Here is a 120796-nt window from a genome sequence, read left to right as displayed (position 1 = left end):
AAATATCCGTCCCCAGACGCTTTGCTTTTCTCGGTAAGGGACATGCCTTTTTGACTATATGGTGTAGCAATTTTTTTTTGGATCTTGTTCTACTCTGAAATCTTATCTTCTGGAAAATGAAGAGAGGCAGGGCTTTTAAAGCGCATATGGGAACCAAATAATAGTTACAAACGACACCTTTTCTGTAAAGAGCTCTGACAATCCTTTTTCTTTGAAGAGTTTCTTCAAGTGTTTCTTTAAGGAATGAAGAGTTTAGGGACCTAGGCGCACTATTTTAACTTTACATCACCGAGGTACAGAATGCTATGGTGGTACAGTATGGACTAGAGAAGTGTATATGGGGCTGTCCAAAGGCACTTGCTAGCGTAGAAACCTCCACTTACCAAACCCTCTAGATTGACAGAATCTTAAACACACACACACACCACACACACACACACACACCCCTTTTACTAATATCGCAGAAGTACACGAGCTATGCGGCTTGTGTTTATATTTCTATAATCAGAGCTCCCCGCTCCTGCCGCATTGGCTGTCGTTTTTTGCTAGTGCAAGGTGGAATTTTCAACGCAAGGTTTACTGCATGGTGCTGAAATCATCGATATCCCAGTTCGGTTCACCTTGGTTGCAGGGGTGGGGGTGGGGGGGCGGCGAAGGCGACTCTCTCCCTTCTAAAGCAGAAAAAAAAAAGCTATAGTTCTGACCGTTTCTCTCTCTTTCCTTTCCCTCCGCCTTTCGAGTAGCTGTACTACGCCACGTGAGGCGTAGGGATATCTTAGGTGATTCACTGAGCCTTGATGTACTGGGCATAGGAAGCTAAAAAAGAGCATTTCAGCAAAGATGGAGAGCTGTAGAGGAGAGATACAGTATCACTACTGTTCAGTCATTTATCAGAGGGCTCGCTTTCATTCCAGGTGCGGAGGAAAGTTAATCCATTCTGGCAGCATCATTTTATGCAAGTAGCGATTATCTTTAAAACAGATGAGAGACAGAGGCTGTCAGCACAAATGGTTTGGCGGGAGCCTCTGGGCTTCCCAGAACCCTCCCCAGTACCTTGCACCCCAGCCCTTCCGCTGGATCCCCGTTCGACCTCTTGTGCAAACCCACCTACTTCATCTGAGAGCAGGCGCATCCCTGGCAGCAAAATTATTTGCATTTTTATTATTTCCAATAGCTGTCCTCAATCACGAGACTGTACTAAACTAAGTCAGACAATTCACTGCAACTTTTTTTCTTCTTTTGCCTTGAGCTGAAAACAACTATTTCTATGTCATGGAAGGAGATACAAAATGGGAAGGGGGGAGGCGCAGTTAGCATCCTAGGAAACACCTCTCCAAGGAAAGAATACTGCTGTTTTTGTTATGATGCATTAGTGCTGCTGATGCAAATAGGGGAACCTCTATTCCCTATCCACTCTCTGCAGCAAGGGAATATTAAGTTTCCGAAGCAGAGATTCCCCTAGCAAGCGCTTCGGGATCTGCAGGGTTATTCTCGCTCTCACACTCACACACACACATTTCCAGACCTGCTCTGGAACCAAGCTCGCCTCCTCCTCCCCGCCTGGTTGCCTCATGACGCGCCCTGCTTGACGTCCGGTCTATCCAATCAGCTCCCACCCCAGTGGGTGTTGCTGTTCGGCAATTGGTTGGCAGATGGAGGGCGCTGCGCAAAAACAGAGAAGCTGAGCGCTCAGAGCTCAGAAACTGCCAGCAGAGATCCCAGAAGCTGCATCTAAGACTGAAGAGGGAAAGCAGAGAAGAGAGAGATAGGTTAGAGAGAGAGAGAGAGAGAGAGAGAGAGAGAGAGAGAGAGAGAAAGAGAAAACAGCGAGAGAGAAAGAGGTTAGGAAGAAACGGCAGGCAAGAAATTGCTCACTATATTTTTAAAAAGCAAGGCTGAAGTCAGAGCAGAAGAAAACTGGAAATGCTCCTAAATGAAAAAACAACGGGAGAGAAATATCTAAGAAGAAAAATTCAACCAGAAAACCGAAGGGAATGAAAGTTTGACTGCAAAGCATTGGTGCTTTTTTCTACATAAGATCTCTCTGGTTGCAAACGTTTTTTTTTTTCTTGTGCTTTTTACCAGTGGTTTATTATTATTATTATTATTATTATTATTATTATTATTTTTTTAAATTAAGAGGCATGTTCAACGGCTCCAGCGGCATCTCTCCCTTCTGTTCCTTCTCTTTTTCTTCCTTGTTCTGCTTTTCCTTCTCCTCCTTCTCCTCCTCTTCTTCCTTCTCCTCCTCCTTCCGTAAGCAGGAAGACAAACCGAGGACAGTCTTGAAATATCAAAATTTCCTCCTTGGGATTTGCCTGCACTGCCTTGCGCCAAGACTATCAGAATAAATAAAAGAAGCTGAAATACTGTATTATCATTATCTTATTAATTGGCCAGTGGTAAGATTACAGATGAGGAGCGGGGACGTCTGCCTTCCTTCGTGTGCCAAGCGCGAAAAAGGAGAGGCTGTATGGTGGGGGTAGAACCCTAATATGAAGCAAAAGGAATACTAAATCTTTCCAAGACACCCCAGCTCCGGCAGTCCTGCCACGTAGTGCACTTTTATTCGTATTTTTTGGAGGATTTTGCTGGGGGGTGGGGTGTTTGGGGGGCTGTTGGCTGCACAGAAACCTTTCTTCCCCCCCCCCCCGTTGGAGATGATTGTGCTATTATTCTTTGCCTTGCTCTGGATGGTGGAGGGAGTCCTTGGCCAGCTGCACTACACCGTGCAGGAAGAGCAGGAGCATGGCACGTTCGTGGGCAATATCGCCGAAGATCTGGGCTTGGACATTACAAAACTTTCGGCTCGCCGTTTCCAGACGGTCCCCAATTCGAGGACCCCTTACTTGGACCTTAACCTGGAGACCGGGGTGCTGTACGTGAACGAGAAGATCGACCGCGAACAGATCTGTAAGCAGAGCCCTTCGTGCGTCCTGCACCTGGAGGTCTTCCTGGAGAACCCGCTGGAGCTATTCCGGGTGGAGATAGAAGTGTTGGACATAAATGACAACCCACCAGCCTTCCCAGAGCCTGACCTGACTGTGGAGATCTCAGAGAGCGCCACACCGGGCACCCGCTTCCCGCTGGAGAGCGCCTTCGACCCAGACGTGGGCACCAACTCCCTGCGCGACTACGAGATCACCCCCAACAGCTACTTTTCTCTTGATGTCCAGACCCAGGGCGATGGCAACCGCTTCGCGGAGCTAGTACTGGAGAAACCGCTGGACCGGGAGCAGCAGGCGGTGCACCGCTACGTGCTGACCGCTGTGGACGGGGGAGGTGGAGGAGAAGGAGGAGGGGCAGGAGGCACCGGAGGAGGGGGCTCACCCCCTCAGCAACAGCGCACGGGCACGGCCCTGCTCACTATCCGTGTGCTGGACTCCAACGACAACGTGCCCTCCTTCGACCAACCCGTTTACACTGTGTCCCTGCCCGAAAACTCGCCCCCAGGTACTCTGGTCATTCAGCTCAACGCCACGGACCCAGATGAGGGCCCGAACGGTGAGGTGGTGTACTCATTCAGCAGCCACATCTCACCGAGGGCGCGGGAACTCTTCGGTTTGTCTCCGCGTACAGGCCGCCTGGAGGTAAGCGGGGAGCTGGACTATGAGGAGAGTCCAGTCTATCAGGTGTATGTGCAAGCTAAGGACTTGGGGCCCAACGCCGTGCCGGCACACTGCAAGGTACTTGTTCGGGTGCTGGACGCCAATGACAACGCACCCGAGATCAGCTTCAGTACAGTCAAGGAAGCTGTGAGTGAGGGCGCGGCGCCCGGCACTGTGGTCGCCCTGTTCAGTGTGACTGACCGAGATTCTGAGGAGAACGGGCAGGTGCAGTGTGAGCTTCTGGGTGACGTGCCATTCCGTCTCAAGTCCTCCTTTAAGAACTACTACACTATCGTGACCGAGACCCCGCTGGACCGGGAGGCAGGAGACTCATACACTCTGACAGTGGTAGCCCGGGATCGCGGCGAGCCCGCACTGGCCACCAGCAAGTCCATACAGGTACAGGTGTCAGACGTGAACGATAATGCTCCGCGCTTCAGCCAGCCTGTCTACGACGTGTATGTGACCGAGAACAACGTGCCAGGCGCCTATATCTACGCGGTGAGCGCCACCGATCGAGATGAGGGGGCCAACGCCCAACTTGCCTATTCTATTCTGGACTGTCAGATCCAGGGCATGAGCGTCTTCACTTACGTGTCCATCAACGCGGAGAATGGTTACTTGTACGCGCTGCGCTCCTTCGATTACGAACAGCTCAAAGACTTCAGCTTCCAGGTGGAAGCCCGGGATGCAGGCAGCCCTCTGGCCCTGGCCGGCAACGCTACTGTCAACATCCTCATTGTAGACCAGAACGACAACGCTCCCGCCATCGTGGCGCCCCTGCCCGGGCGCAACGGGACTCCAGCGCGCGAGGTGCTGCCTCGCTCAGCAGAACCTGGCTACCTTCTCACGAGAGTGGCGGCAGTGGACGCAGACGACGGAGAGAATGCCCGCCTCACTTACAGCATCGTGCGGGGCAATGAGATGAGTCTATTCCGCATGGACTGGCGCACGGGGGAGCTCCGCACCGCGCGCAGGGTGCCGGCCAAGCGCGACCCCCAGCGGCCTTACGAGCTGGTGATAGAGGTGAGGGACCATGGGCAGCCTCCGTTGTCATCCACCGCCACGCTGCAGGTGCAACTGGTCGACGGGGCAGTGGAACCCTTGGGCGGTGGTGGTGGGGGCGGAGCAGGAGGAGGTTCTGGTGGAGAACACCAGCGCCCCAGCCGCTCAGGCGGCGGGGAGACCTCGCTGGACCTCACCCTCATTCTTATCATCGCCCTGGGCTCAGTGTCTTTTATCTTCCTACTGGCCATGATAGTGCTGGCAGTACGCTGCCAGAAGGAGAAAAAGCTTAACATATACACGTGCCTGGCCAGCGACTGCTGCCTTTGCTGCTGCTGCTGCTGTGGGGGCGCAAGCGGCGGAGGCTCCTCCTGCTGCAGCCGCCAAGCTCGGGCGCGCAAGAAGAAGCTCAGCAAATCGGACATTATGTTGGTTCAGAGCTCCAATGTACCCAGCAACCCCACACAGGTACCAGTGGAAGAGTCCGGAGGGTTCGGCTCCCATCACCACAACCAGAACTACTGCTACCAGGTCTGTCTGACTCCAGAGTCTGCCAAGACCGACCTGATGTTCCTCAAACCCTGCAGCCCTTCCCGGAGTACTGACACTGAGCACAACCCCTGCGGGGCCATCGTCACTGGCTACACTGACCAGCAGCCCGATATCATCTCCAACGGCAGCATACTGTCCAACGAGGTAAGGCTCAAGCGAAAGGACCACCATCTATCATCTCCTCCATCAGAAAGCCTCCTCTAGCCCGGCACATCCATCACTGGTTCACCGTACTCTCTCTCGCCTCGGCTGCCCTGTGTATTTATTTATTTATTTGTTTGTTTATTTTTAGGATCTTAGCTTCCTTGTAATGTTGGGGAAGGAGGCTGGCACTCTCCTTCCTCCTTGTATAACCAGATACTCCCAATCCTCTGTGCACTCTCCTCTCCACAATTATTTTGATTCCCCCTGTCCTGTACCTTTTTCTCCACTTCTACTTCCCCCACCTCCCTCCTCTTTCCCTTCTTTCCAACTCCCTTTCTGTCCATTAAGTTCCCAGAAAGCCAGTCAGGGGAGGAGGAAAAGGGAGGGATGGAGGGGGAGTGAGCTCCAACACACATTCAAACATCTTTCCTGCTCTCTGCGTCTGTCTGTCCCAGTGTTTAATAAAGTGGATTCTCATTTGCTTTGTTTATCAATGCTTTCAATCGCCTGTAAACAGAAGCTAAAGTGTGTTTTAACTCTACACAGTTGTCGAAACTCGAATGTACCTTTGATCGAATGAGTTATCAGCTCCCTTTCTTCTGAACTCCCATTGCAAAAAGAGCCAGCCAGCAGTTCTCTTCTCTGGACAGCAACACAGACACTGTTGCAGCCACATGCCCACATCGGGTGAATTTGAATGAAGCTGGCCTAGCACTTCCCGTTGCTAGATTAGACTAAAGGAATGGTTTCACAATCACCAGTCCAGCTATATTTCTCTTAGTTAATGACCACCCTCTTGCTTTTCTTGCCACTGTTCTTTGATCTTTCAACGCTGTTAGCGTTCTTCTTAAAAGCATTTGGCCAAGTAATTCAGATTCAATTTAAAACAAAAAAAAGATGGAGAAAGGGCAAAGAGCAAAAATGGGGGAGGGCTGGAGTGGGGCAGAGAGTGGCAAGTAAGTGGGTTTATGTACAAGGATGTGTGTGCCCCTGAAAGTGTGTATGCTGTGTGGGAAAAAGAGTGCAGTGGTTGATTGAAAAGCAAAAGGACCTCTGGGGTTTTATGAACTCTTCTCTTGGCAGGTGCTTTACTCACTTTGAGAATTAGGGCTTATTAATTGACTTTTCATGACTATTTGTATTGCTCATTTGTATGGAAGCACATTTTGAAAATAAAGTGACAAAAAATAATTTTCATGAAAATATTCAAACTTTTTTTCTTATTAAAAGTGTGCTGTTTATTTTTATTGCATTAACTAAGAATGCACTCCAACACATTTATTGGGCCAATGAGAGATTATACATTTTTTAAAAAGGTTAACATTAGCAGCTATGGGTAGGGTGGTATATGCTTCATTTAAATTAAAATAATCTTTTGAATTTGAGGTCATTTAAAAATACCCTTTTATTTCATTACAAAACCTAGCTTTACCTCCCCTCCTCATCTCCTAGCCTCCTCACTTTCAAGAGAAACCAAAAAAAAAAAGCAGTTTATAATGTCTGCATGTTTGCAAGTTTTCCACCTCACTTTCACTTTTCCCCCAGGCATTAGTTTGAGGTCTCAAGACAGCCTCTCTTAAGTGTTCAGATATGTAGCAATGGATACATGTATGTTTTTGAGGCTATTGTTTTTTTTTTCTTTCTTTCTTCTTTTTCTTTTTTTTTTTACATTTGGAGTTCAAATGCTTTTGATTTATTTTTTCTAGACTAAACATCAGCGAGCAGAGCTCAGTTATCTAGTTGACAGACCTCGTCGGGTAAACAGGTATGGAATCTTTGCTCCTAGAATGGTGTGTGGAGACTTTGTGATCTTCTTAGAAATAATACAAAGCAGTAAGGGCAAAAAAAGAGGAATTTTAAAAGCATAGAGTTAAGCCAAGACAGAATCACAAATACACTGATATTTAGAAATCAATATATTAACACAAATTGTATGTCTTTGCTTCAATTACACAGAGATGAATACATTGGTTAAGTTTTCTATAGATCCACACACCTTGGCACCTTCTAATGTTAAATACTAACTGATCTGGGTGTGATTTTATGTAAGGGATGAGAGCAAATAATTTTAAGATATAGATATTATAGATGGCAAAAATAATGGAAATGTGATTCAGTGAGATCAGCAAATGGACTATTAGTCATTATTATTAGTCATTATTATTATGCTGATTATTAGTGCTGATTGCTTTTCAACCTTAATTAAGAATAAGCATCCTGTAAAACTACATGCTACCAAAAGATATGTGTACATGCAGCACCATCTGTGGCCATGTGATGGCAGAAGAATATTTTCCGAGTTTCCTCTTTATGATGTTTATTCTAATACTAGCATTTTTGCACTTCTAGTTCTGCATTCCAGGAAGCTGACATAGTAAGCTCTAAGGACAGTGGACATGGAGATAGTGAGCAAGGAGACAGCGACCATGACGCCACCAACCGGGGTCAGTCTTCTGGTGAGTGTAATCTTAGGTGACTCAAAATGTTTATATTTTAGAAAAGACCCAGAGAGTATGATCTTTTAGGTAGTTTCATGAATGTTGTCTATATGTATGTATGCATCATGTAGAAAAGCATATGTCATGAGATAATATGATGCTCGTCTGACAATCTTCCCATAAGATTTATAGATCTTGACATAGTTTCTTTGTAAAGGCAGATATTCATTGCAACTTTTGTAGAAGCAGATTTGGTTTAAACATACTTTTTTGGGGGGAGGGTAATCTGGACTGGAATGGCTTATCTGGAAGCACACTGAAGCAGTCATCTTTTTTCCAAGACAAAAAGGCATTAATTTTTCATTTTATAGATCAAGCTACTAACGCTTAGAGATGTCCAGGCCAAGGGACTTATCCAAGGTCATGTGGTCTATAAATGGTGAACTAAAGGTAGAATCTACTCCTCTTTCTTTGTGAAGCAATGAAATTGCACTACATCAAGTGCAGGATAGGACACAAGAAAAAAAATAGCTAAGCACTGAGTGTATATTTGGAACATTTGTGGTTTTAATAGATTTTGGCAGTCAGTTTCGGGAGACGTGATGTGATAACGTGTTTATACTTATCTATTCCTCCACATGATGCATTGATGTTGTTTATCTCATAGGTTTCTAATCACGATTTCTCTAGAGGTACAGATAGAGTTATTTCTACTTTAACATGATAAGGCAGTCACTGAAAGGCCTATCTTTCTTTCCAACTCTATCATTATTTTAGATTTGGAGGGGGCGGGGTTTTGTATTTTGTAGAAAGAAAAAAAAAGAGAGACAATACCATTCTTGTAACTACTAATAATATATGTCACTTGGCCATTCAAGTTCAGCAAAGTTTGAGATGACTTCTTTGCCCTGTTTCATTTGGGCCCACAGAATTGTGGAACAGTCCTTGTTGCTGTATAAACTGTCATAGAGACCCCCCTATTCCCTGATACCAAGCCATGTTCAGAATCACAAAGCAGTGCCGGGGCAGTGGAGCAAAGGGTATTATACTCCCCCAGTTCTCTTGGCAATGGTGGTTGCCCCAGGCCTCTTACTTGGCTAATATGTAGTGTGTCTGCTGCTGCACTTTGCCTTGGGAAACCCAGGCTGGAGGAAGGGAAAAAAGAAAAAAAGGAGGGGCTGCTCAAGGGTCCTTTATGTTGCAGCGATTCATTAATATGCAGACCTAATGAGACTTGAGAAGTGCCAAGAGTCCCTGGAGGTCCCTGCCCCTTGCAAGCCTTCACGCTAAGTGAACAGAGCATCTATTTAGTGTCTGGGAACCTGACAACAAACCAGATCTTGCCAGAAGTTTATATCTGAGGACAAAGTCCCTTTCATTTTTGGCCTATATATGGGATATGATTTATTGTTTTCTTTTAAAAGGCTATGTATTTCAATTCTTTCCATTCCTTTAAAAGTCAGGGTTTTTGATACAGCAGTCAGCACTCTGGTTATTTGTTATTATTGTTTTTAATTAAAAGCAGTGTCATCTGTAAGTCTATTTAGATGCATTTCATTTTTTTTTTTGGTCACAATTTACCATACAACTCCTATGTCAATGAACATTTCTAACAGTTTAGTCCATCAGACAAAGTGAGCCATAGTAATTTAACGGGAAAGGAAGGAATAAACAGCTGCAAAAAGGGCAGAATTTGAAAGACGAATGGGAGTATAATCTTATTGTTGTGTCTTCCCAGCAGCTCTTTTATTTTAGAGGCACCAAGGATTGCCACTATGGCAATGTTTCTGACAAATTCTCCTTGAGGCCTCAAAGCACTTGAAAAAAAAAATTAAAATGCTCCAATATGAACTTCTGAGACACATGACAAACTGAAACTATTTATTTTCTCTTTTCTTTTTCTCTTTCTTTATCAAAATAAAAACTTTTCTATTTTAAAATAACTCAAGAGAAAATTACTATTCTAAAAGTATATTTTTTCATTTTGTGGGGATTCCATGGATATCCACAAAATCCCTGATGCAACATTAAATATTATTGGACTGAAGCAAAATACTTATATTATGCTATAAATATGTATTTTAATGAGATATAATCTATCCAATGATAGTGTTTACTTAAAAAAGCAAACAGCTTCTTGTATATATTGAGAGGCATTGAGACTAGTGGATAGAAAGCTAGGACCACCTGGGTTCAAGTCCTAATTCTGACACATAGTGGTGGTGTCACTCCTGGCAAGTCACTTAACTTCTCAGCACTCATGGAAATTTTCCAGGACCATTAGTATAAGAGAAGGTTCAGGCTGTTGCTTCATACACTGAAAAAGTTTTGTCACAAGGAATTTCCCTATGCTAGTGAAATCACAGATCCACTCTATCTCCCATATGGAATATTATAATTATTTTCTTCTAAAAGGTTATGATAAGCTGTAAGCATAGACTGTGTTGTAAAACACCATGGTTGCTAAACTGTCTCCCCCAAAATAGGACAAAAGTATCATATTGGTAATTTCATTAAAAAAGTCCTATTCTCTCCTTTTGATTTAAGGATAAATACTGAAGGTATTTCAGAAGTGTAACATTAGGACATACATGTTCTCTCAGGAATCTATATATTTTCCGAGTAAGAAAAGCAAACATTTAATGAAATTTAGACAGTTTCCTTAATCCACATTTGATGAAGTTAACAGCCATATTATCAGGTGAAGAAATATTGGATGGGTATATTTATACTTTAGTATTGGCATACATACTTTATTATATACCCACAAATACCTGACTTTTATGTAGTTTTCCTTCTTGACTTCTTTGCTTTTGAGTTTCCCTATTTCTATATCAATATTGATATAGCTATATATGAGGAAACTCAAAGCATTAACCTCTATTATCTCTCTCTCTCCCTCTTTATCTCTCTATGTTCTTTGTTGAGTGTTTCCTCCCTTTCCTTCTCTTCTCCTGAGGGAGGCCCCTCACAGCCACAGATTATCACCAATCTTTTGCACAGAGGAGCTTCACACATGCTGGCAGCTGCAGAGAGAATCACATGAGCTTTGTCAGTTTCCCTCTGCACCTGGCCCCATGTAGGAAAACTCTTCTGCTTGATCACTGCTCTGTGGCACTTTCTGTCTATAGCCTTGTCAAGGTGCTTCCCGAGGTTTTCAATGTGCTATTGATGTATTGCTTAGATATGGCAGGGAGCCAGGGAAATGTGGTAGGTTTATGCATAAGCAGCACTAGAGAAAATCCGAATTAACCCTCCTTAAAATCTCTAAGATATTCAATGTATTTAAAAAATACTCAGAAATGATTTACAATTTGAGAAAATGTGCCAAATGACTTGAAGAAAGAATCTTTTGTTGATTTACAAAGTCTAATAAAGCATCCTGGAGTGGTGAGGCCCCCAACCTTCCTAATATTGTTGATTTGTCTGAGATGTATCTAATATCATTCATGTATTATGCACTAACTGTGTATAGCAGTGGGCTAAATGTTGAATAACATCATATTTCTTAGTACCTTGTAGAAAAGGTTGAAATGGCAATTCCAGGTAAAGATGTATATTGGTGTAAGTAGTTTTCAATGTCAGCATGAAGGTAATGATGCATGAGCAACTGGGCTCAGATCAACTCATTTTATGTGGGATCCTAGCAAGTGATCAGTTACCAACAGGTTTTTGCCCTTTTGAGTTCTAACTTCAGTTCCATCATCTTGTTTCATTCAGTAACTTCAGAGCCTGCCTTTCAGGCAACTGGGAGAATATTGGTAGATATTCCTGGAATTATGTCTGTTTTGTGAAATAATGAGAGGATGCTGACTTTTGATATTACTATGATAGAAAACCAAACATGTTATTTGCATCAAAATCAGTCAATTTAAATGAAAATAGTTACTAAGAAAGTTCAGTTTTTTGTCTTGAGGTCTAATGTTGTTTCAAATAAAACATTTAATTTAAAAATCTCCTTCCCCTGAATTGCAAATGAAGCATGTTTTATTTTCATTTGAATATTGGTGATACAAGATTCAAAACAAAAAAATAAACAAGGATTCGGGTTAAGATCCAGAGACATCTTCCCTTTACCCACTCCCTTCAGAATTTGGATGTAAGCAAATCACCTTCCTTGTTATGGGAAAAGACGTGTTGCATCATGTCCACTGTATGAAAAGGCTACTTTCTGGTTTCTGGTGAAGTGCTGTGCTACAAATTGATATGAGGAAGAGCTTTCTAAATGAAAAAAAAAAAAAGATGTTTTGGGAGAGAAGTCAGGAAAAAAAATTCTTCTTCTAGATTGTATAATTTGTGATAAATCTAGAGACAGGACAAGTCATTTTCCTTAAAGACTTTTAGGTATTTTAATGTTGATGTCTATAAAAGTAGTGTGGGAAGAGATTTTTCATCTTCAGCTTGAATGTGTTTTATGTTTTTTAAATACATATTTGCATTCCAATTAATATCTGATTGCCTTAAAGACTTAAAATGCCTAAAAGTAGAACTGGAGATGGCCAAGAAAAGTGAAAGATATTGATGTTCTTGCTATTTATTTAAACAGTTCAAAGACTGTATGTTATACGTATGTGTGAAAGTTCTTTGCATGAAAAAAATGATATGCATAATTTTGTGAAATTAGATTCAATAGAAAATAGCATAAATTGCAGGGAAATTGTCACATTTTAGAAATTACAATTTGTTTTCAGTTGTGATTTTCTATTTTCCCTAACCGTAAGAGAAGAGTTACTCTCTAGCTGAAAAATAGGTACTTTAAATTTCGACTAAATATATCTTTGCGTAACAGGCAGTCTATCACATCAGCTGCCACGCATCTTGGTAGAAATTATTTTTGAATGGTGAAAAAATAAATATCTAGGGAAACAGATTTAAGGGAAGTGATATGTTCTGAAATCTTTTTCAAAATGACCAAAATTTTGAAAAATCAATATATTTCTGGTATGTCACTTCACCTGGTTTTGACATAGTGAAAATATGGATAAGAATTAAGTAGCAAGTATCAAATTAAGCTTTCTTTCCTCCTGGGTTTTTTATTTGGCTCAAATTTAAGAAAAATAGATTTTTAAGCATCAGTGTTTATTATCTGTCTGTAGAGCATTCTACACTAGCACCTAGTAAACCCGTGTGTAATTAATATGTATTCGGAATGCATAGGCAGAAAATAACATGATACTGTGTGTTAATTAAGGTAGTCAATGTCGGCATATCTGTAGATTGGTAATTTCTGATGGATTGTTTAGGTTTTTATACTTTGATTTTTTTAAAAAAATCTGAAATGTTTACAATGTGTCCAGATAGTTTTCTCTTAAAAATCAGGGCCTTGCTTACACAGCCATTCTAATTGTTTGCTTTTCCTTGCTATGCTCTAAAGACTGTTACTTCCCCAAAGAAAAATAAACAGAGGTTTTTTCTCTGCTTGTTGAAACATCCAGTCTTGTCTATTTATAGTCACTTGAACTAATTTTATAGCAGAATTTCAGAGTTTCCAAAAGAAAGGTTGTTTTAGAAGGTCAAAGGAAATTTCTATCTGTATACTAGAGTATTTCTATGAACATATTGAAGAATACTACAAAACTTAAAAAAGAAAGAAAGAAGGGCCAAAGAACTTTCTAGACATTGCTTTTTCTGACCAAATAATCTGTTTATTGTAGAAGCAAAGTATTTTGACCATATATGGTGGAATCATAGGTACATTCCGTGGTATCATGAATATTCACTTTTTGTAACAAATGCCACTTTTTTATATAGATTCAGTTTAAAATGTAGTTGGGAAATCCTTCCAGAAAACAATACCTGTTTTTAACAAGAAAAACAACAACAGTGGTGTTAGTTAATAAATAACACTCATATTATACTTTAAGGATTGCAGAATTCTTTGCATAATTTTTTCTCATTTGATCTTCACAATAACCTTTGAAGAAGAAGGTTCTTATATTATCATTTTACAGATAAAGAAACTGAGGTAGAGCTTAAGTTATTTTCCTAGGTTCACACGGCTGTTGTCTGAGATGGCATTCAAAACATTCCTGTCTCTAAGTCCACCTCTCTATTCACAAATAAACAAACCCATATATAACACATTTTCTATTCCTTTATATTTTTGAATGCACAGATAACATTTTCTTCCACTAATACTGACTGATAATTAAACATCTAGACCTACAGCTATTAGGAGATTTTGAGCTGCATATGAAGGGCAAAGGACTAAAAATTGTTACAACCTCAAAAGAAAATATTAAATATAAGAATACAGATGTGTTGAAAATAATGGGCAGACAAACTAGTACACAGAAAAAGAAAAGATGGTAATTAAAAACCTATACAGCTATCATTGAGAATAATACTTCATTTTATTATCAGAATTACTGTTTAATGTGCTAGGGGCTGCATTTATTTTCCTTCCAAAAGGAAATTCAACACAGATATAAGAGCAGCCCAGGAAAAAAAGGACAGAGATTAATAGCTAATATAAAATATTAAAATATTTAAAAATATTTAATTGTCATTGAGAAAAAAAATCAAGACTAAAAGCCTATTATTTTTAAATATTTTAAAAAATATTTTGCTTTGGGGAAAACATCCAAACTCTAGAGGGGTGTGTGTGTGTGTGTATGTGTGTGTTGTGTGTGTGTGTGTGTGTGTGTGTGTTTGTGTTTACACATGCACATCTTCAATACTTCTGCAACTCTCAGTCTTAAAGAGATGCCTGGGCCACTGCAAGGGTAAGTGCCTAGTCCATGGTCACCCAGATCATAGTAATCAGAGTCTGGGTTTGAATGTGGGTCTTCCAAACCCTGTGGCTGGCCCTCTTTCCATTACGCCACATGACTAACCATTAGCAATTTCCTCAGCTTGACGTGAAGTTGGTCACATATAAAATATCTTTTTGTTAGAGATCAACTTAACTAGTTCTTAGTAGAGATTCAAAAATCATTTATGTGACCTTGTGAATGAAAACTACCAGTTTAATCTAATACTTGCCTATTCCTTTTTATCTTTATGTATCATATGTTAAAATAGCTATTTCTTACCTTGCCCAGATGGCTAGAAGTTATATTAGGAGGACTGGTATTTTCATGAGTACTATATACACCAAAAATTCACTTATGATCTTTCTTAGTTTCTATAGGAATTTCAGTCAAAGAGTGTAAAGGTACACCAGGGAGATTCAACTCCTCTTTTCTTAATTTTCTTACTTAAACTTATTTTCACCTTTTTTCCCCTTTGTTTTATTTTCCTCCTGGTAGAAATAGTATAAAAGGCTGAGCTTGTCAAGGGTCTTCTATAACATTTCAAGTTTCTTTATGCTATTTCTAGTTTGCTTCTATAATCCGAGCTTCAGTTCACATTTGCATTCCTCAACAGCTGACTGCTCACTAATTTATTTCCAGACTTCTGCATACCAATTATCAATGGAATGTTAGAATCGGAGGCAGACTTGGTATCTTACGTAGCTTAATTTAAAATAAAAAAGCCATTATAAAGTAAGATTAATATGTGATAAGAACCCTGGATTTTCTTCTTTTTAAAAAACCATTTACCTAAATAACTGCTCTTATCTCCTGAGTACTTGTGGATAATATAGAAGAGTTCTATATTTCTGGGAGGAAAAAAACTGTGTTTTTCTAGAGTGCAAGATAATAACTATTTCCTGTATGAAACAATTTATAATGCAAGATAATCTAGAATTTTAAATAATAATAATAATGATGATGGTGGCTCAAGAGCTTCCGTTAGTCAAGACCAGATTAATTAAAGACAATCATGTAATCATTTACACTAAACTTTTATTTTGCTTTCTTATAGTTTTCTTGTTTTCATTTAAAAATAGACTATATTCCAGTATTCCCTGTGTTGGAATTACTAATACTCCAATAACTAAAATTGAATTCTGAAACATATTTCATAAATGCGTATCCACACTTAACAGAAATATAAAGTGGATTTTTCTTTGTCAATTCAGATTGGGAATTAAATGGTAGACATTATTCTATACTATTAGAGACACAAATAGAATTTTTCTTGGTGAGGCAAGTACCACAAACCATACCTGGACACAGAACATGAAACTGTGTTCAGGGGGAGGTGGGGATAGGTAGGGCAAGACAGGAGAGGAGCTTACCACACCTGTGGTTGGGAGACACCTATTTTTTTAAGTAAGGTAATTGCTAGCTATATACCAACCCCCATTGATTTACCTGCCCTCTAAACTTGACCCTGGGCAAAATCTTCATTTCCCCACTAGCCCCAACTTACACCTGTGTGCCACTCAATAAAGAATGCTCCAGTTAATTAATCTCATGTGTTTACTAAACTGTCAAATAGAAATTATTTGGTGTGATGCCATTTAGAGAAAGTTCATGGAAATGGCATTTTCATTTGAAACCTTAATAGCATTAAAGTATTTGTAAATAAACAGCATTGAGTTGGCCAGGACAAATGGTTGCTGGTATAGAACAAATAATAACCTATTTGTCAATAGGATCTACAGCTTCACTCTGTAGTTTGACTACTGAAGGTCACTAATTACAATAATTTGCTATAGGATTCTTTCCAGGTAGTGAGCTGTAATTAGTTGGTGATAATATGGACCACTACAGTGTCATCAAGAGCAACCTCTTAAGAAGTTATTAAGTAGATGTAAAAATGGATTTTTCTCCTGTTAAGAAAATTAATTCCATTTAGACATTTCAGTTGACCAAGGCATGTTAATTTTCCTAACCTATCTATAGGGTTCTAATTTTGTTCCATGTCAGGATTTCAGAATATACTTAAAAATCCTCCAAAATATAAATCTCCCTTTTAAATTCCTCCCCCAGCCCATTAAAATACTATAGAAAATGATGTTCAGTGATCATCATTTAAAAGTTAGAAATCTGTTTCATCTCAGTTACTTCAGTGTGACATTTCACAGAGGATTGTGAATGTTCTATTCCTCACCCTACCTCCCAAATCTGAAAACTCCCATCCTTGTTCTGAATAGTATCAATCTCATTACTTTTCTTGGCGACCATAAGGCCCATTCTTTCTCAGTGATCTACCTACTAGAAGTCCCTTTTCCCTCTTATGTATAGATTACTATGTGAACTTTAGCGATGCCCCACCTAATTCTGCAATTCAAGCAGTGTTACATTTATCTCATTTGAGAATTCATGATGACTCTACTAATCCCTCTATATGCTTCTTTTGTTCTAACACCTCTTTCAGGGTTATTGTATCTACAGTTTGTGTCTTTTTCCTGCTTGTAGGCATGGATCTCTTCTCCAATTGTACTGAGGAGTGTAAAGCTTTGGGCCACTCGGATCGATGCTGGATGCCTTCCTTTGTCCCCTCAGATGGACGCCAGGCAGCAGATTACCGCAGCAATCTGCATGTTCCTGGGATGGACTCTGTGCCAGACACTGAAGTTTTTGAAACACCAGAAGCCCAACCTGGGGCAGAGAGGTCTTTCTCTACCTTTGGTAAAGAGAAGGCCCTTCACAGCACTCTGGAGAGGAAGGAGCTGGATGGACTGCTGTCTAATACACGAGCGCCTTACAAACCACCATATTTGAGTAAGTACTATGCCAAAGGCTATGTGAAAGTGCTCCCTTTGCAGAAATAAAGCTTGACCTTGCTTTTTCTTCAGCAAATTACTGTAGATTTTTCAGAGACAATGGAGAAAAGTTACTCTTCTTATATTCAGGTTCCACGGAAGAGGAAAATGATCAGAAAGACAGGCTTCAGATATTGGGATACAATAGAAGCATACAGACACTAACATGCATAGAAGCATACTTTGTAGTTTTGTCAAAGAAGAGGTTTGCAAATGCCTTTCACACTCTTTTTGGAAATTACTTTTATGCTTGTTTATACTCATGTTTTTGAAGGAGTGAATTAAGGTAGAGGAATGTGTTTTATTAACATTTTAAATGCTTGACAGCTCTTATTTCCTTTCATACAATTGAGCTATTTTCATCCTTTCAGAATGACATTAGTCACCTTGGATCATTTTGGGGAGGTGGGGCAAGAATAATTTATTCTCTAGGTGCTAGCATTTTTTGGTTATTCCAAAGATATATATTTTATCTGTCTTGTCTTAGCATTGGTGTGAAGTCAAGTCTCTGGTTATAGTCAGACTGAGGAAATAGTGTGTTTGGGAGTGAGTGGGTATAGGAAAGTCATCCATGTATTCCTTAGGGTTCTCTTGTCTTTTGAGATGTTTTTAAAATCATGCTCAGTTTGTGATTCTAAGGATTGTTCTCTAGATGTAGTATTTTCTAGTTGGACCATGAAAAGTAAAAAAATGCCCTGTGCTTAAATGTCAGCTTTCATCTGAGGATTTCAAATCACTTTGCACATAGAACCCATTTGGTCTCAAAAGCATCCATTGTCAGGGAAGGAAGAAGACAGGTTATATCATTTCTTCCTTTTAGCTAATGGATAAATGTCAGAGGGAAGTCAAGTGTCTTGATCAAGTCTGCATGAAATATTATTTGAGGAAGATAAAACCTTTAACTTCTTGATGAAAAGTTGATGAAGTTTTTCCATATAAAGCAAATTCACTCCATGAGAACTCTGTTACTTGAAAGAATCACTGACTGTCTTCTATTGGAAGGATGTCCTAGAATCAGAAACCAGAAATATAAGGGCTGATTTCTTAAAGAAACAAGTTCTTTTAAGAAAACTCAAATGAGATTAAGTAAGAAGAAAAAAATCTTAGAATGTAGAGAAAGGAAAAGAAAACCATGTCCTCCTAACCTATATGAAATTAGACAACAAAAGGTTATTAAATTTCATGCTTCAAGTCTACTGCTATCTAGAATAAAGAACTGGCAAAGGAAATGGGGGCTTTCTAGTTTGAACATTGATAGGGAAACCAGAAGACTCCCTGTAACCGTCAAGGGGGTGTCTCTTTTTCATTGCTTTTTTATTCAGAGTCACTGATGCTAGTCTTTATCAGATGGTCAACTACATATCGGAATGACATGTTTAGAAAGTCTAACAAAATCCATGGCGTATTTGCACCACATGACCACTGCTAATTCAAGCCAGGTTTAACTTTTGTGCTGTCTCTCGATGTGTAGTAATACAGTAACTGTGTTTATATGAGTAATATGAAATTTGAGTAATAGTTAAGTTGATGCAATCCAGTTCACTGCCCTACATAAATTTCTATTACTCATTTCATGGGCACCAGCAGAACATTTCAAATTTCAACAGTTAGAGACAGCTTAGCATGATGATAGTTGCCATGGATTCTAAATGATCTCTGACCTCTCTCCACCTATTGCCTGGATGACCCTTCTGAAGTCATTTAACCTTGTTGAATTTATAAAGGAAGTTTCCTTATAATTAGCTCCATGCACCAATAAAGTCACAAGTCAAATTTAGGATGAAAGCAAATTTCAAACAATGTTATTTTGTAGATTTTGGATTTTTAGTAGCTTACATGTTGGCTTAGTAATGAAATATATCTTTTGACCAGCAAGATGATGATTCATTTTGATTATCACTTGCATATAAAACAGATTTATATGAATAATGATGATGATATTAAGTTATTTGAGACAAATAAACTCAAGACATTTAGTCAAACATTTTTTGTTCTCTAATTTCATATTAGATTAAGAAGACACAGTCTTTCTTTTGTCATATTATTGTCATAGTTACATAAATATAGTTTAAACATAGATTTTTCTTTTGTTATTATTGAATATTAAGATACCTTCAATTTAAAAATATACTTTCCTATTTTTTTATTATTAGGAGTAGCATAACATACATATAATTTCCTATTATTTAATCTTTCAGTAAATGACAATAAATGTAGATCCTGGGTTTTTAAGACTGGTTTTGTGTGATGGGCCCCTTTAGCCATCTGTTGAATTCTATGAATCTCTTCTCAGAATAATGTTTTTAAACAAAATTAAATTGGTAAAATTATGAAGAAAGCCAAGTATATTGAAATACAGTTAACAAAATGTTTAAACAAACAAACAATATTATATATTCCAGATTAAGAACCCCTGATAAAGCCATGGCAGTTCAAATAATACAAAAGGGAAATGCTATAATATTAATTTGATCATAGGATGTAGCTGTGGTGGACAAAATGAAATCTGGTCTACGTATGTTATTTGACATAAAAAAAAACCCCTAAACCTCTAGACAGTATAAAATCCTTTGTGTTCCTGTGCTTACACTAAATGTATGAATTGAAGAATTTGATTAAAATTTTTGGGGGGGTCTTTTGGAGGCGAACTCAAATGATATATGGTAGAAAATTTTAAAACATCTTTCCAAATAAGTACACACAGCTTTTGACCATCCTTTGAAATATTTTTTGACTGACAAATTGTCCTTGCCAAGTGTTTTAAAGGTAATCACACAGGCACAAAGACTTTTTAGCCCTGGATTAGTTGGAATTTAAATCATAGTGCAAATGATACCTCACCAGTTATTTTTCTTAATCTTATGGTTAAATTCACGTGTGCTTTTTAGGTGATGAAGGAAACCTTAAAATTTTAGAAATTCTTTAAGTCATCAACTGACTTAAAGCTAGTTTCTCTTTAGTTAATAAGCATTTGAAACATGGAAGACAATTTTCTCTTTGAAGCCTTAATTTCAGTAATCATTAAAGGTGCTGAGGGTTTTGGAAGTCAAAATACATCAATCACTTTGATAGGATGAAGTAAATTAAATATCACAAGAGTTTCCTTTTGTCCACCATAGAAGAACATCAGGTTCATCTCTTAGCCAGACTCTGGAACCTCAAATTGTTTGGGCTTCACAATATGGGTTGCAGTGAGGATGCAACAGACAAGGGGAGAGCCCCACCACCATCTTTCTCTGTTTCCTCTTCCTATGTACCTTTAGTCTTACTTACCCATTTACCCAAAGTTCTTTCTGTTCTAATGCTCAGTACCATCTTATAATGTACCTCTCAAATGGTACTACTACTCAGATTTAATATAAAAAGTGAAAATGAAAAATAGCTTGACCTTTATCTAAAATAATTTTGAGCACAATTATCATTGGGGTTATGTTTTTAATACATAGTTATATTTCCTCTGACACTTACATGCTGTGTGACTGTGGGAAGGCTCTTTAACCTCTAAGTACCCTCGAGCAACCCTCTAAGACAATAAATTGCAGAACAGGTTCAAATCTATATTGGTGAAGTGATATTCCTTAACTGCAGCAATGAAACCCCAGGTCCAGAATTTAAGAAAAAAAGTATGTGTCTTAAAACTAGCAAGTAAAACATTATAATTAAAGCTATTATTCAATTAATTTTCATCAAAAATTTCTTAAGTATTCACCAGCCTTGTGTTAGGAACAAACATAATAAAAAATATCTCTATTTCTATATCTCTTTCTTTATCTCTATTTTGCAATAGTCCATGCCCTCAAGAAGCTCTGTGTGTGTGTGTGTGTGTGTGTGTGTGTGTGTGTGTGTGTGTGTGTGTGTAAGCACTAACACTAGGGCAGAAGAGGAAAAACCTTAGGTAAGAGATAACACTTGAGCTGTCTTTAAGGGAGCAAAGGATTCCAGAAAGTTGGTGTGAGGAGAGAGAGCAAAGACACAGAGGTATAGGATGGAAACCTATTTATAGGAAGCTGTAAGATTCTCAGGAACATATCGTGTGATACAGACCAATGTGAAATAAGTCTAGGCTTCAGACAGGTTGGAGCTAGGTTGTGAATAGGCTTTAAATACATAACAGAGGAATTTACTACAAGGGTAACACAAGAAGAATGTTTTTTCCCTTCTGATTTAAAAAAGAACTTGAAAATGGACACTTAGGATTTATAATTAATCTGAATGATAAAGTTTTGAGTATGGTAGTAAGAATTTTTCTTAGGTTACAAAATTAGCTTCTAAAGTAGGAGATAAATAACATGTTGATAAGTTAGTCCTTTTTGTGAAGCACTAAAACTTACTCTGAGATCTCTATGTGAACCTGTTTCCTTGTCTATAAAATGAAAGGGTGAGCCTAGATCATATCTAACACCAACTCTAAATGTGATCCAGATCACAGGTCATTTTTAAGATACTGACAAGGCATCATCATATGAATTCTGCTCAGTCATAGAAACAGGATCATTGACTACAGGGAATTGAGTTTTTATTGCACAGCCCTAAAATTAAATCTGAATTATTATTTAAATTTGCTTGCATACAGAATTCACTTCTAAAATGCTAGGTATTTAGGCACATGATTTTCTTTGTAAGAAAGTGATATTTTAAAATTTTATCAGGGACCTTAAAGCCATTGGGAATTACACACACACACACACACACACACACACACACACACACAATGTACATGATGAAAGATTTAGAATGCATACTCTATGCTGTGATGTTTTACCTTCTTGTGACCAGTTAGTATGTGGTTTTGAATTCATTAATCATCATTTTTGAGGTACTCATAAGAAACGCATGAAAAGTTCAATATAATTTTTCAACTGTCACAAAATAAAGACACAAAAATTAATATCTAAGTAGCGGGAGAATTGATCACCCAAATAGTCAGAAAAGGAAGCAAAATATACTTAGATGATAGGTTTATAATCAAATGATAATTAGTTAGATTCACTGTAAAATTATAGTGAATTAGAATTATATTTTCCCATGGACTTTATTTTCTTACTGCTATATAGTAAAGGGAAAAAATCAGAATAAATCTTTACCTTTCTTCTTTTAAAAATAAATATTTAATTTCAATGTAAGCAATATAAGATATAAAATATGACTCTAAATATACCATATAGCCAACCTGAAACATAAGGAGCAGGATAACAAAAATCTGCTTTAAAAAAAGACTTTGATTTCACTCAGAAGAATTTGAAAGATATAGATTATACATGGACAGTATACAGTTTAAAATGTTTTACTATTAAAAATGATGGGGTGGTGGTTTGGGAGTTGAAATGTTTTCATAATATAGCAATGTTAATTTAAGGACAGGGATGCAATTATCAAAAGACGTAATTTGGAAAGAGCACATTGGATAAAATATCCTTCATTAATAAGATTTCCTGCTATCGTATAGAATCAAGATTTCTCTTTATAACCCTGTAGCCTTTAAAGTGCAACTTTTCCTTTAAGTAACAAGCATTTCGGCCTGATAGGATTTAGTGCTAGAGGGGACAGCAGATACGATTTGGTCCAACTCTCTTTTTTTTATAGATGAGGACTAGAAGGATGAAGTGGCTTACCCAAAATTGTACCCATCCTAAGTAGTGGAGCTGGAATTTAAACCTGAGGTCTTTGATTCCAAAACCACTGTTCTTTCCACTATACCACAGGTATTGATTCAATTCCTATAGATCCTGGACATGAAAGAACTGAAGAAATCGAAGAAATTATTGGGAAAGGTGTTAATTGTATGTATACCTCCCACTGAAGATGAAGAGAGTAAGATGTCAAAGATTTAGGAAATGACTGTAAAGAATATTTTGTTTGAGGCAATACTAATGAGAGCCTGGAAAGAAAATTAGACTGGGAGCCAGAAGACTTGAATTCTAGTCCTGGTTCTGCCATTAAAGTAATTGTCCTGGCTTGTTTAAAAAAAAAAAAGAGTAGGGTGGAGAATAAGTTAAATGTGGAAAACAGAGGGATCAAAATTACATCTAAATTCTAAAAGATTGTAATTATGGTAAATATAATAACAGTGATGATGATGATGATAACTGAGATGCTTATAGTAAGCCTATAGAAGATGAACTCACATTCTAATGTTTTATTCAACTACAAAAGCAGTGATTCCCACCATAATCACCACCACTACCACATGTTCAATAGTTTACAGAACATTAAACATAAAATACTTTTCCCTGACCATTTCTATCTGAAATTCATTGCAAAGATGAGAATTTTTGAATGATAACAGCAACAGTAACAATGCTAGATGACCACAGTGGGGATGTTGTAGAGAAGATTTTGGTCTAATTATGGGTGGGACTCCATATTGTCAGAGTCTCTCAAATTTCAGATTCTGTGATTCTGTAAAAAAGATAATCTTTAGTAGGGATATGTGTCAAGTTCTGAATTTAAGTTTAAAAAATAAATTGTAGAATTACAGGATGAAGGAGACCGACTTTTTTTTAATGTGAAAAGGTCTGAGGGTTTTTATCAGATCACAAATTTATTACATGTTAACAGTGAGATGATGCTAGCCAAAACCAAAGCAAACCAAAATAAAACAACAGCAACAACAAAATTTGATACCATCTAGATGCAGTTATTGTGCCTAAAACTCAAGAAACAAGAATCTCCTTCTTTTCTGTTTTTGTCAGAGCATGTCTCTGAAGTGAAGGGGTTCAAAATAGATGATCTCTAAAATTCCCTCTAGCTTTAAACATTCCTTATGTCTCTGAGTTGCAGGAACTTATACAACTCATTTTATTGCTCCAAACTTTGTGGAATTTACATGTAAAATAAGCGAGTCAAATTACATGTAATTCTTTTCCCTATTCTCTCCAAAATTTTGCAACTTGAAATAGCTGAATTTTGTAGATTTTATTTTAACATTTGAAAATTTCCTAGGGAAAACCAAAAATTTTTCTCATAAGAATTGAAAGGAATAAAATGTAAACAGTACCATAGGTCTGACCAAACCAAATTAGGTTAAGCTAATTCTTTTTATTTGGTAAAGGATAACAGCTATATGTCTAATTTAATCAAAAGAAGTTAGAAGTTGGGATGGGAATAACTGTGAAGGTGTATGTGTGTGTTTGTGTGTGTGTGCGTACCAAATCTATTGCTTTATTCATGGGCTCATAGAACTAGAAGGGACAATCTAGGGGGAACCTGCTTCCACTCCTATGTTGAGCAACAGCTTGAGAAGACTTTAAGTTCACGTGCACATAATGAGCAGAATTAGAATAGTTCTCTCCACACACTATGTCCCACCTCCCCATTCACTCTTCCCTTACTCAAGTACACAACTTACCTGAAGCAAACATTTTAGACCCTTTTCAAAGCTGATGATTATTATAGTTATTTTAATGGATACTATTTTCCAAGTTTTTAGTCCAGTTCTATGTGTCTCTTCTTAGTCCTTTCTTCTGCATTCTTAGTTCTCATAGTATAAGATAGAATCTGAAATTGATAGTGTACCCAATATAAATGGAGATTGCATTGTCTAATGCCATTTCTTCATCCTACTATGATGTTTGTTTTATGATGGTTATCCTTTTATCATGTCCAAAATGGAATACTACCCTTTGTACTCTTGTATCCTTTTATCATATGCTTCACTAAAAAAAAATCATTAATTTCATTTAGGTTTTTGGATATTTCAATTCACCTAAATTTACAAAATGTTTATTTATTAAGAGCCTACTATGTGCTAGGCACTGTTTCTTGTTTTCTGGATACATGTTATGTTGTGTTAAATGAACATCTGTTTCTTGTGCTTTTTTAAAAAAGCAAATGCGCTAGCTTTTTTAAAAAAGCAAATGCGCTAGCTTTTTAAAAGTCTTTTTTTGTTCAGTTCTATTTTTTCCCTCATTTCTCCATGTTTCTAAATTTTCAGTTCTGTTTCTATTCTTCATGAGAATGTATCCTAATTTGTAATAATAGCAATCTTCCTTCATGAAAAAGTTTATTTATCAAACCAAATTATATTTGACCTTAACAGTCTAATTGCCATGTTGTCTATGGTAAATTCTCTTAACCCAAAATTTAAACCACAAAAAAGTCAGATAATAGAAATTATTCATGCATTCTACTTTTGTAAGAGACAGGTACAAATAGAGGAATTAATATAATTTCCAGTCAATCTCTTCTACCTTCTCTTATCTTTAGAGTTATATAATGATTATTGATGCTGCTAATTACTATCCTAAGGAAGGAATAATTATAAAATGCTTCCTAAGGTTCTCAAAGAAAGGTGAAGTTATATTAACTAGTGTTTTTTTTCTGCTTTAACCAATGCAAAGTTACCTCTCCTTATATCTGTAGATATAGTTAAATAATACAATATATCTCCTTCTATTTGATGGAGAAAAGTATCAATTTATTCTTTTCACCAATGTTTTCTACCTTTGTAAGCTTCCAAACTATTTCAAGCACTATTTAAGATGATAGAATGAGATTAACTTCCTTTTTGTTGCTCAGCCTATTTGGCCTAACTTAGAAGAGAGATCCTAAACATTTTTTTTATTATCATTATTATTATTATAGACCCTTTTGGCAGTCTGGTGATTCACTATGGATCCCTTCTCAAAAAATGTTTTTAATGCATAAAATAAAATTCATAGTAATACAAAGGAAACATATTATGTGTGTGTTTAACATGTTGCTAACTATTGCAATATACATGCTTAACCTATAGTGGTCCTACTTAAATATGCTTCTTTCTTGCTTTTATTATATTATCCTTTCTGCATTAAAGAAAATACCTCAATTATCCCCTTCCTTCCTTCCTCCTTTCCTTCCTTACCTACCTCATCCTATTTCTCTGAATCCTGCTGCCCCTAGTCCATTTTATATATATAAAAAAAGAATAACCAAGGCCTTGTAACATATATATATATATGTATATATATATATATATATATATATATATGTGTGTGTGTGTGTGTGTGTGTATATATATGTGTGTGTGTGTGTGTGTGTGTGTGTGTGTGTGTGTATATTCATACAAAACAAATTCCCACGTTGGTAGTGTCCAAAACATGCTATATTTTGCATTTTGACTCCGTCACCTCTCTGTCAAAGGGTATATGAATTTGTTTACTTTTCATCTTCTAAAATCATAGTTGGTCATTACATTGATCAGTGTTCACAAGTCACTCAAAGTTGTCTTTACAATGTTGTTGTTATTATATAAATTGTTCTCCTGGTTCTTCTAAATTCTCTCTACATTAATTAATACAGATCTTTCCAAGTTTCTCCGAAACCACCCATTGCATCATTTTGTGCAGCACAAACTCTGGTAATTTAATTGTGGACATTTTCTCACAAAATATGCAACTATCAGCTCCATTTCTCCTCATTTATTTTGGATTCCTAAAAGGAGACTCACCACTCAACCCATATTACATGCTGATGGGGTGGTACATTCATTTCGAAGGCTCTCCTTTCCCTCTCATTATATACAATCTCTGACTGGTAGAAATTTCCCTTTTTTAATTGTTATTTATGTCTGTTTCTGAATTCATTTTTCTTATATCAAGATTTTGCATAACAGAACTCCAGAAATGGTGAAAACAGATTCTTCAATGGTATTTAAATAATTTTTAATCTTAGTGCTTTAGAGTATTCTATTGACTGTGTTGGGGCATGGGTATTATTTTTTTTTCTATTTAATTAAATTAAATTCAATAAACATCCATTTTCTTTGGGGGACCTATTTCACATTCCAAAAAAAAATTACTTTTTTCTTCTCTATTTTTCAACTCTTTCAAAGTTATAATATCACATTCTGTCCTCTTTTACTTCTTTGTACTGTGAATCTAATATTATTCAGGTTGCTCTATGGAGCAGAGGACATGATTCTAACACAGGCTTTCATAGTTACTACCTCTGTCACCCTGAGCAAGCAACTTGACCTCTGTGGGTCTCAAGGCACTCCCTAGGACTGAACTTTTGAGTCATAGAAAAGTAATCTCATAGACAGGTAATCTAATAGACAACTAATTTAATAGATGGGATTTGTGTTAGTTGATGGAATTTCCATACCGAAAGTTCCTCACGCTGATGAAATCACAGAAATCAAAGATCTTTCACATTCCCTGGTTTTTCTGGTTCTTTCCCATTTTGTTTGATCATTTGTTTGTATGTGTTTGTTTTCAGATGGCTCTTTCTAAATAAGAGACTGCTAGAGTTTTGTCTGGTTGCATTCATTAGTTTTCTTTGTCTATTCCAAAGAGTTAATATGAGCAGCCATTTCATTTCACATTTTCACTCATACTCTTATCCATGGAGATGAAGGATAGGTACAAACTCCTGATGAGCATAGATTAAAGAGAGAAGATTTAACTGATGAACACTGTTTATGTATTTGATTATTTTTCTTCCCACCTCACTCATTTATAGGCATCTCTAGATTCAATATCAAGGATGTTATTTCTCATACCCTGCATTTTAACATACTAGACATTATCACACAATAATATTTGTATATTCCTCATTTTATGTTGCAGATCATTTCCATCCTCTTTCTTGTTTTGTATATTGGAAATAAACACACATTGACATTCTGACCCTCAAATGACTCTTGCCAAAGAAGATTCTCAATTAAAGTGGGGATAAAAGGATAATTCAAAGAAAACAGTAACACCAGGTGATTATGTCCTTGATGCATCTTACAGAAGAATTCTGGGTCCACAAATGAATTAATTCATGAAGATATTGCATAGCAGGCTGGAGCAACACTTTTGGGTCCATAACAACATTATTAAATATTATTTAATTCTTTTTTGTGCAAGACTATTTTTGGGTGGATGAAGTATATGCATGGAAGAATATTTCCAGATATGTAATAGGATTTGTGTGGCATCATCTTAGGTAATATATACTGGTTAAGGAAAGGTAGCATGGCATTATGAATAGGATGTACTTAGAGTCAGGAAGACCTAGGTTCAAATCCTGCATCTGGTATTTCATAGCTTTGTGATTCTGGGCAAGTCATTTCAACTCCTTGAGTCTCAGGCTCTAAGACTTCTTCATTAAGTTAAAGATAGGTTGGGATCTACTTAGTGGAAGGAGTTCTCACTGCCAAGGAAATCATAGATCTTTCACATATTGACATCTCTGGTATGTAAATTATGTGTGAGGGATGTGTGGGCCAAGAAAAAAAAGAAGCTTTTTGGGTTGAAGGACAGTGAATGAATTGGATAATGGATGGAATGGAAGGAAAATACAGAAAACAGTGTGGCAGGTGAATGCAACCATTTCCAGTTTGTTTTGTCATTTTTCAGTCATGTACACCTTTTGGTATTTTCTGGGCAAACTGGCGTGGTTTGCCATTTCCTTCTCCAGCTCATTTTTAACAGATGAGGAAACTGAGGCAAACAGGGTTAAGTGACTTGCCCAGGATCACAAACCTAGTTAATGTTTGAGACTGGATTTGAACTCAGGAAGAAGAATCTTCCTGACTTGAAGCCCAACTCTCTATCCACTGCACAACTTTGTTGCCCTAGAGTACAAGTCTTATTTGAGCCCTTTGTATTTTATATAGAAGGGATACTAAAGGCTCCCTCTGACAACCAAAGTTGCATTTCTGAAGTCTAATAATGTTATAGGCATTAAAGATAAGACAGCAGCATATACATACCTGTAAAGGTGATACTTGTCATTTAGTTAAATATCCAAGGTGACAAGATAGAAAAAAAAAACTTGAGAACAACCAGAGGTTGAAAGATTTTTTCATATGAGTTTTATTTTTATTTGCTGACTAACTTTTGTTATTTCCCAGGACTCTTCTGGCCTCCAAAGATATGTAGATTAAAAATTAATGTGTAGGTGTTTAGATTATAAAAGACATGTTGATTAAAGAGATGAAATTTACAGAAATTTGAGGCAGGACGTGTAATTTGAATGAATAATCACTGTTTTCAATGCTTTGGCTTTTATGAGGGACTAAAAACATAGTTTTGTTATGTAATTAGTGATATATATATATATATATATATATATATGTATGTATGTATGTACATATATATACATTCCTGATATCTATGTGTATATTTACAATATATGTATATATTTACATATATCAACACATATTTGTTTAATAGCTAGATCTATATATATGTGTGTGTGTTATGTGTATGTGTGTCTGTGTATCAAAAGCAGCCAATATCTTGAATTAACTAACATCAGTGAAAAAATGTAGACCATGTTTGTGTTGACACATATTCTTAACTTAATGGTTTCTTTACTTAATTTATAGCTGCTTTATAAAAAGGAACTGATAACACATCAAAATGATATACGGTGAGCTTAGCCAAATAATGCATTAGGCTTCTTTTTTAGCCTTTTGCTCCTAAGGTTAATTATTGTTGTTGTTTTACTTTTCATTTTGAGATCACGATCCCCTGCCCTTGTGCTTTGGCAATGACATTAATAGGTAGGTTGCTATTTACCAAGAAAATAGGAGTTTGACCTCAGTGTTGGGTTGTACATTTGAGACTCCAACAGTGGCCCTAGTTGCAAATGTGTCACGATAACAATTTATTAATTGCCTACCACATCATCATTTTTGCTTCATTCTTTACTTTGATATAACACGAGTTAGAATATTCTGGTTGGATTCAACTTTATATAGTGTTTGTCCATCACAATTCTTAAGGAAAAGGGATAGTAACTGGACCTGTGATTTCAAAAGTATAGGAAACTAAGTGCAAATTGGCAACTTCTCTCCATTTTATGTTCTTAGAGAGTTACCTAGAGCACTGAATGGTTAAGTGATTTGCTCAGAATCACATTTCAGTGGTGGGACTAGAATCCAACTCTTCCTCTCTGACTTTCTATCCACTGCTCTGCATTCCCAACCATTATGTTATATATGGTGACATTCATATCAAATTAGGATTTTCTTTATCATTAGATACTTTTAAGGGTTTTATCATATTAAATACAAAAAGGTTAAGATAATATTATTGCTTATAATTTTTTGGCCCAGAATTATGATTTCATCAGTTCAGAAACTCCCTTGGCTGATAACAGATCAGCATTTCCTGGAAAACCTTTATTCTTAAAAAAGTTCTTGGAGTGTTGAGAAGATAAAGGACTTGTCGAGGGCCACTGAGCCAAGACGGGCCGGGGTGGGAACTGGACCCAGGTCATCCTGACTCAATGGGCAGGCTGCTACTCATTACATTATCTCTGGAATATTATCTGAAAGTATCAAATAAAATCTCGGCAGTATTTTCTTGACTATTTCCCTGTTTAGTATAGTTGATTGAATGTCATCTAGAATGTCACCTTTATTCATCTACCCTTTAGTCTGGGGCATACAAGCTGTAAATAAATCAAATCAGCCTTCTACTCTTCTTCCTGGATATTAGTCATAAATCATCCTAAAATATAATGCAACATTTTTATAAAGCGGATGTCAAGACCAAAATCCACATTACTGATAGATAATATCAGGGCTTTAATGTAAATAAATAAGAAGTAATGATTGATTGCTCACCATACAATTTTGGAGAACACAGGTTGAATCTGAATCTTTGGAAAAGTAAGATAGCTTATATGGAATATAAGCTATGGGAAGGCAGATACACAGTCCCTACGGGGAACACATGGGCACACACACACACACACACATACACACACACACACACACACACACACACACACAGAAAAACACACAGTGTAGTAGGCACTTAATAAATGAATGTTTGATTGAACTTAATTGACACAGCAATTTATATTTATAGGGGATAATTGGAAAAACTTGGATAAAAATAGCAGAGGTTGAAATTGTATTGGAAGCATTGCAATTCAAACCACTGGCACTGGAACTATGGAGCCATAACTTCATATAAACTAAAACTCTATTATTATAGGGATTGCCTCAGAAGAGACTGATACTATGTTTGTACACAAAGAAAAAAAATAGCATTTGATCAATGGTTTCTCTCCAAAGGTTATGTCACCTATAGAATGAGGGAATTGTACTACTTACCTCTCATATTCCTTCCAACTCTAGAATTCTACGATTATATTCATTTGTTTGTGGGCTCTCTCTCTCTCTCTCTCTCTCTCTCTCTCTCATCTTTGTCTCTTTCATTGGGGCTCTTTATGTAGATAGCTCCTCAGTGGTGACAGCCTTTCAGAGATGTCATGGGAAGGGCCATAAATTTAGAGCTTCAAGGGTCCTTAGAGGCTATCTAATACAATCTCCTCATTTTACAGTTGAGGAAACTGAGTCCCAAGAAGAGTAAGTGATTTATTCATGATCTGACAGGGAGCAAGCTATAGAGGCAAGATTTGAGCCAATGTCCTCTGATTCGTTCAGTGCTTTTTCAATTATACCATGCTGCTTCTCAATGTGCCTGTGCTCTATCTTTATTATCCTTCCTGAAGGATATTATTAGCCTTCCTGAAGAAGGTTATTCATCTAGTAATGTAGCAATATTGTTATAGAAACAAATGTTAAAATATATAAACACATGTACAGTCTGTAATCAGAGGGAGAAAAATATGAGATTTGCATATATATTTCTTGGGTTGCCATGGTCAACTAATTCATCACATCTTACTAATGGTGATCAACCTTCTCTGTACTTAGTTTGAGTTGTGGTTTGAACACTGTGACCAATTTTATCCTCCTATATTAAACTCCATATAGAAACATGAGAAATTAGGAGAATAAAACTTATGAGTAAATATGAAAGGAAATAAAGAAAGACTTAACACATAAATATGTAAAGACATATTATAAAGTAGTTATTAAATGACAGCATGAAAATAGCCTAAGTCTAGGTAGAGAGACAAATACATGTGTCACCAAGTAAAATGAAAGCATCTTCCCCCAAAAGCTTTTAGAGTAGCCGGGAGACTCATGGTGGTTTGGTTAGAAATCCATTTTATTGTGAAAAGATATACTAGAGAGCCTCTCCTTGTCCTTTCCAGCACTATGCTTCTGCCTTTTTATCTTCTGAGTGTACTTCTCTTTTAACTCTGTAGTGTCTGAGGAGGGAAATGAAGGAACTCATTTGATTTCTCCTTTAAAAAAAAGAAAAAGAAAATAGAGTATGGGGAAGGACAAAAGTAAGCCTTATGCCTCATCTCCCTTTGTTCCCTGTTTATGTCTCTCTAAAGACTTTGTCTGTCTGTCATTTTCACTGTCTCTTACTGACCTTGAATCAGAATGAGTACTTCCAAGGATCAAATACTCTCGCTGTGAAAAATCACATAATTTTTCTGAGCCTCAGTTTCTTCATCTATAAAATGGAGATAATAACGTAGTAACTGCTTCACTTGTCTGTTGTGAAGTCCAGCGATATATGTGTGTGTGTTATCTTTATGGAGTGTGCTGCAATTTATAAATATCAATTACTATAACAACAATTGTTATTTCAGTAGCACACATGGTCTGTAGGGCAAGAAGGTGGTTTCCTGAATATTTTCTTTTCTTTCCTTGAATTAAATTAGACTAGAAATGTCACAGAGAGGAAACCAAAGAATCAGAAATTTGATAGCACTTCCAGTTCAGATGTGCTGAGGAGCCTGCAGCAGCAGGTGAAATTGTATTTTAATCCAATTCAAATCAATTTAACAAACATTGATTTCCCAGTTATTTTATTTGCAGGTATTATGTTTGGTATTGAGGATAAAAAGACAAAAATGAAACTTTCCCTGCCCTCATGGAACTTACATCTTATTTGTCAGAGAAATAGAATATTTAACAAATAAACATTGTAAGAGGATAATTGATGGAGGGAAAGAAAATGATAACAACTGGGTGGATCAGGGAAAGATGTATCTTATTTGAGCCTTAGAAGTCAAGTATTCTGAGATTTGGAGATGAAGAGGAAATGCATTTCAGAAGTGAGGCATTGCTTGTATGAATGCACAGGTACAAAAGGAATGTGTAGCTATAGGAAAAGTTAGTTAAATCTGGAGAGATTCCAGGATAGGAAAGGTGAATGGCACCCAGATTATAGAGGTTATAGAAGAAGCACTTTACCTTATGGGCGGTGGAGATCATTTTGTCGGTGGTGTACAGATTCGGATACAGTCTTTTTGTGTAAAAATGCTTTTTAGGTTCTATTTTTCAGATGAATACAGCAAAAGTGTATGCACTGTGTTTTTAATATGGGTGATAAATTATCGGTGTAAAATATTTTCTGTATAAAATAAACTCACAATAAGAATAATAATGATGATTAATAATATATTATCATAGGTAAGCCAGATAATTATAGATTAAGTACCTAGTACCATGCACTGCAGCCTTCCTGGCAGTGAGCAGACCTGTTTCTCTTAACGGTGAGATCTCTACTTCTGGGATTATGATGTTTTCCTCTGTGTAACTTTTAGAAACCTCCTTGGTGCCAGCTGCTAACGGAATGGCTGTTCAATTGACTAAAAATGAAACAGAGCAACTATTAATGATTCAAGGTCAAGTTGGGAAGGCACAGCAAGCGCTATTCTGAAACCGATTACTAGCTCATACTTTCGTGCTTATTTTGGAAGATGTAGTGGAGAGTATGATAATTACATTTTGAGATAACAGCTACTTTTGAGGATAAATTAAAATGTAGCCAGGCCTTGACCATTTGGAGGTCTGGATTAAGAGTGGACTCAATAAAAGTAAAATGACAAAGCTGTATTTCATCTGGGGAAGAATAATCTAATATATAAAGACAGATTAGGAAGTGCTAGCTAAACAATAATAACAGACAGACTCATTCCCAGGATCCTAGGAATGGATAGGTGGAATGTAAATAGTGTGACACTGTCCCCAAAGATAGTTTATTAAGAAGTGTCTTACATGTAAAACAAGGAAAAACAGAAAGAAGATGATTCTTCTCCCTGTCTCAGGGCACTCAGTCGTTGATATATTGTATTCATATTTGGAGATGCCTTTTAAAAAAAAGATCTAGGCAGATTGTGGAGGGACAAAAAAAAACTATGGAAAGAAACAAGGGTGAAAAAAGGAGTAAAACATGCCCATCTTAGAAGAAGTAAGAGAGAGGAAAGATGCCGTTTTTCTAAAACTCTGTAGGCTTACTGTCACAAAGAGTCCATTATCCTTATAAGTCAAACAACATAGAATAAGACTAAAGAATCTTAAGATCTACCCAAGAATATTATAATGAGCCATCAGAAAAAAAAATGGATTAATGAAAAAACAAAAAACAAACTACCTGTAGACAATATAGGATCATAGACTTAGAACAGAAGAAACCTTAGAGTTCATTTATTTCAAACCTCTCTTTATGCAGATAAAGCAACTGACACTTAGAGAGACTGAGTGATTTGGCCAAGGTCCTGCAGGTAGCAAGGATCAGAATTATGATTGAAAAGAACTAGGTCTTTACACTCCAAATCCACTAAGCATTCCACTGTACCGTAGGACTACAGCAGTTGGAAAGGAACATTCCAATCATCTAGGCCACCCCTCCCTTTTTTTTTCACATGAAAAAAGTGTAACTTCAGTTATGATTCGTTACAATGGATTCCAGTCCCTTAAGAATAATCTATGAATAAAAATTGGGCCAGCTCTTCTTACCACATTACTCCATGGTGTTAAGATTATTCCCCAGGTAGATAAAACTTAAAATACTGAATCCTACTGCAATGACTGGGGCAGTTAATCATTTCAAACATTCTATCTTTAATGAAATTGATTTTAAGGAAAATATTTCACTTTGAATTATTCCATTTTAATTTCTTCCACATTAGACATAAACTGGAGAATACATTAAAAATTAGTGACTGAACATTTGCCTTTTAAAAATTCATGTAATATAGATGAACTGCTATTAAGAGATAGCTACCTGATCTAGCCTACCAAAAATGCCTGCTGAAATAATGGAGCAAGAGAACAAATTCTACCTCTTCACATCAAAGTGATCTGTTTAATAATCACTAATTTATAAAATGGACAATATGGTTTTGGAGATAATTTTAAATGCATACCCATTTACCTCTTAAAGTGAATCCAGCTTCATCTCTAGTCCAAGAAGTGGCCATTGTATCCTACTTTTTTTTTTTTAACAGTGAATGTGTGTCTAGCTCTTATCCCAAATTCTGGTAAATTAATGTAAGGATTCCCAGGGCAACCTCATATGCCTTTTTCTTTGAATGCTAATTTAAATAGGGTTCCTCCTCAGAAAGAGGAAAATCAGACTCAGTTTTGGGTCAGGATCTACCAATATAAGTAGGATTCTATTTTATGTACCCTAACATAATAGGATCATAGATTTAGAACTGTAAGAGACCAGAGAGAACTAAGAGAATGTAAACTTCTTGAGGGTGGAGATTTCTTTTTTATGTGTTTCCCCAGCACCTAGCAAGATGCCTGCTGTATAATAAGTAGTAATGTAACAATATCACAGGGTTATTATGAGGCTAAAATGAAATGATGTAAATATGAATTATTATTTATAAATATTTGTGGGAGAAGATTACCTAAGATCATATAGGTATTAAGTGGCAGAGATAGGATTCAAATGTTGGTTCTCTGTCCCTGGCTCTTTCCATTTTACCAGACTTCTGTCACTATTTCCCAGCTTTCCATTTTTGAGATCTGACAACTGCTATACATAAACATGCTGATACTTACTTTAAAAAAGCACAAGATTTCTCTTGTATTTTATTTTTTATTTTGGTTGACTGGAATGTTTTGCAATCTTTTGCCTCAGTAGAGCTCCTCAGACAAGGGAAATATCAAATGTATTAATCATGGAGACATTTTGTGTGTGTGTGTGTGTGTGTGTGTGTGTGTGTGTATGTATGTGACTTTTAGAACACTCTGTATATACATATGCTGTTATCTGCTTACCAAAGGCCCTGGAAACTTTTACAAAATGAGGAAAGATTTAGAGATTTTTTTCTTAGTGTCAGGTAATAAACATATAATTAGCATTCTACAGCTCCTGACTTCCCTTCTTTTATTCTGTGAATTCCTCAGTTTTGTTTTTTTAATCTACAATAATGGAAATAATTTGTTGATCCCCCAACGAACAGAGCACATCCATTCCTCTTAGTAGTTAATGCTACCCGAGGACTATTAACTGAATTTTCATAGGACAGTGAAGAGAATAGCAAACAGCAGCTGTGGCAATGGGAGGAAAAGGAATAGTTCTCTTTCTATATAAATAACTAGAATGTAAATATCTAAAAGTTTCAGGTTAATTCCTAGGTCTCAACTGAGGTACAGAGCTATATCTTCATGCCACTCTACCTGGATTTGTGCCACTTGGGTCAGTCACATTAACTTCAATTTGGACAGAAAAATTGAGATTTGAGGGTTAAGCAGGCTGGTTCTAAAATGAGGTTTTGCTATGTTCTTATTATGTTCTAGAAAAACAGTTAAAACATCTTCTTTCATATTTTGTTGTTATTGTGTTTGTACTTTTTTTTTTCTTGGTAGAAGGATCCTACTTCAGGCTCTGCAGATTTTGTCTAAGAATTCAGAATTCTTCTATTAATCACACCTCTCTTAAGTGATCACACCTGTCTCTTCTGATTCAGTTCCCAGAGATTAGTTCAAAGAGGTCTTCTGGTAAAGAAAATGATCAATGATATCTTCCCCTAAAATATTCTAAAGAGTATAGCCCCAGTGAATGTCACAGAAGATGTATTTTCATATGTAAAAGGATGGTAAACAAGGAATCTCTTTTCTTCCTTTCCGTTTCCTTCCCAAAACCTCCTCTAATCTTGTAAACCCAATTCATTCAGACATCAGATTTGCATTTTTATCTTTGCCCTTTAAGAAACTGACAGAAATCATAAATGCTTCCAAGGTCCCTGAAAAAATAGCTCAAACTTAATTTTCTTCTGAAGGTTTAATTTTTGGAATTGCCATGTCATTTCCAAGTTTAGAGTCTCTCCATGTGCTTTGTTTCTTCTCTGCTAAAGAAACTCTCCTTTGTGTAATCTGTTTAGACAACTTAAAATATGCTTGCCTATTACTACACTGTAAGAATGTCTGATGAACATAACAATTTCTTCCCAATGGCTCCACTCCACTTTACAATCACCTGTAATCATAGCCTTTGGCTTCCTTCTTACATTTCTACTCAATTTTTTTCTTTTGAAATAATTGTCATTTTCAATGAAATCCTGAATCTTGTTGCTTCCTATCTTCTATCCCCACCCCTCACTAAGTACAAAAATTGAAGTTGTGGAGAAAAGCTTGATTTTTTTCCCTCTCTAGGTTCATCAGAGTATAAGAAGCTGTTGTGTATTTGAATTTTCTGTGGTTCTCTTTCAAAATATGTAACTTTTTTTTTGCATGTGAAAACATTTTTTTAAACATATGTTTTTCAAAATATGTAACTTTTAAATGATACAGTATTGTGTTTAGTTCCTTAGTTACAGACAGCTGCTTGAATAAGTAGTTTAAAAAAATTGTCATCAATTCGTTTTCCATGCCAAAAATAATTTCCCATTTATAGTATGTTGATCAAATGTTGATTAAATGTTGATCAAAGCTACCACCATGTTAGGGTGACTGGGGCTTTTCCCAAAGAAATCAACATCTGAGAGGGAGGTGGTGTATGTTTCCTCCCTGTGGTAGACTTACATCCTCATACAATGTGGTCTTTCACTGGTTTTGTGCTGTTCAGTCATTCTGTCCTGTCTGACTCTTTGTGATCCTGCGTACCATAAGACACCAATATTGTCCACGGGGTTTTCTTGGCAAAGAGACTAGAGTGGTTTGCCATTTCCTGCTCTAGTGGATTAAGGTAATCAGAGGTCACACAGCTAGTAATTATCTGAGGTCAGATTTGTACTCAGATCTTCCTGGCCCCAGGCCCAGGGCTTTATACACTAAGTCATCTAACTGCCTATAGGTGTTGTACCATATAGTGATACTATTAGGGTCCTGTTCCTCCTCTAACATCATCTTTCCCCAGCACCTTGCATCCTGTGTACCACTTTCCTCCTTTTGCCTCCTTCTCAGAGATGTGCCTCTTTGCCATTTAGTAGGGACTTGGTCTTGACTTTCTAGGGTATAGGCCATCCTCTCTTCCAGCACAGTTTCAACAGACTAGGGTTGACTGGTCTGGGACATTCCCCTGTTTCCAATCAAATTTGCCCCAGTCGCCAAAATTCCTAGGTACTATTACTACTAGGTAAGATATGGTAGTTCTTTTGGAAGAAAAATTTGACTGCAGTGTATAAACTGGATTAAACAGTCAAAGCTGAGGCAGGGATATCAATTAGAAGGGTTTTGAAAAATAATAGATCTTTTTTAGATAGTAATTGTTGGGTCTGTCAGACTTAGCAGCTTCTAATAGGCAGACAATTTGATATTACCCAAGATTATGAAAGGGAGAGTTTTTATTAGTAAAGTCCAAAAACAAACAAACAAAAAACCACACACAGATAACTTAAAGTGATGATCATATAGCTAATTGAAAAATTAAACCATTGGCAGAAAATTATATTTCAGATTTTATTGTCCCCAGATAGTTGTGAAGTGGTGACAGTGATAGAGAGGAAGAAGCAAGTAAGACAGTGAGAGCCATTTTGAAGTAAGAGTCTATAGGACTTGGAAGTGGGACATGGGGTAAGAAATAAAGGGTAAGGAATCAAGAACTACTTCAAGATTTCAAGTTTGATGACTGGGCAAATAGTGACAGTAATCAAATATGATGATGACAATGACAAATAGTAATCAGAACATTGTTGCAGGTGGGAAGAGTTAGGAGGGCAGTGTTCAATCATTTATCAGTGGTATCCAACTCTTTGTGACCCCATTTGGGGTTTTCTTGGCAAAGATCTTAGGGTGGTTCGCCATTTTCTTCTCCAGCTTATTTTACAGATGATAGAGTGAAGTAATTTGCCTAGAGTCACACAGCTAGTAAGTACCTGAGGCCAGATTTGAACTCAGGAATATGAGTTTTTCTGACCCCATGTCTGGCACTCTACCCATTATGCTACCTAGCTAACCTAGGGAGAGTCGAGAGAAAGCCCTGTGTTGGGTTGGGGGAATGAATGATAACCACTGGATTTTGTCATTACCATTTTTGGGAGGGCTGTTTCAGTTGATTAATGAAGACAGAAGCCAGATATTAAAGGGCTAAGGAGAAAGTCAGTTTCGAAGTAGGGTAGTAATACCAACATAAACTACTACTTACAGGGCTTTGGTTGTGGAAGGAGACCATAGAGAAGCCTAAACAAGGGGGAAACAAGTTTCACAGACGATTTTTTGAAAATATAGAGATCTGTATATGTATGTAGACACAGAGAAAAAGTACCAAAAATAAAATAAGCAAAATGAAATTTCAAGATTTTTTGAGCTTCAGAGCCAGAGTACCCGTGACCACTCAAAATCTGGCCTAATAGCAGATATTAAAGGGTTTTAAAAAAAATTTCTTGAATTCTTAGTATTCCTATGAGTCCACTTCTAAATAGACAGGCCATGTCACCTTTGGAGAGAAATTTGTGTAACACATTAGGGGAGGAGGAGAGTGACTCATTCTTCTTTATTTAGGATAGAAAAAAAAATTAAGTTGCCTCATTTTAATTTAGTATCAGTAGAAACAGCTGTGTTAATGTATTACATTTCTATGTTAATAGAATCTGAGAAAAGAAACAGTCACACAGTTGTATTATAGACAGGATTATTAACTTATAGTCGTTGCCTTTTCATTTTCTGCATGATAAAATGCACAAAGCATCTGTGATTACCTTAGCATGGAACTCCTGTTGTGTGTGTTCTCTCTACCAATGCAGATAATGGCTAGTCAACGATTTATTAAATAAATCTTAGGGGTTTACCTAAAGCACAGAGTGGTTACAACATGCTGTTAGTTACAAAGATATTAAATGTCAAAGGTAAGACTTGAACCCAGATCTTCCTGGTTTAGTTCTACTTATATATGTTAGAAATTGTGATTGAATTTCAGGAGACTCTACATCAGGCTCCTGAACCCTTTTACTACCATTATAGGAGATTCTTTGGGGTGAGAGTAATTTTCCATTATCTCCTACTTCCTTACATAGTGCTCTGTATGGAGTAGGTACTAAATAAATGTTTGCTTTTATATACTCAGAGTGTATTGGAAAATACAAAAAACAAACAAACAAACAACTGCTTTGCACAGTCCCTACAGTGAGGATTAGCTTGTCACTGGAGACCTTTAGAAAAAAATGATTTCATCCGTGCTGAAGGGTCAGAAGCCAGATGGCATAAAACAAGGGATACAATTCTCAAGGTTATCAGCTATATAGAGTTAGTTAACTGACAAATACACATACAGATAGGTGTTAACATATACATATAGTTAAAGTTCACTCTTGGTCAACTCATTTCCCAAGCTCGGGCCTTCCTAGTCTAGATAATTCTAAAGCTTTGTTACTCTGAATAACTAGATTCACATTCTATAGTTGTATGTATATTTTTTTTTTTCTTTAACATAGATACATATCTGAAAGCCTTCAGGACACTTATAGAAGCAAGGGACCTTGTTTGGCTTCTGATTTTCCAGTCTCCCTTCCTGCTTGGTAGAATAGCTTAGCTCCTTGTCCTACAAAACATCTCTGAACTCCTTCCCCTCACCCATTCCTCCCTCTCCTTTTTTTTTTTTCTAGTTTCTTGTTGGTCCCTAGCTTGTTTTGCTGGCTTGGTCAATCTTCTTGCTTTTTGTCTTGTTTTGTTTCCTAATTTAATCCTTGCTCCAACACACCCTTTACAATTTTGCTTTTTACCCTCTGCTTCTGACATCTCACCTTCACAAAAAGAAACAACCCTTGGTTACATAATATCTCTATGCTTCAATCTCCTCATCTGTAAAATAAGTGGGTTGGACTTGATGGTCTTTAAGGTTCCTGCCAGCTCTAAAATTCTTGATCCTATAATCTTATTTTGAACATGCATGTGAAGAAGCCTTATCTATAATAACCAATATACATCCAATGGGTAGGGAACTATTTATTATGTTTGCAGTAATTATAATCATTTGTTAAATGAGGTAAATTGTTTTTAAAAATTATGATACAGTATGTAAGCATATTAACTCACTTTTGTCTAGTACTTTAGAGTTACAAGAGAGATAGCTTAGCATAATGGATGACATGTTAGAGTTTAGGAACAGCTGGCTTGAAATCTTGCATCTGATAGCAACGAGCTGTATGACCAAGGGAAAGTCACCTACCTATTCTCATTCTCAGGTAACTATAAGACTTACCTAATAAATAATAGTAGGGTTGAGATCTATATTAGGTGAAGGGATTCCCACACCAGTGATCCTTGATGTATTGCATTATTAGAGTTACGGATCATTTCATGTATAACACGTATACTGGAATGAGATTAAATTCCAGCATCACAATTTAATGTCTTTGTTACCTTGGGTAAGTCGCTTCTTATTTCTAAGACTTCCTTTTCCCGTCTGTAAAATGTGGAGGGGGAGGGTTGGATTAGGTGTTCTCTAAATACCATTCTTATGGGACAGCTAGGTGATACAGTGGATAGAGCACCAGCCCTGGAGTCAGGAGGACCTGAGTTCAAATCCATTTTCAGACCAGACACTTGACACTTACTAGCTGTGTGACCCGGGGCAAGTCACTTAACCCCAGTTGCCTCACTAAATAAATAAATACCATTCTTGCTTTCAGTATCATGAAACCATTAACACCTGTGGTGTTATTTGACATTCACATGTCTTACATTTCTGTGATATAAATATGGCACGTATTATATTATAACATTCCCATTTTATAGATGAGAAAACTGATGTCTAGAAAGATAAATGATTTGCCCAAGGTCACACCTCAATGATGTATCTTGGGTTTTTGTTGTTGTCGTTGTTGTTGTTTTTGAGGGAGGGAGATAGCCTGAGGGACAAATCATGATCCAGATTTATATTTGAATGAGAGGAAGCATGGTGCAGTGGGGAAAATGCTAGATTTAAAATTAGAGAGCCTGGGTTAAAATTCTGGCTCTGCTAAATTACTGCCAGCTTCTTATTGAGTAAAATAACTTAACCTTGCTGGACTTGGTTGCAAAAAAAACAAACAGTGAGTTAGACTACATTTTCTAATAAGGTCTTGCAACACTAAAGCTAAGATTCTACTGAAAAAAGAGACTGGAAAATTAAATTTAAGCTTTAACACAAATGAAACATCCATTTTGAAGAATCTTAGTTTTGCTGTGATTAGAGTAAACAATAAATCTAAGGTTATTTATTGATCAGAATCACATTTCTAATTACTTAGAGCATTTTAAACAAAATGGTTTCAAGTACATGGATCAGAGAGAATAGCTTATTCTTGATACAACCTATTCAATACTCAATTTTGTAGCCTGAAAGGAAAATCATTTAGCTTTTGCTGGGATATCTTACAGAATTTTTTTTTTTGGCCTTTATCTAGAAGTCTAGGCCCAATCGATGAAGTGCTGGAATGGGTAATGACAATATTCAGAGTTTTACTCATTGTAACACATTACAAAGACAATGTGGTCAATGGAAAGATCACTGATTTCAAGTGAGGGGGTCCTGGTTTCAAATCCTGGCTTTGTTTCTTGATAGCATTCTGTAACTTTGGGCAAATCATTTCCCTCAGTTTCTTCCTCTGCAACTGGGTGGGGACGAGGAATACTAAATGATCTCTAAGGTCCTTTCCAACTTTAAATCTGAAATGGATATTTCATTTAAATGAATTTTTCCAACTGATCTTTCACTTTGTGAAAAGTTCATGCTTTGAAAATGTTGAAGAAACATGTTATAAAATTGTATCACCAATTTCAATAATTTTTTCAATAGTTAATGGAAGGCAATTTAATGTGTTCTTGGTTACTCAGTTCATCATGGTGAACATCAATTATTCACTTATCTATTCATTCATTCTTTCATTCAACAAATCAATTAATTAATCAACAATAATTTATTAAGCATTTATTATGTGAAGCTCTCCAGATACAAATACAGCAGAGTCTTTATCTTCAAGGCATTTTCCTTCCACTACATTTTTTTAAGTGTGTAGTATATGCAAGGAAATATGTTAGGTGCTGAGGAGTATACTAAAATAAATAAGACATAGATATATATACGAAGGGTGTCATAATTCTTATAGTCACAGACATGAGGTTTTAATATAGGTATAAGGTGCATTAAGCTAACTGTAAAGTTGCATCCATACCTATATGAGTCAAGTTGAAGTTCTTTGAGTGAAACAAAAGGCACAGACAGTGATTGATTTGAACAGAAAACCCACGTTTACTGCCTCTAATCCCATGAAAAGGCTTTGTTACTAATTGTATGGGTGGTTCCAAGCCAGGGTCCAGAAGTGGAGGTAGAACTGGGTGCTTGAGACAGCATTGCTCTTGGTAGGGAGGAAATATTTCTCTCTCTCTCTCTTTCTCTCTTTCTCCTTTTCCCCAACCAAGTTGATTTGAAGCAGACATGTTTAAGCAGTAGAAAACATTACATTCAGGAGGGAGTAGAAACACATACTCTAGATAGATACATATGGAGTGACAATCACCCAAGGAATTAAGCAGCCTCATGGACCATGATCTCTGGAAGCAAAAAAAAGAGAGTTATCTATGGACTACTAGGGGAGATAACGTTGGTATTTAAGGAGGAGGCTGTAGAGAGTAATTACAGAGCAGAGAAATTACTTTCAGAATTTGCAGTGCCAGAAATGTAAGTTGCTTTGACATGAATGGTCCTTACCTGTGTGTCTCAAAACCATTGTAATGAAAGTTATGTACCTCTTCCTACAGTATGTTGTGTGTGCATTTGTGGACAGACCAGGCCCCATGTTTGGTAGCTGCTTTTTACTATGCCGCCTTAGTTAATGCCTTTTTACAAGATGAAAGTGTGTCTACTGGCCAACTGTTAATGGCAAGCACACCAGTGGCAGGTCATTAAGTATAGTTTTAGGTGTAAGTATTTGCAGGGTACCTTTTGAACCTGGGAGAAACAGTTACCTTCTGGGGGATTGCATCTTTCAGGGAGAATAGAATAATGTTCTTAGTTGCTACTGAGGTGGATAGGGCTATTGCTTTTATCTTTGGCTTTTTACTTCTCCTGCATACCTCGTCAGCTGTCACTTCTCAGTTACTTCCTTTGTTCCTAATCCATTTGATATAATATAAGAAGAAAGGGATTTTCCAGGGGAAATTAAATAACTCAAATATTTTAAAAATCTTGATTTTTAGCTCTAATTCTAAGTAAGAAGACTTCATCTAGGGGAACAGTGGCCAAGAGACTGAATCATTTACCTGAAGTCATAAAGGTCATGGTAGAGCACCGGCCCTGGATTCAGGAGGTCCTGAGTTCAAATCCATCCTCAGACACATAACACTTGCTAGCTGTGTGACCCTGGGCAAGTCGCTTAACCCCCATTACCCCCCCCCAAAAAAAAGAAAAAGGTCATGGTAGAGCCAGAATAAAGAACTAATACTACTATTACTGATAGGAAATAGACTGGACCTGTGATTTAGTAGGAAGCCCTAATGAGGAAAGTCCATCACCACTTTCTTGGCAATCCACAGTCTTGGAGAGTTGCTGAAGGCATTGAGATCCTCCATGTCTCTCATAGTGTAAAATGCCTGACCTCTGTTACGCCTTTGGTGTGTGTATTAGTGTGCTGGCAATCAAATATCCCTTTCAATTATTTCCAGGCTCTTGATTGTACTTTAGGTAATTACAGGTACCATTCATGTATTATTTTATACATATTATCTCATTTGAACTTTAAAACAACTTTGCAGGTATAATCATTGTTTATAAATGAGGAAATTAAACTCTGTAGAGGGTTAGTGGCATACACCTGGTCATACATCTAGTTTCAGAGGCTGGATTTGATAGCTTTCCTGATCCCAAGTTTAATTCATCTACTAGGAAATACTTAGTTTCCTTGAGGTTTCCAGAAGACTGACTGCTTACACCCATCATGTGACCCTCTTTAAGAATTTTAATTCTTCAGAGACTATGGCATTCCATGATTCATGGCTGTATAAATGTCACCAGAAGAGTACTGAGGTTAAAATAATGACCTTTTGTTTCACAGAAAAGCTTGGGGTCATTAAAACTCCTGCAGAATTTTCCAAAGGCAGCACAACCCACTCTCTTCCTTCTGTTGAATTCTGGACTTGACATTGTACCTGGGCAGTGTGTCTGAGATTCAGGTATCAGTGAACCAAGTCTATGGGTTGTCAATCTAGATGTATTTAATAAACTGGACAATTAGGAGTCTTCATCCAGTTATTATCTGCTCCCTGACCCTCCCTCCCCACCTCCCCAGCACGGATAATTAGTTTTAACACTTTGGAGTGATTGTTAATGTAATATAGGAGGCTTTGCAACATTCAAGGCTTTGATGTAATCAGGTGAAATGGTTCATAAGTAAGATCACCTGAAGAATCTCACCATTTTTAAGGAACTCCTGTTCCACATGGACCCTATACTAGACTGGTAGATAAGTGGACTTTTTTTTTTTTTTTGGTGTTATTCAGTTGTTTCAGTAATAGGTGACTCTTTGTGACTCCATTTGGGGTTTGCTATTTCCTTTTCCAGTCATTTTACAGATGAGGAAACTGAGGCAAACAGGGTTAAATGACTTGCCCAGTGTCACACAACTAGTAAGTTTCTCAGGCCAGATTTGAAATCAGGTCCTTTTGACTCCAGTGCTGGCACTCTATCCATTGCTCCACCTAAACTTTCCTAAGTGGGCTTTTATTGCATCATAAATTAAATACATGTTTACATATTTAAGAGTCCAGCAACTAATCCCTTTATTTTTTTTCTCTCTGCTCATATTCTACATTCCTGTGACTCAGTTTTGACTTTTCTACAGTTGTTGAAATATGTATGTTATAATTAGAGTTGAAATTTGGACACAATATGATAATAATTAAGATAATATCTGTGATCTCAAAGTAAATATTCACTAGTGATACAGGTCATCCTCAGTGCCTTTCCTCCATATACTCCTGTAACTTCACCTCAGGAAGTCCACCCAATATGTTCATCACCAGTGGACTGGCCACTTACTGATAAAATTTTTAACCATGGCAACCTATGAAATAGAAAAAAAATGTTACAGAAATATGTGCATAGCCACAAAGGAATTCCCATATTTATTTTCAAAGGACAATTGAGCTCTTGTATGACTTTTTTAGTGTCAGGTGATTTGAGGTCTAATGGTAATTCCCTCTGGGAATGGTCAGAAGACTTTTCATCGATAATAAGTGCACTCTCCTTTCCACTTCAGAATGCAGGAATGAAAAGATTTTACTAAACTACAGTTGGCAAATTCTTAGCAACTCCTAATAAGGCATGAGGGTATATTTTCAGGCACTCACATCCTCACACCATTTAAGTTATTTTCCCTTCTGCAGACTTCAGCTTTTTCCAGACTGCTTTTATTAGGATTTACATATGGCATAGTTTGGAAACAATTTTAAACAACAACAGGAAACCAAGGTTGTTTGTGCCCTGACAATGTAACACATATATTTTACAGACTGTCCAGAGAAGTCATGATTTATGTGTCTCAGTGACTAATTGGCAAAAATACCTAAGTACCACTCAGTGATATTTGGCAAAAGCAAAGCAAAGCAAAACAACAAAACAAAACTTGCTCTCTGTAGAAAATACTCTCAATCCTGGAGGTCCTCTCCACCCCCAGAATACTTATATTATCTTGTCAGTGTAAAATCCAAGGATTTATAAATCATTTTTCATCCAGCAAACATATATTTCTAATTTTAGGACACTACTAAAACAAATGATTTGGTATGTTTCATAGCTTTTGTATTTAGAAATTAGCACTAGGGGATACAGTCAAGATATGACGTCAAGACGATTGAGTTCAAATTCCGTCTTTAAACACTTAATACTTGTGTGACCGTAGGCAAGTTATGTAGCCTCTCTAAGACTCAGTTTGCTCATTGCAAAATGGGGATAATAACAGCACCTAACTCATAGGGCTATTAATGAGGATCCAATGAGATCATGTATGTAATATGTTTTGCACAATGCAAATAATAGGTATTATTACTTTTGTGAGAGACAGTGTGAATAAGTCAATAGAGAGCTGAACTCAGAGACAGAAAGACCTAGGTCTCTTAATACTTTCAGTAACTCTCTAAAACCATAGATTGCCAAGAGGGTGGACTTGCATTTGTAGAGGGACTTTCTTCATTAGGGATTTCCCTATACTAAAGCACAGGTCCAGTCCCTATCCTAGTAGTAGTAGTAGTAATAGTAGTAGTAGTTCTTTGTTCTGGCCCTACCATGATCTTTGTGGCCTTAGATAAATGATTCAATCTCTCTCATCTGTAAAACTACATGAAATGATTACAGGGTCCCTGCCAGTTCTACAGTTCTGTGATACAAATTGTCTCAGTAGTATTTTTAATTCATAAGATTTCATAACTGGAAAGGGTCCAATCCATAGCTGAATATGAGTTCTTCCCATAATATACCTGACAAGTTGGGGAGAATCCAGCCTTTGCTTAAAGACTTGAAGTTTTCAATGAGCTGGGCCACTTTTTGACAGCTCTGATTCTTACAGCAAGACTCAATTTGCCCCTTTACAACTTTTATCCCTTTCTACTAGTTCTGACCCCTGGGTCAGAGTAGAAAAAATCCAATCTCTCTTCAGCCTTGAGGATTGCTATCCTATCCCCTCTCAGTCTTCTCCAGTGATTTCACCATAACAACCATTAATATATTTGAGAATCTTCTAACACTTCACTTTGATGCTGATGGTTCTTTGTCTATGTGATAAGGGTACTGAGTAATTACTAATGTTAACTTACTATCTTGCTTAAATCTACTTCAAGTAAATTCGGTAGTTGACAGCTGATGTCATTTTAAAGAAGTTTATAAATATTAAGTCTCCATTAGATATTACATAAGGTGGAGTTCAATTAAAATCTTAAGGAGAGATGAAGAAGTTAAATTTCTATCTGTATCTATATTTTTATTTATTAAAGACCTTTCCTATGAAGAACATTGGAGGAACAGGACAGCATTGTTCTAACACATAGGAAAGTTGAACTTTCAGAAAACAAAATGCTCTCAGCTTGAGGCTATTTCTGAGGGTCTGTGGGCAGCTGACTCTCCAGAAGAAGGACATACCTGGCAACATTTTGGCAAGAGCTTCTCAGTCCCCTTGGCCATCCATACCTAATCTTACCTGGCACTGTAGTTTATACTCTCCTTATCTGTGATGCGTCCTTAGAGAACATAGACACTGTAATCTCTAAGACTGCTAATCTTACACTTTTGAATAGCAAAAAGGGTGAAGTGTGTCTTCTCTGTGCCCAGGTCTTTTCCTGATAATAAATTAAGTGTTTAATATATTGAATCAACTCCTTCAGACCCAAGAGTAAAGTGTGTAAATTAAGATTCTTCCTTCATATGCAGCACACTTGGTGGAAGAATTGGGTCAAATTTGTTTTGACTCAAGAGTGGCAAATCATTGGTAGATACTCTTTTACCAATAGGTTTTTTTTTTTTTTGGGAGGGGGCAGAGTTGCCTATATGGATTTTACCAATAGTTGGAACTGCTTGGGTTCAGTGATGCCTTGAGACTGCTATAATAATTTAATTAAAATTGAATATTTTGAAGAATAATATCGTGTATTAAAGACTTGAAGTTTTCAATGAGCTGGGCCACTTTTTGACAGCTCTGATTCTTACAGCAAGACTCAGTTTGCCCCTTTACAACTTTCATCCCTTTCTACTAGTTCTGACCCCTGGATCAGAGTAGAAAAAGTGCAATCTCTCTTCAGCCTTGAAGATTGCTATCCTATCCCCTCTCAGTCTTCTCCAGTGATTTCACCATAAAAACCACTAATATATTTGAGAATCTTCTAACACTTCATTTTGATGCTGATGCTTCATCATCTCTTCCTAAAGGGGAAAATGGGATTCATTCATTCCCATGCTCAATTCTACTTACTAGACACACATACTACTTCCTAATATGGCAGAAAAGATTCTGGATTTGGAGTCAAAGGACCTGATTTTGCTATCTCCTCACTTCCCTTCTCTGGGCCTTACTATCTTATCTAGAAGTTAAGGATGTCGGTATTAGATGATTTCCAAGATTTATTTATCTTATCTCTAGCTCTAAATCCTAAAATTCTCAATATATTTTGTTTCTTTTTCCCTTCCTTCCTTCCTTCCTTCCTTCCTTCCTTCCTTCCTTCCTTCCTTCCTTCCTTCCTTCCTTCCTTCCTTCTTTCCTTCCTCCCTTCCCTCTTTAATACAATCACATTATGTGGTGCTTTTATTGAGGGGGGAGGCAAGGTATTTGTTGTGCTCTGCTCTCTGAAATTATTTTATTTTCAATATTTGTCAGAAGGAATACACTATATTTCAACTATGAATAAACAATGTAAAGCTGTGCATAAATATTAGGGGTGCAGAAAAACATGTATAATTCTAAGCCAATTATGATACAGCCCATCCTAAAGGTAGTATGGTTTTGTAGTGGAAAGACAATTTGTCTTCTGGTTAGGAAAGCTGAATATAAGTCCCAGCCCTCTCACTCACACTTGTTAGCTGTTCGAATGTGGGTAAGGTAAATTCAGCCTTTCTGAACTTCAGTGACCTATCTATAAAATAGGCGTTATAGTTCCTACTCAATGTAGGTCAGAGCTGCTGTGAATAAAGTGATTTGCAAACTTTAAGGCACTTTCAAAACTAGCTACTTCCATCATCAATCAGACCCTGTCTAGAAAACGGTGTCTGGACAGTTCTTACCTCTATAAATAAAGAATTCCTTTAAAAAGAATTAAAAAGAGAGAGGCAAACATAATTAGAAGTTCAGAAAGTGAAAGGTTAAAGGAAATGACGTTATTGAACCTGAAGAATGGATACTGAGGGACAATTTAAAAACCATCTTTGAGTTTATTTAGAGTTATTGCACAGATAATGATGAGCAGCTGTTCCCCACCTCCACTGAGAACTAAAAGAAATGAGGAAATGGGCTGGATTACTGCATGCTAAATTGAGTTTATCCATAAAAAGCTTCCTGACCATCAGGGTCATTAAACATGTGAACGGGCTCCTTGAGGAGGTTAGAAGACCTTACTCTTTGGAAGTTTTAAAAAATTAGATTAAAAGACAGTTGGAGGATGGACGTTCTTAGAGGCAAGGAAATAGCTTCTGGGGCAGCTAGGTGGCGCAGTGAATAAAGCACTGGCACTGAAATCAGGAGGACCTGAGTTCAAATGAGGCCTCAGATCAAACACTTGACACTAACTAGGTGTGTGACCCTGGGCAAGTCACTTAACCCCAATTGCCTAAAAAAAAAAAGACTGACTTCTATGATTTATGATACAAGGCTTAAAAGTTTATAGAAGAGGCAGCTTGGCCTGGTAGTTAGAGTGCTGTACTTAAAATTAACAAGACCTCGTTCTGAATCCTGCTTCTGACATTTCTTAGCTGTGTGATCTTGGGGAAGTCACTTCAACTTTCTCAAGCCTCAGTTTCTTCATTTATCAAAAGGGAATAATAGGTGTAGTACCAACCTGAAAGGGGTTATTATATGGCTCAAGTAGGATAATGTATATATAGTTCTTTGCAAACCTTAAAGTGCTACATATGATGTGAGCTTTCTACCATAAGCTAAAATGAACATTCAGGCCATCTAAAGTACTTTCCATTTCAGCGAGTATTTAAACTTCCTTCCCCCTAGGCACTTAATGTATGGTTGTGCTCCTTGGGATAATGTTATTTTGGCTAATTATGTTACCAATATGCATAATCCAAAGTCATTTTTTATCACATGGGTAATTAATCAGTATTTTTTTTCCATAGGTTAATTTCACAGTTTGTAAATTATTAAAGGTGATTAAAGGATTTCACAACTTATGAAAAGTTCAATGTGAGTGATGGAACTCTTGTAAAATTATCTCTAGGCTAAATTATGAGAAAGTAGATATTCATGCCTTTCTTTCATTTTATTTGATCTTTTAGACTGTTTTCAGGCATTGAGGAAGTGATTTGTCTGCCATTTATACTGATTATCTTAGTGTAGAATAATAATAATGATTATTCCTTTCCCTGCTACCAGTTTTCTTTTAATTTCACAGAAATATATTATTCATGTGAGTGACCTTACATAAGTTAATTAGAGCTGTAACTAGCAATTATTATTATTTTTTTACCTAGGGCAGCACAAACTGGGCCTGTGGAAAAGATCATGTAACACGTCCTCAAATTATATTTTTAAAGATGAGATGCCAGCTCCTCACCGCCCCCCCCACCTTTTGTTTAGAGATCCTAGGACACCTGAGGCTTCTGTTGGAAAGGGGAATAATTAGTTAGGGCTGATCTGTTAGTTTCTTATTTTAGCTCATTTTCCCCGAGTTAAGTAGTTGCCACTAAACTTTCTTGTTTCTACATTCTAAGATAAAGCCCCTGTTGTCAAACCCTAGTAATATTGCTGCAGCTGACTTATGACTGAGTAATGATGCATGACAATAAAGACGTAGAGAGTTAGGAATTTGGCCAAAGTCCTTTAATAATAACCAACCTGACCTTGAATTAATTAATGTGTAGCTACAACTTAAATGATAGAAATTTATGAAATAATTATGCATGTAAATGCTTCTAAAATGCAATTACATGTATTCTCCATTTGTATGATAATATGTATGTGAGCCATTATTAATCCAGGTAGTCAAAGAATGATCGACTAGAATTTTCAGGTCATGGATTTTCAGCTGCAAGGGCTCTTAGAGTCCTATCTATTCCAGTCCCCTCATTTTATAGATGAAGAAACTGAGGCTCAAGTACGTGAAAGGCAAGATTTGGACCCAGGCCTTCTTATTCCAGTCAGTGGGTTTCCTTTTGTGTTACACTGTTGTCCTTGACTGTTTAGAATTCAAAAATATCTTTACAAAGTCCTGAAATACAAAGTGCTCATAATTTTTATTATACCATATTCCAGCTCGAGCTTACTTAGCAGGAGTATTATAGCAGTTCTTTCATAACATATGATCATAAAATACTCAATTTAGAGATGTAAGCAACCTCAATTCAATTACCTTATTTTTACAGATGGGGAAACTGAGTTCCAGAGAGGTTAAGTGCCTAGAACACTCTTCTTTATCCTGCATTCTAGTATTTTTTATTTTGCACTTTCATCACTAGCTCACATATCAACTCTATATTTACATAACTGGATACACAAGTAGAAGATAGCTATCATGTTAAAAAAAAAGAAAGGTAACTTTGCTATCTCTAGATTGATCAAAATACGAAGATAATAAGGGCACAGTAGATGGATCCCTGAAAGTCAAATAAAATGTGCCTTTTCGGGGCTTTCGTTTACATTTTATATAAGTTTGTTATAATGTGTGCTGAACTTCTGGTTTTTTATAATTATGAACCATTTGAGTACTACAATTAGGCAGTTCAGCCAGACGAAATTAAATGAACACATCATATCTATGCTAATAGCTTCTCCCAAAGGTAATCTTCTAACTTAATTGTGAATGATATTTTACTAATTTAAAACATGTGCTAGATTGACTAATCTCTGTATTTAGACTGGGATATGGGCTTCCAGGATGCTCTTTCTTTTCTTTTCTTTCTTTTTTTTTGAGTTTGTAGTTTAAGTTGTTAACTTATGTTTCTTTCACATTTGATCCAGACCAGCTTTTATTTCAATAAATCCAAAATGTACAATTTGCAAAAGAATTGAAATGAAATTGATGAGAAAGTATATCTTTAACTCCAACACAGATTTTCCTCTGGGGAAAAAAAGTTATATTGCTTTTCTCTTATTTATTTTTAAAATGGGCAGTGTGTCCTTTAATGCTGCCCTAGTATGTAGTCTATTTTTATAATTTTTTTATGCTGTTTTTAAAAACATCATTCATTTCCAAATTCCACCCCCTCCCCAGCTGACCTCTTTCTGGTAACAAATAGTAATAAATGATATTTATCTAATACTTTAAAGTTTTCAAAGACCTTTACACATGTTGTCTCATTTGAGCCTAACAACAGTTTTGTGAGGTAGGTTATATAGCTTGTTGTTATTACCATCATAAAGATGAAGAGACTGAAACTTAGAGGAGTTAAATGTTTTGCTTACAGTCACACAGCTAATGAGAGTCTAAGGCATATCTGTGCTTATGTGTTCACTCACATTGCAGTATTCTTTTCCATTGGTTTTCTCCTTCTTTACAGGGAAATATGTATTGTCTCAATGGCACTATGGAGTACCACTTTGCCATTGAATAGCCAGTATACCTTTCTAGGCAATTCTGAGGTCATAAGCAGGATTTGAACCCAGGCCTTCCTGAAAATGCTCTATCTGCTATGCTCTGCTGCCTTCCTGTATAACAAAGAAGCACCATTAAGCAAAACAAATATGTATTGACAGAATATTATATGCATCTTTCCAGACCTTTATCCCACTTATCTATTGAGAGGAGGTAGATGTTTCATTATCAGTCCTTTGGAGTCCAGATCGACTCCTTTGTTTTGGTTTGATCTAAGTATAATGTCATTTGCTTTTTTCCCCTTTATATTATTTGCATTATCAGATAAATTATTATCTTGTTTCCACTTACTCCTTTCTGCATTAGTTCTTATGCATCTTTCTGTTTCTCTGAAAGCTTGTGCCATAGTATTCTTGTTTGCTAAAGGATTTTTATATCCATCACAATATCTCACTGTATTTTCCAGAACATTGGAGTGAAGGGAAGTGGATTTGGAGTCAGTTTGAGTTTATATTTATTACAACAAAGAAAAGTACGTAAGAAAATAGAATAATAAAACCTCCTAGAATGCACATAAGAATATAATTTGCTTCTGGGGAATATTTCCAGTTTCCAGGTTCTCTGGCTCCCCATCCAGTGTTTCTGCCACATTTTAAGACCAAAGCAATAATTTTTAATGTTTTTCTTTTTCTACCAGACTGAAATATAGTATATGAGAGAATACCTATAAGCATTGGTTTTCAAATCATTCAACAAACTGGATTAAATAAACTTAGACAAGGCACAAAAGGAAACATTGAACCCAAAGGTATCTGTGAAGCTGCTACGCTATGACATACAGGCCTGCCTCATTATCCATTAAATCACCATGAAGAATTTTGGAATGAATTGATAATTTAATAGATTACTCAAAAGGTTGCAATTATGGAATTTTAATCCCCCTTTTGCTTATAGCACCATTTTTTTTTGGTCTGATTGTCCCAGGACAGATAGACAGATAGAGTTGCTGTCAAAGCTCCTTCCTTATCTTTGTCCAGCCCATGACTCAGTTGGCAGAAACAGGATGGAATTATACCTGTTGGTGTTGTCAGAATCCACCTATGTGATTGTGTTGAGATTCACCTCAAGGACCTGAACCCATATAGTAACATTGTCTTCATTTATGGATGTAGATAGGGGGCACTTATGATAACTTATTTTATGGAATTTTATTTCCTATGTTCCTGAACAATTTGAAAATATAGATTCATAGTCAGAAGACCTGAGAGTGAATCTTGGTTCTGTTGTTGATCAGTTTGTGACCCTAGGGAAGTCATTTAACCTTGCTTGGCCTCCTTAATTTGTTCTTGATGTTCCATCATTTCAGTTACGTCTGACTCTTCATAACCCATTTGGGGCTTTCCTGGCAAAGATCCATTTCCTTCTCCAGCTCATTTTACAGATGAGAAAACTGAGGCAAATAGGGTTAAGTGACTAACCCAGGGTCACACAACTAGCAAGTGTCTGAGGCCAGATTTAAATTCACGAAGATGAATCTTCCTGATTCCAGCTCCAGCATTTTATCCACTGAGCTGCCTAACTACCCAGTTTCCTCCTCTCTGAAATGGAGTTTGTATTATGTGGCCTCTGGCATTCTTTCCAGCTTAAAAGCTGAGATCCATCAATATTTTTTAGCCCAATTTCCTCAAGAAATCTCTTCCCATTTATTGCAGAATACAAGTATGGAAGTAATGGTATGTAAGCAGACAAAAAGGTTTGAAAGTTAATGTATTAAAGAATTTTCAAAATTTTAAAGAACTATATAAATATATGATTATGTGTTATGGAAAATTACAGATGGATTGTGTTTATTAAAAATGACATTAATATTAACTAACATTTATAGTGCTTCACAGTTTGCAAAAGTGCTTTCAATTGCAGCGACCCTCTGAGGTTAATAGAATACAAGCATTATTACCCCATCTCCATTCTCCTGATGGAGAAACAAAAGTCTAGGAAGTAGTATTGGACATTTTTATAAAATAGTGACCTCAAAAAAGCCTTTGTGCTACCTAAGCTTTGTTTATTTGTCCACCAAGTAAACAATGCTAAAATAAAGGGCAAGAGCCATTTTTTTTTTTCCTGAGTATTTTCTTTCTGTCTCTCTTTCCCGCAGCACGGAAAAGGATATGCTAGTCAATTCTACAGGACTTACCTGACGCAGCATGATTTGCACAAAAAGTGAACCAACAAAAGCATCAACTTTTCAACTTCATTATCTTGGCCATCCAGTTCTGTGTAACTGAGAATTCGATTGCTGTTGGAGTCACCAGGGCCCACAATCAGACCGAATTGCTCTCAGCAGGCCTGAGAAATGAGTTGAAATGTGCAGAATTGTAGAACCTTCAGAGGCAACTGACCTTGCTTCTCTGATCAGTGTGTGCCTGTTTACAGCACTATATATCTTTCTCTCTCCAAAATGTCACTGAGCCCTCTAGATGTTTATATTCACCACAAGAAGCCAATCGTACAAGATAAAGGAAATTTGTGCATTATAAATGCAATATCACTGTTTTAAACTTGACTGTTTTATATTATTTTTGTGTGATCAAGTGTTCCCCCCAAACTATTCCAACTTTACAAGAGAGATTGTGATCATGTTCTTTTCACCTGTGGGTCATCGAAATGTTGTTCCTCCGAAGACCCATAAAATATCAAAGACATTCTCTGTAGTTTATACACCGTGTTGCAAAGTGTTTACTGTAATATTTCAAAGCTTCTAAATAAATATAAAATATATATATTATATTATATTATATATAATTTTCCTGAAAATGTGGTACAATTTAGTTGGTTTTTAAATGGATTCATAGAGTTCACAGCATACACTCAAGTAAAAAGGTAATTCAGGGTCCCAAAGCTAACCTTACTAAGATAAAAACCATCTGTAATGGCATTTCCCCAGTTTTCATAATCTTGATCAATCCTGTTTTTTCTTGTTTTTTTTTTAAACTCTAAGCAACAAAATTTTGTCTAAAACTTGTACTGAATTTTCAATGCCAAAGACACAGCTGTCAACGTTACCAGGCTGAACACTGACTATGTTGTCAAAGGATTGAACATTTACATTCTTTTGCTCCTATTTCTATGGTGTTTAATTTAGGATCATGTAGAATTTTGTATAAGGGAATCTATAAATTCACCTGTATATGTTGTTAAAAATGGAAACTAAAACAAAAAAAAATTGGGTGTCTGTACATTTTGCGATGTAAAATATGTAGCTGAAAAATACTATTTTAAGAAACTCTTCCCAAATCATATAAGTCACACAGACCTTTATTTTACAAAGCTTTGTGGAAACCTAACTATATATAGAAAGTAAACTTTATAAATCTCTTTATGTGACAGATAGAGAGATATATAAATATTATTTTGTCCTGACAAAACAGCAAATAAGTTAGGAAGACTTCCATTAAAATTAATACGTATGGAATTATGGACATGGTTCATTAAAAATTCACTTGTAGTTTAAATGTATTTGGAATGTTTTATTAATGAGATTAATGAGAAAAGTCTTCATGAAACCAAGCCTTGCAAAGTAAAGCTTGCCTTACTTTTATGTCATCAGAGTTAATGATTAAATTTAGTGAGATTCATTTCCCTCTGTTTTACATATTTTATTGTTGTTTTCCTATGGCTGTTTATTATGTGTTAAAACACATTATAAAAAGTGTCTGTGTTATCAGCAGATATGTTTAGAAAAGCAATTAATGGAGAGAGAAATTAGTTTTATTAGTCTGTGAGATAATCTTCAAGGAAAGATAGAAGCCTCACTCCTCACCTCTAGCCTTTAACTTCCTGTGCCCATGCGGAATTTTAGAAATGCTTTGAAAATATTTATCTTTAAATTTAGCTGGCCCTGTATCTGGTATTTTGGCTAATAGTCCTACTTTAATGGGGAGTTGTAAACAATTAAAACAATTAACTGGTCTCTCCCACATTTGATTTATGTAATTCAAAGAATAATATTTCTTGCCCGTCACTATTGTAACTCACCAATATTTCCACAGACTCTGTGCATGTACATGTGTTGTATGTGTACGCATAGGCAGAGATCAGACATTTAGAGACAAACTGATTATGAACACTATGTATTTCAGAATAATTACCATATATTGCAAAGTCTTTTGGGGACCTATTTTAGGTAGTCCTAAAACCATGTGTAAAATTATTCTCCTGCCCTGAAAGCTCAGAAATGAATAAGTGATTTGGATGCCTATGATAGTACTGTATTTATTTAGGCTTAAGTAATGTGATGAGTCGTGTATCCTGTTAGTTTCCTAAAAGACACACTTTTATTAACGCTTGCACTCTATTTCATTTCTAGGAAGCTGCCCATATGCTGTCATGCATATAAGGAAAGCGTATGATATTCCTTGTTGAAAATTTCTACTTTACTTTCAGGCCTTCCATGCATTAGGATCATTTTACCTTCATGGGGGGAAAAAAAAGCACAAATCTTTTTTCTTTATTACAAGTCCGTTAAATTAGATTTTATCTCTTTTTTATTTACTCAATACACCTACTCCATGTAATTTGAAAGGAATCAGAAATCACTTTTTTAATTATTTGACCCTCTGCATGAACAAATGTATTGTCTCCTGGGCCTAAGTCTGTGTAATATCTATTTATATTTTATTTATTTATCTTAATTGATGCCTTAGGGATTTTATTCTCTTAGGTTGGACCTTAGTAATTGAATTCTGCCATGAATCTTAAAAAAAAAGACTTCCAACAAATTATATAATAGAATTTCATGATTATAGAGATAAAATGACATAATTAGGCCTCTAATCAACTGCCTATTTAAAGAAAGCATGAGCTAGAAGTCATTGCAGTTCATAGAAAGTGAGGAGTAAAGTCAATTGGCTTCAAAGTTAGCAGTGAGCAGAAGGGAATTAAACTTAACTCATGAAAATTGAAGGGTTTTTGGTTGCTGTTTGTATTTCTTGAATCAATATACAGTGCATAGATAGATAGATAGATAGATATACATATGTGTGTACATATGTGTATAGTATATAAATACATATGTGTTATATTTAAATCTGGCTATCCCATTAATCAGATTATCTTCTTTCCAAATTCTCCCCTATATCCTCTAGCAATCAAATAAAAAATACACTCAAATAATTGAACAAAGTCTTCCATCAAATGAAACTTTCAGAAGGGAAATAGAAAAACAAAATCCATTTATTCATTTCACCTCCTCCTAGCTAACATGTATAGTCTTTAGAGCAGTAAGGAATCAACAGATTTTCCTGTGGAAATAATGTCTTAATGTTGCAAAAGTATGTCAAATGACAATATAAAAATATGTTTCATCCACTTGTAAACATTCTGATTTATTACTGGGAATCACATTGTGGAGACATTTTTAATTAAACACTGAGAATTTACACTGGAATTCTTTTACAGGCATATTGATAACAAATATACATATAAAATTGTATCCTCTTTCCTGGGGCATAGTGAGACAGTACATAGATATTGTTTGGTGATGATATTAAATGCAAAGCCTTTATGAATACGTATTCTAAGTGAAAAAAAAAATTGAGAATGGATTGATCTAGTAAATTGGAGCCTCCTGTCTCAAGTCTGAAGCTGACTTCTGAAGTTGTAGAGGGTAAAAAGACAAAAAAACAAAAAACCTTGTTGCTCCAATAAGGGAGGTAAAAACACTAGATCAGAGGACCAGGATTTAAATTCTAGCTTCGCCACTTTTTACCTGTGTAATTTTTGGCAAAGCCACTTCACTTCACTGAGCCTCCAATTTTTCATTTTCAAAATGAGTAGATTGGACTAGATGACCTTGTCAAAGGTCCCTTCTAGCTCTTGATCTAGGATCCTAACAACAAAAATCCCTTCTCTTTCTTATTGACTTTAACAGGGCTTTCCTGCATAGGCTTAATTCTCCTTTTAACTTCTGAAAAGTAAAAAAAAAAACGTATCAACAGGAATGAGATTTTCCTTTAAATTAACTAAGCACTCAAATATATTGTGTTATTTCTAATTATGACAAATTAGTCAGGTTCTTGACTGCTGATGACCATACAATAGTACATTTATTATCACTGTACATTATTCTATTGGATTTCCAGATGTGTTCTAAAAAACTGAATATCCCCACATGAGTGTCAATTTGATTATTTTAAGAGTATCATACATTGCTTTATTGGGTTCTTGAAATTTCAATGTATTTTTCAGTGATGAAGGCTTTGTACTTAACATCCTTGTTTTGTTTTCATTTTCCTTTCCAACATTAAAAAAAAACAAATTTAAAAAAAACATCATATTTGGACACCATGGAATAGACTATAAATTTTCATGTATTTAAGCTTTAGTCCTCTGATAGACAACAAAATTCATACATAGTAGATGATGAAGCTGTTAAGATATTTGTTTTTCTTTTACAACTTGGCAAAGATTTTAAACTCAAGCATTCTATGAGAATGCTGAAAGATGGGCGCCACTAGAGTATTGCAGGCAATAACATGACTAAAATCTTAATAATTTTAGTGTGCATGCATGACTTTCTAATCACTGTTCTTATTTTTTAAGTATTTGTAAATTTAGCAAAATGACTTTTATTTCTTAAGAGCTAGTCATATTCTAAGTTTGAAGTTTTATAGTCCAGATGTTTTTGAGTGATGTGCAAATACTGCATTGACAATGCAAAAAAAAATCCATTTCTTTCACATTTGACTCAAAAATTTCTGAATAAATAGAACTCAGACTTTCAACACATTAAAACAAAATTCACCCTTGAGCTGAAAGCAAGCAGGGAAATTGTCAGCTCTAAACACATTTTTGAGACAGTTATCTGTGAGTGAAAACAGGGTATTCTAATGAAAGATGAGTTTTAATTCTAACTATAGTGTTTGTTACTGTGAATGCTATAATACCTAAATAAAAATATGAGTGTAAATGTAATATATTATTTTATACTGCTGTATACATATATATGTAATAAATAAAAGTAGGATACATATTCTGCCATTCTTCCATGCATGGGTTTTCCACTGCCTCCTGTGGGGGCATTGAATAAAAACCAGTGGCAGGATATGGCCCAAAGATAAAATAAACAGACAACAAATAACTTTTCACTTAGTAATTTCAGCCTCAACATCATAGCCCTAGGGTGACATTGCCTCACAATGGAGTACTTTTGGAGAAGCACAACATAGGTGGTTCAAAACAACTTTACTTGTGATAATTTGAAGACTGGTCTGGGCGTTGTCTTCTGTGCTACCAGACACTCAAGCTTTAGAGCTCTTTCTCCATGCAATCTTTCCTTTTCATTCTATGCCTTTGTTCTGTATAGATATAAAAAGGGCACAGGGATATGAATACAAGTGCTTTCATTCAAAGTATATCTAAATACCAAAATCATGATCAAACAAACAAACAACTTTCTCTTATCCAGGTTTCTAGAAAGAAAAGCTTGCATATCTAATGCCAGTAGAAGTAGCTAGATGGGTTTGGGAGAGGGGAAACAATTCAACTAGAAAAATTTTTCTTCCCGAAATTTTGAAATCCTAGCTGCTGAAAACCTTTCTGAGGGAAGATGGAAAAAGACTGTGGAGGTCATAGAGAAGCTTGATTTATTCTGAACTGAAGGAATCATCCCCATCCTATTCACTATATAGTTCCACAAATTCCGAGTCCAGATCTGACACTTTAAATTCAGGAATGGAACTTTTTGTTATCAAGTGATAATAATCTTAGATTGAAAATGACTGCTGGCAATAAATTTTAAAGAGATTTAGGCTTTACAAATCTACATAAAAAGACAAAGATAACAATTTAATTCCTTCCACATTCCTGTGTTGTTTAGCTTACTGGCTTTCTTTAGCTCCCACACTATAGGTTCCAACTCTTATGGGTCTTGGAGTCATCAGTATTAGATCTTACTCTGACTAAATAAAATCCCCATAAGTCTGCCCCATAAGTTTTTCCTCCTCTGTTAGCATTCAGTAAAAATTCCCATTCACTAGCTGTTCAGCTAGGCAACTATGACAACAACAATAATAAAAATAATAGTAACTGACATTTACTTTGGAAATTACTTTACATATACCCTCTCACACTTGAATATTTAAAAATTCCATGAATTCATGAATATTGCTACTACCTTTATGAGTGCCAGGGTCCACCCCTCTGTTTCTTAGGGAGGGATGCTCATGAGTTACTTTGGCCAAAAGAAACTATTAGCTTATATAAACCTTCTTTTGAAAAACTTTCTAAAAACAGCTAGGCAGCTCCTCTTGTCATACACACACACATAATCAAAAGCTGTCTATCACTAACTATTTGTATGACCTTACTCAAGTCATTTAACTTTTCCAGCCTGTAAAATGAAGGGGTTGGACTTGATGGCCTCTGGATCTATGAGATTGTGATCCTATGACGCTTTCCAGCTTAGTTGTCCTTTCCAGAGTTTGTTTACTGCTGGCACAGCCATCAGACACCAATAGCCAACTACAAGTCAGTATGAAACGAAGGAACAGAACACTCAAGTAGGACTTGGACTCAGACCCCCCGAGGAGTTTTTTATAGGGAGTTTGTTGGTCTAAATGAACATCTAATTGGTAAATTTGTTTGTATAAGATGTATTTTGAGTATGGAACCTTTATATGTTTCATGTCTACATACTATTTCCCCTTCTAACAAACACTCTGTCACCCAACACACGGATGTGACTTTCCAGGGGAATTTGACATACAATCAATCCCTTTTCTTCTTCACTTTTACAAGGTGAAAGTTTCCACCCCATGGGGCTCAATACAACAAAATCTCAGGTAAGATAGATCAGATGAGTTGCCTCCACAAACTACAAATATTTGCAGCCACAAATTCAGAATACGTGAGAGGGGCAGTCCTATATTTAGAATCAATACACTAATGAGAACCGAAGGACTAATTTCATTTTAACTTCAGTACCCTATTTGTATATGTCTACACTTTGTGAAAGACTACTTTCTTTAAAGAATTGAAAATGAATATGATCCAGTGGTGGTGGAGATATAAACCATGGGTATGATCAGACTTTAATACTTCACAAATAAGGGATCATGAAGAAATAGTGTAATGTAAAGAAGTGTAACCTCACAATTAAAAAAACCCCCTAAAACAATGATGAACTTGAAAGATGTTAATGTATAATACATACATGTACATATGCATGTGTATTTATGTGTGTATACACACGTATATATGGAAGGAGGTGGGGAGAGAGAGAGAGAGAGAGAGAGAGAGAGAGAGAGAAAGAATAGTATAACAAAAAAGTCATAAATTATTAATGCACAATTCACAAGGATAAAATGTATAGGGAAATGATAAAATGGACACAACTAAAATAAAAAAATTAAAAACAAGATTAATTAAATTAGAACTGGCACTTGGAGTGAGGAAAGAGAAATTTGGCTTTAAATATAGCTATGCCTACTATTTAGATGAGAGAATAATAAAAAAGAGTGCAAGATATGAATAATGAAACATTGACAGCCTATTTAAACTGAAAAAGGTTGGTTTTCATGGGCATGAATATGGCAAAAACAATACAATAAACATTGTTAAGTGCCTACTATGTTCAGAGAGTGGAGGCAACTAGATGGCTCAGTAGATGAAGTGCTGGACCTTAAATCAGGAAAAGCTGAGTTTAAGTTCAGCTTCAGACACTTACTAGCTGTGTGACCCTGGGCAAGTCAACCTCAGTTTGCCTTAATTCACTGGAAAAGGAAATGGTATATTACTCCAGAATCTTTGCTAAGAAACATGGATAGCTTTGGCATGCTGTGGTCCACAGGATCATGAAGGGTCAGACATGACTGAACAACTGAAAAACAATGTTCAGAGAACTGTGCTGGCAGATGCAAAGTTTAGGTGAAAAATACCTCCCCTGCTTTTCAAGGGGATTCAAGTCTAATGATGGAATAAGACACCAAGATTTAGAGTAGACACTCTTCCATGATAAATGCATTAGTAATGAAAGTAATGGAAATGAAAGTAATGGAAAGTGCTACATGAGTGACAATAATTGTGAACTTCCATGAAAGAAAATGTAAATGGATATATATTTAATGCTCTGTTTTCCACCAATACCTACCAAGCTAGATGCAATGCTTACAGAACACTTTGTGGAGAAAAAAAATTACCTTTTCATTGATTTGTTTTTAGGAAATCAGCCCCGTAAAAGAATTTCAGTGCTATTATGTGCTATTGATTGCTACTGCTAATTTCATTTTTTGAGGGGGGTGTTTGTGGGTGAATATTTTTCCTTTAGTGTTTTTAAAACAAATGAAAGAGGGTTTATTTTCCTATACTACATTAATTGAAATTAACATGCATACACAGATATTTTTGAATGATATAAAGTAATCAGTGAATTCATAGGCACATTCACACACAGTCTCTGAATGCATAGGTCTGTAGAGATCAATAGGATGATAGGCTGTTTCCCTTTATATGTACATATGATGCCCTCAACTGCAACATACATACATCATGAATCAATTATTAACATTCTTACAAAATAATTTTGTTTTAAAACTAGATTACTTTTTGTATAAAGACAGATCATGTGGTAAATGACTGGATATATTTCTTTTCAACATGGGAAATTATGTACTTCATTATGAAATTTCTTCTTTATACTATTCTCATATAGCTCAGTAGAATTCAGCTTCCTGGAAGGCAAGGGATGTTGTCATTTTTGTCTTTATATCCCAGCGCCTGACCTATAGTGAGAGCTTAATAAATTTTTTAATTCAATTTTCTTAACAATAGCTAGTATTTATACAGTGTCTAAAGTTTGCAAAATGTTTTTCAAACATAATCCCATTTTATCCTCACAAAAAACCTGGGAGATAGGTATTATATCTCCATTATACAGATGAGGAACCTGAGACACACAAAAGTAAAGTGACTTGAGCAGGGTCACACAGCTGGTAAATGATTGAGGCTGGATTTGAACTCAGGTCTTCCTGACTCCAGATTCATTGCTTTATCTGCCATGCCACTAAGTGGCTAGAAATATGACACCATATTAAGGTGTTTTATAAGAAAGCCCAAATATTTCTTGTTTCAATCCCCCTCCTATTCTTGGTGGAATCACTGCTGGTATTTGTCTTCTATTTAATCTGTGACCCTTATTATAATGCTTAATCTTTAATAGTTTGTAGCAACAAAAATAATAAAAACAACTGAAATGTATATGGTGCTTCAAAGTTTGCAAAGCATTTTACATAAATGAACCCACTTTATCCTCAAAATGACACTGTAAGATAATGATGTATTTAGCATTTTAAGGTCTGCAAAGCATTTCACGTATATTATTTTATTTGATCTTCAAAACAACCCTGTGTGGTAAGTGTTATTATTTCCATTTTACAGAAGAATGAAGTGAGGCTGGCAGAGATTAAGTGACTTGCCAAAGGTAACATAGATAGTAAGCATCTGCTACCTCAGTGGTACTAATTTTATTGAGCCTATAAAGGAAACTTTACATCCTAATACTTTTATTTGACTACAAAAAAAAAATTCTCCTGTGGGAAAAATTTATCAAAGATTAAAAACCTTAAATGGATAATAATATGAAAGCAATTTGTTTCAAGACCATTTCTATTTGAATCCTTCAAAAAGATGATAAGAATGAAATAAATAATACTTATGCTAATCAATATCATATAATGCATTAAAAGTTTTGCAGGATGTTTAATTCATTTGGTATCTCATTAGCAATATTGTGAAGTCAGTATTCAAAATATTATTTTACCAATTTTGTATCATGCAGGAAGTTGCATGAGAAGTCCTTGGAGAAAGGAACAAGAAGATTATGAGGAAAGCCAATGTGTGTGTGTGTGTGAGAAAAATGACAACTCTTGAAGGAGTGCCCATGAACCTTAGGGTTACTCCCTATCCACCCCCAGGAAGGAAGAAGTAGCTGTATTCAGAGAATCATAGATTTATAACTAGAATAGACTTCACAGGTCATCCAGTCCTAGACTCTCACTTGATAGTTGAGGAAACTGATAACCAGGTAGATTAAGTGATTTCATTAAGTTCACAAGGTAAATACCAGAGGCCAAGATTTAAGCCAAGATCCTTTGACTCCAGAGCCAATGTTTATTTTCCATTATACCATACTGGCCACCTTCCTCCCTACTCGCAAAGTATAGCTGGGCCTTTTGTGTACTAGAAAATGTCTAAAATAACAGCTATAAATTTGGGGGAGGGGATAAAACTAGAAATGTCCAAAGAATATCAAGGTCAGGATTGGAAATAGAAAAGATAGGCAGCCATTTTGAGCATATCCTAGATAAACAGACACAATGGGAAACATTTGGCATAGTAGATGCTTAATAAATGCTTGTTGATTGTTCAACTGATGCAAAGTTCATTCAGACTCAGAGCCATGGCTTATCACTTTTGGTTTTGCTAGACCTCATGGGATGCTCACACTTATGGTTCCAGTCTAAAAAGAAAAAAAAAGATATTTATTATAAAATCTCCTGCCCAATGAGTTCCCCAGTAAAAGTCTTGACCTCATAATGGTGAAGATTTCCCAAGCAATGAAGGTAGAGTTGATATGGAAGTTCAAAAGAATGGGAATTTATCCTCAAGGATTTTTCAGTTGAGCATAAAAGTAATTTTTGCTAGGACTTTTATTTTTCTGTTCAGATCTGTGATTTCATTGGCATTTGGAATTCCTCAGCCATTCATTAATGATTTACAGTCTTAGAGAGTTGCCTGTATCACTGAGCAGGTAAGGGACCATCAGCTGTGGTCCCACAGTCTGTATGTATCAGACCGGACTTCAACTTAGGTCTTCCTGACTCAAAGGACAGTCTGCTCTCTGGCCCTGGACATCTCTTCCCACCAGGAATATCATGAATCCTAACCCAGGCTTCTAGAGATTTGACTCTCCATCTAGGGGATTTAATCCACTCAGTTTTGTTTATTTGCCCTATGACAGAGCTGCCTGAATTGGAGGATGAGTAAATCGATCTTCACCTCAGCCCCTTCTATCAGTCCCAGGCCATGTTGTCATCGGTACACTTGCTGCATGCATCCTCCCTCTTCTCTTTTTCCCTTCTTAGTTCCCTCAGGAAACAATAATCAAATCAATATTATCACTGCTACTAGAAAGGGCACACAGCCTTCTACAACATCTGCTTTTTGGTTCCTCTTAAAATCTCTGTGACTACCTAGGAAAGTCCCCTTCCCTAGCCACCACATCCTAAGGCAAGGGTTCAGAACCTGGGTTTCTTGCACAGATTTCAGGGAATCCATAAATTTATATGGGAAAAAAGACATCTTTATTTTGACTAACCCCTAACTGAAATTTAGCATTTTCTCTAATTATTTAAAAATATTCTGAAAAAAAAAGTCTATAGCCTTTACCAAACTTCCAAAGAGTTCCAGGACCCCAAAAAGGTAAAGAATTCTTGCCATAGAGAATATGGTATATGTCCCCTAGCTTCTTGTGGGAAGAGAGTAACTTGCTTTTTTTTTTTTTCCTCTTAATTTGGATCTCTAGTATCCAGCACAGTGACTGGCACATAGAGACAGAGAATGGATCTGTAATTTCTTTGGTATGGGGAATTCTTGATAAAAAAGCTGTCTCTATTAATGTAGGCTATCACTTTCTCTCCAGTGTATAATCTCAGAGAACTGATTAGAGCAATGAGAGGTTGAGTTGCCTAGAGTTATACAACCCATATATGTCAGAAGTGGGACTTGAACCCAGGTCTTCCTGGTTCCAAGTATGCCTATGGCTACCATCTCCACTGTTACATTGCCTTTTAACTAGCACATTGTAAATGGTTAATATGTACTCAGCTGATTACTACACTATACCACCCTGCCTCATTAGAGTGTGGTGAAGTGAATGAGACAATTCAGAAGAACAAGGACATACCGGAACTAGCTTGAATCGACTCATGACGATAGATGGTTAAATTTTCAGTGTGAACATTTGTGCCTCAGAAATCAGCAAATGCTACAATGGTGTTTAGTTTATTGTTTTGTTTATTGTCTAGATTCAAGAAGGTGATGGAGAAAATGTTGAAAATTCATATTAAACTTAAAAGTGTACTGAGAGTACTTTCCCCCACCCCTTCTCTAAAGAACTGGTTGTTAAACCTTTATGAGTACATACCTGGGAAGATCTGGGTTCAAATCTCACCTTTGACACTAGGACTGTAGGGAAATCAATTAATATTTTGAGTTTCAAGTTTTCTGTATAGAGTTATTAATGGATTTAAGTCTATAGTAGTAAGTCAGAGTTAAGAAAACATTTAGGAATCAATGGCTCCACAAACATTTTATAAAGACCTACTATGTACCAGTCCCTGTGATAGATACTGCACAGTATCTTGGGGGAAAAAATATTGGCTATAAGATCTCCTGCCTAATCAGTTCACCAGGCCTGATAGTAGAAAAATTTTCCCGGACAATGAAGGTGTACTTTGTATGGAAGTTCAGAAGAATGGGAATTTATCTTCAGGGATTTTCTATCTGAGTACAAAAATTATGGGGGGAAAAAAGATCTATCTATCTATGTATCTATCTATCTATCTATCTATCTATCTATCTACATATCTTATACCCTCAAGGAGCTTATATTCCATCAGAAGAAATAAATACATATATAGGTAAATACAGAATTGATACCAAATAGATATATAGTAATTGAGAAGTAATTGAGGGGAAGGAAGGCAGATAGTACTGTTTGGGGTTCTCGGGAAATGTCTTGTGCAGAAGGTAGAGTTTGAGCTGAGTCTTGTGGGCAACCAAAGATTCTAAGAAGTGGAAATGAGGAAGGGGTGCATTCCAGGTGTGGGAGCAGCATGTGCACATCTTTCTTTTCCAGTATAGAAGGTAAATGAAAAACAAATCTACATCATGTAGATGCTCAAAATTATTGCAATTCTTTTTTTTTAATTTATTTTTATTCTAACTTGATAGTGTACTTGATAGGCAATGGAGACTTCAGTTATCTGTGTTAAATCAGACTATCTATGTAACAGGCATCCTGGAGTAGAGGAGAGCTTATTCCTTTCATTGTCCTTTAGGTCATTAATATATTTGAAAGTACAATTTGATGCTAACTGGAGTCTTTCTTCTCCTCATTACACTGGGTGATTCACCAAATGATGCTAGTGTGATTAGTGCCTGAAACTTGTGTCCAAGTCTTCTCAAGCAGCTCCAGCTTCGGTGGCTGAGGTCAATTTAATTACATTGTGGAGGACAGAAACCAGGCCGCGTGGGCATTGCCTTTGCCACCAGCAGTTGACACCTGAGTGTTAATGAGCTGGTAATTAAGAGCTGGCACAGACAGACACATTTTCCTGTTTGAGACTAGGGTTACCATATGTTGCTACATGGCTCTGTGTGAAATGCCTTTAGTTCACTTCTAGAATGTATGCCTAGCATTAAAAAAAAAAAGAAAGAAAAGACCTCAAGATTTGCTTCAAAATACTTTTAAAAGCCCCGTACAAGTGTTTTAACTACTGAAATAGTCTTTCTTCTTACTGTAAAAGGAATGACATATTTTTTTCCCCCTTAAGCTAGCAATGATATCTTTGGAGTGTAATGTACCTCAGAAAATTCCAGAGTTGTTCAATATTACTACTTACAATTGCAGATCACAATTTTTGTGGTTTTTCTTTTTGGAAGAGGAAGAAAAAAGTTTTCTGTCAATTGTTTTATACATTGGTACCATGCAAATATATATGTGAGTGAGAAGCCTTGGTGCATATTAGTATTATAATAGTCAGTACTGATGTGGGTGGCAGCCTGGTATAGTGACAAAAATACTGCATCTGGAGTCAGAAATATTGCAGCCAAATCCCAACTCTACCATTTATAACCTGTGTGATATTGGGTAACCTCTCTAAGGCCTCAGCCACACATATTCCCGTGCTAATACCCACATGCATACACACATGTGCATATGTATGCACATACATGCACATATAATTAGAAACAGGCAATATGCATATACATATATGCATCTACACAACGCATTTACATACATTATATATGCAATCACACATATGCACATAATATGTACATATACATGTACACATACACATGTATGTTGTATATATGTATATGTATGTGTACATGTATGTGTGTGTGTTTAATGTTTCTATATCTATATATAGTCCTTGTTTTCACCTTCTATTCCTTCATGCCTATCTACTTCCAGCCACTCCTCCCTCCTCCCCCCAATCTGCCTCTGACTGACCTGTGACTTGGTTAATCTTTGGCTGTTCTCATCAGATGAAAAATGTATTAACTTCCCTGAATCTTAGTTGTGGGATTTACTTCTCATTTCCTTCTTTGAAAGACTTTGCTTTTTCTGTGGAGCCCTCTGTAGGACATATAGCCTTTTATATGCAGATTGCTGTAATTATGCTTTGAAATAGCTTTAAATTCCCAATAGCTTAAACTGAGAACATGAAAGGGCAAATGTTATATTGAGCTGAAGGATATAAAAGTGGCACGTATATCAATCCGAAATGAGATATCGAAATGAACAGCTCTTTACACAGTGATGTCAGTTTTTGACAGTTATTGAAGGCCCTTTCCAACTACAGCGGCTGCTTTGGGTAGTGTGAAAATTCTGCCTGGGGACAGCCTTATCGGTTTGTATTTTTTTTTTCCTTTTTAATACCAAAAGGTGAGTAGATGTTAAGTGAAACAAGAGAAATCCACTCTGACAAAAAAAAAAAAGCTTTAACTCCCTTCCCTGAAGAGTGACACCTGGCCCCAAGTGGTAGAACAGGGCTGCAATCTGATGATGGAATCATCTCCTCCATCTGACAAGCAACGACTGGCAGCAGGGATGAGGAGACTACATCTGAGGGAGGAGATAGAAACCCCAGGCCGCAACCTTCACATCCACAGAGAGCTGCCTGACAGGCGTGGGGCTCCTTTGCACAGGAGGGGAGCTCATAGTTTGGCTGACAGATGTGGCAAGGCTTTGCTTAATGCATCCACATTCTCCCTTATCACAGGAAGGAAGATAAAAGGGAAACAGAGGAGATTCTTGTCTGTTCCAAACCATGAAGTACAATGCTATTAAAAACAGCCTGGAAATTCAACAACTTTACACTGAAAGAGTATCTCTTGTCATACAATAAAAGAACACAGTTTTTAAAAGCATTTAAGATAATAAAGCAATAACATTGAAAGGTGGCTCTTGAACATTTCTGTGAAGATGCATGTACAAAGTGAGGCTGGAGAGGGAAGTTCATTTTTTCACCTCAAGGAAGTGAGAGGAAAAAAAGCCTGGCTGTCTAGAAACCCGGATTGTAATCTTGGCTCTGTACTAACTTCCAGTGTGACCTGGGGCAAATCACTTAAATCTCTCTCTACCTCAGGTTCCTCTATCAGTAAAATGAGGGATTTGGACTCAAGTAAGGACTAACCTTGGATCTAGACCTAGCAACTTATGTTCATTTAAAAAAAATTGATACCTATATTTCATTATAATTCATTTTGTTTGTAATCCTATATATTTTATTTTATGTCTTTAAAAACATTCTGAGAAGTCCATCACACACACACACACACACTCCCTGGATTAGAGGCTCTGGAAGGTCCTTTCAAGCTCTTATATTCTAAAAGTCTATATATTATATCAATGATCTGTGGCTTAGTTAGTGACCAGAAGGAAACCTGCCCATAATTTAGTAGATATTTTTAGGAGAAGGAGTTCTTATTTTTTTCTTGTGTGTGGTTGTGAAACCTATAGATTACTTTTCTCATTAGTATTTCTAAGTGCATAAAATAAAGTGCATAGGATCACAAAGAAAACCAATTATACTGAAGTATAATTATCTACATATATGTTTTCTTTTCTTCTTTTAAAGCTTTTTTGAGGACTCTTTAGAGAGTTACTTGAGATTCAGAGAAAATAAAGGGCTTGTCTAAGATCACACAGCATCTAAGTTTTAGAGCACAAATTTAAATTCAGAACTTCCTTCTTTACTCCACCTGCACTCTATACACTCTGCCTTCCCCTCCCAGATTGTTTGTTTGTTTGTTTGTTTGTTTTGTGACTAGGTAAAAGGAGGCCATTCACTGCCTGATTTCTTACCTAGCCTTAATCACTGAATAGACATTCAGTCAAACTGAGATCTGTTAAAGATCTTAGCTTAAAAAGGTCAAGGTCTCCCACTGCATCCAGGGCTATCTCCAGTCATTTTGATCTATATCTTGCCTCTGGACCCAAATGACTTCAAAGAAGAAAGTAAGGCTGGTGACTCTGCACATCCTTGCCTCACTTAAATCCAAATCACTTTCATGTTGTGGCATCACCTCCCTGATGTCATGGTCCCCTTTGAGAATGAAGAACAACAATTCACTCTACCACTACATGCTCTATGAGTCTATATTCAAGATTTCTAAAATCAGAATATAAAATAAATAGCAAAATACTGAAATCATACAGGTTCATTCAGAGAGGGACAGTAGAGGAACTATTATTTCACAAAGATATCTCTGTTATCAGGTGATTTTAAAATACAATTATTAAGCAGGAATGGTTAGTTTCCATGTTTCAAGGTACTTTTCAATTTGGAAGACATATGGCTCCTTTAGCCAGAATTAGGTAGGAAATGATCATTAATCAGAATTTAAGTAGCAAAGGTTGAAGATTTTTAAAAGTTAAATCTCTGGTCCTTTGTCAAGTTTACTATTTGTTAAATTACAGAAATGTATGAGTAATATGACTACATTTTAGGCACAACTGTTGAGGGGAGGGGAAGCAAATTTACTAACTAGCAAGAATACCATAGAGAGGGGCAGCATTGCATAGTACAAATTTATCAAACAGGTGCACAGCCTGAACCAGATTAAAATGTAATTGGGAAATTTTAATAAAATAAATAAAAATGCAAAAACATAGGGAATGTTAATATATATTTTTCTAAGTCACTATGTAGCCTGCTAGGATCCTTAGGGATGGTTTAGTGGCTCATTTTTATTGGCGTTTGTTATCAGTGGTGGAATGGATAGAGAGCTGGCTTTGAAGCCAGATAGACTTTAGCTTCATTCCCATCTTTCACACCAAACTGGTTGAGTAATCCTGGACAAGTCACTTGACTTCTCAGAACTTTAAGTAACTCTCAAAGATTATAAATTACAAAGGAAGTGCTAATAGGCATTGATAGAGGGAACAGCTTCATCAGGAGTTCTATATAACAAAGAAATCATAAGTCCAATCACCACATATACTATAATTTTTTGAGTAGCATACTAACAGTCTAAAAAGGCCTCTATTTAAAAAAAAGAGATTTCAGTGAATTTCATTTATCATTAAAAATCTTTCATTTTTACATCCTTTCAAATCTATGCATTTGCTTAGCACCTATCACCATAAAAGTTCATCACTCAAAAAAATGGACCAGAGTCTAAATGAAATATGTATACTTACCAGCTGTATTATACAGCTAGATATGGGTAATTTAGTTAGTTGGATTCCAAATCACTAAAACAGAACTTTCTGCTTCCCTCTTCCAATTTGTCAGAGATTCAGGAGTCAGACACTTCTGATGCAGGCACATCCATTTTTTTTTTCTTTTTCTGAAAGTATCAGCTATGCCAAATGAGCACGTGTATCTAATCGAAATTCGGTTGAAGTTTCTCATTCATTCACTCAACACACATTTATTAAGCATCTAATATGTACCAGATCTCATCCAGTGATAATTGTATAGCAGCTTCCTCATTACCTAGTGCTATAGGTTCATCTTCATGCTAGTTATTAATCACCTACTTCGTGGTGAGTCAGGACAATAACAAATTCATAAGGAGGTAATGACTGCTACTCAGGGGACAATCAATTTGGTCACCCTTTAAAAAAAGGATGAATAGGTTAGATTTTGAAGGTACCTTAGAGGACTTAGACCTTAAAGGACCTTGGAAGGACTCCCTTAGAGGAGTCCAACTTTCTTTCCTTGTAGGTAGCTGAGATACAGAGAGGTGAACTGACTTTAACCAAGGTCCCCCAGGTTTTCTTGTTTCAGGCAAGGTTTTTTCCCCTGTACTATTCTATATCTGTACTGCTCTATATCCTTGAAGAAATTTTCCTTAAAATCAAACTCAAGATTCAGGAAGATCTAGTAAATGAAGCTTATTTGGAGAAACTCAGTCAATTAGTCAACAAATATTTTTATGCTCCTTCAGACAGTGGTCCAGACACTGGAAATTGTTCATCCTGGGAATCGTTGTTCATCCTTTGTTTTCAAAGAGAACCAGTGACATCACGGTACAATGCCTTGACTTGAGAATGAGTTGGATTTAAGGCAGAATTGCACAAAGTCATCAGCCTCAGTCTCCCTTTCTGAGACATCAAAGTCCAGTGACAAGACAGAAGTTGGAACAACTGGGAATGGCTCAAGATACATTGGATGACCTTGGTGTCTATGATGTCTGACTAAGCCCTAAGTGCCCCACAGTGCCTGCTTTAGCTGCCTTCATGGCCATTTGAACAGATTGTTCTCATTTGCCCGTTCCATGGGGAGAAATCTTCACATGCTTGGTGTAGACACCCCCAACTCACCAATGGGTTTGAGTCCTGTTGTTTACTCTCAATCTGGTTAAGCCCATCTGCCAAGATGGTGTTATCAGTGTGTGGCCACTGTATATGATAACTTCTTGGAGCCATAGGTAAGAGTTGGGTGACAGGTGGACACCAAAAGTGAATGAAGAGCCCTGAAAAGGGCTCAGCAAGCCCTCACACCAGAGGTGCTAGCCCTACCTGAATATTTCATGCACACATTGGGAATACAAATGCAATAAATGAAATGATTCCTTCTTACAAGAAGTTTACTTTATAACAACAACAACAACAAGTTTTCCAGGCTCCTGCATCTTATAGGAGACTAAGGAAAATAATTACTCAATCTAGATCAATGGAATAAAAACATTCTAAGGGTCAGAGCCTTCCTACACTAGCCCAAATGCTTTGGAGTACTTAGGGCTGCAGGAGACTTAAGAAATATGCCCTTGTCCATCATTCAATGTTAAGACAAAATCTCACACAAAGGCTTTGAAGTCTGAACAATGGGACCTCAGCAATATTTCAAATTGCATCTCAGTTGTCCACTCCTTTTATTTTCTAACAACTGGGTTGGGTCTTAGGGACATAGGACTGGTTGTAGAATGACTCCAGAAGACATCATCCCATTGTGCAAACAATATGGCCTCTCTTTACTGAGAGAGACTTTTATCATAAGTGAAGCAATCTCAGTATCCAGGCAGCCCAGTCCTCTTATAAATGACTTTGTTAGAAAGATTTCTCTACTTCTGCCCTTCGAGAGGCAAGTAGAACAAGTTAGATCTGCTGTCTATATGATAGCCCTTCAAATATTTGAAGACAACTGTCACGTCCCTACTAACCTCTCTCTTCTCCAAGTGAAATATACCCAGTTACTTAAATGAATCCTTACATGACGTGGCCTCAAAGGCCCTTGTCCTTCCTGGATGCTCTCCAATTTATCATCATTCATAAAATGCAGCCATATTAAACTTTCTCTTCTCTAAGTGAAACATCCCTAATTCCTTCAAGTCATCCTCACATGAGATGGCCTCTAAGGCCCTTATCCTTCTTGTATGCTTTCCATTTTATCATTGTCATTCCTAAAATGAGGGGCTGAGAATGAAACGTAATATCCAAGAATATTTTTCTGAATCCCTCAAACACAAAGTCCTCCCTCTGAAACTACCTTATATTCGAGGGTCAACTAAGTGGATAGAATGCTGGGCCTGGAGTCAGGAAATCCTGAGTTCAAATCCATCCTCAGACACTTACTAGCTGTGTGACCTTGGGCAAATGACTTGACCCTTTTTGCCTCATTTTTCTCATCTATAAAATAACCTAGAAAAGGAAATGGCAAATAACTCTTGTATCTTTGCCAAGAAACCCCTAAATGAGTCACAAAGAGTCAGACATGACTGAAGTGACTGAAAAACAACAAAATACTTATGTAAGTACTTAATGTAATTATAATGTACATTAAAATGTAAGCTCCTTGAAAAGTGGTATTGTTTTATCATTTGTATTTGTATCCCCAGAGAACAGTAGCTGGCTCATACAAGGCATTTAATCAATGCTTGTTGATTGACTGATTGATATTGTCCAATCAGAGCTGATTAGAGAGGGGCCGCTCCTCTCTACTCCTGTACCCTCTGTTTTTCTTAATGGATACTTAGATTTTATTGGTTTTGTCTGTCATGTTACACTGCTGACTCAAGATGGCAATATACTTTTTCAGTCAAACTAATATCATATTAGACTCTGGCTCATTTTCTAGCCTGTCAAGATCTTTTCTGGTCTTGACTCTGTCATCCAGCATGCTAGGTATCTTTCCAAGTCTTGTGAAACTTGACAATTTGAAAAGCATAGTGTCTCTGCCTTTAACCAATTCATTTTGAAGAAACTAATAAATAAATACTAACACACATATACACATATATACATACACATATATGCACATATTGCATAGGTATACTTAGCATCCATCTATCTATCTATCTATCTCTATCTATCTATCTATCTATCTACCTTTAAAAAAAATAGGGTCAAGCATAATTCCTTAGGGCACTCCATTAGATACCCCCATCCTTTACTAGATGTCTCCTTCCAAGTCAACATCATACCGTTATGACAGCTTTTCTCTGAATCTGTCCATTTAAGTTCTGTTCATTCACTCCTCTCTTCAATATAACTTCTGACTTCATTTCTATACTGAAACCTCTTTCTCTGAGATCACCAAAGAATTCTTTATTTTCATCCTCGTTGACCTTTATGCAGCATTTGGCACCATCATCTTGGATAATCTCTTCCATTAGATCTTGGGCTAGAATCTTTTCTGTTTTCTTCTTACTGACTATCTCTACTTTGTCCCCTTCAATGATTCACAATCCTCCTCTTTCCCCTTAAATGGTAGGGTTACATAAAGCTCTGTACTCAGTTCTTTTAGCTTCTCTGTCTTTGGTTTTTCTCCTAGAGATCTCAACTGTTCCTGTGAATTCAGGTACTAGCTCTAAATCTCTATAGAGATTTCTACCAAATCAAAATATCTAGCCCTAATATCTCATCTGAGCTTCAGTCCTACATCTTTGACTAGCTACCTCATAGTAGCTATACTCAAGCCACTACTTTAAAGTAATCCTGTCCAACAGTGAATTCATCATCTTCCCCCTAAACACTCCCCTCCTCTGAAACTGCATATTTTCTAGTTATATAACTATCCTTCCAGTCAGTCATATTCTAAATCTTACTGTTACCTTTGTTTTCTCTTCCGCTTACCCCTGAAATCCAATAAGCAACCCAGTCCTATCAATTCCACTCCCACAATACCTCTCACATGTGTTCCTTTCTTTCCACTCTCAAGACCACCAGCCTACTTTAGGCACAAGGCTCCTTTCACCTGAGCTAATGGAATAGCTTTTTCACTCATTTTTCTCTTTGTAGCTACTCCTTTTTTCTGCTCTTCCTTCATATACCTGCTAAATTATCTTCCTAATATTCTCATTAAAGTCACCTTGCCATTCAACATCTTTCAGTAGTCATCTCTTGCCTAAAGGGTAAAATATGTGTTCCTTTGTTTGACATATAAGGCCTTCCACAATATCTCTCCAACCTATATTTCTCATTTCATACATTTAACCTTCCAATCAAATTGTACTACTAACTGCTTCCCCATTTCATTATACTATTTCCTGCATCTGTCCATTTGTCCAGGTTGGCCTTCATGCCTGGAATACACTGCATCTTCATTTTTTACTGTTAAAATCTGTCTAATCCCTAAAGTCTAGGTTCAAATGCTATCTTTTCCATAACAAAAGCCTCACTGATCTCCCTCCTCAAAACTCCCTAGAGCTCTTTTTATTTCTCTTTTGCCTTTAATCACGCTATACTTTCTGTTATATTTTATTTGTAGTTATGTTTCATTAGTTGCTAATGAAAGATGCATATTGGCCATGTCTAGATTCTAGCATATTACTATTAAGAAATGACTCAGGAGAAGTCACTGTAAGGATATTATCAAAGAAATGCATTTCTAGAAAAGAAGCTGGGCTAGTCACACAAAAAATAGGGCACTCCATTGGTATACAATGCAATGTCAACAGATCTAGGTGGAAGTCCTCAGCATTTTGGTTGGACCAATATGGGGATTTTATCAGAAGATATGGACAGGTCACACAAGGTGAGCAGGTATATAGATAGATTGTGATATACACTGTTGGATAGAATAACCACATCTATATGAATATAGATCTAATAAAACATTGAAGTTCTTTTGTTTTGTATAGACTGATGTGTTTCTTGAAGGCAAAAACTGCTGTGTTTCATTTTTGCTCCACTAGAACAAAGAACAGTTCTTACACTCACTTTTGATAGATGACCATTCTATTTCTCACATATATTTCTTTTATGACATTTTAACCTTAGTTATCCTTCATAATTGCTTATTTGAAGATGTGTTGTCACATGTACCTTGGAACAATGGGTGGAAATTGAAAAGAAGCAGATTAAGGTTTGATGTAAAAATTACCTTCCTAACAAGCAGAACTGTTCAAAATATGATGGGATGCACTAGGAAATATTATATTTCACCTTACTGGAGGATTTCAAGCAAGGCTGGATGACCACTTGTTGGGTTTTTAGAGAGGGAATTCTTATGAAAGTATGGGTTGCAGTGTTTAGACTCTACATTCCCTTCCAATACTTACGTCTTAAAAAATCAGAAATTCTCTAAATAAAAAGGAACAGATTTTGCTTCTATTTTCCTTAGCTTGGCATGAGAATTTCTATTTTTTTTACCTAACTTGCAAACATTTTAAAGAACGATTTCTGACATACTGTTTACGAAAGCACAATGCTGGCCCATATGAATGCATAATTCATTTAGATAAAGATATGCAACGCATTTTTACATCAACATATTATAACTGCCTTAAATTCCACAACAAGGCATAAAATAAAAAATGCATTGTTAATTAGGAGGCTGATAAACCAATTTTTGATGGGAAAACTATTTTGCTTCTTTACTTATTTTACCTAGTGGAAATAAATAAATATTGGTATTTATCTCATACCAAGAGCATGGAGGATATTCCTTGTTTAAAAAGATTATCAGTAACCTTTCTATGTGAATTCAATTTCAATAAGGAATTATTTTAGAAGCTCACACATTATTCTGAAGACTATTCTTGATGAAAAGGAGTTTGGATATATAGGCTGATAGGTTCTAATGTAAAGATTAAGGTGATTTCTCTAATGTTTTCCCTTCATTTCTCACTCCCCACAAAACAAACAAACAAAAATCTCCCCATTTTACTTGATCATATTAATTAACTCTCACTGGGAAGTATATCAGTCCATGTACCTAGTTCTCAATCTCTGAAAAATTCATTCAAATAGGGCATCTCATGCAATTCAATTGAAAATGGAATTTGGTAATTCCCAGGAAAGGAGCTACTTGAATTTAAAGGATTCATTCCACAGAACAAGATTTTGGTTTCTTCTTTGTTTATTTTATTTTTAGTTTGTTTTATATGCAGCATTTTAGTATTTTCATTTGGTAAATTTGTCGGATTTGGTAAATATGTCAAAATTTAAGTACTGTCATACTGATATGGGGTAAAGAAGATTTTGAGAGATTATCCAAATTAATACACTTTTAAAGGAGAGTCTTAAATTCTTGATGGATTGTGACTTCATTAGTATGGACACTCTCACATTCTATTCTTTGTAACATTTGGAGGACTGTGTTTTCTACTTGGAGGACTACTTAATCTGATTGGGGAAATCAAATGTGCAAATGTGCATGAAAAAGACAAAGGGACCTACAAAAATGAAAATAATTATGAATCAACTATGTGTTTTTGTTAATTAATTTATAATTATTTACATATTTTTATGCATACCTTTTTATGCATGTATTAATCTAATTCATGTAGATAGATTATCAGATCTATCAGAGTGATGGAGCATGTTATTGCTGGAGAGTTTTGGATTCGAGATGGGGCAATATAAGCTTCTAAATTATCCATGAATAGATTATTTGAGTCAAAGCTAATTAATCTTTTTGCCCTTATTGAGGACTGGGATAAGAGATATTTATTCAGAAGCTTTAAGGCATAGTGGATGGAATGCTGGATTTGAAATTAGAAGAATCTGTGTTCAAATCTCCCCATTATATACAGTATTTACTAGCTGAGTAGCAGTAAATCATTTACTCTCTTTGATCTTCAGTAAAATGTGGACTGTAACAGCACTTATCTTAAGGGGTTGTTGTGAGGATCAAACGTATATAAAGCACCTTAAATATCTTAAGTAATTATATAAATGCCTGCTATTGTTTTAACATCACTTTTTTATTTAACTGCTTTGTTGTAATAGTGCTGTCAATCTTATATTTTGAATACTAGGTCACATCATTACAAATAAAAAACAGCTAGTAGAAAAGCCAAAGTTGCTATTAACCAACCATTTGTCCATTTGTGGCCTCTACCTAAAGTCCTCACCAAGTTATCTACCCCTTTTCCCATACTGATTAAGTTTTATATTGTAAAGTTTTGGTCAGATTCACCTGTTTGCAGATGAAATTGTACTGATTGCATTAAGCCACAGCCTTCTAAGTATGATCCATAATTACTCTTTTCTTCTCAACTCAGATTCAGTCTCAAGGTTTGCCCAGGCAGTATATGTGTTTTAGCTTTCATGGGATCACAGCCACCATGCAACCAGGGTAGGAGGAGAAAGGTGAAGGGAGGAGGAAGGATGATCCTAATACCACCCCACCATTTCCCATAAGAGAGGCTCAGATAATTCTGACAAGATTGCCAAATGGGAAGAGTAGAGAGAAGCAGAGGGGAGATCATTCCCTTTTAAAGATCCACCAATTAAATGTCTCTTATAGCTCAGTGGTCAATAAGGCAACTGCTTTGTTATTCCAAACACACACCATTTAGCTTTTAATCACATGTGCACTTGGAAGTTTCCAAAGACACCCTGGTGTACATCACCTGGTATTGGCCTAGTACCATCAGGGTTCCATGGAGTGCCAAGGATCAACATCAATACTGCTGTTGTTACTTACACCATAAATGCTTCCATGGTGGGAATGTGGGGATAGGTAGCATGTGGAAGTCAAAAGGAGCCAGTGCTGAAAAGACATTACTCATCTGTGCCAGTACAATGAATTTTTTCTTTTTAAAAATTTTTAATTCATTTATTTTAATTTATTAACAGTCACTTCAATAAGCATTTGAGTTTTAAATTTTTCTCCCCCTCTCTCCCCAAGATGGCACACAATCTGATGTAGGCTATACATATACATTCCTATTAAACATATTTTCACATTAGTGATGTTGTAAGGAAGAATTAGAACCAATAGGAGGAACCACACGAAAGAGAAAACAAAATGAAACAGAAGGAAAAAATAGCAAGTAGTATGCTTCAATCTGCATTCAAACTCCATAGTTCTTTCTTTGGATGTAGATAGCATTTTCCATCATGAGACCTTTGGAGAGATCTTAGATCCTTGCATTGCTGAGAAGGGCTAAGTTTATCAACATTACACATTGCACAAAGTGGTTGTTACTATGTACAATATTCTCCTGTTTCTGTTCACTTCACTTAGCATCAGACCATACAGTTCTTTCCAGATTTTTCTGAAGTCTGCCAGCTCATCATTTCTTATAGCACAATAGTATTTCATTACATTCATATACTATAACTTGTTCAGCCATTCCGCAATTGATGAGCTTTCCCCCAATTTCCAATTCTTTGCCGCCACAAAAAGAGCTGTTATAAATATTTTTTACATGTGAGTCCTTTTTCCATTTTTGTGATCTCTTTGGGATACAGGCCTAGAAGTGCTACTGCTGAGTCAAAGGGTATGCACATTTGTATAGGCCTTTGGGCATAGTTCCAAATTGCTCTCCAAAATGGTTGGATCATTTCAGAACTCCGCCAACAATGCATTAGTGCTCCAATTTTCCCACATTTTCTCCAACATTTATCATTTTCCTGTTTTGTCATGTTGGCCAATCTGATAGGTTGGATAGTTTCTTTAAAGCACTTTTTATTGGGGAGTGGTTTAGTTCTGAAAAGATAAGAAAAAATGCATTAAAAAAGATTGAACTATCAAAGAATTAAGATATTATAGATGAACATCTTGAAGCTTGAAAGGACTAAGAAAAGGATTTTTGTTTAATAAAAACCGCTAAAATATGTATATGAAAAAATAACTTTCAGATGGAAATTGTATAGTTTCATAAAAAAAATAATTGTGGCATAAATAGGAAGACTAAATCACTTAATGAAAGATGTAGGAACATGTCTGGCTTATACATGAATCATTGAATGTTTAAAGAATAAATTAAAAATATTAATAAAATCTGGGGAAATATGAGTACAAAGAAACACAGTTTAAGCACACAAATGGTTTGGAGGACCATGTCAGGAAATTTGAGCTTCAGGCCATTATGATCCCTCAGCTCATTTACATATAGCTGTTTAATTAATAACAAGGGTAAAGATTAAAAAAAAGTCATCACATAAGCCTTTTGTTTACACAGAGAGCACAAAAGAGGGGTTGTTCTAGTGTGAGTGTGTGTGTGTGTGTGTCTCTGTCTCTGTGTATGTGTGTGTGTGTGTGTGTGTAGGGGTGTACTCAAAATTAATGAAAATTTTTTTTACTGATAAATAGAATTATGACTCCCTCAAAATTGGGAGAAAAATCCTCCATGCTAATCAAGTCCCTTATAGATGTAAAGAATGAACTAAACAACATTGTTAAGGGGAAGGGAGCGTGGTAAGTAGACAGCTGGAGTTACCTCCCTCAGACAAAGTTAATTTAGTAGCCTTTGACAAGTTTCCTTTCTCTTGTTCTATTTCCCTGGCAGGTTCAAGGGGCCATATCTGTCCTTTCCTCCCCCAAGACCCCGGATGCAGGTGTAGTCTGAAGGAAAGTTACAGTCATGTGATATCTGAAGGGAGGAGTTCAAAAACACTTTTTGTTCAGTCATGTCCAACCCATTTGGGGTTTTCTTGGAAAAGATATTAGAGTGGTTTTCCATTCCCTTCTCTACCTTATTTTAGAGATGAGGAAACTCAGGCAAACAGGGTTAAGTGATTTGTCCAGGGTCACATAGCTATATCATTAGAGGTAATAATCAATGAGATTACAAATCCACATTAATATTAGAATATTGGAGTAGGCATAGCTTCCATCAGAATATGGCATGTATTAGGAATCTGAAGCTCAAATATATTAATAAACTGAAGGAGAAAATAGTACTTGTTTCCTTTTCCATGCCTAGCTTTCCGAACAGGAAAAAGAACTTTTAGAGACTTTTTTACCCCCAAGGAAGATGTGTTAGGTGAACAGTAGTGTTATAAAGAAGGAAGCTCTCTGTTCAGTTTAGTTCCAGCTAATGCTTTGCGTCCATCTGTGAAACAATACCATTTCCCTTAGTATGGAAAGGAAGAAGAAAAAAAATGATTTGGGGGCAAGATGGAAAATCTGGGAGGCTTTCCAAATTCTCCTAATTGGTTCTTCACAGTGTGCCTTTGGTTTGTTTGAAGTGAATTTTCAAGACCATCAGATGCTGCCTGTAGAGAAAATTATATAATAGCATAAATGTTTAAATTATTTTTACTGTATTTTGATATGTTTGGGATTGTGCACTGATATTTAAAAGAAAAAATAAACAACTATATTTTCTCTCAATTTATTGACATTTCCTTCAACATTTCAGTCATGAGCTAATCCTTTGTTCCCTCTTTCCCTCCCTGGATTGTTTTCTTTCTGAATTTAGTGTATTTTCATTGAGTACAATAATTGAAATGTTTAAATATTATAATAAGTACCATTCAGATAGCATCTTAGGGTTTACAAAGTACATTTTATATACATATATATATATGTGTGTGTGTGTGTGTGTATGCATATTCATATTTGATCCTCATAACCCTTGCTGTTATTATCCCCATTTTACAGATGAGAAACTGAGGCTAAAATAGATTGTGACTTGCCCAGAGTCACATAGTAAGTGTCTGAGGCAGGTTTCAAACTCTGGGCTTCTGGACTCCAAGTTCAAAACTAATGACTGTACCTCATAGTTGCTTTTAGAGAAGAATAGGCTGATAGCAGGAACTATCTTTAATAATAAATATGTATATACAGGAACTACCTTTATCAATAAATATGCATATATGTATATGGTGTTATTCTCCTATTCAAAAACCTTCTGTGGCTGTTTAAATCACACATTTCAAACTCCTCAACTCTTAATATCCTCCCAAATATAGCTTCCACCTACCTTTCACAGTTTATTTCTTATTATTCTCTTTGTCTTGCTCTATATTCTTTTTAGAAATAAATAGAAATTACTTTTGTATTACTCCAATTTATTAAATTAGGTAATGGAGAAAGCTGAATTGTACTATACTTTATCTAAGGATCTCAGCATACAATTCTTGCTGCCCTTTCACACCAACTCTTCTTTCTTTCCTCTTTTTTTCATAAAAATTTCACATTTTAAATTAGATACACTGAGCTAGAGAATAAGAGGTGAAAATGAGATCATGCAAGTGTTCTCATAATTTTTCAGTTAGAGCCCTTTAAGGAGAGTGAGGTTAAACACCTTGTCCAAAGCCAGAGACTCAATTGTCACTGCCATTTTCCTTTGCTTCCTTTTATGTGGTTAAGGCAGGAAAATGAAACAGGACCATTCTTTGTCTCAGCTACTCAGAAAATTTCGTCAATTCTCTGCTCCCCTTGAACTGTAGAGTTTTGACCAGGGCATAGAAGTTTCACATCTGCGAAAAATCCCAGCTGCTTTTTCTGTGTCATACTCACTATGTAACATAGCTACTTATTTTAAAAAAAATAGGGCAGTGAAATTTGGGTAAATGACCTATTTAAACAGTTACATTGAATATTTGATAAATTAGGGATCTATTAGGTGGCATGTAATTATTATAATACCCGATGAAAAGAAATGATTTGACCCTATTATTTCTCCTGCAGTGTACTGCATTGAGACTAATTCCACACCTCACATTAGGTACACGGATACATTTTTTCTATGTAGTTTTCCATTTGTACTTTTAAAAAAAAATACAAGTTATAAGTTTTAACATAATGACATTATTATAAGCAATTTTCTTTCAAGGACATAATAGGAAGCCCATTTATTGGGGGAAAATGTCTCATGAAATGTTCAGCTGCATTCTCCCCCCAATGTATCTGTGTCATAAAAGGTAACATAACAATCAAGATGACTGGGGACCCATTGTTTCAATTCAATTTCAATTCAATTAAACAAATAATGAGAACTTCCTATGCATCAGGCAGCACTGTGCTAAATATTAGGGATACAAAGACAAAAGTGATACAGTCCTAACCCTAGAGAAGATCATATTCTGCTGTGGAGCTGTACAAAATGTATACCAGTAAGCAAATACAAGATGCATACATCCACCATAATATAAATGAATGTCAAGAGTACAGATTGCTAATAGCTGGGAGGGAATCAGGAAAGCCACTCTGGAAGAGGTAGCACATAAGATGGGCTTTGAAGAAAGTTAGAGATGCTACAGGTTAGAGGTGAGGAGGAAACACATTTTACACATGGAAACCCATTTGAATATGAAAGGGGGACGAAACGTCATATAGCATGGGGTGAATGAAGGGGAATGATGCTGACTGAAAAAAGTTGGTAGGATTGTTCACATAAGTCATTAAAAAAAAGTAATATATTGTACTTTTAAAAAAAATTACTCATTGTTCCACTGAATTATTTAAAGTCATGGCCACTGAAGAGTTTTCATTTAATTTGTCTCAATTGTTTCATCTAAAAATGGATGGAAAAATCTTAACCTACTTTATTACACTTTTGCGTAACTAATGAAATTTGCAAAGTGCAGAGTTATTCCCTAAATAATAACCTAACTTATAGAAATCTAAAGATCTGCCTTTTTTCTCAGTTTAAGGATGGGGCCTCCCAGTGTGGAAATTCTTTTCATTAATGCTGTATGGTTCTTGAACTTAGTCCTGTAGAATTACCTGAGACTTGGAAAATTTAAATGACTCAACCTACCCAGAATCACGTACTTAGTGTCAATCTACCTTAAGCTAAAGGAATTGGAATGCCTTACAATTCATTCCTGGTATTTCACATCTTACCCTCTTATGATACTATTATCTGGTTTGTTTCCAAAACAGTGATGGGGGTGGTTGATGTCTTCTTCCACTAATGCACATTTTCATTATGTATTTTTAAAAACATAATGAAAACATTTCTGTTTTTATTAGGCTCTCTGACAACACCTTTTTCACATTATTTTATTTTTAGCAGGCTAAGTTTAGACTTGACAATGTGCCTTTTAAAATTCAAAGCCAAATAATCAGACCTTTTTCTTCTCATTTTCGATGAGCTAGAGGTTTTGTTACTTTTGGTAGAATAAAATAGAATCAATACTGGCTAAATGCAGTCCTGCTCAGGCCATCCTTGAAGAGCTATCTTTCCTCTTTGGCAGCATTGCTAACCCCCAATGAATTTGGCCAGAGAGGACACCCTTTTCATCCAAGGATCTGTCATTCAGCTAATAGTCCATTTTCATAAAAGGGAGACAAATAATAAAGCAGAAATTCTTCATTCTGAAAGGTAATTTTCATCTTCTTATGACATATCATCCTATTGGGTTACATAGGTTCCATGTGCATTGGAAGCAAGTTATTTTGCTACTCTGAATGTAAAAGGCATCTCTGAGGTCATTATCAGAGAGCCAGCAAAGCCTGGTGGAAAAAGCACAGAATGAGACTTCCTGGTTTGAGTCTTGGCTCCAGTATTTCCTATCTAAGTGAAGACAGGCAAATATGAACCCACCTTGGCATCATTAAGGAGGAGTCAAATGCTGGTGTGATTTCTGCCTCAACCAGTAGGCAACCTCTCCAGCAGCCTGACCTTGCTCATGTTAAATGAAGTTACACAAGTCATATAATCTCTCCTTTGCTATCTTGACCCTTAAAGTGGGAATAAACAATACTTCTACAGCCTTTTTCGTGGGGTTGTTGTACACAAAAGGGCTTATTAATCTTCAAGTGCAAAAGAAATAGGACCTGTTGTTAATATTCGCTGGATAATTAAGACTGAAAAAAACCTTAGCTTGCATTATAAGATGATCTAGGGAAGTACGTATTTACCTTGGGTATTTAATAATAGCCACAATCCCTTACTTTTTCCTCAATATGGGAATTAGAGTGGGTGCCTAACGTATATTAAAAGAGGTAGAATGTTAACTTCTCATCTCTGACACATACTGATTGAGTGCCTCTGGACAAGTCATTTAAACCCAGTGTCCCAGGTAACTCTCTAAGGCCATAAATGACAGAGTTTCCTATACACATGAAATCCTAAGTCTTCCCCTCCCACATCCCTACCCCTCAATTCATAATTAATATAATTCTAATGGAATCTGTTGTAGTTGGGGAAAGCCTATGGTTTTTCAGGCCTAGTCTTTCTTGGGATACACTACCTCAGTTTTATGCAATATCTTTTCTCTTGACTGGTATGCCGAACTTTTCTGAACACTTCCAGAAGCCTTCCACTCTAAAATTTTCATACCTTATGAAAATTCTGTGATTTTTGGTTCGTATTATCTTTTCTGCTTTACCTCTTCCTGGTTTTGTTATTGAGATGCTATTTTCCTCACAAAAAGATTTTGGTATAGTATTTTATACCTTTATTTTAGAGATTGATTTGGAAGTTATTTTTGTTAATGTATGTTTTATTAGATGCGTATTTTTTGCTGAAAACTGATTTTTATATGTTTTTTTTGTCATTATCTTTAACATGATTATTCTTTCTATAATTATTGTTTAGCCAATTCAATACTCAGGATATAACTTCCATTAAGGGCTATATACTTTGCATATGACTTTATTTGGTACTAATTTCATTGCATTGATGTTTATACACAATATACTTATTAAATCTTCCTTTTTTATTTATGACCCTTTTATACCCTAGTGTATAATTGATTTTTGGAAAGGTATAGTAAAATGCTGAGAATTTTGATGTTCTTATATATTCCTATTTGGTAATCTCCATAGGTTCTGACCAGCTCATTATTTAGGAGCCCCTGTCTCACTTTTCCTTTTCTCTAATCATGAAATGCTAATCTCTAACATCCTTCCACCTATATTGCTGATTTGTAAAGGATGGGATGATTTTTTCCACTCCAAATAGTCACTTCTTTCACCTACTTTTCTGCTGTTTATTTTTTCCTTCCCCATCATAACTTCTACTCATTACATTCTTTATCTTATTGGTACTCTCTATGCCATCTCACTATCATACAGACAATATATATAATTTCATCCATAACTATCAGACAACAGCAGCATCAATAACAAAGGCTCCCCCCATCTCATATTCATGTCCTTGTATAGTCCTATCCACAAGAAAACAAACAAAAAAAGTATTTAACTTTCTGCTTTTTGTTCATTTTTTAAAAATACACTACTGACCTCCAGGTTCATTTGAAGACATGATTCAAATAATTTTTTTTCATATCTAGGATAAGTATTGCTGAAAATGTTATTTTGGGATGCCACTTGTTCTTTCCTTTCAGAATACAATAATTATATTCACTTTTGATTTATAATAACAAAAATAATCTTACTTATTTTTTCCTGATTAATTCACCTTAGTATTTTAAGAGTTTTTCCCTTAGCACATTAGGTTTTTTTTTTCTTTCATTTTATACATTGGATGCTCTTGGTGTGAGCTTTGGTGCAAAATTTCAAAATTTCTGGACAATGTTTCTGTATTATTTCTTGAAACATAGAATCTAAGATTTTTTCTCTTGTATTGTAGACCTCTCATATTTTTCTAATCTTATATTTTAAATTATCATTCTATTACTTTTCCTTCTGGGTTATATTTTTATTTTTCCATTTTGTTCTCTTTGTCTTTCTTCAGAGAAGCTACTATTATGGAGAATGTCTTTATCTTTTATTCTGAAGTCATTTGTCTTTAGGTCAACTTGCTGATTCCTTCCTGATTAGAGATCTAACTTCTATCCTGGTTTCTTTTATTATTTTATTATTATCTTTCTATTATTTTATTATTCCTGAATTCTTTGATTGTTTTTTTTCTAAGTGATTGAGGAATTGCTTTAAGTTGTTTCATTGTCATTTCAGAGACTTTTGTTATAATTTGTTATAATAGCTTCATCTTTAGTGTGTTGTGACTCAGTTACTTACGTCACATTCTTTGAGATGACTCTTTTGTTCTTCTCAGTCAATTTTTTTTTGTCTTAATCACTCTATCAATTTTACCATGGTGTCTTTGTTGACAATGTGCTTCCTGATAATCCTTTCCAGAAGGCCTAGCATTTTTGGTTCTATCTTCAAACCTGCTTGTTCATCATTTGCTCTTTTGTACCACCAGAGATAAGTAATATTTCTTTCCCACAGAGAGTAAGGGGCTGTTAATTGAAAGACTGATACCTAAATACTTTGGCCATGGTAGTAGGTCCTATTCTTTACCTGTACCAATCACATACTTACACAGTTTACTGTCCTCTCTCCAACTGAATTTCTTCAGTCTTTAATCTAATCGCTGGAGGCTGATAGGTAGTAAAGGGGCAGGGGAAGATTCCCTAAGATATTGTGTAGAGGCGATACTCTGAGTATCTTTTTCTTCTTCTTCAACTGGCTACCTTTAACTCCAGTTCTGATTTATTCAGCATTATTTTCTTCTAAATTATTATAATATCTGACTTTCTACTGCATCTACTTTCTTATCCTCTTTCTCCACATTCACTCCCACCTTTTCTTTTCTTCAAATCTTATAGTTGATTTTTATTATTTGGCCTTAGTTTAGTCTGGCAATGGAATTCTCCTTACTTCAAGGCCATGTTGTTAACTACAAAAGTCAGTTTCCAAAAATTGTCCCAGACACATGGCAATTCCATTAGCATGGCAATTGCATAAGAGGTGGAGATTCTGAGGAGGAAATACACAGGGAGAAAGAGCATTCATTCACACTGAGAAAGAAGATCCCTTGGGTAGATTACAAATAGGTTATTTCTTTTAATCACCAATATGTACATAACATGTGCCAAACATTGTGCTATGCATCAGGGATATAAAGAAAGGAAAAAATTAAAGAAAAAGAAAGCGTAGTCCCTTTTCTCAAGGAGCTCACATTGTAATGCAGGAGACAACATGCAAACAACTACTTACATAAAAGATACGTAAAGTTTAAATGGAAGGTAATTGCAGAGGGTGGCACTGGCAGGAGGGGACTAGGTAAGGTTTCTTGTAGAAGGTGGGTTTTGAAATGAATTTTGAATGAGTCCAGGAAAGCCAGGAGGAACAGGTGAGGAGAGAAAGCATTTCAGGTACAAGGCACAGCCTGAAGTGAGAGATGGACTGTCTTCTGAGAACAGCAAGAAGGCTGTTGTATCATAGAATACTTGGAAGAGACTTAAGTATAAGGCTGGAGATGTAGGAAAGAGTCAGGTTGTAAAAGGATTTAAAAGAAAAGGTATTTTTTTTTATTTGACCCTAGAGGTAATAGGAAGTCACTGGAACTTGTTAAGTGGAGGATGTATGTTGGGGTCATACCCACACTTTACTAAGATTACTTTGAAGCCTTATAGGAGGGTAGGATGAAATGAAAAGGTGTCTCCCCAAGTTGCTGCAGCCATGGGTATCATAATATTTCCCTGGACAGGTATGTTGTCTGTCAGAAAAGGGGAAGACTGGGCACAAAAGTTCAGGGGAAGACAGGGTATAGAAATAGAGAGAAAACCAGGCTGATAAAGTGATTTTCAATTTTTTTGTTTCGTTTTTTGTTTCTGTATAAGAATTACTTTCTGGGATACCTTATTTAAATTTTTCTCTTCTTTACTTAATTTTTTTCCATAATTTCAGGCTTATTACATGTACTATGGGCAGCCAAGTGTTGCAGTAGATGGAATGAATGCTCAGGTCAAGTAGACATAACTTCTTGAGTTTAAATCTGGCCTCACACATTTACTTGCTGCGTGACCCTGGGCCAGTCCCTTAACCCTGTTTGCCTCAGTTCTTCATCTATAAAATGATCTGGAGACTACAGCAGCTCTGCCAAGAAAACCTCAAATGGGGGCACAGAGTTGGACAGGACTGAAAAAAGACTTAACAACATGTACTAATTTTGGATGCAGAGGGTGGGGAGGAGTGGAGATGTACTTCTAAGATAGCTCTCACTTTACCTACATAATTTAATTCCTACATAATTTAAACAAAAGTGGTATTTTTTTTCCTTAGGAATCAAACTATTATTAAGAGAACTACATGTCACTTTATGATGACAATACTGTACTTATTATTAATTGCATATCCACTTGGAGGAGAAAACTCTACTAATTAGTTTAAAATTTTCCCAAAGTTTAAAAAGTCCCAAATCTTGCTAGCAACAATCACTTAATTAGATTAGCTGAATAATCCTTCATAAGGCACTTAATCCCCTGAAGTGAGATTTACCCCGAACATTCCCAATGAAAGAAAACAGGTTAAGAGTATATTCTATAATTACATTACTTACCTACCCTTATCTCATCTTTAATATTTATTTCAATGGGTTTTCATCTTGTTTATGCTTTTACATATTGTATTTTCTAGAAGTATGACCTTTCATATTAACTAAAATAAATTAAATGTAGAAAAAACTAGTCCAATAAAAATAACTTCTTCCAGAGTGAGACAATCCCATAAGATCAGAGAACTAGTGGATAATTCTGTAGAATATTCAATTTGGAAAGGACTTTAGAGATAATTTAGTCTAACCTTATACCCAGTGCCAGAAAACTACCTTCTCTGATATAGGTTGATAGCTATCAGAATTCTGCTGAACACTTCTATGATGGAGAGTACACTATTAATGATTGAGCTTATTCTACTGATAATTTGTATAGTGAACTGAAATATATCTTTTCTCCTTTCTACTTCTTTCTCTTCGATACTTCGTTATGTTTTGGTGATGGCTCTGAGTTATTGATGACTATTGCAGTAGAGCTAGCAGAAACGTGTGAAAAGATTTTTGACTACGAAGCAATGTTGAATTCTGTTTACTCTTAGTGGGATCGGTTTAGCTGCCTCGTAAGACTCATCTTATTGACTGTAGGGTGATCATATTTTCAGGCACAGCTCAAAGTTTGGGAGAAGTGCAGGATTGTAATCTGAAGTAGTAGAGGGAATATTGACACTGAAGATGAAAGCATGGCTTGTTAAAAGTATTGAAACAGAAGATAACTTCTACTCATCAAAATGATTTCTGCTCTCTGAAACAACACAGGAAATACGATGTATAAAAGGGCACTTTTGACACTTCTCCTACATGCTATTCCTTCTATTATCTGAAAACAGCTACCTTATCTCCTTTTAGTCTTTCCTTTTTTCCTGAGTAAACATCCCTAATCATTCCATATGTGATATGGTTTCTACCATCCAGGTTGCCATTTCCTTTCTGTACTTCCATTTGTCAATGTCTCTTATAATGTGGTGCCCAGAGGTTAGCACCATACTCCAAATATGTAGTACTGAACGCAGTGCTGAATACACGTACTGAGAACAAAGATATTTACATTAATAATGCAGTTGGAGTTTAATTATAAGCAAAAGTTTATTATCCTACATATTATTCTAAGGAATGACTCTGAATCAGTCATATAATATAAAAAGAAAACTATGGGTGTTCAGGAAGCAATAATTTTGAAATACTATTACTTCCTGGAGGAGAGCACCTAAAAGGTACTCTTTCTTAAATGGGAATTCTACCACAAGGTATATTAAATAACTAATAATTAGGCATACCATCATCCAAAAGAGAATTACTTGGCAAACTACAAACTAAATTATAAACTCTCCAAGATTGTATGTCCCCTTGGACTGGAAACTCTATCTTGTTTGTACCCCTCACATAACTACCAGAATGCCTTGCATAGGGAAGGCACTCAGTAAATAATTGAAGAAGGAGGAGAAGGAAGGAAGGAAGGAAGAAGGAAGACTGCTAGGGTGATACATTGTATTGTAAGGAAACATTCTTCCTCTTGTTAGAAATTCTGGAACCTAAACATCGTGTTTAGGGATATGAGGACCTATCTTTCAGCTGTTTATGGTTCCAGATAGATATCCATATGTGGAGAAGTTGGCATAGAAAAGTTATACAATGTTTCCAGGAACTTATCATTACCTGGATTATTTCAATGGGAATCAGGCCTCATTTGAGACAAAGCAAACGCAAATCATTTGAATGTTGCTTCTTTTGAAGTTTGGATCTATGACTATACTCAAATGTAATTTCATGATTTTTTTTTGTCAGAATGATTAACAGGCTCCAGAGAGCAAATTTCTATTGACTCTCTAGATCACATTTCAGTTTCTAAACCTATTCTTTTTTTTTTTTTTTGCCTCTGTTCAAGTTTGGCCATAAACCTGACAATTAGTGCTGTTCTTTTTAGAAAATGATGGTAATGATAATGTGCCCTTACCTTTGGTTTGGCAGCCCTACCTAGTGGTTAGATCTGAAAGCGAAGTCTTCTGTGTTCTATTCATGATTTCTGAAGGCGATTAGCATCTCATCTAAAATAAGCTCTTACATAATGAGACATTAATGAGTACCATTTAGTGCATTACTGTTACAGGGCATAAAATAGCAGCCTAGTCTCTTGGAAGGGGGAATGTGCCTCCCTGAGTCCCTGACTTGCTTTTAGGGAGTGATTTAAATCCTAGGGAGACTAGAGTACTTTATGGAATGAATTTCCATACATGTTCTAGATTGTTCCAAGGTATCACTGTGTGAAGCCTGAAATTTCCCTGGCAGCAGCAAGTTTCTGTTTATTCTGAACTAGTTCAGTACAGAAAGGACTTGATACAGACTGTTTCACTACAGAAATAAAGAAAATGAAGTCTCCTTCTTTTTCTGATAACATGTTAGGTAACCAGCTCCTTTTTGCTATCGTTTAACTAGAATAAAAACCTTCACATTTTATTACTTGAGTTATTACTACTTTCAATCCAGTTTTCGGTGATTGGCACTAATTACTAATAATTGTTATATAGCAACTTCATTGCTTTATTGTACCTTTTAATCCACTTACATGAAGGTACAAAGACATTTCAAATTTCTTTCATTTGCAAACTTTGTATTTCTAACTTTCTTATACTTGATTAAGTGAATGTTCCACAAAAATGAAAAGTCCCTTATCACCTAAATTCACAAGAATTTATTAAAGGCTTATTATAAGTAAGCCACAGAGGATATGCTAAGAATGCCTTCAAGGAGCTGACAGTGGTATCATACATTATATGTGTACACAGAAGAGTAAAGATATTGTAAATACGAAGAGTTTTTCTTTTTGTTTTTAGAGGGGACTGTGTGAGTGTACTAACTACCAGGAGAATCAAGAGACTTCCTGTGTTACGGGCAGCTTCCTAATAAGACTCCTGGGTTCTAGTCTGTCTGCTCTCTAATCTGTCATCCACATAGGTACCAAAATAATCTGTTTAAAGCTCACCATGACCATGCTACTTCCTGTCCTAGGGACCTTCAGTGGTTCACTATTGCCTCTAGAAGAAAATGAAAACTCCTCAGCTTTTAATTTAATACTTTCATAATTTGGCTTCTGCCTATATTCCCAGGCTTATTTGACAGTTCTCCTATTCCTGTAATCAGCCTTCCTACTCAAATAGCAGAGATGCTAGGCTTTGGACTTCACGTTCAACCTAGTTTTACCCTTTTCCACAGGCCTAGAGCTTTACCTCTTCAGTTCTGCTTATTAAAAGCCTCAATTTCATTTAAGGCTTAGCTCATGAGTCACCTTCTTCAGGAAATCTTTCTTGCCCCAATAAGGGTTCACTCTCACCCCAAATGATTGCAACTGTACATAGAAATTTATGCATTCTATTTTCCAGTTAAAAGTAAACTCTTTTAGGAAAGAGGCTATTTTTTTCACTTTGCCTTTGTGTCTGCAAGGCCTAGCATATATTTAGTGCTTTATAAATGCTTATTGGTTTGGTTCTCTCAGAATTCTTCTGCAGTACATCTTTGTTCTACTTTCGTGCGAGCTAATATCTCCTGGCAAGCAAAAATACAGATTATTGCTTTTGGTGCCTACATTTGTGATCCTGAAATTGAGTTAAGATTTTTCCTGATTGTTTCTATTGTAAAATAGGATTACAACCATTCCAAATGGTAGGATCATTGATTTAAAAGTAGAAGAAAGCTTGAAAAATTTCTAGTCTAACCCCATAATTTATGAATGAGGAAACTGAGACCTTGTGATGTTAAATGATTTTTCCAGATTCACACAAGTCTCAAGAGGCAGAACTAGAATTTGAACCCAGGTCTTCTGACTCCAAATCCAATTATCCTTCCAAAATATCATACATCTTATCATTTTGTTTTATTAACAACTGAAACTCCTGTAACTTCTGTGAATTTTTGAAATTGGTTTACATTTGGGGTCCTTAATTTTATTAATCACAGATTCATAGAATGTGATAGCTGGGGGAATTTAGAGGTCATCTTCTGTAGTTCCCTCTTTTGATATTTATTTATTCAACTAATATTTACTATTTACTATGTGCCAGATAATATGCCAGGCATTGGGGAAATAAAGAATAAAGAAGAATAAAGAAAGCTTCTTTAAGAAGCTAACATTCTACTGTGGGAAAATAGATGAAAACATAAATATAAGCAAAATACATAGAGAAGGAAATATAAAATATTCTGGGAAGTTGGGAACAGTATACTGGGGATCAGGAAAAGTAGATTTTACCTGAAGGAAGCTGGGGTTTTTAGCTGTAGAGTTAAGCAAAGTGACCATTTCAGACATGAGGGACAATTTGTACAGAAGCACCAAGACTGGGGCTGGAAGAACCATTATAGGGAATAGCAAGTAGGGTTGTTCTGCTGAAACATAGGGCATATGAGGGATCTAATGAACTGATGAAAAGCTAAGGTGCCTGAGGCTTTGAGTCTGAGTGATTTTTCCAAAAGCATGTAGTAAAAAGCAGAACTTGGACAAGAGACCTAGACCTCTTGTTTTCATTATTATTTTTGCAGTTTATTGTTATTGTTGCTGTTGTTGCTGTTTTCACTATTTCAGGACTGACTGCCACTGTGATTTCTATGCCTGCTTCACTGATGTATTTTATGTAAAGAGTAGACTATTAATAGTAGTGCTAGCAGTAACAAATTACATACACACATATACATATTTATATATGTATATACGCAAACATTTATAGATACACTCATAAATAGTATATACACATACCTATATATGTATATATGCCAGATGTATATATATTTATATATATATATACATACATACATATATATACACACACATATATGTACATATATATATATATACATATATAAACTTAAGTATGTGCTATATATGCTTTCTTGAACATACAGACAGATATGATTATTTCTGGGACTACCAGAAAATATACACCAAGATCCTAGGGGAAATTGATCTATTCAATTTTGGAACACCTGCCCCAGGCTAAGCTGTCTTGATTTGTGAGTGAGTAAGCACAAAAACAGAGATCCCACTATATTTTATCAGGCTCTCACCATTAGATGAGTCCATGGTTCTTATCTTTTCAAGCCATCAACTACCCTGTCCATTTTGCCATTGTGCCTGTCTCTGCACAAGTACCCTGCTCTACCAGCTCCCAACCCCAAACCCAACCAGCAATCACTCAGTAATAAAATCAACACAATCGTACTACCATACTACAATTGTATTTGGAAAGTGGAAAGTGCATATTGACTTCTCTGTGGATCACATGACTATCCTTGTGACTCTCTAGATACTCCCTTATGTGGCCACCATTCCTATATGAGCAATGGTATGCTGGTAAATGTTGAACAACTGGTTCTCTCTCTCTCTCTCTCTCTCTCTCTCTCTCTCTCTCTATATATGTATACATATGTATCTATATATTTATATATCTCACAACACACTTTTATGCTTGATCTGCATTATTAACATTTTTAAAAATCGTTTTCTTAATTCTAGAAATCAGCAAAACAGCAAATCAAGGCCTGATTTATAGTGTTTGCTAATTTCCATGACATAAATGCTCACACTGAAAATTTAGCAACTGGCTCATGGGATCCTGTTTGACCTGAGTCTAGCACATCCCTGTATTTGTATCTACTGATTAGAATGGAAGTACTTTGAAAACAGGAAATGGATCATTTTTGTATTTTCGTTTCCAGCACTTAGCATAGCATCTGTCAGATATTTCATGGTTAATAAGTGATTTCTCATTCACTTATTCACAATACATTAAAAAACTGGATGCCTAGATAGCTTCACTTTATTAGCTGGTTTCAGCAAGCTTTGGATGTATTATAAGAGAATTCAAGGTCAAAGATCCTCAATCTGAATCCTTCCTGTTTAGCCCCAGACTTCACATAGCTTATAACCATGTCTATTCCTCAATAGTCTAGTGGAAACTCTTTCTGTGGCATTGATTTTCCTTAAGCAGCATTACAGAGAAATAGAGTCACATATATGGTAACTCTAGGATAGAAAATGCTAAAAGTCATCATCATATTGATAATGAAAGAAAACATTAAGAACAAAAAAAAATATAAACTTTTCCTGTTATAACCCAAGAAAGGCCTAGAGATCCAGTCACTTTGGGAGTAATTGGTAGAGACAGTTCAAATTCATCTCTTCTGATTTAAAAAAAAATATGAATTTGCAAAAGAAGTTGCTTGCTTTTTAAAATAAAACCAAAGTTATTCAGAGTACTCCATTTTCCCAAAAATTACAGATAAATCTTAAAAAATACAAATTTGTAGCAGACATCTAGGGATATAAAGTATATATTTTAAAAAGCAAACCCTAAAGTAAAAGAGTATTCAGTGCTTTTCTTGCAGCAGTTATACAATGATTTACCTATTGGTAATCGTTCAACAAGCCAGAAGTCATACATCTGCTGGTGGCAGGGATGATATGTTTCAAACAGAAGTTAAATCCCAGCAAGAATTGGTGAGAAATGCATGTTTCAACAAGTTCAAATACATACCACTCTTCTTTTGATCTTGTTATAAAATGTGTTTTTCATGTCCCCACTTTGCCATCCAAATTCCTTTCCGAAGTGAGCAGATTCAAATCATTAATTGAGTTTAATAATACAATGATGCATTTTGTTTTATGTGTGAAGTTTAGTTTGGTTTGCTGTATTACTCAGAAATGGGATGGAGTGGAAAGAACTCTGGGCTGCATATAAGAAAAATCAGATTTAAGTATTGGCCTTGACAGTTGTTATCTATGTGATCCTGAACTATTCATGTAACTTTTCTAAGCCTCAGTTCTCTCATGTATAAATGGGCATGAGTAAGAATTCCTTCATTTTTTTTTATTTGTACCCCTAAGCCTTAACACTATGCCAGGCCTTTAATTCCCTAAATGCTTGTTGGTTGACTAGACTTTCTTGGCTTCAGCTGTCTCCTGTGTAAAATGGGTGCAAGAGCATGAACTTCCACTTTTATATTTGTATCCCCAAGTCTTAACACTGTGCCAGGCCCATAGCAGATGCTTGAAAAATGTTTGTTGATTGCTGGGTCGATTTTGTCAATAAAACATTGAATAAATCATAAAATATGGAAACAAAAATGTGGAATAATAATAATAATGAAAATAAAAACATGGAAATTTGTGAGCTGTTATGAACAATTGGGAGCAGCCGTAACCTTCAGGAGGTAAATATTATTCTTATTATTCATCCTAGCATGGAAGTGGCTATATGGGTTCTCAAAAGCAATCCCTAAGGATTACTAGCTCAGGAACTTCCTGCCAGGCTGTAAATAATGTGAGTAGGTGAAGGATCTTATATTTGTATGTCATTCAAGAACCAGACTTCCTAAGTCTGGAAGGACTCATCACCAGTTCATACACTGAGTGAAATTCTTTTGGCCACAATAACTGACAAAGACCATACATTAGGGTCACTGAGGGGATATAATCTGTTTTCTAGGAGCAAACATCTCAGATGGCCAAAATTATGTTTTGTTTTGTTTTTTACATGTTAAAGTATGAGCTAAAAAAACAACATATTTTCTCACCTTCCTTAGCTCTGAAGGCAATTTGAAATAAAATATTTAAAAAATTTGAAACCTGAGATTTTCCTCCCTCCCCCATATCCGAAGCACTGTCAGACATTTTTAGGGATTTAAAGAAAAGTCACTGAACATAAGCAATTGAAACCAAAAAAAAAATTAAATAAAAATCGAACAATCTGCACAATAAAAAGACAAAATCACACACAAATATGAAGTGAATATATACAAATATAATCAAATAAATTAAATACAAAATAGCTTGGAAGAGTACTAGGTGTTAGGGTGAGAGATCATCTTATCTAATATATTCATTTATTTTAGATGAATACAATGAGTCCAGAGAAGTTTATATGATTTGTCCACCATCACCCAGATTTTAAGTAGCAGAGTCAGGACATGACTGTAAGGCTTCTGATTCCACACCCAGTGCTAGTTCCCCTGTTCTATTCTGCTTTGAGTTCCAAGGCAAATGACAATTTCTAGGGACAACATCAGCAATAAATGTCTCAGAATAATTCTTTATGAAGTATATTGACTTCAATCTGGAAATCAAATTAAAAACAAATCAGCTCTTCCTCTTGCTTAGATGGTAAAAACCTCAAAATAATAGTTATTTTTTGCCAAATTTCTATAGTCATTTTTCTTCATTAATTTACAGTATTCAAAAGAGTTTTGCTTGTTTCTATGACCACTGGCCATAGCTAATCCTAACCTGCTGAGCTGAAAGAGCCTTTTAAGGTCACAAAATCTTATAACCTGAGGGTAAACTTCCATAGGCCTCCAGATGATGACAGTGTGGCCCATTAACCAAAAAATGTTGTATCCAAAAGGCTTAAAAAGATTTCAAGAATATTAAATGACATACTTATAAAACAAAAAAAAGTGAAAATATAACTAGGAATGTTTTTCACATGTTTGGGAAGAAAGTGGACTTGAAGAAGGTGGCCTAATTTTGTCTGGAGAGGAGGTGGCCAAGCTCCCCAGAGAACACGAAGTGGAGGACCACAACAGAAAGTGTGGCAGCAGTGATTTTCACATGGACAAAGTGCTTCCCTTTCCCCATGTTAGTGTTCTGGGGCAAAGTCCTGAATAACCCCACGCTGGTTATAGCTACAAGTAAAAAAAAAAGAGAAGAAATCTGATAAGGTTCTAAGTATGATTTCGTCATCATGCTAGGCTTTTAAAATTCCATTTTTTTCAGGCTTTGAAAAAAGTATTTTTAACATTGATGTCAAATGTATTATATACCTATAGTCATTTCTCCAATGGGTATGCCTCTCTTTTCTGCAGGTATGGTCATATAGCTGAGTTCTATTTTGACATGTCTTATAAACCAGTGACTGTGTATATAACCATTCTGAAAGACTTTTTCTCCTCCCTGCCTCCTATGAATCAAAATAATGCCTACTGTCATTTGTTCAAAATCAGCATGAATATTATAATTAAAATTCAATGAAAGCTGAAGCCCGAGGTAGGAGTTGTGAGAGATAAGCAATTCATACTTAACAGGGAAATTTAAGCATATTCTTTCTTACTAATTCCTTTAGATGAAACACTTCGAAATCAGTTCTCCACTCAAACTTTCATGGAAAGTCCATTCTTAGAAGTGCTAGGCAGAAGCAGCCAGGAAACTGAGGTTCACAAGCTCTCCTTTCAGGCTACTAGGCGAGCTGGAGTATCTCACCAAGTCCTTTCCTGACAGGAACAATTTTTCTGCTTCTGGAAATGGAAGATTAGGGAAGGAATAAATTCCATTCATCTCTGCCTTCCTATCCTTCATTGTACTCTTTTCCTGTAAAACCAAGGAAGGAAAAATGCAAATAAAAAGGGGGAGCTGAACCATTTCATGGGTAATTTTTTTGGTTTTGTTTTGTTTTTTTGGTTTGTTTTTTATAAACTATTGGCAAAAGGAAGTGCTTTAGACAAGATTCCGTCTCCCCTGCCCACCCCGACCCTGTTCTCCCCTCTCAATAGACAGTCATCTCATTGGATATAGCCAAAGTCACTGAGGACCAATCAAGTATTACCCGAGCCTTCTCAGCAAGTTTCTAGGATCTCTCTCTGTCTCTGTCTCTGTCTCTCTCTTTCTCTCTCTGTCTCTGTCTCTTTCTCTCTGTCTCTCTCTCTGTCTCTGTCTCTCTGTCTCTGTCTCTCTCTTTCTCTCTCTGTCTCTGTCTCTTTCTCTCTCTCTGTCTCTTTCTCTGCCTCTGTCTCTCTCTCTCTGTCTCTGTCTCTTTCTCTCTGTCTCTGTCTCTTTCTCTCTGTCTCTGTCTCTGTCTCTCTCTTTCTCTCTCTGTCTCTGTCTCTGTCTCTCTCTCTGTCTCTCTTTCTCTCTCTCTGTCTCTTATTCTCTCTTGATATATAGATATCTATATATACACATGCATGCATACATATACACACATGCATATGTATGTGTATATACATACACATACATATGTGTGTATATATGTATATACACACAGAGACACACACAGACACATATACATATATTCATAGGTGCTGTATTGACAAAGGTCCATGCTCTTAATTTCATTGAGTTGATTGGAGCACTCATAAAATTGATTAAGGACTGTTAAATATTTCCTGACCCAGCAAATGAACTGGAATATCTTGGAGGATAATGGTCCTCCAATTCTAGATCGTTCTTCGGGAACCAACAGAAACTCGACAGGTTTTCTATTAACCATAGTTATTGATTGCCTCCTGAGTCCTAGCAAAATCATGCGGCAGCAGAGTTCTTCCAGACTCCCCAACTTAAGTTTTTTATGAGCTCTTCTATTTCCTTGGTGACCTAGTGCTTAGCATAGCACCTGCCACATAGGAAGTGTTTAACTACTTTTTAACCAATTGTTGACTGACATAACTGGAGACTACATTCACCTCCAAATTCATAATTATAGAAATTCAGTAGGTAAACCTCTTTTAACAGAATTTACATAAGCTACTGCTTACCTTGGTGCTTGTAAAGGCCTGTCTCAACCCAAACAATTAGTAAAGAACAATAAATAAAATAACGACCAGCAAAGTTCTCTAGCAGATTCCTGAAATACTTCTGACAATATAAATGGAGTTCTAGGTAAGTTGGCCTTCACCTCTAAGGTAAGACAAGTGGCCTAGCTCAAAACAAACAAACAAACAAAAACTCACACTCCAAAGATATACTTGTTATTGCTCATCCTTAGTTTTCGAAGAGGACCAATGACATCAGGGGGTGACATCTTGACTCACTAGTGAATTGGATTCATGTTAAAGAAAATTGCACAAAGTTGTCAACCTCACTCCCTCTGCCAAAGACATTGAAAGTCTAGTGGCAAGACAAAAGTCAAGGTGACCTGAGATGGCCTAGGAGAAAGGGGATGACCTTGGCATCTGATATCTGACCAGGCTAAGTGCTCCACAACTATGCTTCAGCTGCCTTCCTGGTCATTAGAACAAATTAATCTCATGTACCCATTTTGAAAAAGGAAATCTCCACATGCTTGGGGTAGACACCCCTCTAACTCACCAACAGGTTTCAGGCCTACTGGTTGCCCTCAACCTTGTTTAGCCCATCTGCTAATATCGTTTTACTGGATTATGGTTGCTGCACATGCTACAGCTTCTTGGAGCCACAGGTGAGAGTTGGGTGGTAAGATGAATAAGCAGCCTTGAAAAGGGCTCAGCAAGCTGTCATAACAGAGGTATGCCTATATACATGTATGTACATATATATGTACATATTTTTCCCTGAACACTCTATATGTCCCCAAAGTTATGTAAGCCTCCCCTCCCCAAAGGTAAGGGGTTGATTAAAATCAACCCTGTGAATCCTGGATGGCTCCAAAAATGTTATTTGTGGCTCAGGATGCTCATCTGAGTCATTTCACCCTCAAGGACTAGCTAGCTATGAATACCTTCTTCAGAAAGCCTTCCCAACCTTGATGGGTGCTTCTCTGCTTCCAAATACTAATTGTCTATATCATTCATCTTATATCTAAACTATACTGCCTTATATACCCCTAAAGAGATCAATGACAGGAATAAAGTTCCTATATATACCAAAATATGTGTATTTCATTAGCATCACTTTAATTAATAGTACCATATTTTTTGGGGGTAGAAAAATACAGGTAATACAGTGGTTTCCACTGATGGTAAAATATCATTATATACCAAGAAACAACAAATTTGAGGGTAGCTGGGTTTTGCTAACCCACATGTAGTGATTTTACATATAACAACCATTGTGGAGTATGGACATGATGCAGGGTGCAAGCAGTTCTCTCTCAGGTTCTCTTGGTGTCACACAGCTCATCCTGTGTCAACAAAATCCACACAGCTCATCCTGTAACTGAGTTCAAACACTAACTAGAGGATGTGAATCAGAATTATCTCAAAGAGTACTTCAACTTCAAAATCTTACATTAATTAATTTCTTTCATTAATTAATTAGCTCTGATCCTATCCCCAGTTTATTAAAAAAATGGATAAATCTCTTTTCCCAATATACTCTTTCTTCTCCTTCCCTTTATCTTGTCTCTCAGTCTCAAATCCCAGATTGGCAGGCTTAGACCAGCATAAACGTTACCAATCATATAATTTATTAATAATAACACATACTCTAAGAAATAGATAAATATTTCAGCTATGGGCTGAGAAAAAAATGTCACAGCTAGCATCACCTCTATGCTCTTCTAAAACAAGGGAAAAGTAGTTTTTAACTAAAACCCTTGCCAGTTGCTACAGTTATTGTCTGTGAAAAAACACTAGAACCATAGTCCAAGAATTCAAATCTTTCTGGATGTCAGTATTTTTCCCCTCAAGAATTTTCCATAGAAAGTCTTCTTAGGAGAATGAGTCAAATAGTTCTCTGAAAATATCTCTCTCCAGATGTTTTTGAAGATGGTAATTCTCCACATGCTTCTTCAGGGAAAAAAAAAGTTCTCTGAGTCTTCTCTCACTGTGACATTTTGCCTATCAAAAATAATAGTTAAAAGGTGAGTGTCCAGGATTCTATTCTGTCTCTATTTATGGCATCATAACTAGAACCAAAATTTCTTTGTCAGGAGTTTAAACAGGGGTTACTTGAATGAGTCAAAGAAACATTGTGGTGGCAAAGAATTGGAAATTGAGGGGATGCCTATCAATTTAGGAATTGCTAAACAAGTTGTGGTATATGAATGTAATGGAATGCTATTGTGCTATAAGAAATGATGAGGAAGTGTACTTCAGAAAAACCTGTAAAGACTTGTATGGATTGTTGCTGAGTGAAGTGAGCAGAACCAGGAGAACATTGTACACAGTAACAGCCACATTGTATGATGACTAACTTTGATAGACTTAGGCCTTCTCAGCAATGCAACAATCTAAGACATCTCCAATCTCATGATGGAAAATGCTATCCACATCCAGAGAAAGAACTATGGAGTTTGAATGCAAATCAAAGCATATTATTTGCTCTTTTTTTCCTTCTATTTCATTTTGTTTTCTCTTTCTTGTGGTTCCTCCTATTGGTTCTAATTCTTCTTTAGAACATGAGTAATGTGAAAATGTGTTTAATAGGAATGTATATGTACAGCCTATATCAGATTGCACACCATCTTAGGGAGGGAGGTGGGGAGGGAGGAGGAGAAAAATTTAAAACTCAAAGCATATGGAAGTGATTGTTGAAAACTATAAATAAACTAATAAAAAATAGAAAAAAAAGAAACACTGGAAAACTTTTAAGTACCTATTCAGAATAAGGTAAACAGAAACAAGAAAACAATATACATTATAAATATATACATACATAATGTGTATGGGACAAAAATCCAGTAAAGGGAAATCAAATGCTATTTAATTATAATAAACAACCTTCTAACTGGAGAAGAAATAAGGAAATAATTCTCCTTTAGTTAAAGAGATGAGAAATTATGGATGTAGAATGTAGCATTTATATATTGTCAGACACATTAGCTGTTTTGGTTGGTTTTGCTCAGCTTTTTTCCTTTGTTCAAAGGGGAGGCTCTTCAGGGTGGGTTTAAGGAAGAGGGTAATATTTGGGAATGACTGATGTATAAACAAAAGTTCTCAAAAGCACTTTAAAATAACTTATTTAAATAAAGAAAATTCCTTACACTGTATTAACCATTGTATTTTGATGTATATACAGATAGGTACCAATTAACATACATAATGAATCCAGTGAAATAGTCTCATCATTCAAATTCACATTGTTTATTTCCATTAGGCTGGAACCAATGATGATATTTTACATAATTATAACTTTGAATATTGAGAATTTGAATACGTATGACCGCTTCCCAGGATTCATTATTTTCCCTAATATAGCCCTAAATAAATATCTTAATTCTCCACATAGATTAGGAACTCCATGAGGGTGGGATCTTGATTTATATACATGCATACATACACACACACACACACACACACACACACACACACACACACACACTATATATATATATATATATATATATATATATATAATACATATGTACATATATATTATTTTTGACAATTTGGGGCTATGATGAGGATCAGGACTTGGTACTAGCATAAGAAACTATAACATAGTTAATTCTTCAGAAAATAGCTGCTGATGATACTTCCTCAAATACTTCTTATTGGCCAAGAATGATTGATTGTTAGAAATTTAGATGGCAATCATCAACTTTTTTTTAGTCATTAACATTTAAAGAAGAGTAGTATCAAAATTGAGGAAGAGTTTATTTCCACAATAATTCATTCTGATCAAATCATATAAAGGGTACTATGTTCAGTTCTTTGTGCTACATTTAGGAAAAGCAAAGACAAATGGGAACACATACTGAAGAGAAGAAAAATAGGAGAACAGTGGATAATAGTCCATGCAAAGGTCTTTTAAAGGAACATGGAATACGCAGCTTGGGAAAGAGAAGATTTAGGAATTCCAGCATAACAGTTTTCAAATAATTGAACATTTCTCTTGTGGAAGAATGATTAGTTTTAGTCTTTTTTTACCCTGGAGGGAAGAATGAGGAGCAAGATAGTGGATTTCTAAGCCAAACAGGGTGAGCCTTGATATATGGGGAAAAAAAAATTCCTAGGGATTAAATTTATCCAAAAGTAACAATGCCTACCTTGGGCAGGGTCTTCCTCACTGGAGTTTTTCAAGTGCAGCAAATCTTCACTTGAATAATCGGTGTTAGATACATGGTGGAAGTAAATCTACTTAAGTTAGGAATTGAACCAGGTGGTCTTCCTGGTCCTTTTCATCTTTGAGCTTGTATGATTTTTCTGGCTTTGCAGCTCTGAGATAATACTAATCCTTATAATCATAGCAGGCATTGGTTACTGAGAAGTAACATCTCTCTGAAGTATCGGAACAATTCTTAGACAATAATATATGAATAATCAGGACATCTTATTTAACAATAATTAAAAGAAAAAAACTCAGTCTGGGCACTTGCTCCTCATCTCACTACCCCTACCTTCCCATTTTCTTCTGGTTGGACGAGATTATATCTACTTTCAATTATTCTCCAATGATTCAAATAGTTATAAGAAATGATTCACAGGATAATCATCCACCAATTTCTATCAGTTCATTTGTTCATTCATTCATGTGACTGTAGAATTTAGAGCAGGACATCTACACATATAGATGTGCTTATGTGTGCTCTGATCCTTCCATTTTCTAGATGAGAGAACTAAGCCCCTAAAAGGTCAACTGACTTGTCCAAGGTCACACAAATACAATCTAACCCAATAGACATTTATTAACTAATAAAGAGATGGTAAGGCATCTTGTGCCCTAGCATGAGGTGTAGCTTCCTGAAAGGCAGGAATTTGAGCTCCTGCCTTGTTTCTCTGGGGTAAATAAGTTGCTTAGTGGATAGAGCACTGGGTTTGGAATCAGGAAATCTCATCTTTATAAGTTCTAATCCAGCTTCAGATACTTTCTAGCCGTGTAGCCCTGGGCAAATCACTTAACCTTGCTTGCTTAAGTTTTTTCACTTGTTAAAAGAGCTGGAGAAGGAAATGGCAAACCACTTTATTATCTTTGCCAAGACAGCCCCCAAATAGGTCATGGAAAACTGGGCAGAACTGAAACAACTGAAAAACCACAACTTATTTCTCTTCTGCAAGCTCCTATCAACCTGACCTCCTGCTGACCAAGACGTGAGCTCCTCCATTTGTGGCTTTATTACTGCTGTTGACCACATCATCCTGTTGCATTATGTTGCCTATGACCATTCAGTAAGCCTTTAATAATTTCCTGTATTAGGCAGACAGTGAGAGAGATATTGAAGAGAGACATGGAATTAAAAGCAGACATAATCCTTACCTTCTCGGAGCTTATAGTCTCTTAGTTTTCCTGTATATTCAAAAAATGAATGCTTTTTATATTATGAAGGGAAATGTCATTACTTGGAACCTTTGGGTTAACAATTATTGAAGGCAGAAAAAAATCAAATCAGAAAGAAAATCTTCATATTGAAGATCTAATGTAATTTAGGACACAATGATGATCTTTAGAGCTTCTCTTTTCTTCTTATGCCGAGGCAACTATGTGGCACAGTGGAACAAGTGCTGGGGCTTGCAGTTAGAAAAACCTAAGTTCAAATCCAGCCTCAGACACTTACTAGCTGTGTGAACTTGGATAACTCATTTACCTTTGTTTACCTCAGTTTTCTCAACTGTCAAATGGGGATAATTATAGGACCTAATGTGAAAGGCTGTTGCAAGGATCAAATAGATAATAGTTGTGAAGCACATAGCATAGTGCCTGACACATAGCAAGGTGCTATATAAATGTTTATTTCCTTCCCCCTTCTATACTCTGAATAACAGAAATAGACTGAATAAGATTCGAGGATTCTGGCTCCAAATATCTGATTTCTTTCCCCTTTTGGTCTAATCAAATCAGCTGCCAACAAGGGTTGATAACTCCTTTCCATAACATTGGGACTGTATACCTCATCTCCATCCCTATCCCCACCATCTTAGGGGTGATTAAAATGAACATGTTGTGAAACTGCATAGGCCTTTTCTTCACTGGGACTTCAATTTTAAAACCACGAAAGACTAGAGCCTCAGAGAAACTTCCTTAACTTGTAGAGCAATTTAGTATTCTTAACTAGATGAAAAAGGCAAACAGTAAGATGTTTGCCCATCTTTGATTTTCCTCTCCCCTTCTCATATTGGAAATGAAAATATTTAAAGGGTGCCTATCTTATGCTATTTCCAATGAGCATATATGTGATTAAAACATGTTTCTACATGAACCCGGAGTTTACAGTTGTTTACTTTGTTGTTTCTGACTTACTTTATCCTCTCTGGTATATAAATTTACTTTTGATAGGCAGTGCTGCATGGTGGGTAAAATGACGGCAAAGAGAAAGAAAAATCTGGCTTTGAATCCTGAAGTCAGGATGACCTGAGTTGAAAATCTGCCTATGGCCTTTACGATCTGGTGAGCCTGGTCACGTCACTCAACCTCTCTTTGCCTCAATTTCCACATCAAAAAATGGGGCTGTCTCGCAGGGTTGTTGTGAGCGACAAATGAAATAATATATGTAAAGTACTTTGCAAATTATAAAGCTCGAAGTGTTAGTCATGCTTTGGGTAAGTCACTTAAGCTCTCTGAGCCTCAGTTTCCACATCTGTGAAATGGAGACGACTGTAACTTTAGTATCTATTTCACAGGATTCTTGTAAGATTTTAATAAAGTACTTTACACAATTTTCAAATTAAAAAGTATTATTTAAATGCCGGTTTTATTTGTTTTAACACTAAACCAATGGGGACTAATAATACCAGAAAACTTTCCCATAATACTGGATTCATCTGGTCCTCTGTCCCTTTGAAGTACTAATATCAAAAGGATATTTGCCACAATGTGGGCAAAAAATAAGGTAAATTAAGTAAAATGTTAATCTGGGTTTTCAGATTTTAAAAAAATTTCTAGGATCTGTATAAACAAAATATGTTAGAATGAATTCAAATATAGCGTAAATGGTATTCCATTCTGTATGGAAATGAAATGCTAAGTAACTTTCACACAGGATGTTGGTGACATTCTCATGACTATAAAGCTCTGCTCTCTGTCTTTGCCTATTGCATTTCTGGCCATTCTTTAAAAACCAACACAAATACCACCCTCTCCAGGGAAATTTTCCATGATCTTGTTGGCTAAAAAATGTCTTTCCTTAGTCAACAACTCATGTTTAATCAACAAGTTTCAAAGTAAAAAAAAAGAAAAAAATATCCATCCCCCTCAGAACTTACAAAACACTTTATTTTATAGTTCTAATATTCTTATCATGAAATAGTGTGTGTTATAGCTGTTTCTCTTGGTGTCCTTTACTCTTTATTGAGTTGTAAGGTCCTTGAAGGGAAGGATTATGTCTTCTTGAAACCTTGTGTATCTCTCATCGACTAGCAGAGCACTGTGAACACTTCATTAGGGACTGGGTTATAATTCTGTTCATGTGAGTTAATCCCTCAACTGACCCAGAATTCAGTCATTTTGTAACTTAATAGGTAGTCTTTGAAAGGTGCTGTGGCTGCTGTCACTCACATAGATACCCTGCTGTCCCACTCTCCCAACATTCAGTCTCTCATCATCTCTCTTCTGGACTGCTGTGATCTCTCCCTAATTGGTCTCATTGCTTCCTAGCTCCCTCCTCATCAATCCACCCTCCACATGATATTTCTAAAGCAAAGTTCTGTCAATATAACTTCCTGCTCAAAAAGCTTAAGTGGCTCCCTATTGCCTTTAAAATAAAATGCAAATTTCCATTTGCCTTTAAAGATCTTCACAATGTAACTTTGCTCTACCTTTAAAAATTCATTGTAAATGACTACCTCTCCTGCAATTTACTTTCTTTCTAAACTGGCTTCCTTGATGCTTATATTCCTTTGGACAGAGCACCCACATGTAAGGGCATGACTCTACATTGCAAAAGCATCTTCCCTACTTATTTATTTTAACCTCCTTCCCCCATCCCAACTGGGACAATTAACTCTTATATACAGCCCTGGAAAAACCAGACTTTGATAAAGCCCTCCGGGATTCAAATGGAGCTACTTGATTATACCTTTAAAGCCAAATCACTCTGACTGTCACTGATTGGCCAATAATAGGTCCCAGTCCAAGGCTCACACGCTCGTTGTTTTGGTTTTGACTGCTTATAGTGACTTTAAATAGTAACTGTTTCTGTTCTGGCCTGAAACTCTGAGGGTCTTCCCCTCCCTGAATGATTCCTTTGTGAAGGCAAACTAGGCCATCTTTTGCCACAATTCTTACCTAGCCTTTAAAAGTACTTCAGAAGAAATTTGAGATATACAAATTTAGAGATTCTACTCCAAACATTCACATGGACTATTTGTGCCTGAACTGTGGCATAATCACAGCTGGACACACTGTAACTTGACTCTAACATAGTGATGTCATTTTGGTCCTCTAAGAAAGAAGGCCAGCAACCAACCAACCAGCTACCTAGCCTTTACCTACTGAATGCCTCAGACAAACTGAGACCTGGGAAAGACCTTAGCTTAAAAAGGCCGAGGTGTCTTACTGCAGCCAGGGCCACTATCAGTTGACCTGACTTGTGCCTTGCCACTGGACTCTGATAACTCTGGAGGAGAGAGTAAGGCTGATGACTTTGCACAGCTCTGCCTCACTGTATTCCAATTCACTCACAAGTCAAGACATCGCCCTCCTGATTGGTCTTCTTTGAGAACTAAGAGCGAACAACAACAATTTCATGCTTGTTCTTTGTATATAACATTTCATCTCCCATCTTCATTATTTGTATAGTTTGTCTTCTGTGTCTAGAATGATCTCTCTCCTCATCGTTTTCTCTTGAAACCTCAAAATTACCGTGTATTTCTTCTGTATATATGGTGTATTTGCTCATATGTATGTGTGTTGTTTCCTCTGACTGAATAATGCCTGGCATATAGTAGGTACTTAATAAATGCTTGCCAAATTGAATCAAACAATCGAAGGTTTAATCACACTACAATCAATCTGATGTTGGCCTGTCTGAAATTTACCAGTGTTATCATTAATCAACAGAGATGCAATTCATTATCTGGTCTTGTTGGAAGCTTACAGATGGTAGGAGCTGCTAGAGCTTGTGCTTTAGGAGCCTTGTGCTTCAGGTTGGAACTTCAGCCCTATTCACACTATGGACAACTATTCTTTGTTGTTGACTTTGATTAAGTAACTTTGCATCTTATAAGTTCCTTTGTGATTTGGGGAAAGTTATATCACTTTGGGTTTTATTGGATTAGAAATGTAGAATGAGAAGGGGCCTTAAAGGTCATTTTGTTCAACTCTGTCATTTACAGGTGAAAGTCAGGTCATGGAAATTAGGTGACTCACCTCAGGTCACACTGGTTGTAAATGGTAGTACTAGAATTTGAACTTTGATATTCTGAGTACAAATCTAGTATTCTTTTCCATTTTACCACACTGCCTTTCAGTTTTTTTTATCAGTAAAACAAGAGGATTTGGCAGATTTAAAATCCAAGGTCTCCCTGTGCTCTAAAATTCTATAGGGCTATAGTTCCATGGAGGGGTGGGGAGGGGAGGGAAATTTCTTCAGCTGCATTGTTGTTGTTGTTTTCATGCCCACAGGGTATTATTTTGTAAATTACGGAAAGTTAGACACTTTTTAGAAGCTGCACTAACTTGAATATAAGGAGGAGCTAAACCAGTCAGGAAATCTTGCTCAGAGTGTGGCTAAATTAAAAATAATATTTTCTCTGGGTATTAGCTATAACCAGAATATAACATACTTTTTACAATGCCCCAGTCATTGATGCAAGGCTCAGTGAGCCTGACATCCATTTATTAGGCAAAAAGAACCAGAAGCAAATATGGCCTAGAAATATTTGAATGGCATATTAAAATGGTAAGCAATTAAATGGAATTGACCCCAAAGTTTGACCTATCAGCTTTGACTATTGTCTTTCCACAATTCTGATTCTTAAATATAGCATTCATTGAAGGGAAGCAATAGTAAGTTTAAAAGCATATCTGAGAAGCATTGCATTGCTCATCAACTTAAAAAAATCATATTCTATCAGATAAAATGAGAATTCTAATTGGTATAGAATGCAATGTCTCACTAAAAGTAAAAAAGAAAACATGAAACTGGGATGCATAAGGAGGAAGGGATGTATGTAGGTATTTATTCGTGATGACACCATTAAATTTAATGCAAGAAACATTTATTAAGTGACTATCATATGCCAGGCATCATGCCAGGTGCCAGAAATAGAAATAGAGGTATAGAAGTAGGGTCAACAGAACAAAACAATCCTTACCCTCAAGGAACTTACATTGTTCTGGGAGTTCCACAGGAAAGGGATGGTAGAATATGTATACCAAAGAGGAGCAGTGTAGTAGAAGGCAAAGGACTCTGTATTTGGAATTAGAAACATTCTAGCTATGTGACCTTTGGCAAGCCTCGGTTTTCTCAACTGTAAAGTGAATCAGTTACCCTAATAACATTTAGCTCACAGGATTGTTACAGGGATCAAATAAGTTAGTAAAGTGCTTTGCAAATCTTTAAGTCATGTATAAATGTTATTTTATATATTATTATTTGTACATTAAGCATAAAGTAAATGGGTAAGCCCATAGTAAAATAATAACTCACATTTCTGAAGGGCTATAAAATTTACAAAATATTTTTTCTGACAACTCTATGAGATAGGAGCAGATAGAGTTAATATCTTCTCACCCCACTCCTTTGATAGATGAGAAAACAGACTCAGAGAGGAAAATTGACTTGCCAAGGTTAAACAGAGAGTGTTAGAATCAGGTTTAGAACCCAGACCTCTCTTTACTCTAGGTACAATTCATTCCACTATACCTTGATTTGTCTCAGTAAGAGCAAAATACATGCTTGTTTATTGAATGAATGAATGAATGGTCACCAGAATGGACACAGATGCCTAGGCCTCTTTTAATCTTATGATTGAATTACAAAATTTAAATCATTTAAAAAGCCTAAAATGTAGGAATTAAAAATTTTAAACTGAAAAGTTATTCATGAACATTATTGACAGATGCTTATATATATAAACAAAGGAAGAAAATGTATACCATAATGTATAGCAAGTGTTATTATTATTATTAGATTAGAAGGGGTGTTTGTGGTGGTTGTTCCATTGTTTTTTCAGTCATGTCTGACTCTGTGATCCCACTTGGGATTTCCTTGGCAAAGATACTGGTGTGGTTTGCCATTTCTTCCTCCAGCTCCTTTTACAAATGAGGAACTGAGGCGAGCAGGGTCAAATGACTTGTCCAGGGTTACACAACTAGTGTCTGATGTCATATTTGAACTCAGGAACAGGAAGCTGAGTCTTTCTGACTCCAGGCCTGATGTTCTATCCACTGTGACACCTAGCTACCCTTGGGAAGGGTATCAAGAACAAGTATTTCCTTAACAAAATAGCAATAATGATAATAATGATAGCTGACATTTACATAGCGTGTTAAAGTTTATAAAGTGCTTTATGGATTACATCATTTGAACCCAATAGCATTCCTATGGGATGGGTGACATTGTTATTCAAGTTTTACAAATGGGTCAACTGAGGAGACTCAGAGGAGTTTAATGACTTGTACAGTTACTTGACTAATAAGTGCCTGAAGAAGTATTTGAATCTATGTCTTAAAGTACAGTTCATTACCCGGTCTATACAATGCTGCTTCTCTAGGGGAAAGTGTGTGAAAACTGCCTCCAAATTTTAGCTCAGTAAACCTCTAACTTAATATTAAGTTGTCTTGGAACAATTGAAAGTTTACATGGCTATGTTGCCCGTCTTACAGGAAAACTATCACCTTGATGATTGTGTTAGTGTTAGTTTAGTTGCAAATGGCCTCTAAATTAACAATCTGATTTTAATATTTCCGTCCTTTAAATCTCTAAACATTTTTAGTGATTTGTTTGGTGACAGAGTATGAATAATAATAATAATTGAAATTATACAGTAACTTAAGGTTTGTAAAGCACATTCCATACATTATCTGATTGCAGCTGACAGCAATCCCATAAGGTAAGTTCCTAATCTATTAAGTATTATTATTTCCATTTGACAGTCTAGAAAGAAACTGAGTACTTAAATGACAGCTACTCAGTGTCAGAGGAAGGATGTGAACCTAAGTCATACCAACCCCAAGTCTAGTATACTAAGCTTCCTCTTTGGAATAAAATGCTAAGAAATTGGATTTCTATTTCCATTTTAGAAAAGTGGCTTGAGATATCATAAAGTCTAGAAGAAAATGCATCCATACAGCTATTATTTCCAAATAGTATGATAATTTCTTTTAGAATGGAATGAGTCCACAGGTAAATTTTTATGGGTTATAAGATATGGAAAGATGAAAACACAAATAAGAAACAGAAGACACAGGACAGTCTAATAATTTCTTGCTTATCACAACCTAAAGGAAATTTGTCAAGGTTAGGAGGATTTTAAGGGTATTTGCTTTGCACAAACTACAGTCTTCAGAAAGTAAGGCATTAGTGTGCAGGAATTTTATGTTACACTTCTGTTTTCCAACTCTGAAACCATTTTCCCTTTGGTACTAATTATACATCCTCTTGGACACATATAAACCCTGACTATATAACTGTAGGATACAGAGAGGAAGAGAATTGGGCCAAGTATATAAAGAAATGAATCTTTAGGGGATCTGGGAAATACAATAAAATTCCTGCCAAAACATGAACACTATACATTTTACTGCCCTTGTATCAGAAATCATCCTATTGATCTAATAAGTTTTACTAAAATAATATGTTAAAAGCTCCAGGTAGAAAACTCCACGATTAATTTTTTCCCTGGGTTTCAAGATGCATATTCAGTTTATATACAATAAATGAAGAAAATTGTAAGGGAAGCCATTACTTCCATCTACATTACCTACCTGGGCACTATTTTCTCAACTTGAGTTAAATTATAGAAAATTATAAACAGGGTGCCAGGCACAGAACAGTCACTAACAGAAAACTGAATTCAGCTCTGACCTTTATCTTTTAAAGTGATAACTCTCCAAAATTGTGAAAAGGTTAACTAATCCCTTCAAAGGTCACCTGTCTTTAAACAAGCTACAGTATATACAATCTTTTTTGGCTATTGTAGAACAATTCATCAATAACTCATTACAATATCACTGTTTCTTCCTGGGGGCTTTTATGTTTTCTTTTCAGATTAATTTCCTTTTATTTTCCTTACTATAAAAATGAACTTACTTTCAAATCAATGAAAAGATGATTAGAAAGTGTTAGGGGTGATAATGGGAGCCCCTAATCTATTTGATGACACCCCCCCATCAATTTGATGAGATTGCAGGGAATGGACCTTTGCCAATAGGCATCTCTCAAGGAAGTATAGATGTGCTTCCTCCACTCCCCCACCTCAACCAAGAGCAGAAAATAGAGGCTGGCAGGACAAAGACATTGCAGGTTGCCCATATATGCGCAGGTGACCTGAAGGGGGAAATAACAGATTTTCACCTCCTTTTTACCTTCTGCCTAGCTGCTTTCTTTATGAATAGAGGTAATGATACAAACATCCCTGAGAAGGAAGATTCCATGCAAATTTGAGTATTCTCAAAAGATGGTTCCTTAGTTTAAGAGTGACATGCCAGCCTAGTAAACGGGGAAAGTTCCTCAAAAGCTTTTGTTTTGGAAAATAAAGAGGATCCTAGGGAGTTTTCGCTGGAACCAGAGGACGAAAGTAATGCCATGAGGCAGAGAAAGACGGCAAGAGGAGAAGGGACTGGGATTTTATCTATCTTTCTGTCTATGGAATTGTTTGGAAAGTGCAGGCCTGAAGTAAAAGGAGAATATTTGTTCAGCAGTCCCCTATAGGGCCTCCATCTTCTGAAAAGTTTAGAAATAATGGGCTGAATGCTCTATGTTCCTGTATTTATTCATTAGCTCTTACGTGTTCTTTGTAAGATATATTTTCTTTAGTGTATTAAGTACAGGCTATCCTGTATCTCATACTCAGTGTTCGTATTGTACTGTTCCAATGCAAAAGCTGGGGACTCACTTTTGGGGAACCAGAAATAAACCATGCCTAAGCTTTCTTTTAGAGACTTTTCCCAGAGAAAAACTGGGGTTGGGACTTTAGGCAAGAAGAGAAAACTCACCCTTTGGTATTAGCATTAAGCATTGACCTGATCTGTGTAAGCAAAACAATGCAAACAAAACACAGATATATAGTAGGAGAAATATTGCTTCCTGGAGTCTTGATATGGGGTCTGGGTTAACTTTTCTTAAGACCCCAACCATGAAAGTTAAGCTAGTTTTTCCTTAAAAACATATTGAAACCGTCCTTGAGTTTTGATTGGATCAGGGGTTGAGGCTTGGGCTTCCTGGTGACCTAAAGGTATAAAACAGTACTGCTGCTGGGCAGTCAGGGACCTTCAGACAAGAGGCCCACATCCTCTCCAGCTGCCTAGATTCATAAAAACCCCAAGGCTTTGTTCCACCTGAGTTAAGTAGCATGCCCTTGTTGAGGATCCTTTCTATGCTATATCTATTTTTTTTATTTCATTCCAATTCCAAGCCAGGAGCTTAATAATAACATTTTTAAGAGAGTCTGTTATGTGCCAGGCATTATGCTAAGTGCTTTACAATTATTATCTTATTTGATCCTCACAACAACTTAGGGTGGTAGGTGCTATTGTGCTATTATTATTCTCATTTTACAGATGAGGAAAATGATGCATGTATCAGTTAAGTGACTTGGCCAGACCACATAGCTAGTAAGTAAGTGTCTGAGGCTAAATTTGAACACAGGTCTTCCTGACAACAGTCCCAGCACTCTATCCACTGAACCATCTCTCTGCCCAATAATGGCCTGAAGCAGATCACTCACTATGAAGGGAATCTATAAGGCGTATTCAAAGGTTAGTGAGCAAATCAATCTGTATGAAGTAACAAGTTAGGTTTGAAAAAAAGTTGAGAATAACTTTGAAAAGACATTTTGGGGACAAAAAAGTCTTAAAAGCCAGGCTTCAAAATTTAACTTTATTTTGTGTGCATCTGTAATGGGGTAGCTACACTCACATATACAAATAAGCCCCGGTATATAGAAGACATTTCCTCTATGCTGATGCAACAGTCTCTTCTGTGGACCATAGAATAGGAAATATAAATGGGTGGATACCAGATGCTACCCTGGTACCTATCTGTATGCTTACCTCTATAGAGCCTTGGCCCAAGTTTGTTTATTGATTCCATCTATAGTTTAAAATGAAATATCATTTTCAAGTAAAACTTCATATGTATCAAAGCTTACTCATATCTTCCCCACCCCATTTTCCTTGGACATTCTTATCTCCTTCCCAAGTTTATATGCCACAAAAGTAAAATGCATTTGTATTATAAAGCAAAGTAAATTTGTTGTATAGAATTAGATTTTTGATGATATAGTATTAAAACTCTTAAGTAGCAATCGATTATGGCATCCTAACCCCCAGCTCTGTTCAGAACTTTCCTTTTGCCAAGGGAAAAGATACTCTGAGAGGCCCTTTGAAGAGGATAGTTATTGGCCATTCTGCACAATATCACAGTCATTCAGATGAGAAGCTATTGCATTCCATTCTCTCATTTTACAGCCTTGCTCAGAAAGATAGCTAACTGCCTCCATTAGAATCACTATAGAAGCTTCGTGGCACAGTGGATAAAGCACAGGGACTGGAGTCAAGAAGACTCATTTTTATGAGTTCAAATCTGGCCTCAGCCACTTACTAGCTGTGTGACCCCAGGCAAGTCACTTAATTCTGTTTGCCTCAGTTTCCTCAATTGTAAAAGGAGCTGGAGAAGGAAATGGCAAACCACTCCAGCATCTTTGCCAAAGAAAACTTCAAATGGGGTCACGAAGAATTGGTCATGATTAAGATGACTAAACAACAAAAGGAGTCGCTACTTCCTTGTTGTTTATTATAATCCAGAGATCACTAATGGTCCCCTCAGAAGTGTATGACATGATCCTGAGTTACTCCCGTAGCTGAGGCCCCACAAACGCATGCTGCAAACTCACCATGCATGTTGTATCTCGGTTGGAGTTTTCCATATATCCTGGTGCCATGTGGCTCATCACATAGGGTGTATGTTCTAGCCCTAAATTCTACATGCCTGAAAGGGGGCAGTTTCCCTTGCTCTTTTGTCACAGAGAAAGTAATTTCCACTCTAAAATTTTTGTTCAGGAGGCTTATTGCTTGTGTCATTTCTCTCTGGTAGTCCTCACTGCTCTGGTTGTATTTATTTTGTGACTTGGTGTTTCTCTCTTGTGTGGTTCCCCAGCCTGATGAGATAAAGTAATCCAATCTCTTAGTTTTAAATGTACTCTTCTTAAAAATTAACTACCAAAAAAAAAAATTAACTACCTTCCATTGCTTTACTTTTGGGCGGCTAGGTGGCACAATGGATAGATTGCTGGGCCTAGAGTCAAGAAGATTCTTCTTCCTGATTTCAAATCCAGCCTCAGACAGTTACTAGCTATGGGACTCTGGGCAAGTCACTTAACCACTTTTTCCTCAGTTCCTTATCTGTAAAGTGATATACATGGTGATATAAAAAAAAATAATCCCAAATGGGATCACTAAAAGTCAGACATGACTGAAAATAACTGACCAACAAGAAAAATTTCTTTACTCAACACAATTCTGGTAATTCCTCTTAATGTCCTGCATTTCTCTTTCTTATCTGGCATACAGGTAGAGATTACATGAGTATGGGATGGAAAAGATAAGCTTGTCCAAGTTAGTATTACATACTGGAGAACCATAGAAGAGAATTAGCAGGGTAGTGTCACAAATAGGTGCTACTGGAGGGATAATAATCTGTCAATGCATAAATGATAGTTTTGAGAAGAGCTATCTGGAAAGGGAAAATAAACTACAATAGTGGTAGTAAGTATCAAAATATAAGAACAGATTCAAGATACATTACAAAGGAAAGATTAATAAAAATTAGTGATTGAATATAGGGGCATAAATTCTGGGTTTTGAATTATAATTCAGAGATAGATTATAAGCCAATGTGATTTGGGGAATGATGAGCCATCTTATTTACATAAATAGAGAAGTAAGGAGGGAGAAGTGGTTTTGAAGGGAAGATGATGGGTTCAGATTTGGATATGTAGAGTTTTAGGTGATTGTGAGAAATGATGAGAGGTGAGAGCTAGAGATAGATTTAAAATTACCTTACTATAGATGAGACCTGAATTTAAAGAATGTATAAAATTCCCAAAAGAAAATGAATATGAAAAGAAGAGAGGGCTGAAGAAAGAACATGGCATAATACACACAATGGGGTGGCAAGAGCAAGGAAAGAAGACACAAAGAGGTCAAAGAGGTCAAAGAATCAGGATGGGGAGGAAGATCACAAAAAGCAAGATAAAAGGGCTTCAGAAACTGTGAAATATTACAGAGAATTTCTACTTGGGCAAGGCAAAAAGTGGAAGCAGATCTCTTTAATTTCATAGTTTTTCTCTTCTCCAGTTTGTCAATTAGCATTGCTAGGATAATTTGCAAGTTTTTTTCTCTTCTCTTCATTCCCTCAAAGTGAAAGCTCAATTGATTTCTTTCATGGCATGCTTTTTACTAAGCATTTGAAAAACATATTGTAGGGTAATGTAGTATAGGGTAAGGTAGACTGGGGTAGGATAGAGTATGGAAGTATAGCTGGATCTGAAGTCAGAAGACAGTTTAAATTCTTGCTCTTCAACTTATGAAACCTTGGACAAAGTCCTTTTCCACTTTTGACTAGCTTTCTTTATAAGTGAAGTGAAGAGGATTGAACTAGGTGTTTCATTCTTCTATGATCCTAGCATCAGATGAAATACCATGACCAAAACCTAATGCCTGAGAAAAAAATGCAAAGATGGAAAGAATCCATGACTTACCATTTTAGTGTGTTTTTATGTCTTTTAATCTGGAGAGAATTTGTTATTGCAGTGGTTCATTAACTGATTCATTCTTCTTTAGGAATTCCAGAAAGAACAGAGGCCAAAGCATGGTTCCTGGAAGGAGAAAATAGAAGGGAGAGAACTAGTAAGTGGCAGCTTTAAAGTGAAAACAAAAGTTCTAAAAGAGTGACAATTCTTGGAAGTAGGGGAGTAGGAAGAATTTAATACTCTGATGACTTCTGTACTCTAACATTAAACTTGATCAGCTTTGGGAATGTTGCTAATCCATTGACCTTGTTACATGTGCATCATTAAAAGAATCTTCCCGAAAAAGTTAGTCGCTGTTCTTATTTTTCCTCCTCCTTTTAGTTCATATTGATCTAGGATTCCTCTGACTTTTGTTTGTTAAGAATTTTAAAATGCCTAAAGATAATTTTCAAAGACCTCTTTTCCTAATGTGTATGATCATTATGAGAAACAAATAAAATAAATTAAAATCTCAGCTACAAAGTGTAAAATTTGATTCACCCATACACAGAAAATTTGCAATCGCCTCAGCATGGGGCAACTTGCCATGTGAAAAGTCCCTTAACTAACTCAGATCACAGTTCTTATGACTTTAACAGATAAGTTCTAGGGATTTGCATGAGGAATGCAGATGTCCAATGACTTACCCAAGTTTACTAGGTAACAAAAGGTAACAAGTATCAGATATAGGATTTGATTATAAAATTATAAAATTACCCTACCATGCCAAACTACCCTTTAAACTTAATTCAAAATTGATTTAAAAAAATCTCAATTGATAATGTAAATTATTATTAATATTACTGTTGACAGAATGGAAATAAATAAGGTAAACTAGCACTAGGGTTTCTGTATCTCTAACATTTTTTGTCATTCAAAACTACTGCATGCTTAACTAGTAGCATAGACTTGGTTCCTTTGTTTGTAATAATATTCAGTCATGCCCTATCTTTATGTTTTCCCTATGGTTTTTACTGAACATTGTACCTCAGTTTCTAGAACTGTCACTACCCAATTTCTTATTGAAATCCAATTGACT

The 120796-nt window shown here is 36.2% G+C and overlaps 1 protein-coding gene across 3 annotated transcripts; it reads left to right on the top strand.

The window, feature by feature from the left end:
* The first annotated feature begins 1664 nt into the window (after positions 1-1664).
* On the top strand, positions 1665-120232 carry PCDH10 (protocadherin 10). 3 transcript variants are annotated; one of them, XM_020976644.2, is made up of 5 exons: positions 1665-5309; positions 7016-7074; positions 7659-7765; positions 16999-17304; positions 119810-120232. In XM_020976644.2, exons 1-5 carry the CDS (start codon positions 2661-2663, stop codon positions 119890-119892), a joined length of 3204 nt encoding a protein of 1067 aa, XP_020832303.1. In that variant the 5' UTR covers positions 1665-2660; the 3' UTR covers positions 119893-120232. The 3 variants fall into 3 exon arrangements, with proteins under 3 accessions (XP_020832303.1, XP_020832304.1, XP_020832305.1); XM_020976645.2 differs by lacking the exon at positions 119810-120232 and adding an exon at positions 27893-28165 and having other exon boundaries at positions 1666-5309; XM_020976646.2 differs by lacking the exon at positions 119810-120232 and adding an exon at positions 55742-60617 and having other exon boundaries at positions 1667-5309.
* The last annotated feature ends 564 nt before the right edge of the window (positions 120233-120796 follow it).

The sequence above is a fragment of the Phascolarctos cinereus genome, unplaced genomic scaffold (genome assembly GCF_003287225.1).
Source record: "Phascolarctos cinereus isolate Bilbo 61053 unplaced genomic scaffold, phaCin_HiC Scaffold_9;HRSCAF=440, whole genome shotgun sequence".
Taxonomy (NCBI): Eukaryota; Metazoa; Chordata; class Mammalia; order Diprotodontia; family Phascolarctidae; genus Phascolarctos; species Phascolarctos cinereus.
Note: the sequence above shows the minus strand (reverse complement) of the source record. Positions and strands in the feature narration are given on the sequence as shown.

What these genes read in the sequence shown, in the direction of transcription:
- PCDH10 (XM_020976644.2), top strand. Translation starts at nt 2,661, where the DNA reads ATGATTGTGCTATTATTCTTTGCCTTGCTCTGGATGGTGGAGGGAGTC. An exon ending in GCAGCATACTGTCCAACGAG is followed by an intron (nt 5,310 to 7,015) that starts GTAAGGCTCAAG and finishes TATTTTTTCTAG; the next exon opens with ACTAAACATCAGCGAGCAGA. An exon ending in CAACCGGGGTCAGTCTTCTG is followed by an intron (nt 7,766 to 16,998) that starts GTGAGTGTAATC and finishes TCCTGCTTGTAG; the next exon opens with GCATGGATCTCTTCTCCAAT.